Below are 121,896 nucleotides of genomic sequence, written 5' to 3' on the forward strand. Positions count from 1 at the left end.
TGCTGAGCATTGCGAGGGGAAGGGGGGATTAGGAATATCAGGGACGAGAGGCACTGGATAGCTCAGAGGCTGGTACCAACACAAGTCCAGTCCTTTGACCCTCTGCTCCCATGTAGGTCTAATCACTGACAGCACTTCCTCTGCCCTTATACAACAGCTGTATCTGCCACTGTCCTAACGCACACACGTGTCTGAGAGATGCTGCCGACAACCGAAATGAAAGCGAGAACTCAGAAGAGGGAGAGGAAATGATAAATAATTTAAATATAAAAAGGAATAGAAAACCTCAGTCAAACACGCCTCACTTTCAACAGCTCTTTCTTGTGTCCTGGTGGAACAATTTACATGGAAAACTTCCTGCTGGCAGTTTAATGGCTGCACGGTGTCTCCTTGGGTGTTGTGCAATGCCAAGGCTCGCCTGGGTTTTCAGGCCTGTCTCTGTTACTGCTGTTACTCACTGGTGGTGTTATGGCAGCAGCTAGAGGCCCCAGCTGAGACTAGGGAGCGCACTGTGCCAGGTGCTGCATGCCCACTTAGTGAGAGCCAGGCCCTGCCCTGAGGAGCTCACAATCTAAGCAGATAGGAGGTGGGAGGGGAGACAGAGGCCCAGAGAGGGGAAGTGACTTTCCCAAGGCCACACAGAAAGTCAGTGGCAGAGCCAGGAATAGAAGTCAGGTCTCCGGACTCCCAGCCCAAGGCCCTCCCCAGCATCCCTGCTGCTGTCATCCAGTGTAAGCCCTGCTAGGACTCAGTGGCCAAGGTATCGCTGCATGAGCTGACCGATCGTCTTCTGCTACTAGAGGAATGACCGTGTCCCTAGAGCGGGGGGAGGGGGAAGTGACATCTGAACGTGGGGAGGTGAAAGACAGCCTCAGAGGTATCTGAGCGCTGATTGACAGCAGCGTGCAGGCAGCCCAGTGGTGCAGCTTTGTTCTGAACCGTTTGGACTTGGTGGCATATTACACTCACTTAGCCCAGGGTGAATGACGACGTGAGGGGCGGGGCAGGGAGAATCAGTCCTGTGTATCTGTTCCAGAAGCTGCATTTCTGCCCTGCCTCCGGGGGGGAGCCCGCACTGCCCCAGCGCTGCTTGAGGACGCAACGAGAACTCTGTGATTCACAAAGAACCTTATTCAATAAAAGGTTAGTGCCAAAAAACAGAACAAAGGGTGTGTCTACACTGCCATTAGGCCCCCGGGGCTGGCCTGTGCCAGCTGACTCGGGCTCGCTGGGCTGTTTCATTGCAGTGTGGACCTTCGGGCTCTGGCTGCAGTCCAGGCTCTAGGACCCTGCGAGGTCTCATTAAGTCCTCAGCCTGTCTCCTACAGTGCTGGAGTGAGGGGAGAGAAGTGTCTGCAGGGGGGGGGTCTTTTGGACCAGACGTTTAAAGGCAGAGCACGGCAAAAGCCAACCACGGTTTTGGCAAGCTGGGAAAGGTGCCACACCTGCAGCCACGACGCTGAATGGTCTGGTCTGTGTTTATGGGCACCGTGATGAAGCCTTCCCCCTTCACGCCTGCCTCCCCGAGCAGCAGCGTTGACGCGCCTGATGTGTTGTCAGAGGCCCTGCTCAGCTGATTGCTTATAATGTCTGAGATGATGGAAACGTGGATGCAGCCCCTGAGAGAATGGGCTGGAGATGCTTGTCATAACTTTATCTGCGGGAAGCAAGCTCTTGTCGGCTGGGTGATGGACGACCAAAAGCCGGGGCTGAATGCGCGTCCCAGCTCGGCTTCGTTCACTTGCTGAGCTACTCTGCAGGTGAAAAATGAGTTTCTGGGAAGAGCCATGGGGGGGGGGGGGGGATTTCAGGAGGGTAGTGCAAGTCGCCAGCACCTTTCCGTGTGTTTCCTTGGTAGCTGTAGGATGTCCTAACATAAATAAGTGACATTCGCTGGTGGACTAGGCGGAACAGCCACCATTGCATATTGGGGATCCCCTCTCCCCCACAAGGCTCACTGTCCCCTGCCTGCCACAAAGGCTGCAATCTGCAGCCTTCTCAAGGGTCATTATTCCTGCTCGAGTACACATGTACAGGAATATGCATATTGCAACAAGAAGGTACGATGAGAAACGAATAAGCCCTGTCAGAGGCTGGTGGTGGGTGGCAGAGAGAAAGGCTGCCTGGTCTCCTGGTTAAATTCTTCCTTGCTTGCTTTTGTGCTGGGCTTAGCCTTAAGGCACCACCACAAAAAGAGGCACAGCTTCTTCTCCCTTCACCCAGGCAGAGCCAAGTGACTTGTGCAAGGAGCAGGTCCAGGTGTTGCTTTTCTATGCTGCTGGGGAGCTTACAGAACGCTGCTAGGGAGAGGTCTCTCCACGAGCTGGATCTGTCTCACCAGACACTCTAGGAGAGCAAGGGTTGTGCTCAGTGAATCTAAACACCTTGCGTGCAGTCCCAGCCCCATTGAAGTCATGGCAAAACTCCCACTGACTTCCGTAGGGGCCACCGTGTCACCCCTCGAGTCTTCATCTCTGCAGACCTGCCTGTAAACTGGCACAAGGAAAGCAAGCGAGGGGTGGTCCCAGCCTAGTCCCCGGCAGGGTGTGTGTCTGCTTTGCAGAAAGTCTGGCACCTTTCGACCCTGTTACTGCTCTCTGGTCAGAAACAGGCTGGCGCTGGACCAGCAGGCAGGGCCTTTCTATGGCCGAGCAGCTCAGAGCTTGGCATGCACCGGCTCGCAAACTCTGTCTGGTTTACGCTGCTGCTGTTGAGGCCTTCATCTCCAAGAGAACTAATCGTAGGGCCTTTCATGCCTTCCCCAGGTGAGACCTTGGTACCTGAATGGCAGGAGCTGCTTTTCATCTCTCTGGCTCTGGTTCTTGGCCTGTTTGTGTCCCCCTGGCTCAGCTGTTTAGCTGCTGGTGATGAATCAAGGCCCCCATCCTGCAAGCTGCTCTGCATAGGCACAGAGCTCTGGATGTGGGGAGCCACGTGCAGGGTCAGGGCCTAAGTCACTGAGGTCGGCGCCAGGGCGGGAGGGGTATGAATGCTGAGTCCCTGGACAGCCCTAGCCTTTCCCTTTGTCTGGGGAAGCAGCTTCTCTCTGCAAGCAAACCACACATACATCCCCCACTGAGAGACATTGTTTTAGGCTATGCAGGGAGTTCCTGACTCGCTGGGTTTTCAGGGGTAGACAGCAGAGGCCCCGCTCTCCCAAGCCTTTAGTTGAATTGTACTTGGCCTTTCTACCATGCCTTTCAGCTGAGGATTTCAAAGTGCTTCCATACAGGTGGGTACATAGCATTATCTCCATTTTACAGATGAGGAAATCTGAGGCTCAGAGTGGTTAGGTGACATGCCCAAGGCCACACAGCAAACCAGTGAGAAGTAGGAATAGAACCCAGGTCTCCTGGCTCCTAGTCCTCTGGTCTAACTGCTAGACACACTGCCTTTCTTCCAGCAGCTGACCTACTTGTTACAGAAGTGGGGCCAATATAATTTCTGGAGTAACCCTATTGTCTTTAAAAAAAAGGAGTACTTGTGGCACCTTAGAGACTAACCAATTTATTTGAGCATGAGCTTTCGTGAGCCACAGCTCACTTCATCAGATGTGTACCGTGGAAACTGCAGCAGACTTTATATACACACAGAGAATATGAAACAATACCTCCTCCCACCCCACTGTCCTGCTGGTAATAGCTTATCTAAAGTGATCAGCAGGTGGGCCATTTCCAGCACAAATCCAGGTTTTCTCACCCTCCACCCCCCCACACAAATTCACTCTCCTGCTGGTGCTAGCCCATCCAAAGTGACAACTCTTTACATAATCAAGTCGGGCTATTTCCTGCATAGATCCAGGTTTTCTCACTTCCCCCCCACCCCCGTACACACACAAACTCACTCTCCTGCTGGTAATAGCTCATCTAAACTGACCACTCTCCAAGTTTAAATCCAAGTTAAACCAGAATATCTGGGGGGGGGGGGGTAGGAAAAAACAAGAGGAAACAGGCTACCTTGCATAATGACTTAGCCACTCCCAGTCTCTATTTAAGCCTAAATTAATAGTATCCAATTTGCAAATGAATTCCAATTCAGCAGTTTCTCGCTGGAGTCTGGATTTGAAGTTTTTTTGTTTTAAGATAGCGACCTTCATGTCTGTGATTGCGTGACCAGAGAGATTGAAGTGTTCTCCGACTGGTTTATGAATGTTATAATTCTTGACATCTGATTTTTGTCCATTTATTCTTTTACGTAGAGACTGTCCAGTTTGACCAATGTAAATGGCAGAGGGGCATTGCTGGCACATGATGGCATATATCACATTGGTGGATGTGCAGGTGAACGAGCCTCTGATAGTGTGGCTGATGTTATTAGGCCCTGTGATGGTGTCCCCTGAATAGATATGTGGGCACAATTGGCAACGGGCTTTGTTGCAAGGATAAGTTCCTGGGTTAGTGGTTCTGTTGTGTGGTATGTGGTTGTTGGTGAGTATTTGCTTCAGGTTGCGGGGCTGTCTGTAGGCAAGGACTGGCCTGTCTCCCAAGACTTGTGAGAGTGTTGGGTCATCCTTTAGGATAGGTTGTAGATCCTTAATAATGCGTTGGAGGGGTTTTAGTTGGGGGCTGAAGGTGACCGCTAGTGGCATTCTGTTATTTTCTTTGTTAGGCCTGTCCTGTAGTAGGTAACTTCTGGGAACTCTTCTGGCTCTATCAATCTGTTTCTTTACTTCTGCAGGTGGGTATTGTAGTTGTAAGAAAGCTTGACAGAGATCTTGTAGGTGTTTGTCTCTGTCTGAGGGGTTGGAGCAAATGCGGTTGTATCGCAGAGCTTGGCTGTAGACGATGGATCGTGTGGTGTGGTCAGGGTGAAAGCTGACAGCTTGTGCCTCACGCTCTCAAAGAAACTGCGGAATCACCTGATCAAGATCCTCTACAGCAAACAGGGAAAGATTAAGAATGAGCTCTCAAAAATGGATACTCTCATAAAGAACCAACCTTCCACACAAACTTCCTCGTGGCTGGATTTTACTAAAACTAGACAAGCCATTTACAATGCACACTTTGCTTCTCTACAAAAGAAAAAGGACACTAAACTTTCTAAACTACTACATGCTACAAGGGGCCACAGCAATGGTTCCCTCACCCCACCTAGCAATATTGTTAACCTATCCAACTATACTCTCAGCCCAGCAGAAGCAGCTGTTCTATCTCGGGGCCTCTCCTTCTGCCCCTCCACCCCCACGAACATGATACAGTTCTGTGGTGACCTAGAATCCTATTTTCGACGTCTCCGTCTCAAGGAATATTTCCAAAATACCTCTGAACAACATACTAATCCACAGAGGTCTCCCTGCCAACACTACAGAAAGAGGGATTCTAGATGGACTCCTCCTGAAGGTCGAAACAGCAGACTGGACTTCTACATAGAGTGCTTCCGCCGACGTGCACGGGCTGAAATTGTGGAAAAGCAGCATCACTTGCCCCATAACCTCAGCCATGCGGAACGCAATGCCATCCACAGCCTCAGAAACAACTCTGACATCATAATCAAAAAGGCTGACAAAGGAGGTGCTGTTGTCATCATGAATAGGTCGGAATATGAACAAGAGGCTGCTAGGCAGCTCTCCAACACGAGTTTCTACAAGCCATTACCCTATGATCCCACTGAGAGTTACCAAAAGCAACTACAGCATTTGCTCAAGAAACTTCCTGAAAAAGCACAAGATCAAATCCGCACAGACACACCCCTGGAACCCCGACCTGGGATATTCTATCTACTACCCAAGATCCATAAACCTGGAAATCCTGGGCGCCACATCATCTCAGGCATTGGCACCCTGACAGCAGGATTGTCTGGCTATGTAGACTCCCTCCTCAGGCCCTACGCTACCAGCACTCCCAGCTACCTTCGAGACACCACTGACTTCCTGAGGAAACTTCAATCCATCGGTGATCTTCCTGATAACACCATCCTGGCTACTATGGATGTAGAAGCCCTCTACACCAACATTCCACACAAAGATGGACTACAGGCCGTCAGGAACACTATCCCCGATAATGTCACGGCTAACCTGGTGGCTGAACTTTGTGACTTTGTCCTTACCCATAACTATTTCACATTTGGGGACAATGTATACCTTCAGATCAGCGGCACTGCTATGGGTACCCGCATGGCCCCACAGTATGCCAACATTTTTATGGCTGATTTAGAACAACGCTTCCTCAGCTCTCGTCCCCTAAAGCCCCTACTCTACTTGCGCTATATTGATGACATCTTCATCATCTGGACCCATGGAAAAGAAGCCCTTGAGGAATTCCACCATGATTTCAACAATTTCCATCCCACCACCAACCTCAGCCTGGTCCAGTCCACACAAGAGATCCACTTCCTGGACACTACAGTGCTAATAAACAATGGCCACATAAACACCACCCTATACCGGAAACCTACTGACCGCTATTCCTACCTGCATGCCTCCAGCTTTCACCCTGACCACACCACACGATCCATCGTCTACAGCCAAGCTCTGCGATACAACCGCATTTGCTCCAACCCCTCAGACAGAGACAAACACCTACAAGATCTCTGTCAAGCTTTCTTACAACTACAATACCCACCTGCAGAAGTAAAGAAACAGATTGATAGAGCCAGAAGAGTTCCCAGAAGTTACCTACTACAGGACAGGCCTAACAAAGAAAATAACAGAACGCCACTAGCGGTCACCTTCAGCCCCCAACTAAAACCCCTCCAACGCATTATTAAGGATCTACAACCTATCCTAAAGGATGACCCAACACTCTCACAAGTCTTGGGAGACAGGCCAGTCCTTGCCTACAGACAGCCCCGCAACCTGAAGCAAATACTCACCAACAACCACATACCACACAACAGAACCACTAACCCAGGAACTTATCCTTGCAACAAAGCCCGTTGCCAATTGTGCCCACATATCTATTCAGGGGACACCATCACAGGGCCTAATAACATCAGCCACACTATCAGAGGCTCGTTCACCTGCACATCCACCAATGTGATATATGCCATCATGTGCCAGCAATGCCCCTCTGCCATGTACATTGGTCAAACTGGACAGTCTCTACGTAAAAGAATAAATGGACACAAATCAGATGTCAAGAATTATAACATTCATAAACCAGTCGGAGAACACTTCAATCTCTCTGGTCACGCAATCACAGACATGAAGGTCGCTATCTTAAAACAAAAAAACTTCAAATCCAGACTCCAGCGAGAAACTGCTGAATTGGAATTCATTTGCAAATTGGATACTATTAATTTAGGCTTAAATAGAGACTGGGAGTGGCTAAGTCATTATGCAAGGTAGCCTGTTTCCTCTTGTTTTTTCCTACCCCCCCCCCCCAGATATTCTGGTTTAACTTGGATTTAAACTTGGAGAGTGGTCAGTTTAGATGAGCTATTACCAGCAGGAGAGTGAGTTTGTGTGTGTATGGGGGTGGGGGGGAAGTGAGAAAACCTGGATCTATGCAGGAAATAGCCCGACTTGATTATGTAAAGAGTTGTCACTTTGGATGGGCTAGCACCAGCAGGAGAGTGAATTTGTGTGGGGGGGTGGAGGGTGAGAAAACCTGGATTTGTGCTGGAAATGGCCCACCTGCTGATCACTTTAGATAAGCTATTACCAGCAGGACAGTGGGGTGGGAGGAGGTATTGTTTCATATTCTCTGTGTGTATATAAAGTCTGCTGCAGTTTCCACGGTACACATCTGATGAAGTGAGCTGTGGCTCACGAAAGCTCATGCTCAAATAAATTGGTTAGTCTCTAAGGTGCCACAAGTCCTCCTTTTCTTTTTGCGAATACAGACTAACACGGCTGCTCCTCTGAAACCTATTGTCTTTAGGGGATTTGTACCAGGGATGGATTGGTCCATGGTTGTGCTCCTTTGGAAACTCTCAGTCATGAGCCTATGAATCAACACTCCTTCCCTCCTGCATGAAAAATGCTTCTCCTTCTCAGTGTATTTGGCCGCTCTCTCCTGGTATCCAGACCAGGCTCCAGTTCAGAACCAGGACCAAGGGCACATTGCTTTCCTCCAGCCCTACAGTCCCCTGGCGTTTTCTTTTTACTCAGTTTTGTTTCTGTGTTTGTTTTTCATTTGCTATTTTGTCCCCATGCTCCAGCTCCCTTTATTGGATAAAACCACTGCATGATTGAATCCTGCCCTGCAGCAGCTTGGACAGAATTCAGTTTTGCAGACAGCAATAAGGTGGTTTTGGAGCCTTGTGAGGCCAGGCAGAGTGTGAGATGGGGACATGTCCAAGAGAGGCTCTAGTCGCTGAAGACAGTTGCATTGTCCTGTGCTTCATGGTTTCACCCTCTGCCTTTCCATTCTTCCCAGCGCACTTCAGAGCCCTTAGTATTAGGGAACCCATGGCAAGACAATAAAAGCAAAAGGAAGGAAGCCCCCTGGTTATTTTGAAAAGCTGATGGGAGACAAGCAGAAACTCTTAGAGACAGAGGGTCGACAAAGAGGTGGGGTTTGGGCCCCAAGAAAACCTGGGTCCTAATCCAATCTCTGAGACTGACTCCTGCTGTGGCCTCCCTTTCCCTCCTCAGTTTCCCAATCTGTAAAATCAGAATGATGCTACTTACCCACCTTTCTTGCAGGGCTTTCTGCAAGGATGAAATAGTTAGTGTCTGTAAATGGACACAAATCAGATGTCAAGAATTATAACATTCATAAACCAGTCGGAGAACACTTCAATCTCTCTGGTCACGCAATCACAGACATGAAGGTCGCTATCTTAAAACAAAAAAACTTCAAATCCAGACTCCAGCGAGAAACTGCTGAATTGGAATTCATTTGCAAATTGGATACTATTAATTTAGGCTTAAATAGAGACTGGGAGTGGCTAAGTCATTATGCAAGGTAGCCTGTTTCTTCTTGTTTTTTCCTACCCCCCCCCCCCAGATGTTCTAGTTTAACTTGGATTTAAACTTGGAGAGTGGTCAGTTTAGATGAGCTATTACCAGCAGGAGAGTGAGTTTGTGTGTGTATGGGGGTGGGGGGGATGTGAGAAAACCTTGATCTATGCAGGAAATAGCCCTACTTGATTATGTAAAGAGTTGTCACTTTGGATGGGCTAGCACCAGCAGGAGAGTGAATTTGTGTGGGGGGTGGAGGGTGAGAAAACCTGGATTTGTGCTGGAAATGGCCCACCTGTTGATCACTTTAGATAAGCTATTACCAGCAGGACAGTGGGGTGGGAGGAGGTATTGTTTCATATTCTCTGTGTGTATATAAAGTCTGCTGCAGTTTCCACGGTAAACATCTGATGAAGTGAGCTGTAGCTCACGAAAGCTCATGCTCAAATAAATTGGTTAGTCTCTAAGGTGCCACAAGTACTCCTTTTCTTTTTGCGAATACAGACTAACACGGCTGTTCCTCTGAAAAGTGTCTGTAAAGTACTTGGGAGCTGGCAAGCTCTATCTAAATGCAAACTATTAGTAAAGCTGTCACTTGCAGTTTATGAATTAGTAATAACCTCTCTCTGCCTCACTTTCCCCACCTGTAAGCTGGACATAGTAAGGCTCTGAGTCTGCAAAGATTTACCCATGTGCTGGACTTCACATTTCCCCTTGATGTCCAAGTGTGTAAGTCTTTGCAGGATATGGGTCAATACTTACCTAATTAAATCTCACAGCCCCTCTGTAAGGTAATCTCTGTGTGTAAACCACTGTGAGATCTTTGGGTGAAGTATATGCCCAAGGTGGTATCACACAGTGAAAGGAAAAACATAATTTTAGGCAGATAATATCATTCAACAGGAACAAAAGGGGAGACGAGGGAAATTAGAGCAACAAAACTTCATGTCACTTTGAATACAAAAGTGAATGTTGTCTGAGGTTCGTATGTATGCCAGGTTTATGCTCCTGTCTGTACGCTGTGGGTCAGCTCTTACCTCTTTCTGTACTTTCCTTATTTTGCAACTGCTTATGTCTTATTTATTAGCATTGCTTGTCAAGCTTTCCAGTAACTATATCATGCTCACAAATATATGTCAATACTCATAGAATGACTGTGTTTTCCCTTCACAGCTGGAGAATTATCTGAATACTCAATAAAGGAAAGCAGAGGATCCAATAATTATCCTTTACTTGTCTCTTCTTTAGAGTGCAGATTTGTTGAGTTAATTTTGTCGTGACTATCTTCTAGACTTTATTGAAACAACAGGGGATGCTAGGGGCTTCTTTCTTGGAAAATGTTCTATATATTTTTAATTTCATGACTGTCCTTCGAGTAGACACCTGCTGAGATAACTGAGATAACTGAAATAGCTGCTATCGTTATGCTACAAAAGATTTTTACCTCAAAGCTGATTTTTAAAGAACAGCTAAAATATATTGGATAAGATTTTGGACAGTTTGGCTCTCTGTCTTCATCATTCCTTTGTTTAAAAGTCAACAAATGCTGCTAGTCATTGCTTCGTATTCGGCTGAAAAGCAAAACTGACTATCTGTCATGTCCTCGGTAACCAGTGTGATTTGACACATCTCCTCCATGCAGATGTTGATCTGTTTTCTGTACTAGAATGGTAGCCCTGCCCCAGACTTGCTGGGTACCATCAGGCAAGTTTGCGAAGGCCTGATTGTTGCCAGTGCTACATCTCCACCGCCCTTTTTGAATTCAGGTGGGGTGGGAGATACGCAGGACTTCTGACAATCAGGGGTGGACTCACAAAAGGATTTAGCTGCCTAAATCCAACACTGGACACCAGTGATCTTCCCAAAACCACCACTTGGCTGCCACCTAATTCCCTTGCTGAGCACTTGCAAAGTCACCTAAAGTCCTGAGGTCACCGAGATGCTCGGCACCCTAGCTCAGGCCTAAACCCTGACCGGATTCTCACTCACGCTGGGCATTCCTCCATCTATCTTGTCTGATCTGATAGCGTTGCTCAGCGTATGCCTAACCTGTGCAAAGAGCAGCGGGGGTAAGCCTGTCGGGACATTCTCTTGGGAGGAGGGAGTTCAATTCCTGCTCTAACTGAGGCACGGTGGGGAATCAGTCCTGGTTCTTCCCCATTCCAGCTGAGGGTCCTGATCACCAGACTACTGGCAAGGCTGGGGTCGGGCTTACTCAAGCTCTCCTGCTGAAGTGTTGTATAAATAGCTAAATATTCACTGGAGCAGAGACTTGAGCCTGAGTCTCCCCTGTGAAAACCCTGATCACTGGACTATAGAGTGTTCATCTCTCACCCCCCACCCCGCTTCTCTCTCAATGAATGTTTAATTCTTTACACAAAATGGACCAGATTCAACAGGCAATCCTGAGAGAGACCCAATGGCCTGGTGCTCAGGGCACTCCCCAGGGCTGCAAGGGTCTGTCTACACTGGATTTAAATCCTGTGGCTGGCCCATGCCAACTGACTAAGGTTACGGGGCTGTTTTATGCAGTGGACGTGTGCAGGCTTGTGTTCAAGCTGAGGCGCTAGCCAGGACCCTGCGAGACGGGAGGGTACCAGAGCTCAGGCTGGAGCCCAGGCCAGAAGGTCTACGAGGGAGCCAGCTGGCACGGGCCACCCACAGGTGTCTACTTGCAGCGAAAACATCCCATAAGAGGCTTGAGTTCAAGTCCTGCCACCAAATCAGGCAGAACAGGTCTCCCAGATTCCTTGGGGAGTTCCCTGACCATTGACTATTGGCTGCCTGCGTAGGAAGGGGCTGACTCCAGGAGAGGGTTTACAGCTGGGAATCTGAAGAAGAGAGAGGTGCCTCCTTCCAGCCCATCACTCAGGTACCCAATGCCAGGATCAATGGTGCCATATACCCCTGAAAACATGGGCCCTAGGCCTGGTGCCTTGGCCCTGCATTTCACCCGGGCTGGCTTTGGCAGCTCCCCATTCAGTTTGCTGGTTTCCATGAATCCCTTTCTTAGGTGCTCACCTCTTCTCACACCTACCGGGGGAGCCTGGGCACCTAGTTTGGGGCTGTGAGTGGCTGCAAGGCGCTGCAGCACCGAAATCCCTGTGAGAATCTCCCCTGGGCCTGCGCCCTGGCTCTGCCCCCGCTGTCTAACAGGGGCTGCGCCTTGCCGCCCGCGCTCAGAAGAAAACGCGCAGGGCAATGTGGAAGCTGAGTGGGCGCCAGGTGGAAGCTGGGCCAGAAATGGCTCAGGGGCCAGGCCCCATTAATTATTAGCACACGTTGTGGGGAGGGGTGCAAAGGGCTAGCTAGCGCCCCCACTCAGACAGGGCAGCCAGCAGAACGCTGCTAACACAGCCCAGCCCAGCACAGCCCCACCCCAGTGACCCGCCTGCCCCCTGCAACCAGCATGGCCCTGCCCCAGTGCCCCATCTGCCTCCTTCTGCCCAGCACGGCCCTGCCCCAGTGCCCCAACTGCCCCCCACCTGCCCAGCACGGCCCTGCCCCAGTGCCCCAACTGCCCCCCTCTGCCCAGCACGGCCCCGCCCCAGTGCCCCACCTGCCCCCCTCTGCCCAGCACGGCCCCGCCCCAGTGCCCCATTTGCCCCCTTCTGCCCAACACGGCCCCGCCCCAGTGCCCCACCTGCCCCCCTCTGCCCAGCACGGCCCTGCCCCAGTGCCCCACCTGCCCCCCAACTGCCCAGCACAGCCCTAACCCAGTGCCGCACCTGCTCCCCTGAACCAGCACAGCCCCGCCCCAGTGCCCCACCTGCCCAGCACGGCCCTAACCCAGTGCCCCACCTGCCCCCCTCTGCCTAGCAGGGCCCCGCCCTCGGCCCCGCCTACCCAGCAGGGCCCCGCCCCTCAGCCCCGCCCCCATCTGCCCAGCACGGCCCCGCCCCTCGACTGCGCGCGTTTGAGGGCACGTAACTCGCGCTCCAGCAGGATTCACAGCAGTGTGGCGCGTCCCCCTCATCGCGCTTTACGGCAGCGTGGCTCCTGCTTGCCCCGAGGGGAGCCGCTTTTCTTTCTTGCACCGCGCTTTACGGCAGCGTGTTGTCCATCCCTCCGGTTTTGCGACCGTTGCCGGGTGCCGCTGTGCGGGCGTCATGGACGTGGGTGAGCTGCTCAGCTACCAGGTGAGGGGCGGCCGGGGGGTGGGGCCGGTCCGGTCTCACAGGGCCCTGGTGGGGGCACAGCGCCTGGCGCTGCCCCCCGGTGCCGGAGCCTGGGCGGGGGAGGGGCTCTGCCTGCAGCCTGCTCGGGGCGGGGCCGGGGCCCGTGCTGGGGGGGGACTTCCCCAGCCGCTGGGGAACCCGGGATCCCCCCCCCCCCGGCTAGGCCCGGGTCTCCCCGTGTGCCATGGGGGCGGGGCGGGGCTGGGGGGGGAGTGGGACTTCCCCAGCCGCTGGGGAACCCGGGATCCCCCCCCCCCCCGGCTAGGCCCGGGTCTCCCCGTGTGCCATGGGGGCGGGGCGGGGTGGGGCTGGGGGGGGGAGTGGGACTTCCCCAGCCGCTGGGGAACCCGAGACCCCCCCCCCCCGGCTAGGCCCGGGTCTCCCCGTGTGCCATGGGGGCGGGGCGGGGTGGGGCTGGGGGGGGGAGTGGGACTTCCCCAGCCGCTGGGGAACCCGGGATCCCCCCCCCCCCCGGCTAGGCCCGGGTCTCCCCGTGTGCCATGGGGGCGGGGCGGGAGTGGGACTTCCCCAGCCGCTGGGGAACCCGAGACCCCCCCCCCCCCCCGGCTAGGCCCGGGTCTCCCCGTGTGCCATGGGGGCGGGGCGGGGCGGGGCTGGGGGGGGGAGTGGGACTTCCCCAGCCGCTGGGGAACCCGAGACACCCCCCCCCCCCGGCTAGGCCCGGGTGTCCCCGTGTGCCATGGGGGCGGGGCGGGGCGGGGCTGGGGGGGGAGTGGGACTTCCCCAGCCGCTGGGGAACCCGAGATCCCCCCCCCCCCCCCCCCCCCCCCGGCTAGGCCCGGGTCTCCCCGTGTGCCATGGGGCGGGGCTGGGGGAGACTCAGTCGCAGGGACCCCGACTCCGGGAGGCGGCATTGCGGGTGTGTGGGAGTGGCCCGCTGGCCGAGGGGAGTGGGCATCGCTCACACCGGCGTCCCGACCCCGGATTTGGGGTCACCCCGGCCTGCCCTGCCTCAACAGCCCGGCTACCACGTGCCTGTGCCTTCGGCCGGACGCTGCCCTTATGAAGAGCTGCGAGGTGAAGCTGCTGGAAATGAGCCCTCGTTACGAAACCCCTCCGTTCATTGTGGGCCCTTCCAGGGTGCAGAGTAGCAGCCGTGTTAGTCTGTGGTGTGTGCTTTGGGTCCGTCCGCCCAGGACAATTATCTGTGTTTTCAGCAGAAAGCAATGTAAACATCTGCGCCACCAATTTGTCTTAAATTGCGACTTACCTTGCTGGCTGTCCAGGGAGGGCCGGTAGTCGGTCCTTAAGAGACGTTCCCATTCGTCGTGGCAAAGTAGTGAAGTTCTTGGATCCACAAATTGACCTTTCTCCATCCCCCCCACCTCCCATATAGAGAGTTTGTAATGCCTTGGGATGAAAGGAGACCACGGGACATATGTAGATCTTTCCACCTGTATGTCATTGCCCTAGGTCCTGCATGCTTTTCTCTTAACTGTCTAATGTTTGTTTGTGTCCCCCCACAGGGCAGTGTCTTTCTGTGCCTTTGGTCTGTTCCACACAGTAAGGGGACACTGCTAGGTCACTTTAGGCAGAAAACTTACAAGATCAATGGCAATGTCTTCACACTTTCTTGAAATTGTGTTTAATCACAATCTATCTAAATTTTATTTTTTTTTTCTGTAGTGTTTGCTCCTCAAATATTGTAGCAGGAAAGTGAAACTGACAAGTCTATTTTTGTCAACCTGAAGCAAATACTCACCAACAACCACATATCACACAACAGAACCACTAACCCAGGAAAAAAGAAAAGGAGTACTTGTGGCACCTTAGAGACTAACCAATTTATTTGAGCATGAGCTTTCGTGAGCTACAGCTCACTTCATCAGATGTTCATCAGGAACTTATCCTTGCAACAAAGCCCGTTGCCAATTGTGCCCACATATCTATTCAGGGGACACCATCACAGGGCCTAATAACATCAGCCACACTATCAGAGGCTCGTTCACCTGCACATCTACCAATGACAGGTTTCAGAGGAACAGCCGTGTTAGTCTGTTCTACGTGTTAGTCACATCTACCAATGTGATATATGCCATCGTGCCAGCAATGCCCCTCTGCCATTTACATTGGTCAAACTGGACAGTCTCTGCGTAAAAGAATAAATGGACACAAATCAGATGTCAAGAATTATAACATTCCTAAACCAGTCGGAGAACACTTCAATCTCTCTGGTCACGCAATCACAGACATGAAGGTCGCTATCTTAAAACAAAAAAACTTCAAATCCAGACTCCAGCGAGAAACTGCTGAATTGGAATTCATTTGCAAATTGGATACTATTAATTTAGGCTTAAATAGAGACTGGGAGTGGCTAAGTCAAGGTAGCCTGTTTCCTCTTGTTTTTTCCTACCTCCCCCTCTCCCCCCAGATGTTCTGGTTTAACTTGGATTTAAACTTGGAGAGTGGTCAGTTTGGATGAGCTATTACCAGCAGGAGAGTGAGTTTGTGTGTGTATGGGGGTGGGGTGTGTGTGAGAAAACCTGGATTTGTGCTGGAAATGGCCCACCTTGATTATCATGCACATTGTAGGGAGAGTGGTCACTTTGGATGAGCTATTACCAGCAGGATAGTGAGTTTGTGTGTGTGGTTTTTGGGAGGGGGGTGAGGGGGTGAGAGAACCTGGATTTGTGCAGGAAATGGCCCAACTTGATTATCATGCACATTGTGTAAAGAGTTGTCACTTTGGATGGGCTATCACCAGCAGAAGAGTGAATTTGTGTGGGGGGGTGGAGGGTGAGAAAACCTGGATTTGTGCTGGAAATGGCCCAACCTGATGATCACTTTAGATAAGCTATTACCAGCAGGACAGTGGGGTGGGAGGAGGTATTGTTTCATATTCTCTGTGTGTATATAAAGTCTGCTGCAGTTTCCACGGTATGCATCCGATGAAGTGAGCTGTAGCTCACGAAAGCTTATGCTCAAATAAATTGGTTAGTCTCTAAGGTGCCACAAGTACTCCAAGTCTATTTTTGCTATTCCAGATGAATGAAATGCAAAAAGTAAATGTCAACATTAATGGTGAAAAGAACATTAGATTTCTAAAATCCTTCATTTCTAATATGCTGTTGTGCAGTTTGTGACACAGGAAATATTTGTTTTTAAAAGACTTAATCTGATAATCCTACTGACAATTCTTAGTAATAAAACTTCCCTCGTACACTTGGCATCAGATCTTTTCCTATGTATATTTTGTGACCTTTTGGTTCTTAGTCTACTATATTATCCTCTTGAATAGTGTTCATCTACCTTCGCATAGCCCTCAACTTTAGAAGTGGATGTGTTGGAGATGTCTAATCTCTCTTCCAACAAATATGAAGAAAATTTCCTAATATTCGCAAAAAGAAAAGGAGTACTTGTGGCACTTTAGAGACTAACCAATTTATTTGAGCATGAGCTTTCGTGAGCTACAGCTCACTTCATCGGATGCATACCGTGGAAACAGAGAATGGGAGTAAGGAAGTTGGAATCATGTTTGGCTAAGGGTAGGAATGGGAACAGGGACACAGGTGTAAGGCTCTGTGGTGTCAGAGCTGGGAAGGAGGATACTAAGGAAGGAAACTGGAATCATGCTTGCTGGAAGTTCACCCCAATAAACGTCAAATTGTTTGCACCTTTGGACTTTGGGTATTGTTGCTCTCTGTTCATGCGAGAAGGACCAGAGAAGTAAGTGGGTGAAGGAATAAGCCCCCTAACATCCACGGTATGCATCCAATGAAGTGAGCTGTAGCTCACGAAAGCTCATGCTCAAATAAATCGGTTAGTCTCTAAAGTGCCACAAGTACTCCTTTTCTTTTTGCGAATACAGACTAACACGGCTGTTACTCCGAAACATTTCCTAATATTGTGTCTGTGGTCCCTGACATCCCATGCTGCTTTCTTGTGGGTGTCTTCTAATTCCTGAAATCTGGTGCCTCAAGCTTTACCCAGTTGGTTGGGTGACCACTGCAACACATTTGTACTCTGTTGATATCTCCAATTGTTCTTGCTTTCTTAAATGTTGAAAATGTGGCTTTAAGTTATTGTCCACAGTTGTGCTAAGTCCTTTTCCTGAATAGAGCCTATGCTGATTTCCCAGCCCTGTCTTCATTACTGTTCGCCATTACATTGCACAAGTCACTTTTGAGTGTATTTTATCCAGATCCTTTTAAATCCAGTTTCCCTCCTCTTGAGTAGTGTGTGTTATTTCTCGAAGTTTGTTCTCTTGTTGGCCTACAACCAGGATAGCCTTATCAGAGAATGTTTGAACTTTTTCTAGTCAGATGTAGCAAATCACTTATTTCCTCTGACCACAGTGAGCCCAGAATACTGTGCTGTGGGCAACTGAATGAGACCGTGTATGGTGATTTCTAGTGATCCCCCTTCAGGCATTTCCACACACGTGCTACTAAGGACTTGGAGTTTCATTCTTGAACAAACTAGTTCTTTGCCTAATAGTTCAGTACAGTATGAAACCAAAAGACACTTTAATGTATTCGCCAACATATATGTAAGTATAAAACTCCAATTTAAGAGGTGTTCAGGTGGATTATTTCTGCAGTCATAGAATCATAGAATATAAGGGTTGGAAGGGACCCCAGAAGGTCATCTAGTCCAACCCCCTGCTCGAAGCAGGACCAATTCCCAGTTAAATCATCCCAGCCAGGGCTTTGTCAAGGCTGACCTTAAAAACCTCTAAGGAAGGAGATTCTACCACCTCCCTAGGTAACGCATTCCAGTGTTTCACCACCCTCTTAGTGAAAAAGTTTTTCCTAATATCCAATCTAAACCTCCCCCACTGCAACTTGAGACCATTACTCCTCGTTCTGTCATCTGCTACCATTGAGAACAGTCTAGAGCCATCCTCTTTGGAACCCCCTTTCAGGTAGTTGAAAGCAGCTATCAAATCCCCCCTCACTCTTCTCTTCTGCAGGCTAAACAATCCCAGCTCCCTCAGCCTCTCCTCATAAGTCATGTGTTCCAGACCCCTAATCATTTTTGTTGCCCTTCGCTGGACTCTCTCCAATTTATCCACATCCTTCTTGAAGTGTGGGGCCCAAAACTGGACACAGTACTCCAGATGAGGCCTCACCAATGTCAAATAGAGGGGAACGATCACATCCCTCGATCTGCTCGCTATGCCCCTACTTATACATCCCAAAATGCCATTGGCCTTCTTGGCAACAAGGGCACACTGCTGACTCATATCCAGCTTCTCGTCCACTGTCACCCCTAGGTCCTTTTCTGCAGAACTGCTGCCTAGCCATTCGGTCCCTAGTCTGTAGCTGTGCATTGGGTTCTTCCGTCCTAAGTGCAGGACCCTGCACTTATCCTTATTGAACCTCATCAGATTTCTTTTGGCCCAATCCTCCAATTTGTCTAGGTCCTTCTGTATCCTATCCCTCCCCTCCAGCGTATCTACCACTCCTCCCAGTTTAGTATCATCCGCAAATTTGCTGAGAGTGCAATCCACACCATCCTCCAGATCATTTATGAAGATATTGAACAAAACCGGCCCCAGGACCGACCCTTGGGGCACTCCACTTGATACCGGCTGCCAACTCGACATGGAGCCATTGATCACTACCCGTTGAGCCCGACAATCTAGCCAGCTTTCTACCCACCTTGTAGTGCATTCATCCAGCCCATACTTCCTTAACTTGCTGACAAGAATACTGTGGGAGACCGTGTCAAAAGCTTTGCTAAAGTCAAGAAACAACACATCCACTGCTTTCCCTTCATCCACAGAACCAGTAATCTCATCATAGAAGGCGATTAGATTAGTCAGGCATGACCTTCCCTTGGTGAATCCATGCTGGCTGTTCCTGATCATTTTCCTCTCATGCAAGTGCTTCAGGATTGATTCTTTGAGGACCTGCTCCATGATTTTTCCAGGGACTGAAGTGAGGCTGACTGGCCTGTAGTTCCCAGGATCCTCCTTCTTCCCTTTTTTAAAGATTGGCACTACATTAGCCTTTTTCCAGTCATCCGGGACTTCCCCGGTTCGCCACGAGTTTTCAAAGATAATGGCCAATGGCTCTGCAATCACAGCCGCCAATTCCTTCAGCACTCTCGGATGCAACTTAGAACTTTCTGGAAGTGGGATTTTTTCTGACCTCTAGGGGAGGGAGCACTTGTGAATATGCTCTGTTTATCTGGCTGTGACACAGGCAGCCCATTAGTTAGGGCAGGGGTGGCCAGCCTGAGCCTGAGAAGGAGCCAGAATTTACCAGTGAACATTGCTAAAGAGCCACAGTAACATGTCAAAAGAACAGGAGGACTTGTGGCACCTTAGAGACTAACCAATTTATTTGAGCATGAGCTTTCGTGAGCTACAGCTCACTTCATCAGAGCTGTAGCTCACGAAAGCTTATGCTCAAATAAATTGGTTAGTCTCTAAGGTGCCACAAGTACTCCTTTTCTTTTTGAGAATAAAGACTAACATAACTGCTACTCTGAAACCAGTAATATGTCAGCAGCCCCTCATCCGCTCCCCCCATCCAGCCCCCAGCGCTTCCCGCCCACCAGCAGCCCTGCCAATCAGTGCCTCCCCACGCCTCCCGCCCCCCGCAATCAGCTGTTTTGCAGTGCACAGGAGGCTCGGGGGTGGGGGGGGAGGGGAGGAGCGAGGGTATGGCAGGCTTGCGGGAAGGGGTGGAGTGGGGGCAGGACCTGGGCCAGAGCAGGGTGTTGAGCAGTGAGCACTCCACAACACGTGGGGAAGTTGGCATCTGTAGCTCCAGCCCTGGAGTCAGCACCTATGCAAGGAGCCGCCTATTAGCCTCTGAAGAGCCACGTGTGGCTCCGGAGCCCCAGGTTGGCCACCCATGAGTGAGGGTGTGTTTAAATTTCTGAAGTACTGTTACTTTGAGGCGCAGAGGAAAAACTTCCATTGACTTTAGGTAGTTTCTGTGTTTTCCTTTTCAAATGAGTGAGTTGTTCTCGAATGATGTGGAAGGGATCCTGCCTGTGCTAATTCTTCCTCTGCCTTCACCTCGCTCTGGCATCCAAATCTCCCAGCTCTCCAAACTCCAGAAAGTGCAGAGTGCTGCTTACCTTCTCGCATATTCAACAAAATGCGACCTCATCCTCTGACAGCTCCACGGGGGTCTGTTTTTTTCCAGATCAAGTTCAGCACATCCTTCCTTTCTAAAACTCTTTGTGGACTTGCTCTTCCAGTGTCTCTGATCTTGCCTGTTTCCAGTCCCCTTCCTATCCATCCAGCCATCTGTCTGTGCTGACTACCAGTACTAGTCTTGCTGCTGCTGTTATGAGATCCTTTCCCTTTGCTGTTCTTGTGTCTCTCCACTTTACCAACTTTCCATCCAATTTCCAATCCTAAGTGAAAACATTCATTTCTCAAAAAGAAAAGGAGTACTTGTGGCATCTTAGAGACTAACAAATTTAACAGGAGGCTCTGAGCTGTAGTTCACGAAAGCTTATGCTCAAATAAATTGGTTAGTCTCTAAGGTGCCACAAGTACTCCTTTTCTTTTTGCGAATACAGACTAACACGGCTGCTACTCTGAAACCATTCATTTCTCACTGGTTTCTACTTTCTTAGTTTTCTCAGGCTCTGTTATTTATTCCAAGTATTTTGTGGTGAAATTTGTAAGTATGTAAGACGTTATAAAATACAAAGTTGGGTTGTATTTCATTCAGTTTGCTTGTTTCAACAGCTGTTCTGGAAAGGATGATTTATTCCTCACATTTTTCTTGTTTGAAAATGAAAGATAGGTCCCTGTTTGATTCTTTTCTACTCTGGAGGGGAGGGCTTGCTTACATCTACTTGGGAATATTTGATATCCTCTCTGATTTCTCTAAACCTTTTGAATTCCTATTTCCCAGGGAAATGATTTTTCTTCTACAGGGCTATGGATAATTTTTGAATGACAACATAACTGTACTGTTGGGAGGCAGTGGATGAAGAAATCCTCTCTTCCTCACAGTTCTCATGGATTTGGCTGCTAGTCTTGTCACTCAACCTGTTCTCTACTTGTGGATACTTTAAAAAAAAAAAAAATTATTATATCCTGCAGCTTTCAGTCAAAACTGGGTTGGGGGTTAAGGGAGGGATGCTTCCATTATTGGACTGGTAGCTGAAACATAGAATTCTTAGAGGGGGTCAACAAGCATGTGGACAACGGGGATCCAGTGGATATCTTGTATTTAGATTTTCAGAAAGCCTTTGACAAGGTCCCTCATCAAACGCTCTTAAGCAAAGTAAACTGTCATGGGATAAGAGGGAAGGTCCTCTCATGGATTGGTAACTGTTTAAAAGATAGGAAACAAAGGGTAGGAATCAATGGTCAGCTCTCAGAATGGAGAGAGGTAAATAGTGGTGTCCCCCAGGGGTCTGTTCTGGGACTAGTCCTATTCAACATATTCATAAATGATCTGGAAAAAGGGGTAAACAGTGAGGTGGCAAAATTCCCAGATGTTACAAAACTACTCAAGACAGTTAAGTCCCAGGCAGACTGCAAAGAGCTACAAAAGGATCTCTCAAAACTGGGTGACTGGGCAACAAAATGGCAGATGAAATTCAATGTTGATAAATGCAAAATAATGCACATTGGAAAACATCATCCCAACTACACATATCAAATGATGGGGTCTAAATTAACTGTTACCACTCAAGAAAGAGATCTTGGAGTCATTGTGGATAGTTCTCTGAAAACATCCACTCAATGTGCAGCGGCCGTCACAAAAGCGAACAGAATGTTGCGAATCATTAAGACTGGGATAGATAATACAGAAAATATCATATTGCCTCTATATAAATCCGTGGTACGCCCACATCTTGAATACTGCGTGCTGATGTGGTCTCCCCATCTCAAAAAAGAGAGATTGACTTGGAAAAGGTTCAGAAAAGGGCAACAAAAATGATTTGGGGTAGGAAACGGCTGCCATATGAGGAGAGATTAATGAGACTGGGACTTTTCAGCTTGGAAAAGAGACGATTAAGGGGGGATATGATTGAGGTCTATTAAAATCATGACGGGTGTAGAGAAAATAAATAAGGAAGTGTTGTTTACTCCTTCTCATAACACAAGAACTAGGGGTCACCAAATGAAATTAATAGGTAGCAGGTTTAAAACAAACAAAAGGAAGTATTTTTTCACACAACGCATAGTCGAACGGTGGAACTCCTTGCCAGAGGATGTTGTGAAGGCCAAGACTATAACAGAGTTCAAAAAAGAACTAGATAAATTCATGCAGAGTAGGTCCATCAATGGCTATTAGCCAGGATGGGCAGAGATGGTGTCCCTAGCTTCTGTTTGCCAGAAGCTGGGAATGGGTGACAAAGAATGTATCACTTGATGATTTCCTGTTCTGTTCATTCCCTCTGGGGCACCTGGCATTGGCCACTGTAGGAAGACAGGATACTGGGCTAGATGGACCTGTGGTCTGACCCAGTATGGCTGTTCTTCTGTTCTGATAGAAACAGAACCTGGAAAGGATCAAAGTCCACTGATTTTCACCCCTGCAAGCAAAGGAAATAGATTTAGTGGGATAAACCATCTTGATAATGTTGGATAATCCTGCTCCAGAGGTGCCTCCTAGTAGATGATTATTGGGGGGTAGCTACACTTTTTCTCCACCTGACAAATAAAAAGCCACATAATTAAAATCCTGTTCTATTGTGGCCATTCTGCACAGTCCCTTGCTCTTCTCTGCTTTCCCCATCACAAACCATAATAATTCCTTTCCTTATATTGTTTCAGATTTCTCCTCTCTGAACAGTTAATGTGTCCCTACTTAATCAAGAAGCTGTGCTCCCTCAGTGCCAAATTTGGCAGGGATGATTTCAGGCTCTATGCCTTTAATTCTGCACCAAGTGCTGGTCAAAATGGGAAAAGGAATCTCTCGCAGCAGAGAATACAATTAAACTGACTCCAGCACCTGGCTGCTTATCCAGAGCTCAGGAATCCATAAACTCCATGCGCTGCTGCAAACCAGTTGCAGATGGTCTAAACCAATGATTAAATATTGCTGCTGTTTTGCCCAGCAATGCTGTGCCCATGCCCTCTGCGCCTGGTTTCCAATTACAGAGGCAATTAAGGGGGCAGAGCCAGCTCCAGTTGTTTCCAGGCATCTCTCTCCATTGTCTCTGGAGGGGAGAAGGGGAGATGTCTTTAATCCTGCTCAGATGCAGATTTCACTGCTGCATGTAGAAATTACAAACTGCTTTGATTTTAGATAGACTGCATTTGTGAAACTAAAGGAAGTAGTGAAAGCAGGAATCAGTGGAGTAACGCTGGGCTGCACTGGCTGGGGTTATGTTCTTAAACGGTAGCTCTTGTTAAATTTGCTAAGCTTTGCTCATAGTGGGATCTGTCTCTATTAGTGAAGGTGCATGACGGTGTCCAGATAACTTACCATTCATTTGTTGTGTAATGAATGCATGTGAGGCTGAAGACAATTAGTGCAGCTTGAGAAGCAGTGGACTTGGTGAATATTTACAACCTTATTACCCCAGTGCATCTTCTGCAACTGATAAGCTGTTCCCAGTAACTTCAACTCTGGTCATTCCTTCTGGTTAAAGTAATAGTCCACAGCACCAGCCGTTGTAGGCTGTTTGGAATGCTTGGAAGGTTCATTGTTGACCAGTTCATCAGGAGCGAATGCCCTGAAGCTAAGAGAATGAACTTGAAATATGACCCTGAACTCTGCCTTTCCATGGGCAGTCTCCCTCCCCTCCTGTAGACTGGAAAGCTTGTAAAAGGCCCAGGAGAAACAAACCAGAGCAAAACAATACAAAATTAAAATAAGCATCACTTCCCATCCTGTCTTACGACTTGCTTGCGTATGTGAAGTGAGTTGCTGGTTCTCATATGCATGTCTAGCGATTGTATCTATCTCTCTCAAAAACCACTGTAACAGGCTTCCTTTTTGCAGTCTCAAGGTATATCTATACTGCAATTAAAAATCCATGTGTGGCCGTGCAAGCTAAATCAGGCTCAGGCTAAATGGCTGTTTAATTGTGGTGCAGATGTGTGGGCTTGGGCTGCAGACCGATCTCTGGGACCTTCCCACCTTGTAGGATCCCAGAACCTGGCCTCCAGTCTGAGCCCAAACGTCGACACTGCAATTGAATAGCCCCTTAGCCTGAGTCAGCTGGCATTGGCCAGCCATGAGTGTCTAATTGCAACAGACCTACCCTCAGAAGAGAGGCCAAGGATTGAACTGACCACTGGCTTCTGGTCTTATGCTGAATGACCCAACGTTTGATGAGAGAGTCCGCAGGAGGTTCAGAATAACATATTTGAATTCAGAGTTATTTTGGGATACAGTTCAGATTTCACCTTGCTCGAGGTGACTCTTTGGGAACTTTCAGGTTGCTCTGCTGAGCACAAAGGGTGTTGCTCTCCTTTCAGGCTTTGATAACATGCAAGATGGGAAAGTATTGGGAAGTGTGCAGCTGACCATGTGGATGGGTCTTAGCAATGCTAGAAGTTCCTTTAAACCTGTTCTTGCCAGTGCCTGTTCTGCCACTGTCTGTACACAGGTTTCAGCAGCCATGTTAGTCTGTATCCGCAAAAAGGAAAGGAGGACTTGTGGCACCTTAGAGACTAACCGATTTATTGGAGCATAAGCTTTCGTGAGCTACAGCTCACTTCATCGGATGCGTGTGCCTTGGTTATTAACTTGATCTTGATTGTAGAGATGGGTCTCTTACAGCAAGATTGCAGTGTCTAGTTTTTGGCAGCTGTTTGTGGTATAGTCTTTCAGTAACTGGCATATCTTCATTCATCTCTACATCACTCCCCAACATGAAACAAAGGCAGACAACTGCAGGACTTACTGGATGTCGTATGATCAATTTTTATCCCCCTTCCATGCAAATATTTACCAGGGGTCATCACCTTAAGTTATTTCCTGCTCTTACTAGCCAGTGTCAATCTGCGGTGGGGAAAAAATCTTCAGATTTTTGTGACTTCACAACTTTTTCCTTTTTGTGCCCCTTAAGTGGTAGCAAGCTGCCTTTTAAGACTTGTGCACCTAGTGCAGGAAAGGGGAGAGGAAAGGAGTTAAAGGAGAATTAAGACTTAAACTACATCCATGTGGCTGAAGTGCACAAGTTCCCTTCCCTATGTATTCCCCAGAGCTGTGAGTCACACCAGCCAGCAAAGTGTTTGTGAATTTTTCTTATACTTGGTTGTTTAGGTTTTTTTTTTTTTTTTTTTTTTAATGTTTAGCTCTCACATTACCTAAAATTGCTCATCTCTTTTGAGTTGTGGCCATGAGAAGTGAGATTGACAGCAGGCTGGTTTAACACAGGTGTTACAAACAGGATTAAGAGGTTGTTGGAAAGAGATGGCTGGAGTTTTGGGGCTCGCTTTCAGAAGTCATTCTAAATTGACAACTAATGGATAGTTTTTCTTGATGGCTCTTTCGAGCTGATAGCAAGTGGCTGAGATTTGCTCGCAAAGGGAGCTCTGTCCCTTAAGACGATTCCTTTCAAATGTCTTTAATAAATGATTTCTGGGCTCCGTAGTAACAAAGTTACTTTGCCTCTGCATCATGCAAAGTAGGTATCTTTGTATTCTTGAACTAAGTGAGTTAGCCAGTGTTCTTTAAATCTTCTTGATTTGTTGAGGAAGCAGCCAGGGCTCAAAACGTGTTCCCAGATTTCTGTGGGATACACCATTTTGTTAGGTTTCAGAGGGGTAGCCATGTTAGTCTGGATCAGAAAAACAACGAGGAGTCCTTGTGGCACTTTAGAGATTAACAAATTTATTTGGGCGTAAGCTTTCGTGGGCTATAACCCACTTCATCAGATGCATGGAGTGAAAAATTCAGTAGGCAAGTATAAATATACAGCATGTGAAAAGATGGGAGTTGCCTTACCAAGTGGGGGGTCAGTGCTAACGAGGCCAATTCAGTTCGGGTGGATGTGGCTCATTCCCAACAGTTGACAGAAGGTGTGCGTATCAACAGAGGGAAAATTATTTTTTGTAGTGACCCAGCCGCTCCCAGTCTTTATTCAGGCCTAGTTTGATGGTGTCAGGTTTGCAAATTAATTCCAGTTCTGCAGTTTCTCATTGAAGTCTGTTTTTGAAGTTTTTTTGTTGAAGAATGGCCACTTTTAAGTCTGTTATTGAGTGTCCAGGGAGATTGAAGTGCTCTCCTACTAGTTTTTGAATGTTACAGTTCTTGACGTCTGATTTGTGTCTATTTATTCTTTTGCTTAGAGACTGTCTGGTTTGGCCAATGTACATGGCAGAGGGGCATTGCTGGCACATGATGGCATATATCACATTGGTAGATGTGCAGGTGAATGAGCCCTTCATGATGTGGCTGATGTGGTTTGGTCCTATGATGGTGTCCCTTGAATAGATATGTGGATAGAGTTGGCACTGGGGTTTGTTGCAGGGATTGGTTTCTGGGTTAGTGTTTCTGTTGTGTGGTGTGTAGTTGCTGGTGAGTGTTTTGCGGAAAAGAATAAATCAACCCAAGTGGGTACTTGTCAGGGTGGGTTGACTTAAGTCCAAACGATTTAAATCAAAGTTATTTTAAATCACTCTTGTTTAATCATGATTTAAATTAAATTCACAAGCAGGAAACCTTAATTTAAAAAATTGATTTTAATCTTCTTTTGTGTTTATATTTTTTAGTTATTTTCCTAAAGAAAGGTTGATTCTTATTGTTTGGTAACCATTACAGCATGTTGATTTGCAACTAAATATAGTCTTTATGCTAAATTTGGTAATTCTTTTGGCTAACCAGGAGGATATGCTGTATTTATATACATTTATTTAAACATTTATATAGCTATTTATTCAGATTCTTAATTTTTCCTTTTTTATGTTCTTATTTACAAGATTTTTTTTTTACTTGTGATTTGTATCAAGCTCTATTTGGATCGAAACTGGAATTCAATTAAAGTGCACAAAAAGCGTTTTAAAATTATTTTTCATTAGTGAGAACTACTTTAAAAGTACTGTGTATATATAAGAAAGAGGTTTTTTGAAACATGTTTTGCATTTAAACAAAGGAAGTATCATCTGTAATTAATAAACTGAACAGATAGTTTCTGATCACCGTGCCCTTCAAGATGGTAGACCTAATAGATCTCATACTTTCAGACCTCATTTTTATTCGTACATTGGAAGAGGAAAATAAGCATCCTGTTTTTTTTCAACTCCTGATTGGTTCCTCAATTTAAATGAACTAGTCATTGATCTGAACTAGTTGAATAGACTGAACTGAAGAATATATTCTCTCTGCACCTGCAGAAGAGACTGTTGCTATCAAAAGTTGGCTTAACTCTTCAACAAACTCTGGTTCCTATTGCTTAGCTGGTGACTTCCACCAGTTCAGTGGTTTGACTTTCTTTAAAATTTCAGCAGTAAATGTACTGCCTGAAAATTATTTTCATGTAATGTAAATGGTTTCGCAAAAAGAAAAGGAGTACTTGTGGCACCTTAGAGACTAACCAATTTATTTGAGCATGAGCTTTCGTAGCTCACGAAAGCTCATGCTCAAATAAATTGGTTAGTCTCTAAGGTGCCACAAGTCCTCCTTTTCTTTTTGCGAATACAGACTAACACGGCTGTTCCTCTGAAACCTGTAAATGGTTTGAATATATTACAGATTAGGGCTTAATAATTTCAAATTTAATTGTAAATCAGTTTTATTTTAAAAAGAAAAATGTATTTACAAAATCTGATTTTAAATACAAAAATCTGATTTTTTTTTTTAATTTAAAAATCATACATTTGTATCCATACAGGTATCTGCCCCTTGAAATATGTATTAACTTCTTATACTAAACAGTCTGTTCGGCCCTGTATTTAGCTATGACTCTCTGAGTACGTTTCCCAGAGCTGAAGAAGAGCTCTGTGTAAGCTCGAAAGCATGTCTCTCTCACCAACAGAAGTTGGTCCAATTAAAGATATTACCTGACCCACCTTGTCAACTTAATTTTAGATTGTTAGCTCTCTGGGGCAGGAAATGTCATTTACTGCATGTTTGTACAGTGCCTAGCGCAATGGGGCTTTGACTTGATTGAGGCCTCAAGGCACTACAGCAATATAAACAGTAAATCATTTCCATATTGTTGCATACTTAAGTTCTCCTGTAGTTCCCTGGGTTAGAATTAGGGCATGGCTACACTTGTAGATGTAGAGCGCTGTAAGTTAAACCAGCCCTCGGAGAGCGCAGTAGGGAAAGCGCTGCAGTGTGTCCACACTGTCAGATTCAAGTGTGCTGGCGTGGCCACATTAGCAGCTCTTGCAATGGCCACAAAGAGCAGTGCATTGTTGTAGCTATCCCAGCATGCAAGTGGCTACAACATGCTTTTCAAATGGATGGGGTGGAGTGTGACAGGGAGTGTGTTGTGTGTATGTCTGGGGACAGAGAGTGGGTTTCTGGGGGGGTTGAGAGCATGTCAGCATGCTGTCTTGTAAGTTCAGGCAGCAGCAGACCCCCCTCCCCCCCGCCTCTCAAGCAAGATTCCACACTAATGATTGCTTTGTCCCGGAGCAGATAAGCGTGCTGATTGTCAGAAACAGAGCTTTGAAACGGCATATCCACATTCTTACAGCCCAGTTCAAAACAATGACAAGAGTGGCCACTTGATTTAAGGGGATTATGGGATGTTTCCAGAGGCCCATCAGAGTGCAGTAATGCAACACCTCGTTCACACGGACTCTGGGGCGTTTCAGCTGAGACCCACCGAGAGTTACGCTTCTCGTGGAGGTGGATTACCAGGAGTGCTCCAGCTGCAGAGTCCAGGTGCTCTAAGTGCTTTGCCAGTGTAGATGGGTCGTGGGTTAGGGTGCCCGGGGCTGCTTTAATGCGATATAACTCGCAAGTGTAGCCAAGCCCTTAGAAGATGTTTCTTGAGTAGTTGACATCAGAGGGTAGAACTATGAAAATGAGCACAGCTGGAACAGGGCATATGGAAATGTTGTAGGCTCTTCAAAATGTTCGTTATTTACAGACTTGCTGGCACACCCAAGGCTCACTACCCTGTGTTATATAAGACTGGTGTGAAGTGTTACGCTGCCTCCCCACACAATCTGCCGTAAGCATTTACAAGTGTTTTTAAAAAGCCACATAGTTTTGAGAAAACCTTTGAGATGATAAGGAGGACTAGTGGCACCTTAGAGACTAACCAATTTATTTGAGCATAAGCTGTCGTGAGCTACAGCTCACTTCATCGGATGCATTCAGTGGAAGATACAGTGAGGAGATTTATATACATAGAGAACATGAAAAAATGGGTGTTATCATACACACTGTAAGGAGAGTGATCACTTAAGATGAGCTATTACCAGCAGGAGAGTGGGGGTGGGGGTGGGGAACCTTTTGTAGTGATAATCAAGGTGGACCATTTCCAGCAGTTGACAAGAATGTCTGAGGAACAGTGGGGGGAGGAATAAACAAGGAAATAGTTTTACTTTGTGTAATGACCCATCCACTCCCAGTCTCTATTCAAGCCTAAGTTAATTGTATCCAGTTTGCAAATTAATTCCAATTCAGCAGTCTCTCATTGGAGTCTGTTTTTGAAGTCTTTTTGTTGTAATATTGCGACCTTTAGGTCTGTAATCGAGTGACCAGAGAGATCGAAGTGTTCTCCGACGGGTTTATGAATGTTATAATTCTTGATGTCTGATTTGTGTCCATTTATTCTTTTACGTAGAGACTGTCCAGTTTGACCAATGTACATGGCCGAGGGGCATTGCTGGCACATGATGGCATATATCACATTGGTGGATGTGCAGGTTAACGAGCCTCTGATAGTGTGGCTGATGTGATTAGACCCTGTGATGGTGTCCCCTGAATAGATATGTGGACAGAGTTGGCAACAGGCTTTGTTGCAAGGATAGGTTCCTGGGTTAGTGTTTCTGTTGTGTGGTGTGTGGTTGGTGAGTATTTGCTTCAGGTTGGGGGGCTGTCTGTAGGCAAGGACTGGTGTCCACATATCTATTCAGGGGACACCATCACAGGGCCTAATCACATCAGCCACACGATCAGAGGCTCGCTCACTTGCACGTCCACCAATGTGATCTATGCCATCGTGTGCCAGCAATGCCCCTCTGTACTAACACGGCTCTTACTCTGAAACCTGTCATTGTGCAAGGCCCTGCATTTAGCCATATGGAGTGGAAATCTATCAACTTCATGAAATTGTAAATTGGTTAGTCTGAGGTGCCACAAGTACTCCTTTTCTTTCTCCTTACAGTGTGTATGATAACACCCATTTTTTCATGTTCTGTGTGTATATAAATCTCCTCACTGTATTTTCCGCTGAATGCATCCGATGAAGTGAGTTGTAGCTCACGACAGCTTATGCTCAGATAAATTGGCTTGTCTCTAAGGTGTCACTAGTCCTCTTTTTCTTTTTGCGAATACAGACTAACACGGCTGCTACTCTGAAACCTTTGAGATGATGATGAGTGTGTGCTATGGGGGCAGAGTTAAGGTTGTTTGGGTACCTTAACTCTTTCTTTATACTTTTAAATGAACAGAAATCCAGACATTTTACGTTAACCGTGATTTTATTGGGGTATTCATTATGCTTGTTTGATAAGTGTAAAGTTTTCTTTCCTTTATTTTTTATGATCCGCTAAACCTTAACTCCTGCTTAACAAAGTTTGTCTGAAAATTCAATTATATTCTATTGCAAATGTGTTGGTAGCATTAATAATTACACTCCAGGCATTTTCATAATTTGTCATAATGACTCTGTTACTCCATATTAGAGAAGACCCCCCCCCCCCCCAAAAAAAAAAAAAAAGATAATATAATTGAGGTTGAAACAGCCTGTAAATGCCGATGATCTAGATTGCTTGCTCAGAGGAACTGGAGTTGGTTTCATGGTGCAGTTTTAATTTAGAATTCGTTCTGGTGATGTAGCCTCTTACTATGGTACATTAGCTTGCATCCGACAGACCATTTGCCCTTCATTACAGCTACGGTCTCATTGCTTTTTAATTTAAAAAATAAGAGGGAGAGAGAAATGAGAACTTGGAGTCTAGGTTGGAAAGCGTCTGGATACACAAGGAACATTCAAGGAAAATGCTTGATTTTTCTTTAACTCTTTCATGGCTTTTGTAGCACTAATTCAGTTCCATGTTTCCAGTGGAAATCATTTTAGAGGAACGTGTGGGATGACCTGAGCTGTTTCTCCTGATAGTTTTTAGGTTTGAACTTTGGGCAGCAGGAGTCTGGAGTCAGTAGAACATCCTTGTCTCTGGAAATCGCTGTTTGTGAAACAGGAGCATGGTCTGCCATTCAGGGCAACATGGAAGGCATATGTGTTTACCAGTGCTTTTCCCCGAGAGGGTGTTAGCTGGAAGAGCATTTTTATTTTTGTTTTTGACAAAAGTGTTGCTAATTGGTAGGGGGGTGTTTAAATTACTGGCTGTTGCAAACAATACATCATTTCAAAATTGATCTGTGGGGTGTTCTAAGTTGTTAATGTGCCCAGAAGGCATGTAAGGAGCACACTTTTTAGGGCTTGTCTACACTTACATTTTATAGTGCTGAAACTTGCTGCCCTGCCCCCCCCCCCCCCCGAGCGCAGCAAGTCTGAGTGCTTTAAAGCGCTGGTGTAGACAGGCTCCAAGCGCTGGGAGCTAATCCCCTCGTGGTGGTGGATTTACCAGGAGCTTGTGCACGACCACACTCGCACTTCAAAGCGCTGCCGTGGAAGCGTTCCCGCAACAGCGCTTTGAATTTTCCCGTGTAGCCATGCCCTTAGAAATAAAGAGCATTTTTTAGTCCAGAGGATCCTGAAGTGCTTTACAGTGTATGTATACATTACTGCACCAGGCACTGAAATACAGCCATTTCTGGAGTGGACCTCAGCAGCTGCTTAAGAGTGTGCAGTAGAATTGCACAAGACAAATGCTACTGTCTACCAGTTGAAACAGCAGGGAATATTTAGGCAGACAGAATATAGTTAACCAAGTTTGAATGAATCTGGCAGGAGACCAGGGCTTAGCTCTCCTATTCTTACCAGAAGTGCCAAGCCATTTCTCATGATTATATGCGCACAGGACCTTAATTGTAAGTCTTCTCCCAAAGATGGCATCTTCAACAGCACAGTGCCCCTAACTATGCTACTTTTATGTCCATTAAAAAACTACGTTGAGCCCGCTGTTCCATTTGCACTTTGCACATGGTCACAACTTCCAGTCTCTTTTGCATAATGTGGACAGCTAAGTTTTCAGTTGCCTGTCTTTCATTTAATTAAAAAAAGTATTAGTGAGGGAAAATAAATATTGGAGCAGCTTATTGGAGAGGTGGTGGACTCACCATTGCTTGGAGCCTTGACGGTGAAATTTGTTACCTTTCTAAAAGGTATGTTTTAATCCAGCTCCTGGGAGAAATTCTATGGCCTCTGTGCATGTGTGGGGTGGTTGGGCTTGATGGTTATGGGAGGTCCCTTCTGGCCTTGGAGCCTACGAATTCCCCTGTTTATCTCTGTCCTTCTGGGCCCTTGGAGAGAACAGGATTGCATGCATTATCTCTTAATACGTTCATAACATTTGCAGCTCTACGTTAGGACAGTCACTATACTCAAATCTCATGCTTCATCTCATCCCACTCACCTGCAGGGGTCAGGAAGGATCCCCTCACCTACTCCCTCCCCAGATACACAATTGGCCAGATGCATTCTGGGTTTTTGCCTTCCTCCTGAGGCATCAAAGATTAGCCACAGTTGGAGAAACTGGATGGCGTGGCCAGTGTTCTGAGATGGTACAGAGAATCCTCTTTCTTTGGTACCTGGCTGGTGTGTCTTGTTTACATGTTCAGAGTCAAACTGGTTGCTAGATTTGGGATGGGGAACGTCCCCCACCCTTCCAACCAGATCACATTGGCTGGGATGTTGGTTTGTTTTAAGGTTTTTTGTGCCTTCATCTGCAGCAGTGAGTGTGCTAGGATCCTGTGGGTATCTCAGCTAAACAATTCCCTGCCATTGGGCTGCGACCATTGGTGGCACCTTGGTCTCTTTTGTTTTCTGCCAGTGGACACAATAGTTTCCTCTCCTGTGGATTGAAATGCTTAGGCTAACTAAAGTCATTGGGCTCAATACAGGGTATCAGGGTGAAATGGAATGGCCTGTAATATACAAGAGATCAGACTAAATGATGTGATGGCCCCTTAAACTATGTGGAATCTCTGAAAATAAATGAAATGCTCTGAGATTTTGCACTGAGACCGTGTCATAGCTGGTCTGCAACAGTATGCTCATTTTAATTAAAATCACAGCAGGTCTTGGCGTATGAGCCTGAAAGAATTAGTGCCTCCTGGGGGCTAAAGTTCCCAGCATGCTGTGGAGCTGCAAATTCCCACTTGGAAGCCTGTGCTCTTATGGGACCTGGCAAGAGAGTGACACTTCCACTTTTTCTTCTCCAAAGCTGATGTATTTTTATTTATTTATTTATTTTTAAATTCTCTGTCCTCAAAGTCAGGAAGAGTCTTGATTGCAGCGAAACAGCTGCTACCTTTGTGGAAGTGGGCGGTGATCTTGAGATTGTAGATAAAGGACCAGCAAAGGAGAGAGTTGTGTTTTTGATATCTTAAGAAGGCCAAAGAGGATTTTTCAGAAAAGAGATCTGCTTTGTACAATAGAAAGTTAGGTGGAAAACTATGGGTGAAAGATAGACTGGTGGAGTTATTATATCACAAATATCATGGAACCAAAACCTGAGCAGCTGGCAGAGGGGAGGAATTTTTAGGTTTGTTTTTTTTTTTTAAATTAATACCTAGTTTACACAGACACCTGTTAAACAGTTGGCAGAAAAGATTTCTGTGAATCAGCTGCTGTCCTTGCAGTATAGGGCTGAGAGTTCTCATTCCATCTCCCTTGCCCTCCAGCAAAAAGCAGAGGAGACAGGACTTAACATTCCTATCTCTTAAAGAGGGGAAGTTGATTTTTTTTTCTAAAATCCCAAACCCAAGCCCTTACAGGCTTTCTCTGTCCACCCTAAGAAGTAGAACTATCCCCTTTTTTCCTTCTCTGGGTTCCCTTTAATTTTGCCTGGTGAGTGGGAACCGTGGGTGAAAATAACACACAGTTGCAAGCAAACGTACTATGCACATGTTTCAGAGTAACAGCCGTGTTAGTCTGTATTCGCAAAAAGAAAAGGAGTACTTGTGGCACCTTAGAGACTAACCAATTTATTTGAGCATGAGCTTTCATGAGCTACAGCTCACTTCATTGGATGCATACCGTGGAAACTGTCTGCTGCAGTTTCCACGGTATGCATCCGATGAAGTGAGCTGTAGCTCACGAAAGCTCATGCTCAAATAAATTGGTTAGTCTCTAAGGTGCCACAAGTACTATGCACATGTAGTTCCCAAACTTTCATGTCCTGCCTCTGCTGAACTGCCGCCTACAGGCCCAACACTGCCCTGGATGTGCAAATGATGAGCCTGATTCTGCATTAATTGGGCATCCAACCCAAGGTGGATTTTGGGTACGGAAAATAATTCAGAATTGGATCTTCACCTAGGTGAGTCAGAGGACGAGGGTGCAGTATTGGAAATTCAGTGGGTTCACCTCTAGACTCTGGGTCATCTGAGAGTTGGCTCACAAGTGATACAAGTCCTTGGTTCCTGAGTGAAAATGTATCCACTTCACAAAACCATTGCCTAGTCAGCTGGGCCACCAAACCCTGCTTGGGTTTGAAGTTCCAGGGGTTTTGCGTGATAAGGATGTGATGTCCTGATTGATGTTCATGAGCCAACATAGGGAAGAAGGTTGACACAACTCTTGCTGGTACTAGTCTTATATTTATATGACATTAAACATCACACAATCTCTATTTCAGTTTTCAAAGTTGGTAAAAGTATTGTAAGCAAATCTAAAAATCTAATTAGCTGTGCTTAAAATAAATAAGCTTTGTCTCTAGGGCTCTGAGATAAAGGGACACAAAAGTGCTTGACTCACTCACTTTATTTCCTCTTCTTTCTCTTACCTCAGCCCAACAGAGGGACAAAAAGGCCCCGTGATGATGAAGATGAGGATATCAAAGCACGGCGGAAACAAGCCAGTGCACGGGAGCGCAGTCGCCACCGAGAAGAGGAAGCTGCTCTACTGGAAGAAACTGATGATGAGAAAAAAAAACTTCTTCAGATGGTTGATAAGGAGGGAGAAGAGGAAGAAGAGGAGGTAAATCTCCGGTGTTCTGTGGGGATGGGGCTGCCTGAGATGTAGTCACCTCCTCAAATCAGAGCCTTTTCCACCACATATGTCTAATGAGAAAAATAAGGGTGCTTTAAGGTTGTCTGGGCCCTCTTTAAGAAGGACACTGTCAATACCATAAACCCTGTTGGTAGTTCTAATTGTATCTGTCATTGTACTCTGTGCAGTACAAATATTTGGAGGAAAAAGGAGAATGTTTTCTTAACCATTTTAACAATGGAAAATATGAAAATGAATGACACAATTATTTACCTAAGATTTACATTTCACTCTGCTTGGATGATTAAACTAACTGGTCATTTTCATTCCTGGGGCTCAAAACATCACAAGACTATTGTTTCAATTTCTAACCCTTCAAGGAATACAATAATTTTTAAGGTTTCAGAGTAGCAGCCATGTTAGTCTGTATCCGCAAAAAGAAAAGGAGGACTTGTGGCACCTTAGAGACAAACAAATTTATTTGAGCATAAGCTTTCGTGAGCTACAGCTCACTTCATTGGATGCATTCAGTGGAAAAATACAGTGGGGAGATTTATATACACACAGAACATGAAAGAATGGGAGTTACCGTACACACTGTAAGGAGAGTGATCAGATAAGGTGAGCTATTACCAGCAGGGGCGTTGGGGAGGGGATGATGACACCTTTTGTAGTGATAATCAAGGTGGGCCATTTCCACCAGTTGACAAGAATGTCTGATCAACAGCGTGGAGGGAGGGGGAAGGGGAGGAGATAAACATGGGGAAATAGTTTTACTTTGTGTAATGACCCATCCACTCAAGGCTGGGAGTGGATGGGTCATTACACAAAGTAAAACTATTTCCCCATGTTTATTCCCCTCCTCCCGGGAGGTTTGTCAACTGCTGGAAGTGGCCCACCTTGATTATCACTACAAAAGGTTTCCCTTCCTCCCCCACTCTCCTGCTGATAATAGCTCACCTTACCTGATCCCTCTCGTTAGTGTGTATGGTAACACCCATTGTTTTATGTTCTCTGTGTATATAAATCTCCCCACTGAATGCATCCGATGAAGTGAGCTGTAGCTCATGAAAGCGTATGCTCAAATAAATTTGTTAGTCTCTAAGGTGCCACAAGTCCTCCTTTTCTTTTTAATAATTTTTAAAGGCGGCTTCTAAAATAATGAACAAAAGATCCTAAGAAGGCTTGGAAAAAACTTTCAAATATAAAATCTCTGTTTTAGGTGTAAACTACTTGAGTCTACTTCTAAAATTTGTGACAGGAAGTAGCTTCTGGTTCTTATTATTTTTCTAAATCCATTAGCTTCATAGGTACTCTCAGCCTCATAGCTTCACCCACCCTCCCTCTCTTGCTAGCTCTGTAGCAGCAGTAAAGAAGCAAATGTTCTTCTGTAGGGAGAAGGAGGAGGGGGGCACAGGATTAGGGTAGCAGCTTGGCACAGTTTCAGGGCAACTGCACCTGTTTTCTTCCCCTCTGTGGTCACCAGGGGCACTTCCTAGTTGTCACTTCACCTGGGCGGAGACCTGTGTCTCATTCCCTTTTGATCTGGGGTTTTAATGCTGCACAGTTCCCAGTATTACACTGTGATATCCTTGGCAAGCCAGTCTGCCTGATGGCTGGCGCCTGCACTGTGCCTTCTCTCTGAAGGCAATGACCAGTGTATTGCTCACAGGTATAAGTTGTCACACTGCATGTTTAATCTTAAGGTAAAAACATTACTGAGAAAACAGGTAAAAAGCAATATAAATTCTTACGGACAGGCCAAAAAGCTTACCAGAGATTACACCAACTCCATCCTAGGGCTCCAGTAGGTTTTAGTTCTTCCAAACCCATAGCTGGGTTTTCCCCATAGTTAGAAATTCACTTGCCTTAGATCCAGAACCAGAACAAAGGCTGAGCAGTTCAGTTCTTTCTTTATACAGCTTGGGCCTTTGATCTTGGACTTCTGTAACAGATATTCAGTAGCTTCAAAAGGCTGGGTTTTTGCATAACCGAATTTGGGGAATTTGCATTAACCTCTCCCTAGGGATTTCCTTGGAAATCCACTTAACCCTTATTGTCCCAAAAGTCCATACTCCCAGTTCTTATGTCTCCCCCTATAGAGGTTACATGCAATCCCAGCCCGCAATAATACGTAAACTTAATACAATAAGGTCTTTCAGGGATATTGGAGGAAATTGCCATCTCTGTCGCACAGCTATCAAGGGTAAATGATTTCAAGTCTTGGAGACAGAGATCCAGTGCGGGATTGGCCCTTCTGTAACAAACGGATTGCTATAAATCCAGGAGAGAGTTACTTCCTGCTGTCTATGTCGTGTTTGATGAAAAACATGTGACATTTGCCACGGTGGAATCATGTGGGTTTGTAAAAATATCATTGTCCTCTGTGTGCAGCATCTCTAACGTTCCTCTCCGAAACCTCCCTCTACTTTCTGATGTTGAACTGCTGCCACTGCTGCTGTGGTTGATGGTTGAGACAGGTAATGCGGGATTTCCTTAGCGTTTGAGTTGGAGGATGAATGGATCAAGCAAAAGCCCTGTTGATTGGCTAGAATCTTGGGAATCATGTAGTGTGCAAGTTCCCAGTCTCTAGCAACAAGAATATCATCCGAGGATTCTGTTTTTTCCAGTAGCCCACGGTGCTAGAATTTAAAAATCCCTTTAGAATCTAAAAAGCAAAGGAGGACTTGTGGCACCTTAGAGACTAACCAATTTATTTGACAGGTTTCAGAGTAACAGCCGTGTTAGTCTGTATTCGCAGAAAGAAAAGGAGGACTTGTGGCACCTTAGAGACTAACCAGTTTATTTGAGCATAAGCTTTCGTGAGCTACAGCTCACTTCATCGGATGCATACTGAGCATAAGCTTTCGTGAGCTTTTCTTTTTGCGAATACAGACTAACACGGCTGCTACTCTGAAACCTGTCTTTAGAATCTAAGACCCCTGTTTGGTAGCTTAGTTCATGTCAGTGCCATTAAATAGCTTTTTTTATTTACTGCATAGATGCACTTGTTTATGCAGACAATCTCTTTGGGTCTCCTGGAAACATTTTGTTAACTGGACTTGTTTAAACTTTAAATGTGGCTCACACTAGGGCTATGTCAGCCTTCTGCAGTGAGACTTTTGGTGAGCTTCCTTCTCTGATTGCCATTTGCTCCTGGTTACTGTTTGTTATATCACAGGTGTATCCAGGACTGGCTCAGCTTGTTGGTTACTCTTACTTATTGCCAGGTTGGTGTTGCGTCCATCTCTGAGAGCTAAGCGATATTTGTTTTGTTTGGCTAGGATGAGCCTCTGGATGAAAGTTCGGTGAAGAAGATGATTCTTACTTTTGAGAAGAGGTCTTACAAAAACCAAGAGCTGCGGATCAAGTTCCCAGATAATCCAGAAAAGTAAGGTCACATGCAGTCCCTCTGCCTCACCCACTATGAGCCTTCCCTCCTTGCTTGAGCCCAAAGTTACTCTCTTAGTCACAGATGCAGATTCAGGTTCAGTTGCATGAAAGGTCATGTGATTAAAGACAATTATTGCCAGGTATGACCTGTAAATTGTATTTGAAAATAACATTTTTAATTTAAAAATTGGCATTGCTGAGACTCGTGCTGGTAGTGGCTATGTTGTGAAAGAGAGGAGGACAGGTTGAATTTTATTTAAAAATATATTCCTTGCTGTGTTACTAATAATACCTTAGATTGTTAAAACCTGCCATTTAAAAAGTCTAGTTTGTATTCTATTTTTGGGCAAAAATTTTAAAAAATGGGGTTTAAAGTAAGGCTTGCAAGGACTTTTTTAGGCACCCAAATAAATGTCCTAGTTTTCAAAAGTGCCCAGCTGCTCCCCTAGGAGCAGACAGTCTTGTGGTCTGTTGCCTGGAAAGTCAGATGGACTTTGGCTAGAAAATCCGGACTGCCATTATCGGAGTTTTACAGAATGCTCTCACACAGACTTGCTGTAAAACGTACTGTTTCATTTGTTGCTCTCTCTCACTTCTGCTTCTTCTTCACTTTCCTGTTTATACTGATGTCATGTGTCTCTCAGTATTTTCAGGCTCCTACCCTATAATTCTTCACCCATTTCTGCTATCCCTTTAAAACTTTCTCTTCAAAGCATTTTTTCTTTTTCTTTTTGGATTTGGCCTTTCTTTGTTGTCCCCTCTTTTGTTCCCTGATCTCGCCTCATTGTTAGTACTTTTCCCCTCAGTTTCTCCACACTATGATGCTCCTTCCTTTCCATGGCTTCTAACCTTGCCCCCCGCCCCTTCACAGCTCCAAAATCTAAAGAGGGCTCTGTTTACCTAATAAAGGTAGGTGCCGAGGGCTTCAGAAGGTGAAGGGATGACCGTGAATGTAAGGGTGTCTCCTTCCAAATGGATCCATTTTTCTTCATAATTTTTGATACACTCAGCACAGCCAAATCATATAACTGTACTACATAAGAACATAAAAACATAAGGACGGCCAGACTGGGTCAGACCAAAGGTCCATCCAGCCCAGTATCCTGTCTACTGACAGTGGCCAATGCCAGGTGCCCCAGAGGGAGTGAACCTAACAGATAATGAACTAGTGATCTCTCTCCTGCCATCCATCTCCACCCTCTGACAAACAGAGGCTAAGGACCACCATTCCTTGCCCATCCATTAATGGCTATTAGCCAGGACTTAACCTCCATGAATTTATCCAGTTTTCTTTTAAACCCTGTTATAGTCCTAGCCTTCACAACCTCCTCAGGCAAGGAGTTCCACAGGTTGACTGTGCGCTGAGTGAAGAATAACTTTCCTTTTATTTGTTTTAAATCTGCTACCCATTAATTTCATTTGATGGCCCCTAGTTTTTATATTGTGGAAACAAGTAAATAACTTTTCCTTATTCACTTTCTCCACACCACTCATGATTTTATAGACCTTTATCATATCCCCCCTTAGTTCTGGTCTACACTAGTGGGGGGGTCGATGTAAGGTACGCAACTTCAGCTACGAGAATAGCATAGCTGAAGTCGACATACCTAAATCGACTTACCGCGGCATCTGCATGGCAGTGAGTCGACTGCCGCCGCTCCCCCATCGACTCCACTTGTGCCTCTCGCGGCGCTGGAGTTCCGGAATCGATGGTAGAGCGCTCGGGGATCGATTTATCACGTCTAGACTAGACACGATAAATCGACCCCTGATATATTGATCGCTACGGGTAGTGTAGACTTACCCTTAGTCTCCTCTTTTCCAAGCTACCAAGTGCAGCTCACAGTTTGTATTTGGCGGGAATCCTGCTTTACATCAGGGGAACTTTCAGAATCCTCTACACTGAGCAAAATGAGTCGTTCAAATCTGTTGATAATCTGACTCTTCCTGTGAAGTATTTGTTCTCAGAATTGCAGTTGTTTGAACACAGGGAGCTCTCTCCCACAGTTAGTCCAAGGCTCTTGGATTGAAATCTTTGTGTGTCTTCGGCTGCAGTCACTACTCATTAGTTTTTGCTGCTTTTCTAGCAGCCCTGAGCTTTGCCAGGCCCTGCTGATATGTGCTCTGCCATATTAAGGGGGGAGGGAGTTCTGATAATGTGAAGCCAAAGAAATATTCTGTGACATGTCAGGCTGAATCTATGTCCCTTTTGGCAAGTCTGAGTTATAGTTTTAACAGGCAGTGTTGGTACTTGGTGCTATGTTGTTGCCCTCTAGCTTGACCCTTTCTCCCGACTGGTGAGTCACACATCTTGGAGTCTTTGTCCAATACCCCAAGACAATCCCTTCTGAAGGTCAGAGCTTGCTTAAAGTGAGAAGAAAAGACTCAGCAAGGCCAGTTTACAAAACCCTTCTTTCTGAATCTGAAGCAATAGGAGAGAAGTTCAGTGTAAGCAAGTGACATCTCCACCCCTTTCCTCACTCCAGTACAGGGATGCTGGGTCTGATTCAAATTTACCCCTTTTCTGGGGATTGCCTTTATTTAACTTAAATAAATTAAAGTAAACTTTCAACCTGTTTTCTCTGAAGCTTGGCTGGAGCTAGGTCTCTGCCCCTGCCCCTATTCTCCCTGTTTCAGACGGGCACCCAAGTGCTCTTGTACCCTTACTGGAGCTAATATAACCCACACACTTTTAACATTAAGATGAGTCAGGAGAAGAATTCTCTATGCAGGAACTAGCCTGCACACTTACTCTTTTAAACTGAAATACATAAATTAGAGAGGGCAGGAATGCCACATCATAAAATGCTTTTGGTGCCCATGTGCAGTGATATGACAAAATGAGGGACAAACTGTTTGCAATGAGTTCTGAATCCAGTGACTGACTTTGTGATGATGTGAGCAGAATGGCAGGGGCGCCATTTCAGATTTTCGTTGCGGGCCAGCTTTAACCGTGATTCCAAGGGCTACTTAGGCACCTGAAAACTAGGGTTTGTTTTTTTTGAAGATAATAACTTAGAAATTAGCTAATAAGAGCACTGTATCTAATTCCTATGTAAAAAAAGAGGATTTAATAAATATTAGACCCACTTGGCTCTAATACTAACATTCTCCCATCTTGTGTCAAGTCACTTAAGGAACTGGTTAGGTTTAAAATTTTAGTGTATATTCTTTGTTACTAACTCTTAGAAACAACTGTAGAAAAATCTAGATGACTTTCTATTGTTGTATTCATCACTTTTTTTTGCAGCTCACCAAGCACGGAATAGATCATTTAACTTTGGAAACATCTGACTAGGGCAAGCCCCCATGAGTTTATACTGCACCTGCCTGGGGCTCTAGAGGTGTTACTTCACTACAAATAATAGGTTAGAAATGAATCTTAAACAGGAATGAAACTGACACTTTCAAGTCACTGTCACAGTGTTGCCAACCCCAAATGTTCAATAATCATGAGATAGGTTTTAAAATCATGAGATTATGTAAAAATAACAGATTTAGGCTTCTTTTTATTTGCCTTCTGCTTTTTGAGCCTGTAGGGTGCCCTGGGGTCACAATTTGAAGCTTTCTCCACAGCCACGAGGACTAGAAACTTAATTTTTCTTTAAGAATGATGGCTGAAATCATAACATATCACTTGCTTCCAGGAGCTGGGGCTTTAAGGAACACAATTATCATGAGACTCATGACAAAAATCATGAGTTGGCAACACTGCTTTCCCTTCTGTTTGAAGGCTCGTGACTTTCCAGAAGGCTCTGAAACACTACACTCCAGCGACTGAGTTGCAGGTCTCACAGGAGGATATTTAGAACTAAACACCAAGAAAAATCTATATTTTAAAGTCGAGGGGGGAAAAAAACTGGGATGTTTGAGATCTATCAGGGCCACGGCAGGCAGAGAAGGAAAATAAACAGGCTCAGGAGCTCTGGTCAGCTGGCTATTCCTTTTGAAAGAAAGTTGGAGGGTCAAATCTTCTAGTCCTTAATCAAGTAAAACTTCTGTCGCCATCAGTGCCTCCACTCACAGATATAAACATCATAGTATGGTCAATAACTATACACTTCATCCTTAAATATCTGAGCCATCTTATCCAGGGCTACACATTTTAGATACATTGGCTCAGGGACTACGTTGTCTAGCATATTCTGAACAGTGCTGAGCACACAGATGGTGCTCAGTGAATAATACAAATCATGACAATAATTGTTGGCTTATGGACTCTGTGGATTTAGTTTCTGTTCTGGAATTGGCCTGGGTACAATTGAAACCCAAAGAAATTGAGGCATAAACACGTCGGATACTTATGACACTTCATCATTCCTTCCTTTTCTCAAACTCAGAACAAAAAATGACTGAACAAAATGGTTTTCAGTTAAAATGTAAAATTGCTCAGTAGCCATTGCTGTACAGCCTAGCCTCGGGTCCAACCTGCCACCCCTGGGGAGTTAAGTCATCTCCTCTCATCTGACTCTCATTCTCCAGCTTTCCGGATCTCTGTGCTGTTTTTCATGCTGTCAACCCTGGCATCCATCCTGGGACCATTTGCTGGAGTCTCTGAGAACTGGCCATCTTGGATTTGCTCCCATCTATCTGTCTTTTTTTGTAGCATGCAGCAGAGAGAGGCTGTTCTGTTGGATAGGAAGCTAGCCCTGAGAGACCTGGATTCTACTCCCCCCCGCACCCCATGGACTTCCTGTCTGACCCCAGGCCGGTGGCAGAATTTCAAAGGCTTTTAGGCACCCAAAGATGCAGCTAGGTATCTAGTGGGGTTTACAAAGCACCAAACCTTGTAAGTGCATTTGAAAATCTCACTAGCTGCCTAAATACCTATGAAACTCTAGCCTTTAGTCTGGGTGTGCCTCAGTGCCCCATCTGTGCAATGGGGATAACAGCACTGCTCTACCTCACTGAGGGGCTGGGAGGAGAAATAGGTTAGACATTGTGAGGGGAAGCCTCAGACACAGGCGCCAACTTCTCATGGCGCCGGTGGGAGCTTGCGCCCCCATTCCAAACCCTTCTCCCAAGTCCATGCCCCAATTCCGCCCCCTCCCTCCCCCTATTGGACCCCTCCCCAAATCCCCGCCCTGGCCTCCTCCCCTGAGCACGCCGCATTCCTCCTCCTCCCGCTCCCCTCCAGCACTTGCCGCGCAATACAGCTGTTTCACGGCAGCAAGCGCTGGGAGGGAGGGGGAAAAGTGGGCACGCAGCGTGCTCATGGAGGAGGCAGAGGTGAGCTGTGGCAGGGGCGGCGGGGTGGGGAGCTGCCAGTGGGTGCAGAGCACCCACCAATTTTTCCCTGTGGGTGCTCCAGATACAGATACAGTTACTCTGTTACTCTGAAACCTGTGGTGATGAGGCCACATAAGTACCACAGGTAGCCTGGGCACTTCTCTATACACTGTTAGCCCTGCCCTGGGTCTGACCCCTTCTTTCCACCTCTGTCCCCAAATCTCCCCCTTTTCTGAATGTAACCTACGCACAGTGCTTTGCTGTATTTTTTGTGAATCCACCTCCTCTAAAACACCCCCTGTCCCCAACCACTGAGGAATTCCTTTTTTAGAAGCTAAGCTTCCATACCCTTCATTTAATCACCAGCCCTTTCTTATCTTAATCACCCTGCCTCTGTTTGTAAACAAAATCCTTACTCCCTGCCCCAGGGACACCTCTCCTCTGCAGAACTTACATTTCACAAAAGAAAAGGAGTGCTTGTGGCACCTTAGAGACTAACAAATTTATTTAAGCATAAGCTTTTGTGGGCTAAAACCCACTTCATCAGATGCATTCAGTGGAAAATACAGTGGGGAGATTTATATACATAGAGAACATGAAACAATGGGCGTTAACATTCACACCGTAAGGAGAGTGATCACTTAAGGTGAGCTATTCCAGCAGGAGAGCCAGGGGAGGGGGGAACCTTTTGTAGTGTAACAGACTAACAGGCTGCTACTCTGAAACCTTACGTTTCACAGGAATGCTGTGCTGTAGTTAAGAGTTCCACCTGGGAGCTTGCACTCCTCCTGTGCGAAACTCAGAGGGGGGCTCCCGTCCCCCCGAATTGGTGCCCTTGCTGAATGGATTGGAAATATTTGGCACTGTGATGCCTGGACGAATGAGCCTTGGTTGGTGGATTGTGTGGCTGCTTTGTTCTCAGTGTGGGGAAGGCCTGCGTTCTGCTGTGAGGATAGCTGATGCACTTGTGTTCTCACTGACCAATTTTGCCCTGCCTCTGTCCACAGGTTCATGGAGTCTGAGCTGGATTTAAATGACATCATTCAGGAAATGCATGTGGTTGCAACCATGCCTGATCTTTACCACCTGCTGGTGGAGCTGAACGCTGTACAGTCTCTCCTAGGGCTGCTTGGACACGATAATACAGATATCCTTTCATTGTTAGCCTTACTCTCAGGAGAAATGTTCTTTCTGCAGGCACCTCTACAATCTCTTGTGCTCCATTTTCACACAGACTGCTAGATATTTTTTCTCTTCCCTCCCACCGCTTTAAATTTCCATCCTCTTTTGTTCACCTGAAACCCTTCTTTACTCAGCTACTCTGTCTCCTGAACATTTCAGTGTCTTTATTTTCCCCGCCGAACCGTTAATGTACCCATTATCTCATTTGAGTAATTAGCCTTAGTTTCATTTTTAAAGGTTCTGCTTGGGCACTCGTGTAAAGTGGAGGGCTAACCACAGACAAGCATGCAGCGCACTTTCCTTTACAAACGCTGCTGAGGATATGGCACCTGAATGCTAGCATGCATCTGTTCATGCTGTTTATTCCAGTCCTTGCTCCCCAAAGGTTTGACCAGAGAACCTCAGTTTTGACCCATGTCTGCTGTGTACCAGTGGTTTGCTTGTCCCGAACAGAAGCACCCTAACTGTGCTAATGCCTTTTGTTGCCAGGACACCTGACCTTCCATTTAGGAGCAGAGTGACACAAGCTGCTTGGCTTACCAGTGATCTGTGTGAGAGGCAAAGACTAAAATGGCTAGTTTAACCTAACCTGAAAAATCATGTCATGGCTTCCACCACCTCCATTCCAGAGGGAGGCTGCATGAAGTGTGTTTGAACCAGCGTTCGTGAACTAATGAGGCAGTGTGGTCCAGGGATAGAGCACTGGATTGGGAGATGAGAACAGGGGTTTCTTCCAGTGGCTCGCTTGGTGACTTTGGGCAAATCACTTAAAATCTCTCCCCCTCCTTTTTTCCATTTGTGAAAAAGCCGATGATCATGCCTGACACGTTTCTTAGGCCCTTTGAGATTTCCAGGTTAAAAGTGCTGTAAAAATGCTAAATATTTATTATTGTTCGATTTAAGGATGTCAGTTTTCTCTTTTAGCAATTTTGTTCTTGCATTTAAGATGCTATATTTTAAAGAAATAGTGATACAATCTTTGAAAATAGATACAGTGATTATATTATAAAAACATTTTTAAAATCTCATTGCATTGCAGTTTTCATCAGAGAGCACTATTTACAGGGTTGACTATTTTAACTTGCACCTTAACGTAACCTTGGTCTGGTGGAATGCTGATCTCTGCAAAACAGCCAACACTGCTGCGTGTCTTCTCTGTGATCTGTAATAGAAATTATTCTCAAGTATGAGGTGGTTAACAATTTACTGTTGTACAGCTGGAAATGCCGACCACGCATAACCAGTGCCATGGACATCACGGTTTAATATTTTATACTTTCACCAGAGACCTCAGGCTTTTTGTGTACAGTGTGCACAGCACCGAAAGGTTATCTTGAATTTGTCATTCTCAGGGAAAACATAAACTGTGGGGATTTTGACTGGGATCAGAGGGCTGGTTCTTGGTGACCTTAGGAGCGGGAGCGTATGGGAACAGAGCTATTTTTGTCCTTTCAGCCATAAAAAGATGTGTCTCGGGATCAGTTTTGTTCAGGGCTTGTCAGTCTTCACTGCTCGCTTCCTCTCCTTTTTTTTTTTAAAAGGAGTCAAAACTCGTTTGCCAATTAGTTTGGGAGCAGAAATTTTGCCTGCGAGCTGTAAACCTGGGAGAAAACATATTTCTCGTTACAGATTTGTAGAAATCTTTTTAGATGTGTTGGACGCAGACTGTAAGCTGCAGTAACACCTCTCTGTATGCTAGGTTACTGCTCAAGCAAAAAATGCAAAAACGATTGAACTGAAGCTCCTAGACATACAGGAAATGGCTTTTCATTCAAGTCTGCTGGTGGCTTTACTACAACTAAACAGGATAAGGTTTTAAAACAGTTTCCCCAAAGGGAACACCAAAGGACGAGTTCTTCACACTTCATTTAGATTAGTGCCTTGGAGGGGCTAATGCAGGGAGAGGTGAGGGGACAAATCCCAGGTGATCTGTTTAGGCAGCTGTTCAACTGAGTTAGTGCAAAAGATGTGAGCGAAAGATGACGACTAGGCTGTGACTTAAGTTAGCAAAAGTCAGGAGAGCCAGAGAAGCCTTTTCCTTCTAGTAGTCCTGAACTCACCTGCACAACCGGCATCCTTGTTGGCAGGCTCGGTAGAGATTCCATGGCTGGAAATGCCATAGAAACTCCACTGTCCTGACCACTGGAGAGACTGCAGCACAGTCACAGGTAGCTTGGGGGAAACCATCCTGCCCATGGTGCATTTCGTACGTGGCTAGAGGATTTTAGTTTCTTTAGCACTAGCAATTTGGTGTTGTCTTTAGTGGTAAATGTATGGGTCACCCTTTCAAAAGTGACCTAGGAACTGGTCACTGGCGTTTAATGGGTCTTGGGCTCCTAAGTCACTTAAACACTTCAAAACTTTACTTATATGTTCAGGTGAGAAGAGGCCTGACTTTGATGTTTTGCAAGCGTAACTTGGACCTGTGTTTTTATATCAGCAAAACTAATTGTGGGCCCAAGTGTAAGTAGTTGCACTTCTACTTGATTTCTGTCTGCAATTGCAAGTATAAATGGAAAGCCAAGGATCCTAAAACCTACCCCTAAAACTGCATGGAGAGGAACTAGTCTCGCCTCACTACGGGTAGGTCTACTTTACAAGTGAAGGTGCAATTGTAGCACAGGTAGGTGATACTTAAGCTAGCCTCAGTCTCGCTAGCATGGGTAAAAATAGTAGTATAAAAAGAAAAGGAGGACTTGTGGCACCTTAGAGACTAACCCATTTATTTGAGCATAAGCTTTGGTGAGCTACAGCTCACTTTATCGGATGCATTCCATTGAAGTGAGCTGTAGCTCACGAAAGCTTATGCTCAAATAAATGGGTTAGTCTCTAAAGTGCCACAAGTCCTCCTGTTCTTTCTGCGGATACAGACTAACATGGCTGCTACTCTGAATAGTAGTGTAGACGTGGCAGGATGGGCTTCAGCAAGGGCTAGCAGCTAAAGTGCATACCGAGGCTCCCTCTTGGGCTTGCACCTGGGCACTTCGCTCGAGCTGAGGTCCATTCCACACCTTCTGCAGTACTATTGTTGCCCGTGCTAGCTAGACTAAAGCTGGTGCAGGTATACCTGCCAGTGCCAAACTCACACCCCTAGATGAGTGCTGCCGCGTGTGAAGTGAGTACGGTCCCATACTGACCCGAGGATTCTGCAGGGCCTGGACGTAGCAGTTTGAGGTGGGAATGAAATGGCAGTCGTGTTACAGAATTTCCTGGGTCTGGTGAAGTCAGGACTGAAACCTTATTAAATAACGAAGTACATAAAAATACATTTCCATTCTTACACAAATGGAAGAATTGGATGACTTGTCTATTAGCCTGTGAATTTTAAAGAGATCCTTCAGGATTTTGTTGTGTAGGACATCTTGACAATTGGATTTCTTGTTCTGTCCCAGTGGGAATTTGGCAGGATTGATCAGTGTGTCTGAGAGAATAGGAAAGTGGGTCTAATGAGAGGGACTACATCTGGCTGTACTAAAGAACTGCATGGGAGTCAAAAGAACCATGTGTTACGCAGCCCAGTGTTAATGAATGAAAATTGGGCTGGCAGGATCTTCGCAGTTCCTGTGGGGTGCATAGTTATAGAAGCATGCTCTCCTAATTGAACCAGGCAGAAGAAAGTTATCACTCCATGGTCATATTACGGCCTTGTTTGTGGGGTGCATGCTATGTCAAGTTAGCTGTGGTATCCTTGGGAGGATAATGCACACAAATCAAATTGCTACATTTTTCTGTGCTCCTAACTAGAGTCTTAACGATTGCTACAATGTAAAATGGCCGGTAACCAGTTGTACCAGCTCTAGAATATTTAATTGTTTTAAAAATGACAAAAAGCAAATGGCACTGGGAACAGTGAAACTGCCAGATACAACAAATAGATGATCATGTTGCAGTATTACTCCCAGTTACTAAAATCAGTTTTAGTGCTTATGAAAACAAGGGCTGCTAAAGCAGTGCCTGAACTTATGCTTGGTCTTCCTCTGCTCTGCTCTGCACACGCTCATTGCTATTCCAGTCTCGGCAGTTGGTGAGCAAACACAGTCACATTGGGCCTATTATGAAAATAAATGAGGTCTTGATTATGACTTGGGTTATCCTTAACATCTCCCACATGTGTCCATAGCCGTGGTGGATCTGCTTCAAGAACTGACGGACATAGATACACTCCATGAGAGCGAAGAGGGAGCTGAAGTCCTCATTGATGCTCTAGTAAGTTGCAATTTCAGTAGCTCCAGATTAGGCTGATCAGTGGCCACTTCATAGAGGGGAAGGATGTGTCTTTAGATTCTTTTCATACCCATGGAGTCAATGTTCCCTCTAATTTTTTACATCCATGTGCAGAATTAATTTTGTTATGTGCACCAATATGGAGGTGATGTGTGGCGGGGGGTGGGGCCGAGGGGTTCGGAGTTGAGGTGAGGGGGAGGGTTCCGGCTGGGGGTGCAGGCTCTAGGGAAGGGCTGGGGATGAAGGGTTTGGGGTGCAGGCTACCCTGGGGCTGCAGCGGGAAGAGAGGACTCCCTCCCTCCCCCAAGCCCTCTCTCACCACAGCAGCCTGGGGCTGAGGGAGAGGCACCTCTCCCCGGCTGCCGTAGCTCCGGGACCAGGGCTGGGGGACAGGTGCCTTTCCCTGGCTGCGCCAGCTCTGGGACTGGGGCCAGGGGAGAGCTGCCTCTCCCCACCTGCGTGGCCCTCCGTGGCCGTGCAGCTTAGAGGGAATTTAGCCTGTGGCTCTCAGGGCGGGGCTGCACTTTGGTGATCCTAGTCTGTTTGATGAATCCATTTTCTTTTGACTGGCTTGAGATACTGTGAGTACAGTCAGATGGGTTTCTTTTCTGGTATGAATAAATTCTTGGGGCAAGTCCTTCCTCTGCATCTGGAAGGAAGAGGTTGTTTTTAATTTTTGTTTGCGGACAGCAGGTTTCTCTGTGTCGTATCTTACTGTGCTTCCTGTAGTGTTATAGCAGGAGAATGAGGCCATTTCTGTGACAGCAGCAGAGTCATATTGAATTCAATAGGAACTTGATACAATAGGAACTTGATACATACACTCTGATCTGCTCATACTGGGAAAATTGAGGTCTGAAGTTGGTTCATAGATTTTTATTACTTTTTTTTAAAGACCAGAAGGGCCATTTTGATCATCTAGTCTGACCTTCATAATGCAGCCTGTAGCTGTTCACCCAATATTGTCTGCTTCAAGCCTAGTAACAAAGGCAGGATCCTACCAAGGTGGATCTGACATTGTTCTTGTTACACAAGCAAAGAAAATGCTCAAAATTCTTCATGTATAAGCAGACAAACTCATCCTGCCACATACTTATTCTAAGGGTGGAAGAGAGTTTAATTATCCCTTATTCCATAGAGATTAAACAACCGCATGACATCTTACTTTCCTTCATGAAGGAACTTTCGGTTTAATTAACGGTACCGAGTGCCTCTCATCTGCTGTGTTGGTGGGATAGCCTTTTTTCTTGGTGTTTGGGCAGGATATCCTTTTTTACAGCATTGTAGTAGAAGGTAAAAGCTGCCAATCTGAGCAGAAGTACATTGCAGGGAAGGGATGTCAGTAGAAGTAGTTGTAACTGTATGCAAGAGATGGGAGTCCATTCTCCTTTCAGGCAGTTTCTCCAAATAAATTGCTGTGTTTGTGAAACACCTGGACTCTGGCTTGGACTCTAACAATTATGCCAAGATTAAGAGGATAGGGGATTATGGTTTCTTATAGGAGCAGGGTGAGAAGACTGCTGTATTCTTTCTCCTAAAATCCCTCTTGCCTAGTCGCTGTAATGTTGCTGTCCAAAGGTTAATTACGTTGGCCCTGAGTTGAGTTCCTCTGGCTGGCCTTTGGGCTGTTTTTAATTACAGTCCCTTCATAGAAGGGTTGCTGGATGAATGAAATGGAAAAGGGGAGCTGATAGGGAGGGTCCTTTCTATAAAATGCACTGAAAGCAGTACATCGAACAAGCTCTTCCTGTGTGTTTCTTGTCACCAGCTCACTATAGCCAGGTTTGATTGTTCACTTCGAAAGAAACGGGTCAGCCATGTCATGAGAAAACACGATATATCTGCTTCTAGATGGCTCCTTTATTTTAAGGATGTGGGCATAGCTTTGGGAGGCCTGTGTAGAGATTGTTGCATTACCTACTACAGCAAGCTAAACCCTGCTGTTCCTGCACTCACTGAGCATCTAGAAAACCTCAGTTAGCAAATGAGTCAGTCCTGGGGCCGGTTTTGTTCAATATCTTCATTAACGATCTGGAGGATGGCATGGATTGCACCCTCAGCAAGTTTGCAGACGACACTAAACTTGGAGGAGTGGTAGATACACTGGAGGGTAGGGATAGGATACAGAGGGACCTAGGCAAATTAGAGGATTGGGCCAAAAGTAATCTGTTGAGGTTCAGCAAGGACAAATGCATAGTCCTGCACTTAGGACGGAAGAATCCCATGCACCACTATAGACTAGGGACCGAATGGCTTGGCAGCAGTTCTGCAGAAAAGGACCCAGGGGTTACAGTGGATGAGAAGCTGGATATGAGTCAGCAGTGTGCCCTTGTTGCCAAGAAGGCCAGTGGCGTTTTGGGCTGTATAAGTAGGGGCATTGCCAGCAGATCGAGGGACATGATTGTTCCCCTCTATTCGACATTGATGAGGCCTCATCTGGAGTACTGTGTCCAGTTCTGGGCCCCAACCTACAAGAAGGATGTGGAAAAATTGGAAAGAGTCCAGCGGAAGGCAACAAAAATGATTAGGGGACTGGAACACATGACTTATGAGAGGCTGAGGGAACTGGGATTGTTTAGTCTGCAGAAGAGAAGAATGAGGGGGGATTTGATAGCTGCTTTCAACTACCTGAAAGGGGGTTCCAGAGAGGATGGATCTAGACTGTTCTCAGTGGTGGCAGATGACAGAACGAGGAGTAATGGTCTCAAGTTGCAGTGGGGGAGGTTTAGGTTGGATATTAGGAAAAACTTTTTCACTAGGAGGGTGTTGAAGCACTGGAATGGGTTATCTAGGGAGATGGTGGAATCTCCTTCCTTAGAGGTTTTTAAGGTCAGGCTTGACAAAGCCCTGGCAGGGATGATTTAGTTGGGGGTTGGTCCTGCTTTGAGCAGGGGGTTGGACTAGAACCTCCTGAGGTCCCTTCCAACCCTGATATTCTATGACACTGTGCTTGCATTTTCCACTCTCCTATTTAAAACTGAGGATTGTCACATTAGACTTTAGCTAGTAGCAGGACTAAAGTAATGCTGTTTGTTTAGTGGGTTGATCTTGGTTGGGGCTGGGATCCACAAACTTCAGAATCTGGATTCCCATTTTTGTTGTTGACTTGCTGTGTGGCCTGGAGCATGCCATTTCATCTCAATGAATGTAGAGTGGAGGTACTTAACAGGGGTGTTGCACTCCGAAATGTACAGACGTGTTGAAGTGTGTAAGCTCTCTGGGGCAGGGAGTGTCTTCCTGTACGTTGCACAGAGCCTAGGCTTTAACTCAGCCAGCTCAGCATGCGCAAAAGTACAACTCACCTTGTTGTGACTGAGCTTTAGCAGGCGTTGGATTGAGCTGGCTAACGTGATCTTACCTCATACCTTTCAACCCTAGTCAAGGCAGTGCCCAAATGAATGCCATCCAAGGCTTCTCCTAAACTGCCATGGAAGTCAGATTCATTTTTAATCATTTACAGTTGGCTTTGGCCAGGGTGACTACGTGATGTCACGCATAATGGAAGCCAAAACCATCCTTTTTTAAAAACCTGTGTTTCTGCCCCTAGAACGAAGACTTCCCTCTGTGTGACTGCTGAGCCCTTACATTTTGATGCTGCCTTCACAGGCGTTGTTTCAGCTGCTTTCTGGCAGCCAAGAAAAAAATGCAGATAAACCAGCAACAAGCAATTGAAACCAGGGGAGCTGCTTTTATAGCTGACCGGCAGCTGATACCCAGTTGATTTTTAGTGTCTAGCACTTGGAAATTCAGGGAGATTATAAATCAATCAGGGTGATCTGGGGAATAACAGACTCTGACAAGGTTCATATTTTTCCTCCAGATGTTTTTCTGTTTTATCTGACACAAAAATTGTCTAAGAAAAACGAAGTGGTGAATTTACTTTTTGAATCCTTTGCTGGCTCTGAGATTTCAGAGCAAGATTGTTCATGTCTCCTGATCAGAGGCATGCTTTCTGGAGTGCTTCTGTTGTGCTTATTGCTTTTTTTTTTTTCTTCCCTTTCTTTCCCCTCTCCACCCCACTCTCCCTTCTCCCTGCCAATCCTCTTTTCTCCATGTGGCCTCAATGACTTAGGTTGATGGCCAGGTTGTGGCCTTGCTGGTCCAGAATTTAGAGCGCCTAGATGAAGGTGTAAAAGAGGAGGCTGACGGAGTCCATAACACTCTTGGTAAGGGGATGTTACAGTACAGTATTGCTTTTTGACACAGTCAACAGAGGGGCGGGCGTATGTAGTCTGTCCCCATTGTGAACTACCACAGTGGGCAGAAAAGGCCTTGCATTAATTTCCTGTAATACTGCTTTCATTTAGCTTGCTAGTAATAAAGCATAAATCTGTTCAACAGATAACTTCATTACAGGAAGCTGTATAATTTAAAGAGGCCGCCTCCTCTTAATGCATTAAATGTATTTTTCTGTAGTCTGCCAAAAGAGTTTCTTCATTTATCACAGCTGTGTTTCTTAGGAATAAATGTGCCATTAATTTGTTACCATCTAGAGCAGTGGTTCTCAAATGTGGCCACCAGGGGATTTTTCTGCAGCCACAACAGCCTCCTGGGTGGAGATGGGGGAAGGGGAGAGGCAAAGCAGCGACCCCTCCCTGCAGCGCCCAACTGTTGCTCCTGGCTGCCTTGGTGTTTGCTGGCACCACCAACAGGGGATCAGCAGCCTCCCGGAGGATCCGGACAGCACCCCCGCAAACACATGGGGCCAGTGTGTGTGCTCAGCAGGCTTTAGGCCCTGGGCTTCGGCTCTGGGCTTCAACCCAGGGCAGCGGGGCTCAGGTTTGGAAAAATTTTCAGAGTGGCCACCAGTGAAGGTTGGTGGCCACACTCTTAGGCCACCAAAAAAATTGTCCTGAGAACCCCTGATCTAGAGCCCAGGATACGTATCCTATAACACAGTGGCTCTCAGCCGTTCCAGGCTACAGTATCCTTTCAGGAGGCTGATTTGTCTTATGTATCCCCTTAAAAACTACTTGCTTACAAAATCAGACATAAAAATACAAAAGTGTCATAGCCACACTACTACTGAAAAATGACTTTCTCATTTTTACCACGTAATTCTAAAATAAATCAATTGGAATATAAATATTGTACTTACATTTCAGTGTATAGTGTGTAGCAGTGGTTTTCAAGACGTTTTTCCTGGTGACCCAGTTGAAGAAGAATGATGCCTGTGACCCAATGGAGCTGGGGATGAGGGGTGTGGGGTGCGGGAGGGGCTCAGGGCTGGGGCAGAGGGTTGGGGTGAGGGCTGCGGGGTGAGGCCGGGAATGAGGGGTTCAGGGTGTGGGAGGGGGCTCAGGGTTGGGGGTGCAGGCTCTGGGGTGGGGCTGGGGATGAGAGGTTTGGGGTGCAGGAAGGGGCTCTGGGTTTGGGGGGGGCTCAGGGCTGGGGCAGGGGATTGGTGTGTGGGCTTACCTTGGGCGGCTCCCGGTCAGCGGCACAGCGGAGGTGCTAAGGCAGGCTTCCTGCCTGTCCTTGGACCACGCTGTGCCCCGGAAGTGGCCAGGAGCAGGTCTAGGTCCTAGGCACACAAGTGGCTCTGTGCGGCTCTTGCCCACCGGCACTGCCCCCCCAGCTCTCATTGGCTGGTTGCCAGCCAATGGAAGTGTAGAGCCGGTGCTCGGGGCGGGGACAGCGCATGGAGCCTCATGGCTGCCCCACCGAGAAGCCGGAAGCCGGACCTGCTGCTGGCTGTTCCGGGGCGCAGCGTGGTGTCAGAACAGGTGGGCACTAGCCTGCCTTAGCCGGGCAGCACCGCCGATGGGACTTTTGATGGCGCGGTCGGTGGTGCTGACCAGAGCCGCTGCAACCCAGTGCCTTCCGTTCCGCAGTCCAGTACTGGGGTTGCGACTTGGAGTTTGAAAACCACTGATATATAAAGCAGTATAAACAAGTCATTATTTGTATGAAATTTTAGTTTGTACTGACTTGGCTAGTGCTTTTTATGTGTAGGGCCCTGCAAATCTGCGGATATCCGCTGACCGTGTTTGTGTTTTGCAGATCAGATGCAGACAGAAATTTTGTATCTGTGCATGTCTCTATTTCTGTAGCCTGTTGCAAAACTAGGCAAATATGTAGAGGAATTGATGTACCCCCTGGAAGACCTCTGAGTACCCCCAGGGTACACATCCCCTGGTGGAGAACCACTGCTGTAACAACATTACTTTATGGGCCCTCAAACTTTTGCGCAATGTGGCAGCTGTCTTGCAGAATGCTTCCGTTCTGTCATCACCTTCCCCTCTCACAGTTGCATAGTATCCCGTTGGCAACGACAGCAATGGCTTCCATGTCAAGTTCATATTAGGAAAATAAATAGATATTTTGTTTTGTCTCTTCACGCAAATGAAAGCAGGGGGTGTTAGTACCCGGTGACCATCCACGTATGTCTCTGGGGGGCTACAGTTTGTTAACAGTTGAGGTATATGTTTACTTTAAATGCTCGTTATTGTTTCTCTGTAAAGCACAGTGCTTAAAGTGAATGAGAGGCTGTTCTCTGAAAAAATTCTGTTTCTTTAGAAAAAAGAAAAGGAGTACTTGTGGCACCTTAGAGACTAACCAATTTATTTGAGCATGAGCTTTCGTGAGCTGTAGCTCACGAAAGCTCATGCTCAAATAAATTGGTTAGTCTCTAAGGTGCCACAAGTACTCCTTTTCTTTTTGCGAATACAGACTAACACGGCTGTTACTCTATAACCAATTTATTTGAGCATGAGCTTTCGTGAGCTACAGCTCACTTCATCGGATGCATACCGTGGAAACTGCAGCAGACTTTATATACACACAGAGAATATGAAACAATACCTCTTCCCATCCCACTGTCCTGCTGGTAATAGCTTATCTAAAGTGATCATCAAGTTGGGCCATTTCCAGCACAAATCCAGGTTTTCTCGCCCTCCACCCCCCCACACAAATTCACTCTCCTGCTGGTGATAGCCCATCCAAAGTGACAACTCTCCACACAATGTGCATGACAATCAAGTTGGGCCATTTCCTGCACAAATCCAGGTTCTCTCACACCCCCCACCCCCCTCCCAAAAACCACACACACAAACTCACTATCCCGCTGGCAATAGCTCATCCAAAGTGACCACTCTCCCCACAATGCGCATGATAATCAAGGTGGGCCACCCCCAGCACAAATTCCTGGAAAGGTAGTTCACAGCTTCTTCAGGCTCCCCCTGCAGGAGCTGGTAACATATGGTCTAAAGATGGATCACCGTGGAAATGAGAAAATGGAGACAGTGCCCTATACCTAGTGTAGCTTAAATAAGACCTCTAACTTTGAAACAAGAACTGCAACCCTTGGAAGGACATTAAAACTGACAGAGCAGTGTGGAGATGGGGGAGGTGCCTCTGTTTGGGAGAGGACTGGAGCACAAATGGAAAGGAAATGGGCTCAGGCTGCAATCTGTGTCTTTCTTGTCAGCGATCGTTGAGAACATGGCAGAGTTCCGGCCAGAGATGTGTACGGAAGCTGCGCAGCAGGGCCTCATGCAATGGTTGCTCAAGAGACTGAAGGTGAGTTTATTCCCCTTTCATCCTTCAAGAGGTATCAGAATAATAAGCAACAAGCCAGTGACCTGGAATCTGCTGCATTTCAGGTGATGTCTGGCATAAATACCAAAAGCCCAGGGCTAGTAGTATTGACTCTCCCATTTAATGCAGATTTCACAATTCCTTACATTTCTCCTTCCCTTCCACTCCCAACACCTGTGAATGCAATAGATTTCAAGCCTTCCCTCTTCCAGGCTGGAAAATGTGCCTCTTGAATTTTTTGTGGAGCACCAAAAATTGGAAGAACATGCTTTTGTATGCTAGCACCTGTGGATGGGGCTTAGGGAGTCTGTGGGGAAGTGTTCCAATTTGAGTCTCAGGCTGGTAGAGTTTCTGTAATAATTTGTGTTTTCTGAGACTTTGCTTTTTTGTTTTTCTCATGTGTTCTGTTTGGTAAATATGGCCCTGATCCTGCAACAAGAGCCCATGTAGATCAACCCTTGTGCCTGCAAGAAGCCCCATTGATACGACCAGGACTCTGCGTGGGTGTAGTAGTCCACCCTGATGTCTGCAATTGCAGGGATCGGGGCCTATGTTAGTAATTTTAACTTGTTAAGGCTCCAAACTTCCTTCTGTGTAACTATTAGGATGTGGTGGGGAATGTTCTCTGAATAAGAAGGATCTGTTTTTTGTTTTGATTACACTGTTGCCAAGAAATAAACCCAGACCACTGGTACCACATGTTAACGTTCTCCACTGCTGTTACGCACTAGCAAGCACTTTTTGTCTTCTGAGTCATGCGTGTTCCTCCTGGTAATGCTGGTGGACAATTAAAGAAAAGGCAGCCTTGTTAGCTGCTTCTGCAGAAAAACCAGTAGGGGGTAGGAAGGGGAAATAAATACCTCAAAGGAAGAGCCAAGTACTTAATCCTTTGCATGCAAAGGAGTGTTTGCCCAAGACCCACCTTGGGCTGGGGTAAGTTTCAGAAGGATTCAGTGCTTGGATGCCCACAAGGAAAATGCTGAGATGATGTTAACCTTGAAGAGTCTATTGAAAACAATGGAGAGTGCATGCAAACATCCCGTATGAAATAGCAGGTGAGTCTCCCTTCAGAAGGGGCTTGTGGGGGTGCTGTTGCAGCCAGTGAGCTAACAGCCCTGTTCATGCGCTGAGGGCATGCTAGTGGTCAAGCCCTTGCCTTTGTCTCATTCAAAAGATAGCACCTCCAGCAGTGGAGAACTCCCCCGCCCCGCCCCGCCCCGCCGTACAGAACACCTTAGTAGTCAAAAGGTAACTGAACCACAAAATATATTCCACCAATTGCATAAGTGCGCAGATGTTCCTCTGTGTCCCTTACGTAGCTGTTAGCAGGAGTAACCTATAATTTCTGACTGCAGGTGGTAACATAATTATGTTTCGTTTGGCTAAAAACAAAAAAAAGTAAAGCTAATTGTATTCCAGGCAAGTATGTACTAAATGCAGACCTACTCTCTACTATGTAATTACTCTGACAGCTGAAAGACATAGAAACTTAGGAAAGCAAAATAATCACCACTTGGATTCCCCTGGTTAGTGCAGCCAAACGTGAACGCTGACAGCCTGGAAAGCCTGGTGCTGAAGGCAGGCATTGTCTTCATTCTGACCTGTTTTAATTTCTGCAGGGTGTGAGTGCAATGTGGTCAGGCAGTGTTCACTCTTGCTTACAGCTGTCATTGTGGGAAGGTTCACACTAATGAAATTTTATTCAGTGACCTTTGCTTTTGGCAGTACTTGGCTGATTTGAACGTTTCTGCCCCCGCAGACACGCGCCTGCCCCCTCCCATTGCTTCAGCATTGGATGGGAAATACCTTCCTTGCGTTGTGTGGGCGTTTGGTTCTCTTTTTTTGTTGTCAGTGAGTGAGCCCTCAGTCTGTTAAGTTGCATCGCAGTCCTCGAGAGCGTGTTGCTGATTTATTCCCTGAACACATTCAGGCTTCTTTTGAGCCAAATACGTTATCCCTTTGCATGCAAACAGATGTGCTGATCCAGGACCACATCTTGGGCTGGGATAAGCATAAGAAGTCTTTGTCCAGTCAACACCTGCAAGCCTGTTTTTCCCAAGAAGTGGCTTTGGTGAGTTAGTAGATAGTGCCGGTTCCAGGAGAAGAGTATTAAGCCAGTGCCTCAACATGTGGTAAGGGCTCTGTGCTGCTGGAGGTCCCATCCTCAGGACCGGACGTAGAACAAAGGCTCTGGCCAAAGGTCACTAAAGAGACCTGGCTCTTTCACAAGAGTAAAGATGTGTGAGCTCTGGTTTCCTGACTGTATTCTAACTTGGTTAATTGCATTCTGTCCATCAAAACGCCCTCAACAGAAGAAGCTATGTTTTACTTGCTCATAAAAATTGTATTGTGTTGCTAGTGTACAGTGTGTGTCTCACCCAGGAGTGTGGGTAAGAGACAGACTGTTATTTCACAGTGCCTGTCTCAACAGGGAGTTGGAATGCACCGGTTTCATTGGTTACTGTTACAGATGGCCCAGAATGGCTGCCATGCTCCATCTCCCGAGCTGGCAGATTGGTACTGAGAACTGCAGTCTGTAGAGCGGTTTGGGATCTTTCTGGGGAAAAGGCTTAGTGTAAACAGTACATTGAAACTCCGTGGTGCATTCTAGTTTCCATTAGTGTCATTTGATATTAATCTCTCTTGTTCTTTCTAATGTGGCAACGGACTGAGTTGATTGGTCCAGAGGACACCTTGCGTAGTGACTTCTCCCTTAGTGAAGCTGCAGGTAGCTGTGTATGGCAGGCAGAGAGTGGCTGGTGCAAACACTATTTTAAACCTAACCCTTTTTGTGTTACTACTTTTTTCTCTGTGTACAAGGGAAGATTAATGGCCAGACAGTGGAAAGTAAAAGCCCTAAAGGAGGCTGCCTGTTTTGTAAATGCCTTTGGTGAACTGACCCACATTAGTGCTTCTGAACTGCTACTGTCCAGTCTGTAACTGTTCCCTCAAATGAAACTGCCTGGTAGGTAAAACTGGGGAGTTAAGCATGATTCATGATCCCAGTCCAAGGGTCTTGCCTTTCTTCCAAGAAAGAGTTCTAGCCTGTTCGCTTTCATCATGTCCGAGTGACTGGAGTGTTACTGCAAGATGTGGGATTGAGACCCAGAGCCCCGATACAGTCTGGACCATGGCAGTGCAAGAGTCTTGCCTGCTGCCCTGCTTGATGCATCTCAGGCCCTCGTCAGGGTGTATGAGGTCAGCGTTTGCCACTGGGTAGCTTTACTGTGATTCATTTGACCCTAATTCAGTTTCTGGTGAGGTGGGTGTACGTTGTTCACAATGGGGTGAGGATACGTGCACACATACCTATGTATAATCTTTATTTCTGTAGGTGGGTATGGAAAATCCTAACACATTACTCCCCATAAGCAACCAGGGGCAGGCCATGTTCAGCTTCGCGGTTTGTAGACTTTGCTAGGCATACTTGGTTACGCAAGCTTTTGCCTCTGAAGATATCGGCAAGGATCAGAGTTGATCTGATTTTTTTTTTTTTTTAAAATCAGTGAGAAGAATTAATTTTTTTTCTTGGCACTGAGTCAGATTGTAAGATTATTGCTGTTTGTGTTTAGTTTTAATCGTTGCTCATGTGTTGAGTGATCTGCTTAGCACATTCTCTAAATCAAAATAAACACCCAGAGCAATGCCCCTGATGGGTTTCTCATCCTTGTTTTTTCCAACAGGCAAAGATGCCTTTTGATGCCAATAAGCTGTACTGCAGTGAGGTGCTGGCCATTCTGCTCCAGAATAATGATGGTGAGATGCAGCCCTGCTATTGATATTCTGTTAGGATAGGATCCAGGCTTGTTTCAGATCATGACAGCACTCTTCTGCCTCTGGCTTCCCCTTGCTTTCTCTGTCTCTCTGCAGCTTTTGTACTCTGTCAAGCTGTATTGATTTTGTTTGCTGATGTATCAGTGTTAGACGGCTGTAAAATCTGACAGTTAGCTTCATTTTTTCCTCTCTTTTTTTCTCCTCTAGACAACAGGGAATTGCTTGGGGAGCTGGATGGGATCGATGTGCTGCTTCAGCAGTTATCTGTGAGTAATTCATATGCTTCTGGTCTGCCATTGAGAGACTCACTGATTGGGGTTGAAAAGAGTGGTGAGCAAAAAGAGTAACCGGAGTGGAAGAGATGCTAGGTATTGCTCTGTCTTGGCATCTTGTATACATTGTAGCATTATAATGCTCGCTCTTCAGCACTTTCATAGTACTTTAGAAACTTCCACTGGGAGCTCACCCTCTAAGACAGGTGGGGGTTGTCCCCATTTTAGAGATGTGAGTACTGAGGCATGAGAGAAGTTAATGGTTTACTTAAAGCCACATAAAGACTTGAAGGTAAAGCGAGGATTAGAACTCGGGTGCTCCTGGCGTCCTCTGCTCCGTGCACTAGACCGCATTGCCTGTTTACCATTTAAGGGGGTTTGTTCAGGTTTGTATCCTTAATGACTTCTTGTTTGCTGAAGTGATGGTGACATGCGTGGGTAAGGTCTAGGGTGCTGCTGTGCAGGCTTATATTTGCTTCACTCAGCAACTGCTTCTGGTGTTCACTATCCAGGACTGTTCAGCTGTATTGTAGTCATGTGAGGCTTGCATACAGGGAAGGTTTGAGGAAGAAACTAAGCAAAAAACAAGGCATAAAGACTAGTGACAACAGGGGAGGCCCTGTCTTTGGGGTGCAGAAGAAAAAAATCATAGGAAAAACTAACGATGTGGAATTGTTGGGCAGAGATTGGTTGGGAGGAGGTCAGGAATGGCATAAGTGACTATCAAGGGGTGCTAGTGGGGTGGTGGTAGGGTGACTATTTCAAGTGATCATAGATTTCTTTAGTACACACAAACGAGCACAAAGAGGAGGTCATCTGAGTACACAGTCAGCAGTAGTTATGCCTCTGGTAATCAGCTGTAACCTCATTGCGCTATAGGTCAGGTAACCAACCTGTTCCCATTTTTCCAGCACTTCCTCCTGTTGTGCTTTCGATCTAATCCCATTTGTTAGCAGCCATTTGGGACGTGGCAATAACAGTCAGCCACGCCACATGGGGTGAGAAAGGAGCAGAGATATGAGGGGTAATACACCGAGGGGGTGGTTGCTACCATTACAGTTGCAGGCTTATGCAAAATTGTAATTTACAAGTTAAACTCTGAAGTTTTGCCGTGCAAAATGTTAATTTGCGTTTGATGTCAGTGTCCATATGGAACCAAGTAAGGGCTTACATTTTTTTGTCCCCTTTGGCATGCAGGTGTTTAAACGACACAATCCAAGCACGGCCGAGGAGCAGGAAATGATGGAGAACCTGTTTGACTCTCTCTGTTCCTGTCTAATGCTGAGCTCCAACCGTGATCGCTTCCTGAAAGGGGAGGGGCTACAGCTGATGAACCTCATGCTCAGGTACAAGTATCTGACTTCTTGATCTCATTCATACTTAACCCCAACAACACATGCACGTGTGTCCAGACATCTCTGTCCTCATGTTCTGCCTCTTCTCTTTTCCTTCTGTTTTACTTGGATCTTCTCAGATCTATAAATCCTCTTCCTAAAAAAGCCAAAAAGAAAAACCACACACTCTACTACTATTCACCGGCAACCTCTTTGCCACAAGAGGAGGTGGAAAAACGTCCAGCGGTGCCAACAAGTACAACTGCTAGTGAAACAAATTGGGTGGTGTATCCCTGCCAGCTTTTCGCTAAATGCACCTGTAATTAATCCAGGTACTAGTCTGGAGGACACATTCCTTTTTGGGTGATACCCCTTTGTCCCAACACAATACTCCCCTTTGATATAGCCAGAGATTCTTAACTTTGTGCTTGTGTCTCCATCCAGTCCCTCTCTCGCAGCTGAATATCTCACTGATATAATGCTCCATCCATCTCACATCCCTGATAGGTCTGTGTAACAATCCCAGTTCTGAATTTTGTGCACAAAAAGTGATTTTTATTTATTTATTTACTTATTTATTGGTGAAACTTCCCCTAGTGAGGCATTATTGAGATAAAGTAGCTGCTGGAAGATGCAAATATAATTCTGTCCTGGACAGACAACCAGGTGAAAGGACACTATAGGTCAGCCCACTAACCCACTGAGAATTTGGACTCCTACAAAGACAGACTACAGGTTGTGGGGGCCTCTGAACAGAGTGTTTTTCTTTGTATCCAGATGTTATCCTCGCAACATTGATTGACCACGTTGGTAGGTGTTTTTTTTTGTGAAAACTGAGGTGAAACTGCTTTTGGGAAATGGATATAAATGTGCATTTCCTATCCATGTACGTTTTGTGTCACACCATAACTCTCCAGGCCTCCTCCCCACCTCTTTGCTGGTGAAGCGTATCTCCTCCAACTTGACCTGGGCTCTGCCCAACCCTTGCAATTGCATGTTGAGGAGGCTGTCTGTCCAGTTCCCCCTGGTGTGGTGAGCTGCCTGTGGAGGCTGCTAGCAAATGCCAATGAGAAATGATGTATTCCTGCAGTGTATGGCTGGGTAATGTGCAGCAGTGGGGAACTGAATAAATAACCAGAAACGTGGATTGTTCAGATAGGAATGCTGTGTTTTCTTAAGGCTAATTAAAGAAAAACTCCAAAGCGAACGACAAGGGGGAAGCTTCCCCCTGCCTCTAGGTTGTTTCTAATACTAAGTGGCTAGGCTAGTCTTGCAGAACTAAATATATGGAGTACTTGTGCCATATGGGTGGGAATTACCATTTGGATTTTTAATGGCTTTTTTTCCCTTTTTTGGACTGTGATGTTTACCATCCCCTTCGCCAGGATCCCAGCTGGAAAGCTATGACAAGGGGAAATTTTTTCCCTTGACACTTTTCTTTTTTTAGTGGCCATAAAAGAGCAATGAAGGACAAAGCACAATTAAACTGCCAGCAACATCTGTGGTGTTGCTGCAGCCTCTGAAAGGAGTTGCAGTTTTGGAAATATGGCTCCTTATCCGAAGTGGAGCAGGGTAGAGTGGTGAAAGGGGAAAAGTAGGACTTATCAAATCTTGAGCTCTGGATCTGCACATGTTAGTCAATGATAACGGGGACTGGATTGCCCTTGAGGTAGAGCCTTGAACTATTCAAATCCAGTACAGGTCAACAGCAATCAGAAATCATTGTCGTCTGGCTGTTTGACCTGGCAACAGGAGCTGGTGTTCTGCCTGATTCCTTCTAGACAGATGCTCACATCCCCAAACCACCATCACACGTGGCATCGATTTGTCTCCTTGTTGCACATTTCAGAGGGAGCAGTGACTGGCTGGGCCTGGAGAGTGAACTACTCACCGTTCACTAAAAGTGGTTCCTGCAGGTCAAGGTTAAGGGCACCGAGTGGGAGCTTTTATTGCTGCCACCTTTGCTTTGTTTAACTTTCTATGGGCTGGGAGTCCGACCCTCTCACTAACTCTAAAATAATTACTTCTCTCTTAAAGGATATAAAAGAACTTGAACATACTCAGTTCACTCTTTCTGTGCTGTGGACATGTTCTATGATTCTCAATTCTAATGCGTGTTTCTTAACACCTTTTTGGTATGTTTTTTAGGGCTGTCAAGCAATTAAAAAAATTAATCGCAATTAATTGTGCGATTAAACAATAATATACCATTTATTTAAATATTGTTGGATGTTTCCTACATTTCCAAATATATTGATTTCAGTTACAACACCCAATACAAAGTGTACAGTGCTCACTTTATATTTCTTTTTGATTACAAATATTTTCACTAAAAACCGAAAGAAATAGTATTTTTCAATTCACCTAATATAAGTACTGTAATGCAATCTCTTTATCATGAAAGTTGAACTTACAAACACAGAATCATGTAAAAAAACAAACTGCATTTAAAAACAAATCAATGTAAAACTTTAGAGCCTACAAGTCACTCAATCCTACTTCTTGTTCAGCCAATTACTCAGACAAACAAGTTTGTTTACATTTGCAGGAGATAATGCTGTCCTCTTCTTGTTTACGTCACCTGAAAGTGAGAACAGGCGTTCGCATGGCACTTTTGTAGCAGGCTTTGCAAGATATTTACGTGCCAGATGCGCTAAAGATTCATATGTCCCTTGATGTTTCTACTGCCATTCCAGAGGACATGCGTCCATGCTGATGATGGGTTCTGCTTGATAGCAATCCAAAGCAGTGTGGACCGACGCATGTTCGTGTTCATCATCTGAGTCAGATGCCACCAGCAGAAGGTTGATTTTCTTTTTTGGTGGTTTGGGTTCTGTAGTTTCCACTTCAGTGTATTGCTCTTTTAAGACTTTTGGAAGCATGCTCCACACCTCGTCCCTGTCAGTTTTTTGAAGGCACTTCAGATTCTTAAACCTTGAGTCGAGTGCTGTAGCTATTTTTAGAAATCTCACATGGGTACCTTCTTTGCGTTTTGTCAAATCTACTGTGAAAGTGTTCTTAAAACGAACAATATGTGCTGGGTCATCATCTGAGACAGCTATAACATGAAATATATGGCAGAATGTGGGTAAAACAGAGCAGGAGACCTACAGTTCTCCCCCAAGGAGTTCAGTCACTAATTTAATTAACGCATTATTTTTTTTAACAAGCATCATCAGCATAGAAGCATGTCTTCTGGAATGGTGGCCGAAGCATGAAGGGTCATATGAATGTTTAGCATATCTGGCACATAAATACCTCGAAATGCCAGCTACAAAAGTGCCATGCGAATGCCTGTTCTCACTTTCTGGTGACATTGTAAATAAGAAGTGGGCAGCATTATCTCCTGTAAATGTAAAAAGACTTTTGTCTCTTAGCGTGGTTGAACAACAAGTAGGACTGAGTGGACTTGTAGACTCTAAAGTTTTACATTGTTTGTTTTTGAGTTCAGTTATGTAACACAAAAAAATCTACATTTGTAAGTTGCACTTTCACAACAAAGAGAATGCACTACAGTACTTGTATGAGGTGAATTGAAAAAATACTATTTCTTGTTTATCATTTTTTACAGTGCAAATATTTGTAATAAAATAATATAAAGTTAGCGCTGTCAACTTTGTATACTGTGTTGTAACTGAAATCAATATATTTAAAAATGTAGAAAAACATCCAAAATACTTAACAAATTTCAATTGGTATTCTATTGTTTAACAGTGCGAGTAAACCGCGATTAATTTTTTTGAGTTAATTGCGTGAGTTAACTGCAATTTACAGCCCTAGTTTTTTTTTTTTTTTTGTTAGTTTAGTGTTCATGACAGTGCAAAAATAGCAGAACACATCCGAGCATGGCCAGGGTCTTCATCCAGCCAAGCGCTTGAAGCGCTTGAAGTCCATGGAACTCGCCACACGCCTGCTTAAAGCTGCTCATGCTCTGGGTCGGGTTCCTAGTGCCTGCTTGCTATTCTGAAGTTCCCGCTGCTGGACCTCTCCTGAGCCGATACGCGGAGCATTGCTGCTTATCATTGTTTGGATCTGGGGCTGTGGGCAAACCTCCCGTATCTACCACCCACAACTATGTGTGTATCATTTGACGACTTAACTTAGGTCTTCGGAATTGCAAGGCTGTGGTGCTGAGCCCAAGTGTGTCTTAGCCCACTTGGAACCCATAAAGCTAGCTCCCAATTTGTTTACAGTCTCTGACTGTAAAGGAGACCAAAGGAGAATGGATAATATTAGTGCTAAGTGCCCTGGAAATACACTATAGGTGATGGCTTTGTGTAAAATGGATTTAACTAGCCTGTCTGGTAGTGAGTGTTGGTGGTAGGTGTTGGGAGAGGGAAAAGACTCCATTTTGGAGAAGAAGCTGAAAGGAAAGAAAAGGTATCTGAATGACCCAGACATTTGTAACCACTCACAACTCCTACGATGAAGGACTATTCACCTGCGCAGATAAGGGGGTGGCAGAAGATATAATAAGTCTGCCCTTCCAGATCACCTTCCATCCAAGGATTGCAAAGCACTGTACATACTAATTAAGCGTTGAAACCTACCTCTGTGAGGTGTGGGGAAGTATTACTGAGAGCACCTCTGCTGAGGTTTTGTGGCTGCCATCAAGGAAGAGTGAGGAAATGTGTGCTGTGGCTCCAATTAACCCGACGGTGACTATTTACGCAGTAATCCTTAATCCTTGGGAGTTCCCATGAGCTAGGCTGACAGATCTCACAATTGTGCAGTTTTCACCAGTGAAACAGTGCTGCTAATGCAGGAATTGTGTGTGATCTAACATGGTAACTGCAGAAACTGCATGTCAGCACTGCCAATAAAGAACTAAACATTCCAGTCCGTTGTCTTCAAACCTTCACTAACGAGAGGAAGGAGTTGGCAAAAAGGACATAACTGTCTGCTAAAACTGAGGAAATATAGCAACCCCACACAGGGTGAAATATTGTACACTTCATTCAGTTCCTTGAAAGGATCATGGAGAAGCACTTGCGGTTTTGTCTTTATTTATAGTGACAGAATTAACACTTGTCCCCCAGTCTCTGCTTTTTATTAAGATGAAGGGAACATAAGAATGGTCACACCGGGTCAGACCAAAGGTCCATCTAGCCCAGTATCCTGTCTTTCAGCAATGGCCAATGCCAGGTGCCCCAGAGGGAAGGAACAGAACTGGTAATATCAAGTGATCCATTCCCTGTAGGGACACCATCCCTGCACCATCCTGGCTAATAGCCATTGATAGACCTATCCTCCATGAACTTATCTAGTTCTTTTTTGAACCCTGTTATAGTCTTGGCCTTTACAAAATCCTCTGGCACAGAGTTCCACAGGTCAACTCTGCATTGTGTGAAAAAATACTTCCTTTTGTTTGTTTTAAACCTGCTGCCTATTAATTTCATTTGGTAGCCCCTAGTTCTTCTGTTATGAGAAGGAGTAAATAACACTTCCTTATTTACTTTCTCCACACAAGTCATGATTTTATAGACCTCTATCATATCCCTGCTTAGTTGTCTCTTTTCCAAGCTGAAAAGTCCCAGTCCTATTCATCTCTCCTCATATGGCAGCTGTTCCATATCCCTAATCATTTTGGTTGCCCTTTTCTGAACCTTTTCCAATTCCAATATCTCTTTTGAGATGAGGCGACCACGTCTGCATGCAGTATTCAAGATGTGGGCGTACCATGGAGGCAATATGATCTTTTCTGTCTTATTATCTATCCCTTTCTTAATGATTCCCAACGTTCTGTTCACCTTTTTGACTGCCACTGCACATTGAGTGGATGTTTTCAGAGAACTCTCCACAATGACGCCAAGATCTCGTTCTTGAGGGGCAACAGCTAAGTTAGACCCCATCATTTTATATGTATAGTTGGGATTATGTTTTCCAATGTGCATTACTTTACATTCATAAACGTTGAATTTCATCTGCCATTTTGTTGCCCAGTCACCCAGTTCTGAGATCCTTTTGTAGCTCTTTACAGTCTGCCTGTGACTTAATTATCTTCTGCAAATTTTGCCACCTCACTGTTTACTCCTTTTTCCAGATAATTCCAGTATGTTGAATAGGACTGGTCCCAGTATAGACCCCTGGGGGACACCACTATTTACCTCTCTCCATTCTGAAAACTGACCATTTATTCCTACCCTTTGTTTCCTATCTTTTAACCAGTTACCAATCCATGAGATAACCTTCCCTCTTATCCCATGGCTGCTTACTTTGCTTAAGAGCCTTTGGTGAGGGACCTTGTCAAAGGCTTTCTAAAAATCTAAATTCACTATATCCACTGCATTCCCCTAGTCCACGTGCTTTTTGACCCCCACAAAGAATTCTAGTAGATTGGTGAGGCATGATTTCTCTTTACAAAAACCATGTTGACTCTTCCCCAACAAATTATGTTCATCTATGTGCCTGACAATTTTGTTCTTTACTATAGTTTCAACCAGTTTGCCCGGTACTGAAGTCACGTTTACTGTCCTGTAATTGCCGGGGTCACCTCTGGAGCCCTTTAAAAAATTGTCGTCACATTAGCTATGCTCCAGTAACTTGGTACAGAAGCTGATTTAAATGATAGGTTACAGACGACAGTTAGTAGTTCTGCAGTTTCACCTTTGAGTTCCTTCAGAACTCTTGGGGGAATACCATCTGGTCCTGGTGACTTATTACTGTTTAGTTTATCAGTTTGTTCCAAAACCTCTTCTAATGACACCTCAATCTGGGACAGTTCCTCAGATTTGTCACCTAAAAAGAATGGCTCAGGTTTGGGAATCTCCCTCACATCCTCAAGGGTGAAGACCAATGCAAAGAAGTCATTTTTGTTTCTCTGCAATGGCCTTATCTTCCTTGAGTGCTTCTTTAGCATCTCAGTCGTCCAGTGGCCCCACTGGTTGTTTAGCAGCTTCCTGCTTCTGATGTACTTAAAACATTTTTTGCTATTACTTTTTGAGTCTTTGGCTAGCTGTCCATCAAATTCTCTTTTGGCCTTCTTAGTTATATTTTTACACTTCATTTGCCAGAGTTTATGCTCCTTTCTATTTTCCTCTCTAGGATTTAACTTCTACTTTTTAAGGATGCCTTTTTGCCTCTTGTGCTTCTTTTACTTCGTTGTTTAGCCATGGTGGCTCTTTTTTGGTTCTCTTACTATGTTTTTTAATTTGGGGTGTACATTTAAGTTGAACCTCTATTGTGGTGTCTTTAAAAAGTTTCCATGCAGCTTGCAGGAATTTTAATTTTGGCACTGTACCTTTTAATTTCTGTTTAACTAACTTCCTCATTTTTGTCTAGTTCCCCTTTCTGAAATTAAATGCTGCAGTGTTGGACTGCTGTTGTGTTTTCCCTGCCACGGGGATGTTACGTTTAGTTATATTATAGTCCCTATTACCAAGCGGTCCAACTATATTCACCTCTTGGATTTGATCCTGTGCTCCACTTAGGACTATATCAAGAATTGCCTCTCCCCTTGTGGGTTCCAGGACTAGCTGCTCCAAGAAGCAGTCATTTAAGGTGTCAAGAGACTTTATCTCTGCATCCCGTCCTGAGGTGATATGTACCCAGTCAATATGGGGATAGTTGAAATTCCCCATTATTATTACTGAATTTTTTATTTTAATAGCCTCTGTAATCTCCCTGAGCATTTCACAGTCACTATCACCATCCTGGTCAGGTGGTTGGTAATATATCCCTACCACTATATTCTTCTTCTTAGGGCATGGAGTTATTATCCATAGAGATTCTGTGGTACAGTTTGGTTCATTTAAGATTTTTATTTCGTTTGATTCTATGCTCTCTTTCACATATAGTGCCACTCCCGCACCAGCACGACCTGTTCTGTCCTTCTGATATATTTTGTACCCTGGTATTACTGTGTCCCATTGATTATCCTCATTCCATCAAGTTTCTGTGATGCCAATTATATCAATAGCCTCATTTAATACGAGGCACTCTAGTTCACCCATCTTATTGTTTAGACTTCTACCATTTGTATATAAGCCCTTTAAAAACATATCACTTTTTAGCTGTCTGCCATTATATGATGTAATTGAATGTGACTTTTTTTTTCTTTTGACTGTTTCTCATCAGATCCTACCTGTATTTTATCTTCCGTCTTCTCCTCCTCACTAGGAAATAGAGAATCTCCATTAGTAAATCCTCTCCTGAGGGATGTGTCTGTCCCCTCTGCACCTGCCGGCTTTCCCCCAGCCATTAATTTAAAAACTGCTCTATGACCTTTTTAATTTTAGTGCCAGCAATCTGGTTCCACTTTGGTTTAGATGGAGCCCATCCTTCCTGTATAGGCTCCCCCTATCCCAAAAGTTTCTCCAGTTCCTAATAAATCTAAACCCCTCCTCCCTACAGCATCATCTCATCCACGCGTTGAGACCCTGCAGTTCTGCCTGTGTCACTGGCCCTGTGCATGGAACTGGAAGCATTTCAGAGAATGCTACCATGGAGATCCTGGACTTCAGACTCTTACCTAGCAGCCTAAATTTGGCCTCCAGGGCCTCTCTCCTATCCTTGCATATGTCATTGGTACTTACATGTACCACGACCACTGGCTCCTCCCCAGCACTGCACATAAGCCTATCTAGATGTCTCGAGATCCACAACCTTTGCACCAGGCAGGCTAGTCACCATGTGGTTCTCCTGGTCATCGCAAACCCAGCAATCTATGTTTCTAATGATTGACTCGCACGTTACTAATACCTGTCTCTTCGTAATAACTGGAGTTCCCTACCCCCGGAGTGGTATCCTCAGTGCGAGAGGATACCACAACATCATCTGGAAGGAGGGTCCCAACTATTGGATCATTTCCCTCTGCTCCGGTTGGATGTTCTCCTTCCCTGTGGCTTTCATCCTTCTCAACAGTACAGAGGCTGTGGGACATTTCTACTGTGTCCCGGAAAGTCTCATGTGTGTACCTCTCTATCTCCCTTAGCTCCTCCTGCTCAGCCTCCCTGGTCTCCAAAGCATGAACACGGTCTCTAAGGGCTAGGAGCTCCTTGCACCGCACGCACACGTACGCCATCTGTCCATAGGGCAAGTAATCATACATAGTGCATTGAGTGCAGTTAACTGGGTGCCCCCACTCTGTTGCTGGACTTCTGACTGCATTCTCTTTTTACTCCTGCAGCTGATTCCTTTGTTGTTGTTTTGTTTTTTTCAGGGGGTGTTTTTTAGCTAAAGTTTGAAGAATTTAAGGAATGTTAAGTGTATGTAGCTTCCCCCTTACACTCCCCCAAGTTCTAACAGCTCTAACAAGTTCTAACAACTCCCAAGTTCTAATAGATGTTTCATCACCTGGTGTGTGAGAGAGGAGAGCTAGGTAGGAATGTTCTGTGGCTTGACTCCTGGTTATTTCCTAGGAGTAGGTTACGTTCTTTGTCTCCTGCTTCCAAGCACGTTAGCAGGTCTGTATCACTGGTGTAACTGCTCCATTAGTGAGATCATATATCCAGAGCTGCCAGACAGTGTGGTGTCCTTCAGCTAAATGGTTAGTTTAGCAGATAAAGTGACCCAAGAGATTCCCATGGACAACAAAGGAATGAAAACAGGTCTGGGTTACTTATGCTGAGATTTAAGACTATATATCTACCAGCAAAGGAAACTTGCACCTTGTGTGAACTTGTTTTCTCACTTCCCTTAGGGACTGCACATAGCCTTCATCTACTCTCCCATTAAATAGCAAACCATAGTCAGTGTTGAGTGTCTTCAGATAATGTATTTTTAAGTGACACAAAAAGAAAAGGAGTACTTGTGGCACCTTAGAGACTAACCAATTTATTTGAGCATGAGCTTTCGTGAGCCACAGCACATCTGATGAAGTGAGCTGTGGCTCACGAAAGCTCATGCTCAAATAAATTGGTTAGTCTCTAAGGTGCCACAAGTACTCCTTTTCTTTTTGCGAATACAGACTAACACGGCTGTTCCTCTGTTAAGTGACACATTCAACAAAAACTGGGCAAATGTTCTTCTTAAAGCAGAACTGAAATTCGTTTTCAGCCCTTATGTACTGGGCCTCTGTATGATACATCTTTATTCTGCTTAACTAATTGGCTGCTAAAATGTTCCACAGGGTTAATATAGTTAAAGTTAAAAATAAAAGACGTGGCGAATCAAAGTAGAGTGATACAGGAACGCTATTCCATATGGCAGGAACTGCAGAGGAAGTTCTTGTTCTGACAGTGGCAAGATGGGTAGCTGATGAGAGGACGGAGCAAACAAGAAATAGTCAATGCACACAAGGTAACTGTTTCAATAATGAGGGCAGTGTTGAACTGAGGCTTGAATTAATGGGGAGCCAGCAGTGGTATTCAAAAATAGACCTGCGGTGGGCATCGCCCTTTGTACGTGTGGGAAGGTGGGTGGCAGCATTCTGCTCTTGAAGTCTGTGATCTGCGCCTGGGGGGCGGGGGAGTCATTGAGAAGGGAGTTGCACTAGTCAGATCAGGAGGATGAGCACTTCAGGAGAAGTGCAGATGGCTGATATTGCAGAGGTGGGGATAAACAGATTTGCATAAAGCAATTATGGAAGAAGCAGGAGAACAGAGGATTGAGGGTGACCGAAATTGTGGGCAGTGGAGACAGAAGAGAGGTCAGAGACAAGGTGAGACCTAGAGGAGATAGAATTCTTGAGGATGCACCTTGTGCCCAAGCGTGGAGCCTTGTTTATGTTGTGGGCTGCCTCTCATGAATGAGATAATTTATCAGCAAGATGGTGGCCACCACAGGAGGTTTAGAAATGTCACATTCAATTAAAGTCTGTCTTCAAGCACAGTTCAGGCTTCTGCTGGCCAGGAAGCACTTTATGCAGTGTGGAATCTCAGGCGCTGCCTTGAGCAAAAAAAGGTTCAGTTTACTTAAAAAGGCAACACAGGGAGAAAACCAGAATTGTGTTGTCAGCTTCCTTGAAAACATTGACACGAGGCTGATTACTTTTGCTGTAAAACCCTGTTAGGGCTTGGAAGAGAAGCGACCACCGTGTTCTCAAGGGACATGTTGAGAGGGATCTCTGTTGTGTAGCAAGAATAAAGTGAATCTATCTTGGTTATTAACTGAAGGTGCAGCCATGCACACACAGACAAATGCAGCAAAGAGGGTGCACAGAAATTTCCATTGCTTGAATGACAGACATTTCTATTCTGAAGAAATTCACTGTGGCTTTGCTTAACCTGTGCAAAAGCAGTCTTTGACTGTGCAGCATAAACAAGTGGAATGTGAGCAGTACAAGGCCCAAAACCAGACACATGCATCTGTGATTGCACAGCTCCACAGAGCTTGTCTGTAGTCCTTTCAAGGTGCATCTTTCATGGCTCTTAACATTCTCGTACGTTTACTAGTCCTGTTGTGCCCAGTGATCTCTTCAAAGCTCGGAATTAGACTCCTTGCTGAATCTTTTTTTTTGTTAAACATAGACATTTTACCCAGCGTTTGCCTCACAGGGTCTGTCCGTTAGTCCATCGAGCATGCTATACTGCTGCTTAACCTCTGAGGATAGGACAAGAAGCAATGGACTTAAATTGCAGCAAGGGAGGTTTAGGTTGGACATTTGGAAAAAATTCCTAACTGTCAGGGTGGTTAAACCCTGGAATAAATTGCCAAGGAAGGTTGTGGAGTCTCCATCATTCGAGATTTTTAAAAGCAGGTTAGACAAACACCTGTCAGGAATGGTCTAGATAATGCTTAGTCCTGCCTTGAGTGCAGGGGACTGGACTAGATGGCCTCTCGAGGTCCCTTCCAGTTCTATGATTCTCAAAGTGACTAGTATACAACATACTCACTGGATCCCCCTTGTCCACATGCTTGTTGAACCCCTCAAAGAATTCTAGTAGATTGGTGATGCATGATTTTCCTTTACAAAAACCACGATTATTTATTTGTCTTGATGTATATGGGGAAAATACAAATTTGAAGCATGAAAACCTTTTAGAAAGGAGAATGTGAAGCACATGTAGTGGCCCTGGTAGATGCATACAGTGCCTTTGTCCATAAGTGGTGTGCACAGGAGGTTGATTGTTACTCTGACAGTAAGTGCTGCCATTAAAAATAACACTACAGCTCTTGTGGGGTCTTCTCTGCACAAGATGTACTCTGACCTCTGCGTAATGTAATGGGAGAGATGCATGGCTGGGATGGGATGGACTGAATGACTTCAGAAAACCCTGCTTATAAGAGACAGGATAAGGAAAGAGACAGGGTTTATAATAATTGGCTTTACATGTATGCTAATGGGGGTCCGGAAAACCTTGGCAACTATCCTTTTAAAGAAATAGACATTACAAAGGATACTTCTCTTATATCGAACAGCATCAGAGGAATAAACCACAGGGTGCTATGTGCATTATAGTGCTTCACAGTCCTTCTGTTAAACTAAGATAACTCTCTATTTGGTGGGCTGCACGTCTGCTTGTGTTTGAATTAGTGCTCAGCTAAAAGATACTTCAATAAACCCAGATGAGACTAAGATAAACTACTTGCCCTCCAGTAGAATAAATATTTCAAATAAAATCAACCCTAGACAGTCCAGTCAAACAGCTATTGATCTCTAAAAGCCTGAACTTAAATCCAATGAATATTCCAGAGATAGCTCTGTGCAACCTGCCTAAATGCTGATCAATAGGCAATTACTTCCCTCTGAAAATATTTCTTAGACTATTCAGCCAAAAAAAGGACTTTTATTTTTTAGCTTTTTGTTACTTTGACCCAGAATGTGAGGGAGAGTTTGAAGTGGGAAGGGTCTGCAGGTAACAAATAGGACCGGGAAAAGATTGAACCCCCAAATCTCAATTTATATGTGTATATATATAAATATATATATAATCTAATGCATAACTAGCATGAGTAAGGCCAAGGTCTTAGCAGAATTTTTTAAAAAAAAGACATTTACTGGATATTGAAAACATCCACAGTTACACTAGGCAGGGTAACTTTTTTTGGTTGGGCTATATACTTTTGTGCTTCAGGCATAAGATAACCACTGATTCACAGGTTTCAGAAAAAAGAAAAGGAGTACTTGTGGCACCTTAGAGACTAACCACTAATTCACAGAGGTTAGGAAGAAGCTTCCACTGTAGCCATACTATTCTGTAATTATCCACTATGGGGTTTCTTGCACCTTTCTTTGAAGCATCTGATCCTGGCTGCTGTCAGAGAGAGGATAATATAGTAGATGGACTAGTGGTCTGCTCTGGCCATTTGTATGGGTCTATTAAGAGGCAGTGAGAATTTTACCAGTTAAGGGCTTGATCCTGCATTGTCGGATTTTGTTGTGGTTTGGGGTATGACAGGAATGCAGACTTGGGCCCCGAGTATGCATTCTTGCCAGCCCCTCAGTGTTGTGCAGCATGGGCTGGATAGGGCTGCATGGATTCTTTTGTTCTTCAGGTTGTGTTGTTCTTGCACGTGTTCATCTGATCCACTTGGTCTGCTAGCTGAATGTTTCTATGGCTCCTTTCTCAGTTCATGTTTCACAGGTTTTTTAAAATGTATCACCAAATAATGCTGTGATCGATTATGTTGCTGATGTGAGATGCATAGATTTTAAAATACTACTTCTGAGGTGCCTGCCTACAATGTGAATTGCAAACGTTAAAATTACAAATTCCTATTAAAACCAAATAGCTGAAAATCCATCTGCTTTCTTCCAAGACATGATTTCAGGGGACTGAGTTTTCTCTGCTACATTTGACATCACCAATAGGAAAAAATTTAGTGTGTTCATCACTATTGATGATGTTCATTGTTGTCATAGAAAGGCCAAACTGGGAACTTGGCATGTGTGGTAAAGACTCTTAATTCAGCTTTAGCCAAAAAAGTCGCTTTATGGAATGGTAACCATTATTCCTTCCACTGCCACTGTTGTGTGGGAAACGTCTTTAAGTTTATTCTTTAATTATTTAAATGCTGACTTGGTCTGTGTGTGGTACCCCAAGAAACAGAAGTTTTCCCCAAGCTATGCTCTCTGCTCCGAAGTGTTTACAGGGTTATTAGAGTAAACAGAACATACTAGATGCAGACACCTAAACATGCCTTTAGTATCTCATCATAGCGAGAGCTAGATTCCTACTTCAGGTGAGCATGGCATGTGTTAGCGTTTTCAAGCCTCCTTCATTGCTAAGAGAGAGGCCTGTTTATATCCTTGAGGGGACATTTTAAGGTGCCTAGCATAACACTTTGAGGCCTGGACTCTTATTAAATGTTACTCTGCATAGAAAATATATTTAACCGTGCTGTTATTTTTTTGGGTCAATTTGTGCAAGGCAGTTTATTTTTCAGTACCTTAGTTGTGGTACATCTATCTCCCCATGCCCGCCTGGTAGCGTTGTCAACTGTCTAATCGCGCAAATCCAAAGACACTTGCCCCGCCCCCTGCACTGCCCTTCCCTGAGCCCATGCCCCGTCCCACCCCTTCTCCGAGGCCCCACCCCTGCTCACTCCATCCTCCCTCCCTCCATTGCTTGGTCTCCCCCACCCTCACTCACTTTCACCAGGCTGGGGCAGGGGGTTGGGGTACAGGCTGTGGGAGGGAGTTTGGGTGTGGGGTGCAGATTCTAGGATGGGGCAGGGGGTTTTGAGGTGCAGGAGGGGGTCCGGGGGTCAGCGTTTATCTCGAGCGGCTCCCAAAAGAGACTGGCACACCCCTCTGGCAGCGGCTCCTAGGCGGGTGGCCCAGAAGGTCTCCACACGCCGCTGCCCACAGGCACTACTCCCGCAGCTCCCATGGGCCACAGTTCCCAGCCAATGGGAGCTGCGGAGCTTAGGGTGGGGGCAGTGTGTGAAGACACCTCCTCCCCAGGGGCTGCAGGGATGTGCTGGCCACTTCCAGGAGTTGTGTGGAGCCAGGGCGGGCAGGAAGCCTGCCTTAGGGCTGCTGTGCTGCCGGGGGCCCCCGGGCCCTTTTAAATTGCCAGGGCCCCATGGCAATTGCCCCCTCTGTCGGCTGGCCTGCAAATGAGGCTGTCAAAACGAGCATACTAGTTTAGGAAAACCTGCACAAAGAGATGCCTTTTCCATTTGCCTCTGAATGTGGCAGGTTTAGTGGTGGTTTTGTTCACATCACCAGGAACCCTTCCTTGCTTTCATGATATAGACTGTTGTCCAACAGGAACCCAACGGCGGTTAGTCTACTCATGTCCTCTCAGCTGACCTCACGCTCAGTTGGAACCCTGGTCCCTACGGTTAACAATACTTGGTGTAGCACACGGAACACCATGCTCTTTGCGTGGCCGCTTGTAAGACAGCGTGGAGGTAGACTGCTCTTGTTGTAGCAGAAGAGAGCATGAAGCCTGTTTTGCCTTCATTGTTGATTTGAAAGGGAGAGATCCAGGGAGCTAACGGTTCTGCTTATCGCAAAACAAGGCACTTAGAAGAATTTGTGCAAAGACTCTTCTCACTTGTTTTTGCCATGTTAAATGTTGCCTCTTCACACCGCCTCTTCCAACACCTATAAATGAAGCTTTACTCCATAGCTCTATGCATCACTCCCATCCTGAACACAGATACTTTCTTTTCACAGAGAAAAAAAGATCTCTCGCAGCAGTGCTCTGAAGGTACTGGACCATGCCATGATTGGACCCGAGGGCACAGACAACTGTCACAAGTTTGTAGACATCCTGGGTCTGAGGACTATCTTCCCACTCTTCATGAAGTCTCCAAAGAAGATAAAAAAAGTCGGAACAACTGAAAAGGAACACGAAGGTAGGACTCAGCCAGAGTCTGTCCTGTTACAGGATGAGGTGGAAGGAGAAAGTAAATTTTTGAAAAGCCCATGCGGGTTTATGGATAGAACACCAACCCTTTCGTTGCTCCCCCGCAGCATAACATACACAGCAGCCTGTGCAGTCACATTGGTGCCGTGTTAGCTGTTCACACAGATGCTTTGCTTATTTCAGTACCAGCAGCTCAGAGTGGCTCCATTTCCCGTGTGGCTGTTAATAAGTTATTGTATATGTGTACATGTGTCTGCTGTTTGAAGATCTGTCTCTTTGATGCAAAACTCTTTTGAAAAGAGTAATGAGGCAACTACAAATGTCACCTCAAAAGCAGTGTTTTCAGGGCTCTGAGCGCTGAAGTGTGACTCAATGAACATCAGGCATTGCAGAAATAAACTAGTAACAGCTAAAGTTCCTCTCTTTGTTTCCTTTTTCCTCTGGGAGACCCTGCTTTACAGAATGCTTCAGTAGAGTACTCTAGGACCCTGTAACCTGAGCTGGGTCTGGTCCTCCTCCTGCTGTCAGTTGTCATTTTTTTCTGTATACTGTATATAGTTGAAATGCGTCTTGCAGGAGAACTGTAAATACTGACAGTGATGCTTGGGCTTTGTACCAGAGATTTCCTAGCTGAACTTTCCAGGGGGCAATTCAAACGGTTGGAAAAAAACAGTGAGGAGTATGAGTGGATCTTAAATAGGTAACTGTCTTATTTTGAGTGATCCATCCCGTTGTCCAGTCCCAGCTTCTGGCAGTTGGAGATTTAGGCACCTTGGCTAATAGTCATTGTTGGACCTATCTTCCATGAACTTATCTAATTCTTTTTTGAACCTGGTTATAATTTTGGCCTTCACAACATCCTATGCCAATGAGTTCCACGGGTTGACTGCATTGTATGAAGAAGTAGTTGCTTTTGTTTGGTTTTAAACCTGCTGCTGATTAATTTAGTTGTGTGACCTCTAGTTCTTGTGATACACAAAGGGGTAAATAAGCCTTCCCTCTTTCTTTCTCCAAATCATTTATGATTTTATAGGCCTTTAGCATATCTCCCCTTAGTAGTCTCTCTTTAATCTCTCATCATACGCAACCTGTTTCATACCCCTAATCCTTTTCGTTGCCCTTCTCTGTACCTGTTCCATTTCTAATACATCTTTTTTGAGATGGAGCAACCAAAACTGCATGCAGTATTCAAGGTGTGGGCATGCTATGGATTTATCTAGTGGCATTATGATATTTTCTGTATTATTATGTAACCCTTCTGCCCGTCAGAGTTGGCAGCAACAAGGGCCGGGTTCAATATCTAGGGGATCCATTCCAATAACACAATGCAAACCGGCTCGAGCCCCCACCCAGTGACCTGCGACAAATATATACCACCCCCGCTGGGCGCCTCCAAGAGGCAATTCTTCCCCTCTCGCAAGCACATAGACTGAGTGTAGCAAAAGCCTTTTAATAACAGAGAGAAACAATGTGGCATTATGTTGGGGAAACACCACCAACAGGATTCATAACACAACCCATGAGCAAAAAAAACCCACCCCAAGCAAATTGGGGCATGCCCTTTTCCCTTTGGTTCTTGAGTCCAGCAACCCCAAATCACCCAAAGTCCCAAAAGTCTCTGTCCCTGGTCAGGGCAGCCCCAGAGTTCGAAAGTTTATCTGCGGAGCTTTATCTCCCAACCTGGGTGGAAATGGGACAGGGGTAAGAGGCACCTTACATGATCTGAAGCTGACCGCTCCATAGCGGCGCTCCGCTCCGCCAGCTGCCCCACGAACTCCTTCGCTCAGCTGTGCTCCGCTCCGCCAGCCACCCCACGAACTCCTTCGCTCAGCTCCACGGCCCACAAGCAGCTCCTGCCATCCACAAACCGCTCCGCGTCAAACTGCTTCACCAGCCCGTCTGCAAGGCACTCCAGCCGTCCCACAAACTGCTCCACAATATATCTTCAGGCTCCCCCACTACTTAACACAACACTCAGTGATTTCAGCTCTTAGGTGAATTCAGCTTGTAGTAGGGGAGCCCCAGTGCTGGTGCACTGTCAGCCCAAAGTGAGCTCAGCAGCCTGTAACTAGACTTCTAATGAAATCAAAATTAGCTCTGATATTCCACAGTGGAGAGAGGAGGAAGTGCAATTAGCATGTAGGGCCCTCACCAAGGGGCCCATGCCACCAAGTATTAATACTTGTCCCCAGCCTCTCTCCATCCACACAGTTTTGGAACCCATGACCCTTGCCTAGCGAGTGCTACTTAGTTGATGGTGAATCCCTCCATCATAACAAAAGGCCACGTACAGTTCCAAGCACAGTTCCCATAATCAGGGTAATAACAATTTATTCTTCCTGCCCCAATAACAGAGACACTGGGGATCCCACAGCAGCCAAAGTGACCATTTGGGCAGCTATGGTCTCATTCTAGGCATGGTGGGTGTGCCTATGCAAATGAGATTGGCCCCTGAAGTTCTTTTCCACAACTTGCCACACCTCACCACCAGATGTCAGGGTGGAGCTCATCCTGACACCGCTTACATCTATCTATCCTTTTCCTAATGCTTCCTAACATTATTGGCTTTTTTGTCTGCTGGTGCAAATTGAGCAGCTGTTTTCAGAGAGCTACCTATACTGACTCCAAAAACTGTTTCTTGAGTAAAAAGAAAAGAAGGACTTGTGGCACCTTAGAGACTAACAAATTTATTTGAGCATAAGCTTTCGTGAGCTACAGCTCACTTCATCGGATGCATTCAGTGGAAAATACAGTGGGGAGATTTATATACACAGAGAACATGAAACAATGGGTATTACCATACACACTGTAATGAGAGTGATCAGGTAAGGTGAGCTATTACCAGCAGGAGAGCGGAGGTGGGGGTGGGTGGGAGGAGAGAGAAACCTTTTGTAGTGATGATCAAGGTGGGCCATTTCCAGCAGTTGACAAGAACGTCTGAGGAACGGTGGGGGGGGGGGGGGGGAGAGAGGAATAAAACATGGGGAAATAGTTTTACTTTGTGTAATGACCCATCCACTCCCAGTCTTTATTCAAACCTAAGTTAATTGTATCCAGTTTGCAAATTAATTCCAATTCAGCAGTCTCTCGCTGGAGTCTGTTTTTGAAGGTTGTTTTTTTTGTTGAAGAATTGCCACTTTTAGGTCTGTAATCGAGTGACCAAAGAGATTGAAGTGTTCTCCGACTGGTTTTTGAATGTTATAATTCTTGACGTCTGATTTGTGTCCATTTATTCTTTTATGTAGAGACTGTCTGGTTTGACCAGTGTACATGGCAGAGGGGCATTGCTGGTACATGATGGCATATATCACATTGGTAGACGTGCAGGTGAACGAGCCTCTGATAGTGTGGCTGATGTGATTAGGCCCTGTGATGGTGTCCCCTGAATAGATATGTGGACAGAGTTGGCAACAGGCTTTGTTGCAAGGATAGGTTCCTGGGTTAGTGTTTCTGTTGTGTGGCGTGTGGTTGCTGGTGAGTATTTGCTTCAGGTTGGGGGGCTTCAGTGATAAGTTACATACCATAGTTAATAGTTCTGCAGTTTCATATTTGATTTCCTTCAGAACTCTTGAGTGAATTCCAGCTGATCCTGTGACTTATTACTGTTTAATTTGTCAATTTGTTCCAAAACCACCTCTACTGACACTTCAGGCTTGGACAGTTCCTGAGATTTGTCACCTAAAAAGAATCACTTGGGGGTGGGGATCTCCCTTACAACCTCTGCAGTGAAGACCAATGCAAAGAATTCATTTAGCTTCTCCACAATGGGCTTGTCTTCCTTGAGTGCTCCTTCAGCCTTTTGATTAGCCAGTGGCCCCACTGGTTGTTTTGCAGGTTTCCTGTTTCTGATGTATTTACAAATTTTTTGCTGTTGTTTTTTTTGTCTTTGTCTAATTGCTCTTCACATTCTTTCAATTTGATTTGGAGAATACCATGACACCTCCAAGACTGTGTTACATTACCTGCCTCTGGCTCAGACCCCACACTGAACTAACTTCACCCATCTCTAGTCAGGGTAGAGTTTTTGCTATGGTTAGAGTAGCAATGCTGAAAAGCAGCCAGGTAGGGGGGAGTCTGTACTTGTTTGTGTTCGAGAGGGAGTCTGGATGGCAGGGAATAAAAGCGACAGATTCAACGAGCAGCTGTTTTCCTCCTGAAAAATGTGCCAGGAGTGAGCTGTAACAGTACATTTGCTTTAGAGCACCAACATTAGAAATTTGATAACATTATATTAATGAAGGCAATGGCTTGGCAAGACAGCTCCTGGAAGGCATGTTTGGGCTGTAATAGCTGCTGTGATGAGCTCTGCATCTTGAATACAACAGGACTGGGAGAGGATAAAACAAAGCAAGAAATGCAGGCCTGGTGTGGCTGCTGCTTTCCTAGCTGCTTGTCTCTGATGTGGGGAGGATGCTTACTTGCAGGCCAACGTAGCAGTGCCAGGGCTAGATATGATTTATATGAAGGCTGGCCAATTCAGGTTCCATTAGCTATTTATGTACGTGGTCCTTGTTTTTCATAGGTGGTGGTGAGGAAGAGATGCTCTTTTACATTGTTACTTGGATTTGCATAATAAAACTGGAGAGAGGGATCTGGTGAGACACTCAGATGATCGATTTGATGCTGTTTTGGAATCTTATTCCCAGGAGGAAATAACAATTCCCTCATTCCCTTTATGGAGGAACCTTAATCACTATGCTAAGCTGTGCGATTTGGAGTAGGGAGACCTGGGTCTGCTGGCCATGCCACTGATTTGATTCGTGCATTTGGGAAAGTCACTTAACCTTCATCTCAGTTTCTTCCTCTTCAGTCTGTAGACAATGCCTGTCTACCTACCTCATGGGTGTATTGTGAGGATTAGCCAGTGTATTGCAAATCCTGCAAAAGGGCTAGGTTATTAATTATTATTTATATTTTAAAGTGAAGCAGAGTTCTATCTTCTGGGGGAAGGGGAGTGGCATGTACTGGGCTCCTTGTTCACATAATTCTAGATCATTATTGGTCAGCGGAAATGAGGGACAGAGAGAGATGAGAGTCCAGAGATGATTTTTATAGAGATTTTTTTTAAAAATCCTATTTCCATAAGTCCAATTTTCTATGTTTTGCATCATTGGGCAGGTGAGTTATTGGGTTTATAGCAATTTAAGTTCATTGAGATGTGTAACAGGGTTCCCCTGGATCCTGTCAGGGCCATTGTCCTGGTGTGTACATGTGCCTGTGCCTTGCCAAATGTTTCGCCAGCAGCAATGCAGCCCAATAGTGGTTCTGTGCTTTGGGGAAATACGGCTTGAGGATAGACACTGTGAGCCACTGATAGAACGGGAATACTGAAATATCTTGTGGTGTCCACGCTGTGATTGGATCCCCGGGGTGCAGCTGGGACCGCGGGACCGCTATGCCCCCTTAACTGTCTCCAGCCTGGGTTGTCTCTCACAATGCCTTGCTAGTGACCAGCAGCAAACCCCTCCAGGCGCTGCGATCACTCGGCACAACCGCATGTGGAGCCCCACAGCCAGCCGGCTTGCATGAATGCTCCCAGAGCCACTCATGCATCACACAGAGAAAGGCACCAGAGCCAAATTCCCCCAGCTCCCAGCACGGTACCCCAGGAATATACCATCTTGTACTGCTCAGGATGGGCAGTGCAAATTTATTAATTGGTTCACCACTTCAGCAATGGAAAGTGGATATACACCAGCCTTTGTCAAACCTGAGCAGATTTACCACATACTTCAGTCAAACTCACTGGTAAAGATAAACAAATTTATTGACTATAAAAGGTAGATTTTAAGTGTTATTAAGTGATAGGCAAAAAGTCAGAGTGGTTACCAAAATAAAATAAAATATAAGCACGCAGTCTAAACTCTCAATCCTATTAGACTGGGCAGCAACTAGATTAAGCAGTTTTTCTCACCCCACTGGATATCGCAGTCCTTAATATACAGGTTTGGCCCAGGTTTAAAGAACAATCTCCTGCGTTGGAGTCTTGTCTTCTTCTCAGTGTCTTGGTTGTTTGCAGCCTAGGTGGGGGCAGGAGAAGGACCTAGTGTGTGTCCACTCTGTCTGTTTTATACCCTCTGTCCATGTGCTTGGGGAGCACAAGTCCAGGCATGTCCGGGGGCATTGTTGAGTTTCTCCAAGCAAGGCTGAGCAATTCCCCTGATGTGGCCTCATGCAGGTGAGTCATTGCATTGTAGCTCCCTTGCTGGACAGTGGCTATTGATGGGTTGTTTGACACCCCGTCCAGGCATTTGCAAACTTAACACCATTAATTTGGGCTTGAATAGGGACTGGGAGTGGCTGGCTCACTACAAAAGCAATTTCCCTCCTTTGGTATTGACACCACCTCATCAATTATTGGGAGTGGACCACATCCACCCTGGCTGAATTGCCCTTGTCAACACTGATTCTCCACTTTTAAGGTAACTCCCTTCTCTTCATGTGCCAGTATATTTATGCCTGTATCTGTAATTTTCACTCCATGCATCTGAAGAACTGGGTTTTTTACCCACAAAAGCTTATGCCTAAATCAATGTTAGCCTTTAAGGTGCCACCAGACTCCTCATTGTTTTTGCCCGGGCGTTGGCTACTTTTCTTGCTGTTGACTCTGAGGAGCTAATATCTGTCTGATTCCCCAATTTACAGCATATTTTAGTGACCACCATACAACACAATTCTCATAACTTCATATGCGTTAATGATACACATATATGGACAGAGAAATGACTTTCAGCAGATCATACCCTTTCCCCTGATACTTTAGAAGGCATGCTTTATATGTGAGATCACGATTATATGAAAATGAGGAATATGGGGGTTACAGTACGCTTCCCCAAGGTATATAATGTCACACACGCACACTAGTCTTAGGGGGAAGTGTGCTCGCTCCTAGTGTCCTGACTGATTCTCACTATGCTCTGTTATCCCCGAGCCATGCCGCCTCATTGTGTGCCCCCTGCTTGTCCAGTTGGGAGTGGACAGTTATGGGGCATGCTCAGGGCACTGCAGTATGTTTTTCTCAGTGGTGTTCTCATAATCTTTGTGCCACTTGGGAGTGGAGTGGCAGCTTTCGGAAGTATTGATTTCTGAGGGCTTTTTGCTTGCTGGCACATGTCAATCATGGAGTTTTTATCAGGGGTGAAAGTTTCTGCTGTGGGAGCTGATCAAACAGGAGAGTAGGAATAGGAGCTGCTCTTCCATTAGAAAAGAGCCAGGAGCTTATGGCAGAGCCCTAGCAGTGTAGTTGACAATAGAATGGAAAGGTGGGTTTGTAGATTTGTGCTAGTAGTAATTTTGTGAGTCCCTGAAGATGTGGGGGTGAAAGCTGCACGTTGTCAGGAACGTTGCAGTCACCACATCCAGTTTGGCGGCAAGCGTTACAGTTGGGTTTTGGCTCAAGCTCTGCTGTGGTTGCAAATGGGGGTAAAATGGAGTAAAAAACAGCTCTTAATTTACTTTTCTCTTGGATGTAGGTTTGTTTTAGACTCCTCCTGTACACAGAGTTCCTGGTTTTTGGAGGAGGGCCCTGAGGACAGATGCAGGATCTGCTTCAACACTTATGAGGCTCAGTGCATGTTTCTCCATGGCATTTCTGAGCTCTGACCTTTTTCCTTCTGTCCAGCATTCCTCTCTTTCCATCCTGATTGTCCTACAACCTCATGCTAACCTCTCTACATGCTCTGGGCCCCCCATCCCGGACAGAACTGCTTTTGTACAAAGAGCTTCTTTGTAGCCTACCATTGTGCCATATCTCTCTGGTCCCTCTTTCCCCGCTACCTCCAGTCCAAGCTTCCTTTTCTCCCTTTCAAGGCCCTGCGTTACTTTGTCCTTCCCTACTTAACCATCCTGGTCACTTATCACATCCATCTGCAAACAGTGACAGTCTAGGTACCTCATTTGTCTACCTCTCCCGCAAGGTCTCTGGGCTTTATTCCAAGCGATCCATGAGGTTTCCTTTCTGAGCTGGTCCAAAAGCCACTGTCCTCTCTTCCGTAAAACCCACTTCCTTTGTGATGTCCTCAAGAAATTAGCAAATTAAAACATTTATTTAAGAGAGAAATGCCTTGCTCTGTTGTGTTGTGCACTGGCTTTTGCAGAGTCCTTTACCATCCAGCCCATCCTTACTACATTTCTAACCCTTCATCTCCATTGCATCTTGTCTCAAGCGGGTTTGGAAACTTCTTGGGGCTGGGATTCTGTTGTATCTGTATTGCAAGGGATCTAGCACACATCTGAGGGTCTAAAATAAACCGCCTGGTGAAACACGTTACACAGAGAATGTGTTTGCTCTCCATTTTGTTTTTCCTGAGCCTGAAATTGTAAAAGGGATTTTTCTGCCTTGCTGTGGAAGCTTAACCAATGAGCAGTGGGAGGAGTAAATGGTATTTAATTTAAAGAACAGGTTAAGCCGTTCGCTAACAAGCACTTGGTTAAACAAGGATTAAAATGTGTGTTTGATGCTTTTCTTGCTGTTTGGAAACCTTGTTACTGAGTGGTTTCTGAATCCACTTCTTTTCTCAGACCCATCTATCATCTGTCCCCTCAGCTTTGTCTCTCTCTCTCTGCCTGGGACAGTAGAAACCCCAGGGTGCAGAGTTCTCCTTGATGTATCTCGGCTCTGTGGCGTGAGATGAGTGGGACTGTCCAAGTGCTGAAGGTCCCAAAAGACAGTGGTAGTGAGTAGGAGCCCAAGCCATCTTCCCTCCCATGGCCACATGCCACCATGAAGCGTAACTTTCTCGCCATTGGACCCTTTCAGTCTGTTGCTCCTTGACTGAGATCAGCACCTGCGTAGGTGTACGTCGCCTTCCCACTTGGCACATCTTCCTGGGCTCTTTTCTGCTCCCTCCCGACCTTCTAGTTAGGCCTGGGTCCTCTTTTCCTTTGTTTTTATTGTGGTGACCACTTGCTCTAGCAGCGCCAATAATGCCCCGGCTCCCGCCTCCCAGGGACTCTGCGGGAACTTTAGTTCTGTGGTTCCTTAAAACGCTCCTTTTCTGTGGTGGCTAGGCCTCTAGTTTGCTGAGACCACTGCCCATCATACTGATTAGTGTCATCACATTGTTCCCTTGTGCTCCCCTGTCTGTCTGTCTCCACCTGTCATCTCTTGTCTTGTGCTAAGATTGTCAGCTCTCTGGAGCAGGGACTGTCTTGGTTCTGTATTTGTACAGCACCTAGCACAGTGGGGTCCTGGTCCATGACTAGCGCTCCTTGGTGGTATGGTAACACAAATAACAATTGTGGCACTGGCATCTCAATGTCCTTGTCCTGATGCTTTGACACCCTGGCATGTTGCCTCAAGGCTTGGTCTCATGGTGCTTCAGAGTTCTCTGATGCAGGCTTTGGAGCACAGAGTTAATGAACATGGCAAGCTTTGCCTATGATGTGTGAAAGACACACAGGCTGAGGACTCTGCATGAATTGTATCTGGATATTTCGCAATGTTCATTGAAGGTTCACTTTACTTTTATGGGTACACTAGTAATATGCTTTTCACTTAGGAGTTCATGTGTAAAATAGTGTTGATCCTCATCTCTAAAAACTCTTCTTTTGGATATGGAATTTTTACTAGAGTATTTATTATTTTGTCAATGCAGCTTGGCTAGTTTTCATTCATTACAGAAAATTTTATAGTCCAAATTAAATTTTATAGGAACAATTTCATATAATGTATTTATCTCTTTAAAAACTAGCATGAAGGTGCCAACTCTGGAGATTGGGATAACTACGTTTTTGTCTCTAATTTTCTATAGTATTGATACCAATAAAAATTATATGGTGCCTAATGGGTGATTTGTATTGTAAGGGGTCTCATTCATAGTTTGGGTTAGGTGTGGTTTTTATACATTATATAACAAGGGATAAAAGGAAAAAAATAGGTCCTACTGATGAGAGACCCCTTGTACTTCAGTCCTGATGGATCACTTAAACTTCAAAGATTGACCTACATTGTGTAATTGACTATATTGGATTTACTCTTGTTCTAATCTTCAGTTTTCTGCCAGAGTAAATTCTGGTATGGGATATGCTTTCCTGATTTATACGGTGGATCTTACAACTGAGGTTTCTGGGACATAATCATATGTAATTTTGACTGTAACACACCTGCAATGTAATCCAACTGATCTTTGGGGGCTATTGCCTCATCCAGCAGGCCTACCATTAATGTTGTGTTTTGGCGAAGGCCTGTGGTTGCTTTAAAACTTACTCCTATGAACCATATTACATGTGTGTGTGTCTTGGTACCAGAATAGTGTTGAGTTTAGGCTTTTCTGAGGCAAAACTTTTAGTCTTCATGCAATGAATTTTTAAGTATTTTGTTATCTTTTTGATTATTTTGTTACATGTTGTTGTTATTTTGATATTTTGTTAATATGTTGTGTGGTGATGTTACATTATCAAGAGTCTTGCTGTTTGCATTGTCTTTGATATTTTTGCATACAAACAAAACTGCCTTTAATGAAAACAAATTTCTTCTGTCTTGCTAAAACTGAAGACAATTGTATATGTAGTCATCTTCAGTCTGTGAAGGAGAGATGCTGACTATATTTGATCATAGCGAACACTTAGAATTTTATTATTGCAAGCAAGCCACTGCAATCCTGTCTATTTCTGTATTAATGTGATCTGATTTTTGTATCCAGATCCAGATGAGTATCTGAGGTATGAAGGGAGATGGAACGCATCTGGAAGTGGAGAATTTTTTATTTGAGGTGTCCTCTCTACTCGCTGTAGTGCCACAAAAAATAGAAATATATTGGTTTGGTGCTTGTCAGCTTCTTAAACACACTGCTTGTTATCTAAAAAGCAATGTTTTTGAGAGTTTCCCCTATAGTAGATAAGGTCTTGATGTTCTTGGACCTAGTTAACCAAGCCCTTCTAGATATTGTCTGAGATTACTGAGGACACAAGGAAGGGAAAGGGAGGAGAAATGGGCTCTATAGGAAAAGAAGTTTAATTCCACTAGACACTTCGGGTTTGTTCTTTAGGATTAGCTATTTGCCATAATCCTCTTGATTAAGGATTATGATTCCTGTAGACATGTAATCCAGATGAGCATCCCGGTAGATAACTGAATACCATGCATGATTCACAACACAGTGTGGGTTGGTAATGGCCTTTCTCAGGCTGTTAATCTATTCAGCTAAATGCAAGTAATACGTGTAAGTATGACATTCCCTACAGCTAGCATCTGTAGACAGGGTTGAGGGGAATTGATTGATCAGAAGCAAACTGAATTTCAGATTAGGGTTTGATTGTTTTGTTAGAAAGATGGCTATGAATCATAAACCAAGGAGAGGAAGATGCTAAAGTGAGACTTAAATTGTGAAGGAAGGTCAGGAATTCTGTTCCAGATGGTGGGTCGTGACAGGAGGACTGACTGCCCCACCACTGTGTACAGACCGAGAGGAAGATGCAGTGACGTCTGATACCTGAAGAGTATAAGGGAGCTGAGGAATAAAATGGAATGTGGCAGAGTTTGGTAATTCTGTGAAGAAGGTTGACGACGGACTGGATTTTGAAATGTGGGTATGTGAGTGCAGAACATTAACATTTAAAAAAAAAAAGCAACACTCCTACATTTCAGAAAGCTGAATAAAGTAGCGTATTCATCTGGCAAAAAAGCCAGGAGTCTGATGGGACACCTTAGCATGCCCTAGGGATGGATGAGAGGCCTGTATGCTGATCTTCAAACTGTGCTATTGGGCTGTTGCTTTTGGAGCAATCTACTGGTTTAAAATTCCTGAACGCACTCAGTGGGTTAAAGTGGAGGAAACATAAATTCAGGTATGAGAGGCAAGGGCTTCCTCTCTGTGGATCATCAGGTCGCCTGTAGGGAAGCAAATCTTTTGACCCACTTGTTGGCTAGTGTGCCCAACCTGAGAGAGAACAATCTCTTCCTTGCACGCCAAGAGATTGTAATGAGCTAGGAGGAAGTTCATACCAAGTCATCCAAATTCAACTGCCTTCACTTTCCCCAAATGTCAGTTTTATTTAAGAATAATTTATTTTCTAACTTTGGAAGAAGTTCACCTGCTTTCCTATTTACCAAGTATCTGCAGTTTGGGCATTTTGCCAGTCTGCCCCATAATAAAAAGAAGTGAATTAGAGTGACGCAGCTTTTCAGTTTTCCTTAAGAGGAATAGCTCTTTTACTAAAAATGCTCTCTTGATCCATGGTAACATGCCCTGAAATGTAGCAACACCCTTTAAAATGAGTATCTGCTATGTGACTAAATTCCCAGGGCATGGAAAGGGTAAAATAACAAATAGAAAACTGACTTGATAAGGATTACCGGTAGTTCTTCTAACTGAACATCATCTGTGAGATAGCAGAAAATATTTTTCACATGGTGGTCTGCCAAAGCAAATGCCTACTAAAGAAATCAATCTGTTTAAACCAATTTATTGCACCAATTTATTATTTTACCACCAACTTTTCAGAATACAACAGGATCCTCTTATGTGAATGAGTCTTAGTTTTAATGTTTTAAATTAGGGTTTTAAAATAAAACTTCGTTTAAGGTTCTTGTAATAAAGAGATTGTTCTGGAAAATAACATTGCTAAGTGTGTGACGGGAACTTTGCCTAGTGTGGTGATCTAATCCTGTCTTGCTACAGGCTCTCATGTGCCCTGGACAGCTGGCTCTCTGGGCCTCACTTCACCCATCAGTAAAATCACAGTGATGCCCTCCTCCACCCTGGGATTCCAAGGGGTAATTCATCTTTGTACCGTTTTCAGAATCGTGGCTGGAGGGCTCTATAAAAGTGCAAAGTATTAACATAAATGAATAAATGTTAAGACTAGACGGGACCATTATTGTCATGTAGTCCTACTCCTTGTGACTGCGTAACATATACCCTAGAATTCCACCCAGTGATTCTTGCACTGAGTCCAATAACCGGTGACTGAATAGAGCATATCCTGTAGATCTTTCTAATTTTGATTTTAAACTATTTAAAACTCTCTTAAACCTGTTCCACTGGTTCATCAGAATTAGTGCCAAGAGGGCTCTTGCCCCTTCCTTTCTTCTCGCCCTTCCACCAAGTGGGTGCTGTCAATGCTTTGATACCCCCAAAACGTACAGCTCTCTGTCTTTGGTATGATGCTGGTTTAATCTGCATCAGCATTCCACTGGATTGTGTCTGTGCACGGCTGTCTGTCAGCTCCCTGCCCTGCTAGCCAGATGTCCATTCTAATGAAATTTTAAAAGGGGGGGAAATAATAATAAAGGCAGAGAGTGTAATGTTATGGCTTGGTTTGACAGGACCTCCTGCTGCTGCAGATGCCAGTGCCAGCCGTGGACTAGATTAATCTGTATTCCAACACACCACTTCCAAAGCCAAGATCGATCTAATTAGGTATTTTAAGAACTGCTTGCATCCTAAATCTTCCATGTCCATCTGTCTAGGGAGGAGTAGGGAGGTCTGTGAGGTTCTAAAGTGATATTGGACCGAAAAGAATCTCTGGTGCAGTGGGGAACCGTGTTCCATATGTGACCTACCTGGAACAAAGGAAGACTAATGGGCCTTGTGTGTTGCTCAGAAACAAAGGCAAGTCAGAGCATTGGTTAGAACTTTGACTGTTTAATCACATCTTGCCCAGTACACTGGAGAAGTCAACGTTATCTGCTAGGATAGCTGAGAGTCCAAAGCAGAAGCTTTTGGTGACCAGCTCTGCCTTGCATTCATGCATGTCTTTGCAGACTCTTGGGAATCGGTTGCATCCACGCTAGGAAAAAAGGTGGGTAGTTTTGATGTGTTAGCAGGTCAAAGGAAACAGTAGAAGTGAGCCTGCTATTTACCTCAACCTTCTAACAGGCCTTATCTTCATTCTGATTTTACCTCCTGTTGTTTATTGTGGGTTGGCTAGTAATGGTAAGAGCACACCTTTTTTCCCTGGTGCAGACAAGGCTTTTGTGGGTCTGGGTTTGACACTTTTTCAAAAGAGAAGCATCTAGGCCTGTCTTGCAAGGTGATTGTTCTGGGTGTGGCATCAGGGTAGGTAGCAGCTTTGGCCTCTAACCTTCTTGTTTCCCTCCCCTGGACCAACATTTTCCATTCAGACTTTGCAAAGCTTCCAGATAACAGGACCATTATACATGGAGTTGATTGAGCTGCCTTAGGTGTAGTCTGAGGTCCATATGTGACCAAGGGAGTGATGAAGTATGGCCTGGTAGATGTAGGATGCGGACAAAGCTGATCAGCTGCAGGGTCCTCTATTGATGGACTCAAAGCAGCAGCAGTTTCTAATCATCTCTTAAGGAAGAACCAAGTGTGAGAACATTCTCTCACACACAGACACATGTCAATGGGTGTGACGTATAGTGCTGCAGGTTCCTGGAAAGCTGTGAATGTACCCTGTGGTGCCCAGAAATGTAGATGTGCTTGGCTAGTACTGCTCGTTGTTCCTGCAGGCATCTTGATTTAATTAAGTAATGGATTCAGCCAAGCTTCATGTCAAGTTCGGGTTAAAATAAGCCAGGAACGGTCTGTGGCAATTCAATTAGCTGTGTTCTGGTGCTGCCCATAGGTACTGGTATTAACTGGGCAGTAGGGCGCAATAGAACATTTTCATCGGAAATAGGCCAAGCAAGTGAAGACTCCTCCTTTTGGCTTAGAAACATTTTCGACTTGGAGAATAATTGTACCATCATTTGGGAAGAGAGATTAAATAGAGAAGGCCAGATCCTGCCAGTGCTGGCATAGTGTTCACTACTAAAAATAGGCCCATTAATGTCAATGAGACTGCTCCCAGTAGTAAGCACTACACCCACTAGTAAGTGTTTGTATGGTTGGGCTCATAGTTTTTGTTCATGCATTGTATCGTAAAATAGGACTTCACATCCATGTGTCTGTAGAGTAAGCTATAGAAAGTGGACAGGATAGGTGGTGTAGCCAAAGAATAAACACTGAAGCATTCTTAAGATGACTCAGTGTCCTTGTGGTTCTCCATAAATTCAGTGACTGAAAAGGTCTGATGGGTCGTCAGACATAACCAACTGAATGTGAGTGTGCAGGGAGGTGCTGTGGCTAAAATGTAGATTTTTAAGTGGAGGAATATTGAGGAGGAAAAGGGGGGTGACATTCAGTTGCATATGACGTTGGTTACATGACTGTTGGAATACGGTGTCCCTACTGTAAAAAAAAGGAAATCTCAGAGAAGAACTGCAAGAATTGATGGGAAGTCTGGAAAACCTCCCTTATGACTTGAAGAGATCAGCTTATTTAGGTTATCGGCAAGAAGGGTAACAGATGACCTGGTCCTTGTGTCTAAGTACCCTACATTAGAGAGGGCTGATAACAGAGGGCTCTTAAATCTAGCAGACAAAAGCAACAAGATCCAGCTACTGGAAGTTGAAGGTAGAAACATTCAAACTGGAAATCACATTTTTAACAGTGAGGGGAACTAACCATTGACCAGCTATGAAGGGATGTGGTGGAGTCTGTCATTTACAGTCTTTAAATCCAGACTGGATGTGTCTCTAAAAGAAGTACTCTAGCTCATCCAGAAATAATGGGCCTGATGCAGAAATCACTGGGTGAAGTCCTATGGCCTGGGCTATGGAGGAGGTTGGACAAAGGATCATACTAGTCCCTTCTGGCCTATCCATCTGTGAAGCTAGGTAGACAGACCCTAGGGTGTATCAGTGACAAATCCAACTGGTCTGTATTCCTGAAGAAATTGGCTCGGTGTTCAATTACTGACTACAGATCTTAAAGAGGGAGGTGATGCACAGGAGAGAGTGAGACTGGTACATGGGAGCAGGAGTGGAGGGCGAGGGGTCCTCATATTAGAAAAGATCAGGCAGCTCCAGTACAACAGGGAGTGGAGCAGCTTCTTACTGCACTGGCAGCCCCACTCATAACCTCCCCTCTCAAACACACCGCAGGTGAACTCTGGCACCCTGGGAACGCTGGCTTTCTTCCAAGCCAGCAGAACAAGCTGCTAGGACATTGACAACTTTTTTGACGTCGTCGTCCTCCTCATTTTAAGGACATATGGGCTTAATGGCATTTGGGGATTTTTGTAATCCTTTTTTTACATGAACAACTCATTTGATACAGTGTGTGTGGTGTAGTTGCCTCCTGCTGTCCTGAAGGCCCCTCTGCAGTGAGCCTGCATTCACACAGGCTGCACTGATTTATCCATGGCCATCCTTCACCTCCATTTTATCCTGTCGAAATGACAGAGCAGCTGAACGGTGCCGGCCACCAGATAAACCTGTTATCTCCTCTGCTCTTCCTGCCAGCAGCTCTCCACATCTCCTTGGTGCGTGAAAAACTGACACCACCTCCGGCAGAAATCTGTTCCTGAGGAAGCTACATTTATTAGTAGCAAATGAAACTGTGTGTATCTAGTGTTTTGTGATTGTTTTGTTGCCTTATGTGGCACGCAGATAACCTGTGGTACAAAGGGGCAGGCCCCAGATTGGGGCATGGCACACTGATTGCTTAGGTGACTGCAGCCTTTTAATGAAAAGATGAGCTGTCAGTTTATTTAAAAGTGCCATGCAAACAGATAATTGTCGTTTGTTCTTTGTACACCAGCGCAATTGAGTGAGGCTTCTCTTGGCTGCAGGCTAGGCAGAATTGTGGAAATGCATGTTAATCTGGTTTGATGGCAATGAGAAGACGATCCCTCTTCTCTGTATATTGCATTTTCTTCTGTGAAAATAACAAACCTTGACACCCCTCTCCCGTCAGTGAGGCAACGGAGGAGATTTTTTACTGCCACTATTTCTCATCAATCTTAATCAGCAGGATTAAAGCAAAGACATCATTGAGAAGTTCTAGTTTAGAATACATTGAAATGTGTGAAACCTGAAGTCTGTACTTAATGCATACTGGAAGGCAGGAAGCGATAACAAATGATTCAGTGAGGGAGAGCAGGTGAAGGCTGTCATTTGCTCTGTGGCTTTGTGCTTGGTTTCATCTGCCCTTATTTAAATGTTGCCCTTTGGTGCACTGCCCCATATTTGACATTGGCACAAACTCTGCAAATGATTTGCACCCTCTGCAATGACCATGCCTTTAGCAGGGTGATGCAGGGCAAGTAAGTCGATGCAGGGTGTACCCCACTATTATTGTTTTCACAGCCTCCCATGAATCTCTGTCTCCTCTTCCACCCACCTTTATGCCCCAAAATATATGTGAATCCAGGCTCTGTCAGCACAGCAGTCTGCCATTGTCAATGTGTTAATGGGCGAAATGAAGGATGGGCAAGACAGAGGAGCCGAGGAAAGTGTTACAATTGAACTTGGCTAGAAAGGAATGGAGATGTTTCATTCACATTTAGTTTGGAATACATTTAAAAACACAGGTTCTATCACAGAATTGTAGGACTGGAAGGGACCTCTAGAGATAATAGAATCATAGAATATCAGGGTTGGAAGGGACCTCAGGAGGTGATCTAGTCCAACCCCCTGCTCAAAGCAGGACCAATCCCCAACTAAATCATCCCAGCCAGGGCTTTGTCAAGCCTGACCTTAAAAACTTCTAAGGAAGGAGATTCCACCACCTGCCTAGGTAACGCATTCCAGTGCTTCACCACCCTCCTAGTGAAAAAGTTTTTCCTAATATCCAACCTAAACCTCCCCCACTGCAACTTGAGACCATTACTCCTCGTTCTGTCATCTGCCACCACTGAGAACAGTCTAGATCCATTCTCTTTGGAACCCCCTTTCAGGTAATTGAAAGCAGCTATCAAATCCCCCCTCATTCTTCTTTTCCGCAGACTAAACAATCCCAGTTCCCTCAGCCTCTCCTCATAAGTCAGGTGTTCCAGTCGCCTAATCATTTTTGTTGCCCTCCGCTGGACTCTTTCCAATTTTTCCACATCCTTCTTGTAGTGTGGGGCCCAAAACTGGACACAGTACTCCAGATGAGGCCTCACCAATGTCGAATAGAGGGGAACAATCACGTCCTTCGATCTGCTGGCAATGCCCGTACTTATACAGCCCAAAATGCCATTGGCCTTCTTGGCAACAAGGGCACACTGCTGACTCATATCCAGCTTCTCGTCCACTGTAACCCTTCGGTCTTTTTCTTCAGAACTGCTGCCTAGCCATTTGATCCCTAGTCTGTAGCGGTGCATGGGATTCTTCCATCCTAAGTGCAGGACTCTGCATTTGTCCTTGTTGAATCTCATCAGATTTCTTTTGGCCCAATCCTCTAATTTGTCTAGGGCCCTCTGTATCCCATCCCTACCCTCCAGCGTATCTACCTCTCCTCCCAGTTTAGTGTCACCTGCAAACTTGCTGAGGGTGCAGTCCACACCATCCTCCAGATCATTTATGAAGACATTGAACAAAACCGGCCCCAGGACCGACCCCTGGGGCACTCCACTTGATACTGGCTGCCAACTAGACATGGAGCCATTGATCACTAGCCGTTGAGCCTGACAATCTAGACAGCTTTCTCTCCACCTTATAGTCCATTCATCCAGCCCATACTTCTTTAACTGACTGGCAAGAATACTGTGGGAGACGGTGTCAAAAGCTTTGCTAAAGTCAAGGAACAACACGTCCACTGCTTTCCCCTCATCCACAGAGCCAGTTATCTCGTCAGATCATCTAGTCCAGCCCTCTGCACATATGCAAGCACAACCTGTCTTTCAGGCAGGTACATACTGAGTAGTTAAATACCCACAGGAAGTAAACTGTAGGCACAAAGAGGGAAGCCCAATTAAGGTCAGGCTGAAAACCAGGCTCTGTGTGAGACCAGATTCTGCCTCAAGCAAGGTTGGGTCTGCGTATGTGTGTTCCTTCTAAGGGAACCAGGGCCAGCAGGGAGTCTTTCTTTTCTACTTAATTTAGCTCCTGGGAAGCCTTGAAGACCAGCATTAGGGAGCCACAACACAGCCTAGAAGCAAAGAGGCCTAGAACAGAGCTTTCCCTTCCTGTGAGATGCTGAGTGACCTGAATTCCCATGGAAGGTGCCCAGTGCTTTGCAGAATCAGGCCCTGGGAGTGAGACTGCTGCCATGTCTTGTTAGCAAGGATCTGGAGAGGAGATTCTTTTGTAACATTTGACAGGAAAGAGCTTCTGAAGGAAATTTTGTAAAGAATGAAAGAAATTATGTGATAATTGCCATACTCTCCCCCATCACTGAAAACCCTATTCTTCCTGTGGCTTTGGAGAATAGCATCTTTCAGACATCTGCATGGCTATTCATAAAGAGAACACCTTGAAGCTGTGACCTGCCACACACAAGAAAAGAATCAGTACAAATTTGAGGCACTTAGTTCAGTTGCCCTTCAGACTCTGAAATTTAGTGGGGTTGAACATGAACTTGGGTTGCCTCTTGTGTTCTTGCCCAGTTAATATTTTATTCTGTTCCAGGGTTGGGCTGTGAAAATTTTGACCCCTAAGTAGAATCTAGAAGGCTGTAGAGCTGATTTATTTGTTCATTATTTCCTTGTGTGTTGTGCTGAATTTGTATTCTATACACAGGATTTTCTGTAAATAAGAGGTTTGTTTGAAGGTTTTGCTCTAGCTAATGCCAATTAAATCTCTGCAGGAGCTGTATTCTGGCGTGCTTCTCTTCTGAGCTATGCTGTTCTAACAACTGCTCCCTGCTTGGTAACGTAAGGGTCACTCAGCTGACAGTGCCAGCTTCTGAATGGAGCCTGGTTTGGGTCCAGTATGGCCGTTAGCCGTGAAAGAAGCAGCAAAGCCGTCCCCTTAGCTAGGATAGGAAGTGCCAAAAGGAGAGTGAAAACCACTGAGAGATACCTCACCCAGGAGAGTTAAACTGAACTGGGTTTGGACTTTATTTTATAACATCCCTTTTTTTCAGAGCTGCAATTAACAAACAGCAAGAAGATTCCAAAATAGGGTCAAAGTAACACAAAAATTTGATAAAAGCCTAGAGGCCTTTCCAGCTTTCAGCTAGCTGGGAGAAGAGACGAGACACCTAGGGACGCTTTCTTGCAACAGCTTCCCCGTCTTTTATAACCACATCCCAGATCACCCATGTGATGGACAGGAAACCCCTGCAGCTGGAACTGAAGGTGTGCCTCTTTTACACCTTGTCCCAGAGAGGAAATGACTTGATATTCCTGACCTGTGTGCAACTCTCTCTCTTCACCACCAGAGCATGTCTGTTCCATCCTGGCCTCCCTGCTGCGGAATCTGAGAGGGCAGCAGAGAACGCGGCTGCTGAATAAATTCACGGAGAATGACAGTGAGAAGGTTAGTGCTCTGGATGTCCAACGGTGCTCCCGCTGTTGGAGCACAGGGCAGGGGAAGATGGTTAGAACTGGCATGGTGCCAGCGTTTCAGTGGCCTTGGGCCAGCCTGAAAAATGGGTCTAAGTTGCTGTATCTCCTGGGGGTGGGGGAAAAAAAACCCTACCAGTAGCAGAGTTACTTGTGCTAGCGGGTGGTCAGTACATAGGATAGTGCTCTCAGGTTCTGCATTTGTATCCCTCCCCCCTTCCATAGAGTGCTTCATCCTTCTTAGCAGGAGTGGCATTTGGTCATGGAATTGTCCCCGAAGTACCACCAGCTGATAGGTAGCCAGGGTAGCCATCTGCAAAGAAGCAGCTTTTGCAAACCAGTTCTTCCAATGGGAATTGTAAATTCAGTCAGAATTTACGGCCAGAAGGGAACATCAGGTCATCTGGTCTGACTTCCTGCACTCCACAGCCACTAAAACTCACCCAGTTCCCCTATATTGATCCCAGTAACCTGGATTAGACTAAAGCATGCCAGGCCTCAGGAGACTAAACTGATGTGTGCCCCAGGGGGAGAATAGGAAGGTGCACGAATGCCCAAGGCCCAGCAAGATATACCCAGCTGATCCCAGCCAGTGACCCACACCCAACACAACCACGGTCCTTGTCAGTCTAATCTGGGGGAAGATTCCTTCTGACTCTGAAAATGGCGATTGGTCTGAGTCTGAGCATGTGAGCAAGAGCCACCCACCAAGCAAATCTAGGAATTCCCAGTACTGCCTCAGCGCACAGCCCACCACACCCTTACAGATTATCTTGGTCCCTCTGTGCAGAACACAGCCATAAATCCTCAACATGCTGTTAACATGCTGTCCCCGTAACTGATTCTCGCAACTCCAGAAAGTCTCTCATATTGAAAGGCCTTGTCTAATTGCTTAATCCAGTACAACGGAGAGAGGGCAGCCTTAGCGTCTAATGTGTAACAGCGGTCTGAGTGGTCGCAGCCTGGCTGGACAGACAGCCACACATGGGTGGTGGGTGGACACCCTCCCTTTCGGGAGGCTAGCTCCCAGCCTTCCGCTTGAGGCCCTCCACCCCCACCCTCCTGCGGCCAGAGAAGCCCCGGGCTGCCCAGAACCCCAAGCCCTCCCACTCCCCTCCACCGTCAGAGGAGCCCTGGTCCAGCCCCAGCCGTGCTGGCCCAAACAGCTCCAGCCACACCAGCCAGCACACCTGAGCCCCGGGCTGGCCTGAGCCACCCGGAGAATGAGAAAGGCGGCATGCCTCCCTTCCTGAGACCTCCCAGCTGTCCAGCGGAAGAACGCTGAGCTTTTTATATGCGCCATGCAGGTTCCAGGGTGGCTGAGCAGCCGATATCTGCTACTCAGCTTCCCAGGGTTCATCAGTAATCTCTCTCGAGTCCAGGGAGATTACTGATGGACTTGGGAAGCTGAATAGCAGATACCGTCTCCTCAGCTGCCCTGGAACCTCCATATCTCATAATTATAAGTAAAAACCCACAACCTGGCACTCCGCAGCTTAGCCTTCCCTGGGCCTATTATACCTGCCGTCTATGCAGCTGAATTTAGGGAGCTGGGAAAATTGGAGGACGACAGATCAGAAGAGTGGGCTGAGCTCATGGCCTGGTTGCCCACCTTCTAGTGGGAGCTGATTGGATCACGTTGTGATAAGGTGTAGAGATCACTGGCATTTCAATCCAAAGCACTCACCTGTCCAGCATTGGCCCCTTCCCGTTCTCACTCATTCCCGTGTCTCTCCTGGGAGTGGCAGAGCTGCAAGCTGCTTTGGGAGATTTCTGGGAGGATGAACAATGAAGTAGGAAGGGCTGAATACTGAGTGGAGTGGGCCTTTCTCTCACTTAGGTCTGTGTCTCTCCTGTCTTCACAGGTTGATAGGCTGATGGAACTGCATTTTAAATATTTGGATGCAATGCAGGTGGCTGACAAGAAGATAGAAGGAGAAAAGCATGTATGTATCTCTTCCTTGTGCTGCTAGCCCATGTCTCTAACTTCTCCTCTTCCTCCCACTCTGAGCCCTCAGCCGTGAAGGTATTTTTTTAATGTCCTGCACATGGCACGTTTTTGTCTTGGCTGCCTTCTACCCACCCTTGCAAACAGTTGAATGCCTGCTTGCCTGCAGAGGAGTTTCTTCTGGTGGGGCGGGTATCCTTTGGGACAAGGTTATACACAGGGGTTGACTGGCACGCTGCTGTTGGGCAAGGAAGACCTGAATCTCTGTGTAAGCAGCAGATGTTCCTGTCTATAGATGCTCAGCAGCCAAATTGGTGAATTCCAGCCAGACCACAGTGAATCCCCGAGCTCTGGCAACACAATTCACCACTCAAAGGACAGGCACCTGTGCTTGTGCCTCGTGGGCTACTTTGTGTCACTCACACAGACTCTAGCTGTGTAATTCCAAGGGCTTGTACTGTGCAGGTAATGAAAGAGAGCTCAGCGCGTTTTGCCTGCTGGGAGAAGGCATGTTGTTTCTGGGACTAACATAGCAACGAATTCCTGGCTCAGCCAAGCCAATGCTGTGCACTGAGCCTTCGTTTCTGTGCTGAGACTTATGCTTTGAGACCGCTCTCACCATGATTTCCTCTGCCTCCTCTCCACAGCGTGCTGTGTTTGGGAGGAGGTCTTCATTTACCAAAAGCTCTGCCCTGGAGTCACTTTCTTTTGTTTCTACCATATTTTTAAAAGTTCCATATCTGCTTTAGATTAACCCTGTCTCTAAAATGTGCCCGGCCTCCCTTCCTCCCTGTTCCCCTGTAACTTCTAACTGTCTGCCTGTCACCACACCGTTCAAATGACAGCCATCTTTCCCTGCTCAACTAGGGGTCCACCATTGCTTTTCATTTGCTTCCAGCTCTGTAACACAGCATTTCTCTGTCCTGCCTCATTAGCCTTCTCCAGACAGGCATCCTCATGGTGCTCACACAGCTACTGCTAGCAACGCCCCAGCACGAGTACTTTGAGTGGGGGGGGCAGCGGTATTTTTGTCCGAGAAACAAGGTTAGAACCATATTGTAAAATCATGCTACAGCCTGCTGGGCTGGATTGGCTACTCTGCAGCACAGCTGTCTCGCAGAGTTCTCTGCTGAAAATTCTTGTCCTCACTGGCGAGAGAAGCTGTGATAGCAGGACCTGGTAGCAAGCGCTGCATTTCAACACAAGTGTAACTAGCTTGGCTGTGCTTCCACCATGCGCAGGGTCTAGGTGTAAAGGATTTTGAATTAACATATTTGGATTTATTTATTTATTTATGTGTGCGTAAATATGTGTGTACACACACATTCACTGTACAGTGATTCCTGGGTCTAGGACTGCAGTAGCTATGATTCTCTTTGCATTCACTTTTACTAGTCTGAAACATTAATGGGGCTGGCAGATGTGGGGAGTAAGTGAAATGCAGTGTGACAATGACATGGTAATATTCAAGGCCTCCATCCCGCCTCTTTAGAGTCTTGATCAGCTGCGAGGGAGCCTCTATCCAGATTAGATGGGGCTGTAGCCAAAGACTGGTGTTTGCTCCAAATACCTACAGTGGATCGTTCTGAATGACATGAGCTTTGGTATCATGTAGTATTTTCTTGGAATTGAAGCTGAAACAGACTTTTCTGAAAGAGAGGACGAGCTGTTGGAGTCAGGAAGCAGCTTGCAGAGCTGTTAGTGAGTTTGGCCCGCTTCCCACAAGATTATCGGTATCAGCACTGAAGAGGGTGTGAAATTGATTAGCACTGACGGAGAGTAATCACGGCTGTGGCTCTCCCCAGCACATGAGCTGGCTCTGCATGACACAGGCTGCAAACCCCCCACCAGCCTCTGACAAACATCTGTCTCCTCAATGCTGAGGCCAGTTCACTGGGCAGTGGCAAACATTCTGAGGGCATTCGAGCTCAGCAGCTTCATGGCTGCTCAGAAAGGCACAGGGGTGAGTGATTAATTGAATCACATCCGCTGCCAGCATTCAAGCTCCATATGGACAGCTGCAGCTTCACAAATGAACAGAGGCCTGCAGCAAAACAGTGTTTTCCCTTCCTTCCCCGCCCTTCCCATTGCTCCTGTTCAAAAGCAGCAAGAAATGATTGATTCTGTACATTTCAGTGTTGGTGGGTGGGTTTCAGAGCTCAAAGAGCAGAGTTAAGGGTACTGTCTGGTGCCTAGCAGAGTGTGGGCAGCTGCTGCTTAGTCCTCTTCCTCCTCCCTCCCCCCACTGGCTCTATTAGCTATTTATAGAGCCTCTTTTATCCAAAATGATCTCAAAGCATTTCATGAATATTACACCTGCAGAATCCCTTTCGCCCTTAGTTGGAGGGCAGCAGCCAGTCAGCACATGGTATGAAGGGAGAGGGGAACTTGGGGCCCAGGATACTTGGGTGGGGGCCTTTCCCTTACAGAAAGTACCAGGGTTCCTCAGCATCCATGGAGAGCAGCCAGCACCTGTAGCTAAACTGCACGGGACACACTTCGTTTACATGGTAACGATGAGGGGCTGAACTGACCCTGTCAAAGATACAAATATTTCACCTTTGAGGTTTGCACCACTCCCTGCTGTTCCAGATCTGGGCCTCTCCTACGTAGAGATGAGTGGCATTAGGAAGTCCTGTGCATTCACCCAGCTCAGCACATTTGTGACCGATCTGTTCCATTTGTGCTGTGTCCAACTCTCTCTGCTGCTTGACTTACCTGTGTTAGGGGCATGGGAAAAGGGGTCTCCCTTACAGCTCAGATCCTCCGTTAGCAAAAGACTGTACCCTCCCCGCAGTGTTCTCACCACTCCCCAATGCCAGCTCCCCATAGTTTGGAACGGCTAGAATAAATAGTTCCTTCTTACCCTGCCTCCCCTAGCTCTAGGGATGTTTGGGAGAGAGCAGAAATGTCCCCCATGGCCTTTGATCTTCTGCAGCACCTTCCATCTGAGCATGGCAAAGCCGTTTATGGGTATTAAGTTATGCTGCAGATCATCCCTGTGCAATAGTTATGTGTTCTGCCTCCAGGGGGCACTAGTTTGCACCTCTTCAAGGCTGGCAGGCGGCAGCAGCAGAGCCAAAAAAGGTGACCAGGTGAGGGATGGTCCAGTGGTTAGCGCACTAGTCTGGGCTGAGGGAGACCAGGGTCCAATTTCTGCTCTGCCACACACATCGTGTGTCCCCTCAGGCAAGTGGTTCAGTCTCTTTGGGCCTCTGTTCTCCTCTGTATAATGGGGAAAATAGCTCTGTCTTGCCTCCCAGGGGCGCTGTGAAGCTCAATTCATTAAAGATTGTGACTTGCTCAGATCCTGTGGTGATGGGGGCCGTAGAAGGGGGATGGTTCACTTGGTGATTCCCTGTTGTGTTCATTCCCTCTGGGGCACCTGGCACTGGCCACTGTCGGCAGACAGGACACTGGGCTAGATGGGCCTTTGGTCTGACCGTTCTGATGGTCTAAGTACCTAATAGATTTTTAGCACCCTCTGCGTGCTCTCAGCAGCTCAGATTTCCTCTTTTCCTTTGTAGAGACAGGTCCCAGTGGAAGCATGTGGAGGCTTATGAGGTGTCCTAATTGCAGCACTCACAATGCTAAAATAATTGGTCTGAAAGTTGTATTGTAAGCTCCTCTGGGCAGCGGCTAGGTCCCTGAGATGAGAGATCTTTCCAACATTTTATACTGGCAAAAACTATGGCATGCCGTGCAGTAACCCAAGAAGGGCACTATGACTCCACCCCTCTATGGGAAACTTCCAGTTATGTGTAAAGTTGCCTCCCCTTCTGGACCAGGTGCTGAGGGACAGTAGATAGAGGTTAGAGATGCATCTTCCTTCAGCTGGTCATTTCAAGATGGTTCTGCCAGCAAATGCCCCCATCAGACAGTTTCTGAATTCATGGCCCTCTTGTGTCCCTCCCACTTTCCAGGGAGGCAGGTGAGTCCGTCACCCCAGGCACAGTGCGCATTAGTGGTTATTCACAGGAGTTATGGAATAAGTTTCTGCTCTCCTTCTGGTTCCCAGAAATAAGTTGTCTCCCCTCTGGATGCCTAGAAAAAAACAAGAGCATTGGACACTAAAATCTGCAGAAGTGGGAACTGGGAAAGGCTTGGAGGTGTTTGCTTGCTTGCTTTGTTTTGTAAGCCCCATTTGGCTCTGAAGTGTCTCAGGGAGTTTACTGTTGTAGAAGTAGGCAAAGAGAACAGAGTCTCCCCTAACACTGATTCCCACAGACACGTACCTGCACGTACCTATTGTACCTCAATCATCACATCTGACATTGATGCTTGGCCCTTCAGTACTTGCTGTGCCACTCAGGGTCAACATAGTGCCCGAGGCCTTCACCGAGGTGATCGGCCTGAGGGGAGCTGCCTAAGGTTTTGCTAGGATTCCATACTTAAAAGGCTTTGCCTTCTCGGTAACTTCCTAGGCAGGGCTTCACTCATGCTCCTGATTAATCTCCTGCAGTGAAGGACCTTGTCCCCAGGGAATCTGGATCTACAGGTCCAGGTCCCCCAGCAGGTTCACTACCGCCTGGGCTGGGGTAAATGAGACTTCGATCTACTCCTTCCGTAGATGGATGAAAGCCACATTATGCAGGGAGCTTGAGAGGCTGATTCAGTGGAGCCGAATTTGGCCCAGTGTGAGACTTGGCTTCATATCAGTATGGCGGAGCTGTCTGCGGGGTTGGAAGTGATCAGGGATGAGTTAGCAACATTCACCCAACACCCACGTGAAGCCAGGGAGTACAGTCCACGCAAACTTCCTTTTCCAACACCAGTTCGTCTTAGTGCTTTTCAGCTGAGTCTCTAGCAAATAAAGCCTAGAAAATATCGAAGCCTTGGCTTGTGGGGGAAGTATCTTGTTCTCTCTCCAGCGCTTTAATCCCTTCTGTAGGAAAAGGTGCGGAACCCCCTGGGCTCTTAGCTCAATCTAGAAGGAGATATAATTATAGGCAGCAGTAACCACAGCGAGCTTTGAAAGGGGAAGAAAAAGGCAAGAGGTGGTTTAATTTTTTTTTTAGTTCCACAGAAAATTATGCTCAGCAGGTTTATTCAATAAAATGTTCTCTCCAGATACTTTGCACTATAATGACTTACACATTACATGCTAATTGTGCTACAGTTAAGTCATTCCACCCTTGTAAGGACAGGATGGACTGAACTAGAGCTAAAGCAGTGCCCACAGATTTTGATAGTTTAAATGGGGATTTGTATTAGTCTGGCATTTGAGTTCAGTTTGAATTGCATGGAATTGAATTGAGGGCCAGAGATAATGAGGGGGGTTAATGTAAAGTGTAAGCAGTGTAACTGTGTTCACTGGAGGGCATGTGAATTGCAGAATCTGGCTACATTTACACAGTTGTTTGGTCTTTTGCTGTCTGTATTGTGAGCTTCTTCAGGAGCAAGCCAGGAGGCTAAAGTGAGCTTTATAAACTCCCCTACTGGGATTGCTGGGTCGAGTCCTGTTGAATGCCCCATCACACTTCCCATTTCTAGCTCCCAAAGCTTACTGTAGTTGCAGCCTTATGTTTACTGATTCCATGGAGGTGCTAGGCATTGTAGCAAACAGTGAGCTTTTCAGCTATTGCAGATTGACCGCTCGGTTTACAGATGCACAAGCACGACTTGGCATGTAGGCAGAAATGAAAACTTCACAAAAGACAGTGCAGTTGCTTTCTGTATGCAGTTTTGAGAACTCAGCTGTCACCTTGACGTGACCTAGATGTAGACCTTCTCTTTTTCCTGCAGTAGGAGACTATGACCCCATCCAGGAGTCAGTCCCAATCCTGCATTTCAAGGAACATGATGGCAAATAAGTGTGTGTGAGCAGCTGGGAGATCAGAGTGTCTGTTTTCACTGAAAGAAAAGGAGGACTTGTGGCACCTTAGAGACTAACCCATTTATTTGAGCATGAGCTTTCGTGAGCTACAGCTCACTTCATCGGATGCATTCTGTGGAAAATACAGTGAGGAGATTTATATACACACAGAGAATATGAAACAATACCTCCTCCCACCCCACTCTCCTGCTGGTAATAGCTTATCTAAAGTGATCACTCTCCTTACAATGAGTTTTCATGGTCTCTGTGTATATAATGTCTTCTGCAGTTTCCACGGTATGCATCCGATGAAGTGAGCTATAGCTCACGAAAGCTCATGCTCAAATAAATTGGTTAGTCTCTAAGGTGCCCCAAGTCCTCCTTTTCTTTTTGTGAATACAGACTAACACGGCTGCTACTCTGAAACCTGTTTTCACTGAGATGACAGGATGCATAAAACACAGTCTCAATGCATCTTTGGCATATTGTTCAAGAACACAGGCTGCATGGAACAAGTCACTCTCCTTTGGTAACACTGTATGGGCCTCAAGCACCTTTTGGACTCTGAGTGAATTTACCAGGGCCCTTAACACTGTTTCTTTGCAATCTTTTGAAACCACATCATTCTGTCCAAACCAAGATAAAAGATGTGTTTAGCTAACACATTGTCAAACTCTAGTGGGGATGTGGCACCATAGGGGAAGTCTAGGCTTTCACTTGGCCACCTTAGTATGTGTTAAAGAACACACTGCTTTGACTACACTTGGCTTTAGAACGTGTGCATCAGCTTAACCTTTCACCTTTAAATCTCAGTTTAGATAGGGCTTATAGGACTCCTCTAGTACATGTGGGTCACAGCAGCATAGCTAGGTCCTACTGGGATGTAGGGATGGAATGCCAGGTCTTTGGTGTTTTGTAGTATTTTGTGTCTTCCCCGCTCTCCTTTTGCTTTGGACATTGTTCCAGTTCACTGTGCAATTGGGCTGCTGTGATTTGAGAGCAAATTGCAAATCTTTACACTTGGTCCTGGTCATTCCTGATCCTCCTGGTGACTGATTTACACCCCAGTTCTCTGCTGGCTCCTCCTGCCAATCCTACACGCATGTACTCTGCTCTCCATCCCACAGGCTTGTCTCTTTGTCCTAGGCTGGATCAGGCATTTAATGGTGAGTGAGTTGCTGGTGGATACCTGACTCACAGGACATGCCAAGTACCTCAGTCATGAAATCACCTCAGGAGTGCGGCAGACATCCTTCTTCTTTGCCTTTTGCCTCTCCCCATGTGAACCTGCCCAACACAGCAGGGTGAAGGGAACGAGGGGATGAGCTGCCTACATGAGTGCAGGATCCAAGGCCTAACAGCAGTTTTCATCTCCGTGCCTGAAGTGATGTATAATGTTCTTGCTTTTAGCTCTATACTTTTCTTAGGCTGGTCAGGGCTGACTCAGGTCTGGTTTACCCTGGGAACTTACCTCAGCATTGTTACATCTCTCAGGGGCGTGAAAAATAAACAGCCCTGAAAGATGTACCTGTACTGAGCCTGACCTACCGCACCCCCTGGTGTGGACAGTGCTAGGCCAGTGGAAGAATTCTTCCATCGTCCTAGCTACCGCCTCTTGGGAGGGTGAGTTAGCTATGCTGATGGGAGAACCCCTCCTGTTGGTGTGGTTAGTGTCTACACTGAGGCACTGTAGCGGTTTAAGTGTAGACAGACCTTCAGAATGGTGTGATGGCATTCCTGACAGTCTGAACTGGTTCTCTCCCACACTGCTCTGCACCGTCAGTTCTGGCTGTCCTCGGATGAGAGAGATGAACTGACACACATGTGAGGAGAAGGGTGTGGAGCATCTCTTAAGCCCACTTTGCCATGCTGTGCAGAGAAATGTGATCTCTCTACATTGTAGTGGCAGATCCGTCATCCTCTTTAGATTTTGAGTCTTCACGTGACACTCTAGGCCTGTCAGTTCTCCCTCATTAGTGTGAGAGGAGCTCATTCTAGTTTCACAGGAGCCCATCTTCTTGCTGTCTTCTCCCATCAGCAAGGGGCATCTCAGTGAATACTGGTGGCAGATTAGAAATGGCATCTGAGTCTCATTTGGAGGGTAGCAACTCGACGGCTCAGAGAAAGACAAAGTGGAAAGGTGGCTATTTGGTGTTGTACTGCGAAACAGATTAACATTTAAAGGTGGCTGTGGTTAAAAAAGACTATAAAAAATGGCACCTTAGTACTGTACATATCTCCTTACGATGTGTCTCATGAGTTGTATCTGCTTAATTTACTGGTACCCAGCAATTTTGCCTCCCTGTCTGTGCTGCAGAGCCTGTGATATCTAAGGAAGGGACAAGCCACCTTCTTTGCTGCTGCCTGCATAATCCAGCAAAGAGCTGAATGCTGCTCCCCAGAGCAAGTTTTCCTGTTAGTGATGTACATAAGAGAAATAATGAGGTTGCCTCTATGCGGAGAATAGGGGAATTTTTGAAATACCTTCATGAACAATGTGGGACTGCGTGCTCACTTTGTATGCCTACCCACTGAATGTTAGGGGTTAATTTCTCTCCGGGATGGGGCAGGTAAACAGGTGGATATCATGTACGCCTGGCTGGGCTGGAGCCAGTTACCTTGTCAAGAACTGACTGGAATCAGCACAGGTGAATAGTGTGTCCTGGAACGACAACAGACGTTCCAGTGACTGAACAGTGGCTTTCAATGACTGGGAGCCAAGGAAGCTGACCCTATGAACAGAGCGTAGCTGCAACTGGAGACACAGAGTCCAGGAGTGACCAGACAGAGTCTGCTGCTGCTGCACATTGAGGGTCAGAGAGTGACTGATGAAACCCAGGAGGCTCCGTGAGAGCGCGGGAGATGATTCTGTTATCGTGTACTCTGAGTTACACTTGACTGTGCCATTCTAACCTGGACCCTCCTATGCTGTAGTCCAGCTGGCTAATAAATGCTGCCTTTTTTTGTAAAGGCTGTTCTGTCTCCTTGCAGACACTGGTTGCCTTGCTCCCTAAAAGGACCAGATCTCTGTGAGGAATCTGAACTCCTTTGGACACTGTGGAGAGTCATGTGAGAAACAGGCGCTGTCATCCGAACGCCCACATGGTGTTGCCCTGTGGCTTGCCCCTGTAAAAAAGCTGCACCGAGGTCCTAGTGAATGGTGGGGTATTCCCAAAGAGACTGTGTAGAGGCTGGGATGTCGAACCCCTGCAAATCCATGCCTGGCTGCAGCCCTGGCAATCTGAAATCCTATCCGTTACTTTGTGCTCAGTGTGAGAATTAAGTGCTGTCAAGGGCGATAGGCGTCAGGGGTGGTGGAGGAGCTGCTGTGGACCGAACTTTGAGAGCATTTAAAGGGCCAGCACGTCCCTAACAGACTATGTATGCTTCAGGTGGCCAGTTGGCGTCCTGGGACGTTTCATAGGAGCTGTGAGCGGGCTGTCAGGAGTCCCCCCTGAGCATCTCCTGCTTTGAGCAGGGGCTTGGATAGAACCTCCTGAGGTCCCTTCCAGCCCTGATATTCTATGATTCTAGGATCCCAGGCATTTGAATGGCAACAGTTGCTCTCCAGCCACAGGCGTGGAGTAAACCTGGAGCTGCAGCATCCCTTGCTATACAGGGGGAAATGTCTGGGCATGCTGCACGGTGGTGTAGCCACAAGCTTTCCCCACCCACAAAGACCCTACATCCTGTGGCACAATGAGTTCCTGAAGAGCTGTATTTCAGGGTGGCCAGGCCCCTAGCACGGTCTGTAACCCACTATAAGTGCCACTCCTCCCTCCCCCCCACCTCAAACAGGAGCACTCACTTTGGTTCTGCTGTTGGGGCCCTTTGTGCCGGTGGGGTGGTGGGCAAGTGTAGAGGGGAAAGAGGAAGAAGAGTTTGCCCCAGGACAGTTTGGGGATTCTCCCCTGAACTCGAGAATAAAGGCTGCCATAGGAGCGTAGTGTTAAATCTGGAAAGTTCTCCGTCCCCTGCTGGGGCTGCCGCGGAGCGCCTCTTACCGCATGGGCGTGTCACTGCACGAGGCGGTCTTGCTGTCCGTCTCCCGATCAGGCTTGTTTTAGTTGGGCTCGAGGATAGTTGTTGTTTTTCCTTTGCGGGATTGCCAGTGAGTGACGACTTGCATGCAGCAGACAGAGCTTCAACACCCCGCTCTGCCGTGCTGCCATGCATCACGAGCTCTCGGCCTGCGAGGCCTGGTGGCATCCGTCGAGTTCTCCAGAAGGTGTTTGCAAGATGCCAGGAAGCCTGTCCTAGTGCCGGCTTCCTGAACTTGAGAGGGAGGGAACTCGGTGCTTGCATAGCGTTCAGAAGCCTTTCCACAGGCAGCAACGTCCCGCTTTTGGACTCTGCACGGCCGTGTCCGTGCCCGTTCTTCAGGGAGCTGGAGGGTATTAAAGTTACCTGGGGCTGCTAGAGTCCATGGTTTTCTGCCCCTTGGGCATCCCTATGTTGCCGATAACCCACTCGATGTTAAAGCCTGTTCTGAGTCTCACACACTGAGTCCTTCGGAGAGGACTAACATTTCATTCCACATATGGCCAAGTCAGGAGATTTGTCGTCCTTCCCCGTTTTGGAGGCATTAGTTGAGTTGTCCTAGTTCTGTGTCTAAGGCGTGTAGAGCAGTCACTGAGAAGAGCCCTTGATTACTGGAAGAGGAAGACTAAGAGGGTAATAGACTGTAGGGCCCTGCATAGGAAAGCAGAGCTGGGTTTCGAGTCACACTAGACTAAGATGCTGAAACCCTGTGTTAAGATGCAGGGTAAATATTAAGCTCTTGTCTATGCTAGCAAGGGTCTGCCAGCAGAGCTCTGATGGAAAACCCTGCTCCTAGAGACACAGTTTATCCTGGCAAGAGCTCTGTTGCTGGTGTAGCTTATACCTGTTCCCTGAACAAAATAAGCGATTACTGCCATCATAAGCGTGTCTAGCACAAAGATCTCCGTCAGGAGTGTGATATTTTTTAAACCACACTCTTAACTGACAGAGATGTTGGCAATATTGGTTAGTACACACCAGGCCTCTGCCAGTCTGACAGGTGGGCACAGTTAGCTTCAGCTGGAAACTGAAGGTGGAGGGAGTCTCTCTTTGGGCCCAGAGACAACAAAGGAGCTAGGGCAGAGGTGGTCCTGAAGGAAGACTCTTAAGTGCAGGGTAGGGACTTAACCTATGGACAGACACCTTAGGATCCCGTTAGTATTTTAGGCAGTTGGGAGGAGTGAGATGGATAGCTTAGCGCCCCCCTCCCCCCCATTAACAGGATTCTGTGGGGTCCTGGTAGCTTGATTCACTGATGCTGGCCTGGTGTTAAATATCTCACCAGGACACACACTCTGCTTCCCGATAGATGTGTTAGAGAGGGGCTATGCATGAGGCATCTGCTGAGGGACACCTCCTGAGCACTGTCTGTGTCCTATCTCAGCACGTTTCCAGCAGACGTTATGCTCAGGAGTTTGTAATGTGAGAGTCTGTTGCAGAGGTGGGAAGAGTTAATTCTCCTCTTGGTGACTAGGGGACTCTGCCTATAATTGCATTGCAGAGGTAGGCTCAGAAAGCCAGAAAAAGTTGGTAGCCGAAATCAGCTTGTGGCACTTGTGACCTTGTGTGCATCTTTGTCTGCGGCACACACACAGGACGTTCTCCTTGCTGAGCATTGCAGGTAGAGTGTACTCGCTGGTGACGGCTCTAATGAGGAAATATTGCTCTGCTGGTTTGTGCCCACCTGCCAGACCACTGCATAATAAATCAAATGAGCTGCAGAGAGCTAGCAGGGCCTGACAGGCTGCTTCCTTTATTTTCTTAAAAAAATCCTCTACTGTGAAGATTGTGAAAGGTCACACATGACATGAGTTACAGCTGGCCTCTCTGAAAATGGAGGGTACCAACATATGGGGGTGGGTTTGGTGGGCCTTCCCCAGGTAGGGACTGTGTGAGTTTATTGCTGGGTTATCCTTTGGCAGCGCTGTGGAGAAAATGTTCTGTATACGCATTGTGATGACTTTCCATGGAGATGGGCGAGATGCTGGCAGCTGCCTCCCTTTAACATCCGTACCCTGTGTGTAGGAAAAGTGAGAGCTTCCTTTGGCAGCTTCCCCTACACATTGCTATTGCCTGGGCCTGGCAATCTATTGTCTGCACAGAACACACGCTCTGGGCCCACAGAGGTCTGCTTACAGGTCCAGATGCTTAGCCTTGGGGAAGAGAGGGAGAAGCAGTACTCAAGTTGCTCTCTGTAACCCCCATTGACTGAAGGGGGCACTGACTGGCTTTGAGAGGAAGCTCTATCTGGTCCTCCGTATAGGACAGGAAATCACTGTGCTGTAAAACCTTTCAGAGTAGGAAGAGTAAAAGGGGATGAGAGAGGTTCCCAAAGGATCCTCCTCCAGCCCCTTCAAAAAAACCAACCCCACTCTTCTCTTATGCCAGGCGCTCTTCCTGTCGTGAACAGGACCTGTTCATGCTGAAATGAGTGCTTTGGATAGCATTCCTTACTGTGCTGTTCTGCATCGACCCCCTCTCCTCCCCCCCCGTGGTCATTGTCCTGTCCCAGGACTATCTGGCAGAACTTCAGCAGGTGCAGCTGTCACGAAAGCCAGTGGAGCTATGATTGTTCATACCAGCGGATGATCTGCTGCCTGAATGTTCCCAGTGAATGAAGGTGGAATAGCCAACAGTTTGGTGGTGGTGAATCTGCATACTGGGTAGGACCTCTAGGCTTGGTTCTGTCTTGTTCATGTGGCCGGGACGCGGAGCTCCAATAGATAGGTCTTTGATCTGCTGAGGATTAGTAGCAGCCCTTCACTAAAAAGTGACTTTGTGAAAGAACTATGCACATTTTTCACATCAAAACTGGAAACAGTTGCAATTGATTTTTCCCCCATTTTGTTGTGGAATCAGAAATCAGCCTGACTTTGAAATTCTTATAAACTTGTTACTGAAAAAGAAAAAAGTGCTCATTTGCAGGTGAGCACATTTTAGAGACAAAGGGTGAAAGTTTGCTCAGAAGTGAAAGGAATTGAGTGAAATTAAATAAATTTTCCAGAGAAGTATAATTTTGTAAGAGAAGTAAATGAGAACTTGCAGTTTTTGATACTCTTTCATTGAATATACTTTATGTATTGGCAAATTTTTGCAAGTGCAAAATCCTATGAAGTGGAATTGGGACGATTTTTGTTTAAAGAACCCACCTCCCACTTTTTCCTAGTTTTGCACAGTCTGTTTTATGGGGAAATGTCTTGGCTTGGAGAAGGATGGTGGACACAACGGCTGAGTTCAAGAGTTTGGGGAGTGGGAAAGCAGAGGGATCAGATCCTAGGAGCTCTGTCAGAGACTCCATTTCCTAGTGGGGGAAAGCTATGAATATACGGCAAAGCAGATAAACCTTCTATAGTGAGATTACAAAAACGCCAGATACTTTGAGTCTTTTGTTACATGGACCATAGCAATATGGGGGTTGGGCGCTCTCTTGATCCATCTGATAACTCCTCCTTTTGCCATCCTTTAGGATATGGTGCGCCGGGGGGAGATAATAGACGATGACATGGAGGATGAATTCTACCTCCGTCGCCTAGATGCTGGTCTCTTTGTTCTACAGCTCATCTGTTACATCATGGCAGAGATCTGCAATGCCAGTGTCCCCCAGGTAAAGACACCGCCTGCTTCAGGCGAAAGATGGCGTGCTCACCTGGGCTTCCAGTCAAGACACACACAGGGCTCTGAATCCCCTCCACTGCTCCTCAACCCTACAGGAACTTCTCTTCACTAGACTTTATTTTTTTTTTTTAAGAAATCTCCCATCACAGTTGCTCTAGTGGGCCAAGAACACCAGCATTGTTAACACCACATGGTCTAGACCAGCTGTGAGTAGGGCCTGCAGTCCCAGAGGTAGAAATGTTGGTGCCCTGTCTTACCATTGGAGGTAGTGCAATTTCCCAAAAGTCTCATGTAGGCACCACCTAGGTCTCCTGTGAATTCCCACCGTAGCTGATTCTGGCTTGGGGTCTCAAGCCATGTGATATGCCACGGTCCTTGGTGCACACAAATATAGAGCTTTGTGGGCTGGGGTGGGCACACGTTTTGCAAACCCATTGGGTGAGTCTTTCAAAACTTGCCTGGCTGTGCACTGTGAGAAGTGGGCTTCTGAAGGTAGATGGGAGTTTAGTACACTCAGGATTTCTGCACTCCTGCCAAGAAAATAAAGACATTCATGGTCTCTGTGCTGGGAATGACGTCTGTTTGTCCTCTCTTCTCTCCCTACCAGATTCGTCAGAGAGTCCATCAGATTCTGAACATGAGAGGCAGCTCCATCAAGATTGTTCGGCACATCATAAAGGGTGAGTTTTTCTTGCTCATTGGTTTGTAGTACCCCAGTCATGTGCCTTTGCCCAGGGCCATCCTCCCTGAGAACAAGGGACTAGACAGAGCTTGTTCAGACTTAGCAAAGTTCTAGTTGAGTTCATGAGCTGTTTGCATCCTTTGGTGGCAGCAGCTGAGGGCTACAGAGTGGCAGCCCTGTGAACTGGGGAGGAAGAAAGTTGTTCTTGTGAGAGCTACGCCTCGCTCTGCAGTGCGTCCCAGCCAGGTCTGTTGGTGGTGGCTGTAACGTGGAGGGGAGAAAGAAGAAGCATCTACGTGCAGTGCTGTGCCCTGGTGATGAAAGGTGAGACTCTACAGCACCCTCTGACATGCGAGATCCGAGAGCTCCTGGGAAGCATCCCTGGAAGTGTTGTGGAGTCTCATCTTTTGTCCCCATTACCCCGCCCCACACCATCTGTAGCATATCCATGTCCATGGCATGTTCGTCTTGCTCTTAGCAAAAGATGAATATGGGTTAGGGCGTTAAAATATCACTCTCCAGTTTTAAGATGTAGCTGTTGTGATTTGCAGTCCTAGCTTTAATAGAGTGTTTGCAATTTATAATGCTTGCATTAAATTAAAGCAGTGCTTATTTGGGCTCTACCATGACAGCTCCAGGCCATCCCGTCTCTTCTCCAACATAAATAGTCAACTGAATTGAGGAGTAGGAGGGCAGAGACACGTAGCAGGCTGCAGAGATGATCCCCCGCAATAAATTTCCTCCTCTGACTTGCCACTCCAGGTGGCTGGTCTGTTAAGAGTTGGCTAAAACAGCTGTAAATTCCCTGACAGCCCAGGGTGCAATTCCTTATTGTACAGCGTGGTCATGGCTGGCTGGTTCTGAGGAGCTGGGTTGGTATCTGTGGGTGCTGGGGGATGAGTCTGTTCCCTCTGAGGGGAGGGGGAGTGTCTCAAACGTGGTGTGGGGCTGTGAGTTGTGCATTGGTCTGGGCTCTCCTGGCTCGGAGTCCAGAGCAAAGAACAGCTGCTGGCCTGTCCCTTCTACCCGACAGTATCGGTGCGGACAGGAAGAGAGAGAGCAGCTGTTTCTGCACCCACACCCTTCCCTACCGTGCAGAGGGGAGGGCGAGGGAGTGAGCAGTGCACTGGTGCAATGGGGAAAAGATTGAGGCGATTAGGGACTCCTCCCTGGATGCTGTGTAGCTGCTGGGGTGCTGTCAGCCGTGGTGCAGAAGCCGCACATGTAGGAATAGCAGAGGGTAATCTGCACTCCGTGCTGGTGTTTGGGCCAAATTCATCCTTGGTGTCACTCAACTGACTTAACAGGAGTTACCGCAAGAATGAACTTGGGGAAAGCTGCCTGCCAGTTAGAGTACTGGGTTTAGTCTGCGGGGGGTCCAACACACTAGCCCTGCGTGTCCCCCTTGAGAGGCTAGTGACAGAGACGGGGAGGATTTCTAGCCCTTGGCACAGCGGGAGCAGGAATCCTGCACTGCAAAGTGGCGTAACTCCAGCACCATCCCCTGTGGATTGAGTCCTTGCTGAAGCCCCCCACCCGCCTTTCTCGCCTCTCCCCCTCCTTTTCCCCCCCACTGTCTGGCTCACTCTCGGGATGGGCGAAGTCTGGGATCATCCCTTTCCTGCATAGTCTTGCTCTCCACTCCGTGGGTTTCTCTTGTTCCATTTTTATTTTCTATTTATGCATACTAATTAGGTGCCTGCTTTTTAGTTTGGTTTTATGGCCTACATATTCTCCATGTTTCTCTGACATCTGATGGGTCTCTGGGGATTGCTGCAAATTGCTTATGATGCAAGTGAAGCAGTAGGCCTCTTTTCCTCCGGTGGTTTTTCGGTGTGGGAGGGGTGGGCAAGGGGTACGTGAATCTCTGCAGACTGATCAGGCAGTCCCCTAACCTGTTCTCCTGAAGATTGAGCCGCACTTAGAGCTGGAGCATTCATATTCTCCTCAGGTCTTCAGGAGTACGTGGACTGAGAGGGAGCAGTTTTTGGAATGAAAGTTTTGCCTAGTAGATAGAGCACTGGCCTGGGACGCAGGACGCCTGGGTTGTGTTTATGCCTCTGCCACTGGCCTGCTGGGTGACCTTGCTGAGTCACTGCCCTGCCCATGCCCCAGTTTTCCCATGTGTAAAGTGGAATTCATGACCCTTTGTAAAGCACTTTGAGACATACTGATGAAAAGTGCTGTATTAAATCGTGGTTATTTAAGCTGATCTCCCCTGGAAGAACAATTGTATAAAAAGGGACACTTGCCCTTACAGGGAGGAACATGGACTGGTGATTGCTGATCCATAGAGGGGCCATTCTGTCCTGCCTCTGCCCCCTTGTCATGCTATTGCCCCAGCCCCCCCCCGTGGGCCTATCATGGTTTCAGAATAATGTCCTGATTGGTGAGTGAGACATCAAAAGCACCTAGATGCTAGTGATGGGCCCGCTAGTAAGATAGCTGGGAGGGAGGAATGTGTATTAAAAGTTAAACCAAAGCTTAACCAAAGAGAAAAGCAAATGCTTTATAACTGCACAAAATTTGGCCCATGTTCCCTCAGTGTATGTTCTCTGCTGTTTCCAGTATCCTCTTATAAACCTGGAAATATTTCCCTCTTGATTCTGGCCGTTCTGTAACCATTGTATTTTCTTTTGTCTAATGAAGCGAAAGCCAATCTTAGGCACTTTGCGTTTGCGCAGCAATGGCAGTGCGTACAGCTCTGTGTAAGCGCTGGTGAGGCGGGAGTTCACACACGCCATTTAAATAAATACATTAAAACCCACTCTCATTGGGTAATTAAAGAAAAAAAGCTTGAATCTGGTTCTTTTATCTGCTTTTTTTCACTTAATGTCATCAGCTGTTAGTGACCTCATAAACAATTTCCCAGCGCGTCGTCGTGAGGCTTCCTCTTACAGTGCTAAATGCTTAGGAGAAAAAAAGAAAAAAGTGCCGAGCTTTGGGCAAAACCCAGAAAATCTCGGACTTGTTCCCACAGGGGAGATTTCACTGGCTCGGGGTGGGGGTGGCAGTGGCAGTGGCAGTCAGCGACCCCTGCGGCAATTGCATCGCGGGAGGCAAGTGCTGTAGATGCTTTTTCCTTGAACCAACCCTTAATATCTAACTGAGCTACGGTCCAGCTCTGCTAGTGCCTCCCGCTCCGCAGAAAATGGCCACAGGGTCCTGCTTGAAGGGAGAGGATCTGAGTAGCCTGGTGTTGTCCCCCAGCTCCCCCACCAGGCAGTACGCTCGGGGAGGAGTCCCTCCTGGCACTCAGACGGGGTGCAGAGTTCCCCTTCGGCTGCTAGTGAACAAAGGCCAGGCCACTTGCTGTGTCTGTCTCAGAGGCACAAAGCCCAGCAAAATGGCCTGCTCAGGGCAGAACCTGCACCTCCCCTTATTTCCCTGAGGGGATGGGGCCGGTATGCGGAATGCACTTGGGAATACTGAGCTACACGCTGCCATCCGTTGGTACTGTCTCCTGGAGAAAGCAACCCCCCGCTTTCCGCAGCTCAGCACCTGGTGTTAGTCTCCTCTAGGAGAGGAGTGTTAAGAGTGGGCTGTGCTGTCACTGCTCAAGATGCACCCCTCTGCTGAGCCAGGCCGGGATGTGATTGAGAGCCTCGCAGCAGAGAGAGAGCATGGGCTGCCGGGGAGCCCGGAGCCTCACTCCATCAGCCATTACACTAATGGCTCCTTGCGGCTCAGTGTGCAAGCTCAGGGCAGCTGGAACAGGATCTGAGCTGTTAACCACCGGGGGGGGGGGAAAGGGGCTGTTCTCTGCTTTGTGCAGAAGAGCCCTCTGTCATTGGGTACTCCCGCCACCTCCTTGTCTCCAGGATGCCAGTCGATGGACCCACTAGCAGCAAACCGTGGTGGCACCGGGTATCTCCCGTTGCACAGACTATAGTAGTGTATAAATATTAAATGGATTTATCCCAGGGGCTTTTTCATAGATTCATAGATTCATAGATATTTAGGCCAGAAGGGACCATTATGATCATCTAGTCTGACCTCCTGCACAATGCAGGCCACAGAATTTCACCCACCACTCCTAAAAAAGACCTCACATCTATATCTGTGCTATTGAAGTCCCCAAATTGTAGTTTGAAGACCTCAAGGAGCAGAGAATCCTCCAGCAAGTGACCCGTGCCCCATGCTACAGAGGAAGGCGAAAAACCTCCAGGGCCTTCCAATCTGCCCTGGAGGAAAATTCCTTCCCGACCCCAAATATGGCGATCAGCTAAACCCTGAGCATATGGGCAAGATTCATCAGCCAGATACTACAGAAAATTCCTTCCCGGGTAACTTGGATCTTACCCCATCTAAAAACCCATCACAGGCCATTGGGCCTATTTACCATGAATATTTAATTACCAAAACCATGTTATCCCATCATACCATCTCCTCCATAAACTTATCGAGTTTAATCTTAAAGCAAGATAGATCTTTTGTCCCCACTACTTCCCTCGGAAGGCTATTCCAAAACTTCACTCCTCTGATGGTTAGAAACCTTCGTCTAATTTCTAATCTAAATTTCCTAGTGGCCAGTTTATATCCATTTGTTCTTGTGTCCACATTGGTACTGAGTTTAAATAATTCCTCTCCCTCTCTGGTATTTATCCCTCTGATATATTTATAGAGAGCAATCATATCTCCCCTTTGCTTTGGCAAAGAGCTCTCTGCTTTGTTTGTGGAGACAGGGAGTGTGCATGAGAGAAGGCTCCCACACCAACTAGCTTCTCCCTGTCCTCAGCCTTTTCAGTGCTCTTATAATGAGGGCTTTGATGGAGCTCAGAAATGTGCAGCAATGCTGAACACATAAATATTAAAGCAAACTTTCTTCTGCAGCGTTGCCATTCAGACACTGAATACAAGCTGTTCTGTTTGTTTGGGAAGAAGGGGATGCATGAGAGGAGCCAGAGGCTGGAAAACATCTTCCTAGGCAGACAGCTTCTGATTCCCTGAGATGCTCATGTCTTCAGCCCCAAATCTGCCTTTTGTTTTGTAATAATTTGTAAAGATGCAGGGTGAACTGCCTCTGACCCAGATCTAATGGGAGGGCTTTGAATGCAGCTTGGGGACAATTCCTAAACTGTCTCCTCTCCAGATGATGAGGCGGGGGGATGTACTCTGGACTAAAGTTCTTGTCTCTCTGCTGATGTCCATCGTGCTAAGGAATGAGGGAGAAGAGCAGGAGCACCTATTCTAGTGCCCCATCCTTTCAAAAAAAAAAATCTTTTAATGAGGAGTCAGTAGATGTTTAACATGCAAAGTTTTAATCACCAGGAAAATGAGTCCATCGCTGTCCCTTGGCTAACTCTCCTGTCAGGTACTGATGTCAGCATCTTGCTCAGGGTTTGTTTTTGTTTTTCTGCAGAGTATGCGGAGAACATCGGGGATGGGAAGAACCAGGAATTCCGGGAGAGCGAGCAGAAGCGGATTCTGGAGCTGTTGGAGAATTTCTGAGGACTCTGGATTTGAAATCTGTGTCTTATAACAAGGACACAGCCAGCACACTGAGCCTTTCCACCATCAGATACCCAGCAGAAATGACTTCTTGGTTAAACCCATTCTAATGGGGATTTCTGAGACATTAAAAGTTAATTTTTTTTATTTCTTGTTTGATGTTTTCTGCCAAGAAACCTCGGAGAGGGGTGTGAGAGCATCGCAGACACTAGTGCAGCTTCATCCTGTGGCCTCTCTCCTGCATACTGTTGAAAAGCAATCCCATGAGCACAGCCTGAGGGGGTTGGCAGCAGAGTAGAGGGGAAGCCTGGTTAGCCCTGGGGACTGGTAGTGAGACGCTCACCTCCAGGTTGCAGAGTCAAATCCAGTCCAGGGCAACACTGGTCAGGAATGTTACCACATTTCAGCAGCTTGTGGGATGGTCTGACAAGTTCTGTGGGACGCAAGCTTCCATAAGTGGCCCTGATTGGGTGCTCTTGTTGCCGGACTCACTGGGCCATGGAGACAGAATTCTCCTCTCCTAGGGAGGCTTAGAGAGCCCTGCCTGGGTTGTACCGGGGGTTAAACCAAGGGGAACAGAGGAGAGTGCACTTGCTCTGCGTTGGGTAAACGGTGCCCCTCCACAACTCACCCTCCTGTTTCAACCTACTGTCCCCCCTGTTCTGTAAATAAACGGGACTCGGGCCCCTGAGCTATCGATCTGGGACTTCACATCCGTGAGTGCAATGCTGGTGGAAAGGAGAACCCCAGATGCATATTGTCCTAGCCGCACTGTGCAGGTCTCTGTTCCTTTCCAGGGAGTCACGGCAGGTTGGTTGCCTGTGAATTGCTGATTACAAAGAAGCTGACCAAAGCCCTTTTCTCGCTCGCCCTTCTTCACTAGCAGTGTAATTCCAGATGTCAGCCAGCCAAACCCAAGTGTTTCTCTGAGCAGTGGCACCCAGCTGGGACAGGAGCCTGCTGAGAGCATTCTGGCTTTTCTGTGCTTCTAGAGTTAATGACGGTCATCACACAACAGCAGAACTCCAGTAAGCTGGGCCGGGCCTAATTTAGAGAGATTTGCATGCTGGCAGCATTCATTTTTTATCTCGGAAAAATGTCTTGTCAGGGAAGCTTAAAGGGTTCCTTCAATCATGACTCCAGGCAGCACCACTGGCCTGGCTGTATTGAATGCCATCACTTAGGGATCAGCATGGGAGTCGGGGTGGCAGCAGCTGCACAAAGCTGCAAAAACATATTTGTGGTGCAGAAATGACCTGTTCTGCCTGTTTTCCTCCCTCCTCCTCGACCACCGTAGAAAAGAGGAGCTTTAACCTTCTCCTTTCAGAGGTGGCTTCAGTTCCTGACAGTGCTGTGCCCTGGAATTCTTCCCTGTCTGCGGCGAATTCCTGCTTTGGGATTTAATACTGGAAGATGACCTGCTGGAAACCATGTTGGTCCTTCATTAAGCTGCATTTTGCACCAGAGAAACAACGGGGTAGGGGATGGGAAAAGAGCGGGGTGGAGTAGCGGGGCGTGGGATAGTAGTAATGAAAGGAATCTGTCTGAAAACTAAGAGCTACGTGTTTTTTAAAAAAAAAAAAGAGAGAAAGAGAGACATGGTTTTGAATATGCTGAGTAGAAAAGAGTAATGTGAAGCATTGAGTAGAGGCCAGGTTGTTAGTTTAGATATACAATTGTGCACATAATTTGCACTCAGTTACTGCAGCTGCCTTCACACAAGAGAGAGCTGTGTGCACAAATGACCAGAACTGGCTGTTTCTGTGCACAGTGACCCAAGTTGTGCCTGGAATCACACTAATTGTGGGTGCAAGCTAGGTAGCATTCTGTGCAGTCGCACCTCTCAACTCTGCTGCCTACCAGAGGGGCAAGGTTCGTCCACCATGTCTGTGGCAGGAATGAGGGCAGCTTTCCAATCTCACTGCTGTGGAGTGGCCTTAGTTTACAGCTAACGAATATTTTGTTTCCTTTAACTCTTTCCAGACCCACGGCCTTAGCTGGGCCATCAAGTGTGGAGACCCAGGACTGGGAGATGACACCAAAGGGCTATCTGCTCTGCCAGTTATTGGCTGCCGTGTTTGCAGAGGTGCTGCTGTTCGTGGCAGTTGGAGAACACGGGCAGTGACCATTTTATTAAACAGCCTTTCTCTTTGTGAAACGTTCTCTTGACTTGATTAGCTATTTGCCAGCTACCTTTCAGTCTGCGGATGGCTCAATATCAAATTCCTGCAGCCAGCTGGGTTTACTGTGGCTTGGCCACATGATACGGGTTCTGTCCCCTGACTAGATTAAAGGCACCCGTAGAAC

General features: G+C 46.1%; 1 protein-coding gene and 1 long non-coding RNA gene across 2 annotated transcripts in view; both read left to right on the forward strand.

The window, feature by feature from the left end:
* Window positions 1-1,137, forward strand: part of LOC125622026 (uncharacterized) — a 15,546-nt gene extending 14,409 nt beyond the window's left edge. The window contains exon 4 of the long non-coding RNA XR_007352637.2: window positions 1,037-1,137. This is a non-coding gene — a long non-coding RNA (uncharacterized LOC125622026). The remainder of the gene's footprint in view (window positions 1-1,036) is intronic.
* Window positions 1,138-12,796: 11,659 nt separating this feature from the next.
* Window positions 12,797-119,736, forward strand: CTNNBL1 (catenin beta like 1). Its single transcript, XM_048819545.2, has 16 exons — window positions 12,797-12,984; window positions 34,969-35,157; window positions 38,454-38,560; window positions 44,799-44,938; window positions 49,082-49,179; window positions 53,270-53,363; window positions 56,627-56,718; window positions 60,420-60,492; window positions 60,718-60,776; window positions 61,980-62,128; window positions 77,625-77,806; window positions 97,914-98,011; window positions 99,903-99,983; window positions 113,308-113,445; window positions 114,064-114,136; window positions 119,501-119,736. Exons 1-16 carry the CDS (start codon window positions 12,955-12,957, stop codon window positions 119,587-119,589), a joined length of 1,692 nt encoding a protein of 563 aa, XP_048675502.1. The 5' UTR covers window positions 12,797-12,954; the 3' UTR covers window positions 119,590-119,736.
* Window positions 119,737-121,896: the final 2,160 nt, after the last annotated feature.

This window comes from Caretta caretta, chromosome 13, assembly GCF_965140235.1.
Source record: "Caretta caretta isolate rCarCar2 chromosome 13, rCarCar1.hap1, whole genome shotgun sequence".
NCBI classification, from domain to species: domain Eukaryota; kingdom Metazoa; phylum Chordata; order Testudines; family Cheloniidae; genus Caretta; species Caretta caretta.

What these genes read in the sequence shown, in the direction of transcription:
- CTNNBL1 (XM_048819545.2), top strand. Translation starts at nt 12,955, where the DNA reads ATGGACGTGGGTGAGCTGCTCAGCTACCAG. An exon ending in GAGAAGAGGAAGAAGAGGAG is followed by an intron (nt 35,158 to 38,453) that starts GTAAATCTCCGG and finishes TTGTTTGGCTAG; the next exon opens with GATGAGCCTCTGGATGAAAG. An exon ending in AGATAGAAGGAGAAAAGCAT is followed by an intron (nt 99,984 to 113,307) that starts GTATGTATCTCT and finishes GCCATCCTTTAG; the next exon opens with GATATGGTGCGCCGGGGGGA.